General features: G+C 43.6%; 5 protein-coding genes across 9 annotated transcripts in view; 3 read left to right on the forward strand and 2 right to left on the reverse strand.

The window, feature by feature from the left end:
- LOC118779520 (ras association domain-containing protein 1-like) overlaps nucleotides 1-1,486 on the reverse strand; it is a 6,509-nt gene extending 5,023 nt beyond the window's left edge. For both annotated transcript variants that reach the window (XM_036531670.1, XM_036531668.1), the window contains exon 1: nucleotides 954-1,486. The gene's annotated coding sequence lies outside the window, so the exon portion shown is untranslated. The remainder of the gene's footprint in view (nucleotides 1-953) is intronic.
- Nucleotides 1,487-5,480: 3,994 nt separating this feature from the next.
- Nucleotides 5,481-7,772, forward strand: LOC118779807 (cytochrome b561 domain-containing protein 2). The gene is made up of 4 exons (XM_036532083.1): nucleotides 5,481-5,591; nucleotides 5,832-6,107; nucleotides 6,262-6,299; nucleotides 6,669-7,772. The coding sequence occupies exons 2-4, from the start codon at nucleotides 5,981-5,983 to the stop codon at nucleotides 7,170-7,172; spliced, it is 669 nt and encodes a 222-aa protein (XP_036387976.1). The 5' UTR covers nucleotides 5,481-5,591; nucleotides 5,832-5,980; the 3' UTR covers nucleotides 7,173-7,772.
- Nucleotides 7,773-11,077: 3,305 nt separating this feature from the next.
- On the reverse strand, nucleotides 11,078-26,977 carry LOC118779818 (helicase ARIP4-like). 4 transcript variants are annotated; one of them, XM_036532101.1, is made up of 23 exons: nucleotides 26,881-26,977; nucleotides 25,723-25,791; nucleotides 24,070-24,261; nucleotides 23,170-23,386; nucleotides 22,253-22,383; nucleotides 21,945-22,073; nucleotides 21,493-21,722; nucleotides 20,997-21,179; nucleotides 20,316-20,449; nucleotides 19,840-20,036; nucleotides 18,943-19,285; nucleotides 18,266-18,443; nucleotides 17,667-17,891; nucleotides 17,145-17,263; nucleotides 16,784-16,902; nucleotides 15,337-15,436; nucleotides 14,924-15,129; nucleotides 14,327-14,502; nucleotides 13,838-14,034; nucleotides 13,236-13,423; nucleotides 13,013-13,102; nucleotides 12,725-12,820; nucleotides 11,078-12,613 (listed from the first exon to the last, which is right to left on the reverse strand). In XM_036532101.1, exons 3-23 carry the CDS (start codon nucleotides 24,203-24,205, stop codon nucleotides 11,736-11,738), a joined length of 4,272 nt encoding a protein of 1,423 aa, XP_036387994.1. In that variant the 5' UTR covers nucleotides 24,206-24,261; nucleotides 25,723-25,791; nucleotides 26,881-26,977; the 3' UTR covers nucleotides 11,078-11,735. The 4 variants fall into 4 exon arrangements, with proteins under 4 accessions (XP_036387994.1, XP_036387993.1, XP_036387991.1 ...); XM_036532100.1 differs by having other exon boundaries at nucleotides 12,728-12,820; nucleotides 22,211-22,383; XM_036532098.1 differs by having other exon boundaries at nucleotides 22,211-22,383.
- Nucleotides 26,978-32,843: 5,866 nt separating this feature from the next.
- LOC118778791 (protein bassoon-like) lies at nucleotides 32,844-97,938 on the forward strand. The gene is made up of 12 exons (XM_036530510.1): nucleotides 32,844-33,129; nucleotides 41,362-41,767; nucleotides 54,398-55,162; nucleotides 78,949-79,425; nucleotides 80,130-87,224; nucleotides 87,843-90,015; nucleotides 90,472-91,310; nucleotides 91,552-91,648; nucleotides 92,158-92,289; nucleotides 92,710-92,765; nucleotides 92,945-93,087; nucleotides 96,987-97,938. The coding sequence occupies exons 1-10, from the start codon at nucleotides 32,948-32,950 to the stop codon at nucleotides 92,748-92,750; spliced, it is 12,207 nt and encodes a 4,068-aa protein (XP_036386403.1). The 5' UTR covers nucleotides 32,844-32,947; the 3' UTR covers nucleotides 92,751-92,765; nucleotides 92,945-93,087; nucleotides 96,987-97,938.
- A 13,393-nt stretch (nucleotides 97,939-111,331) lies between these two features.
- LOC118779741 (serine/threonine-protein kinase/endoribonuclease IRE1-like) lies at nucleotides 111,332-121,367 on the forward strand. Its single transcript, XM_036531969.1, has 12 exons — nucleotides 111,332-111,674; nucleotides 115,768-116,010; nucleotides 116,305-116,541; nucleotides 116,772-116,850; nucleotides 117,859-118,048; nucleotides 118,328-118,427; nucleotides 118,949-119,145; nucleotides 119,748-119,889; nucleotides 120,094-120,221; nucleotides 120,529-120,643; nucleotides 120,786-120,853; nucleotides 121,103-121,367. Exons 1-12 carry the CDS (start codon nucleotides 111,665-111,667, stop codon nucleotides 121,289-121,291), a joined length of 1,698 nt encoding a protein of 565 aa, XP_036387862.1. The 5' UTR covers nucleotides 111,332-111,664; the 3' UTR covers nucleotides 121,292-121,367.
- The last annotated feature ends 10,605 nt before the right edge of the window (nucleotides 121,368-131,972 follow it).

Consider the following 131,972-nt stretch of genomic DNA (forward strand, 5'->3'; position numbering starts at 1 on the left):
TGGCCCAGCAGGTTTATGATAAAAATTAGGACATGAAGCCGTTCTTAATCCCTCTTGTGCTGAGCGCAGAGCAACGACAGCCACGGATGAGATTTAAACACGAATCATCATGCGAAATTTTGACAAACGTCGGGTAATTTTGTGAAATAAAAGATATCCGTGAGATGACACAAGGTTAATGTACGTGTAAAATAAATTCCCATGAATACAGATCATTCATGTAGCAGTTGGTTGTGTAACTACAGGTAGGCTATTTCTTCTCAAAGCCTTGGCTCTAATCAAGTGGGAATCTCTCCAGGACTAATGAGGGGAATTCTGGGAATCAAGCTTAAAGCTGGGAACCAAATAATGACCTGCATTCAATATTAAATAGTGTCCAGTTTTAACAGCTGTCGAACGACAGGTCCAATGCGTTTATTATATTAAATACCAGGAATATAGAGACCTAGCTCGACTCGCAATATAAGTAGTTATTGTGTATGTTATTGACACAGTTCTAAAACTTGGCTATTACCCATCTAAGCAAGATGAGGTTTAGTGTACAGTAGTACAGAGTACAGAGAATCAACGGCTCACGCCAAATGCCCAATGACGGAATAGGGCTGATGCTGGGCGCACCCAACGTTATACTTTGACTACACCGACTGTCCGCAGTAGAGCGGTTAGAGGTAATAGGCTAGTGCGGTCCTCTACCGCGCAATTGAACATTCCCTGAAACCGGTTGGGTTAAGATAGAGAAGGGGAGAAGATAAATCAAAACAAACGCTTAGATTTGTATCCTAAATGCTATAATATACACATTTACACGGTTAAATCAGTAATACACACAAAAGTTAAAAATATAACATATCAGTTGATAGATTAAAATTGATCAATGACCGAATAGATTTAAATTACTACATGAGAACAGTTATAACATGTTAAGAAGGCTATTACGGGGAAAAGATACAAACCTTTGTAAGCGTCTATTTAGGTCACCAACGGTGAAGAATGACTTCTACACGACGAAACTGTCAACTCTGCAACAGTGCCCTTACAAAAAATGGTTTATGAGCTGTAATCATTCCTGTCCACCGAATTCATAAAAGAATCTTTTTAACCACGCGCGCAAATATCCATCATGAAAATAAAAGTAGAATTCAGTATTGTAATAATCCCCAACGTCATTGCCGTCCAGGCCACAGAATAGTCTCCCAAAATTCCAATCGGGCGCACGGGTCTAAAGGCTGCGTGCGCCCGACATGTTTGCTCTGTAATCGCCTCACTCTTGATGCAGGGCTCGCCTAGAATGTGCGCGCATCAGCCGCGCTGTTGAATTTCCGTCCAAATCCAAAACGGGCCACCCCGGTCCAGGATCGATCCATTTTCATTTGCAGACCAGTCGAATTGTGGCATTTGACCGATTCGTGCACTTTGTCTGCGCATGCACGACACTTCACTGAGCAGGTTAATCTTTCTTGGCTAAAGCTCCATTGCAACGGGTCGGGAATCGGGATATTCCGAAAAGAGTTAACAGAGGTGAGAACTGTTCTGTAATGGCACTTTCAGCAGACGGAGAGGTAAAGTAGTGAGCTGGGACACTCCCCACAGCATCGCTGATCCAATATCAGGTGCACAGCAAGTTAGCGCTTTTTAAGTGACACTGCAGAGCACTGGCCATTGATAGGCGTTTCTGTGGCAAGTGAGTTGGAAAAAAACTTTTTAAATGCGATTTAAGTCTCATTTGTTGAGCACTATTTGAAACATTAAGGAGATCAGCTCCAAAATGTATAGAAAATGTTAAATGAGGAATTTAAATGGAAAGAAAGAGATGAAACTGCCGAATTCATTACAATTATGGCTGCCATTTGGTCACATGGCACCATTGCTGTACAACCAGTTATATAAGTCAGCAATCAAAGGGATAGACAGATTTAGCATAAAATTACAGTGAAAGGTAGGCTGTGTAGGTGTCAGATGAATATCACAGTATGTTAAATTTTAACTTGTCTTCAACAACAGTTGTTGTAAGATGTCTTTTTTTTTTTTTTGCTTGTAAGTTGCTTTGGATAAAAGCATCTGCTAAATGAATAAATGTAAATGTCAATGTAATAGGCATAGCTTGCTGGTAGTTACTAGAAACTGTATGTCTCAGTAAGCTTAAAAAAGACCATACTTATATACCATATAGGCATTGATTCTTTGGTTCCAAATGTATGAATTAGTCATTTTGAATTCACTCCGCAGTTGCAGTAGTAATACTTTTATTCATGATAGTGCTTTTCAAACATGGTGCGTCACTATCCAACACCAAATTAGCATACGAAATAGATAATAAATTAGGCAATATGGAAAGCATTCACATGAGCATATGCAAAGGTGCTATTAAGTAAAATTGAAAAGTATAAAATGAAGCAAATGTAGATTAAACTACATAAAAACTAAGGAAAGATAAACAAGAGATGCAAAAAATAAAGCAGGAGACACTGACAGTAGATTAAATGCATTGCATTTAATTGCATTTAATGAATTGCATGGCGACTTTAAATTAAATGGCATTTTTCTACTTTTTATAGTGAACTGTCATATGTAATAACAATGCCCATCAAAAAATAACTCTCTTCTGTTGCATGTTTTTCTGCCATGAACTTCCCACAGCAAATATGCACATTGTTCTACTAAGAAGATTGTGGAAGACTATCGTATTATCGTATTAGTTGCCCTATAGGCTGTAATTGTACAAATCTGATAGTACTGTGTCCTCAAACAGACCTTGCTCTCAGCTGAGAACTGTCTCATTGTGGAACTGTACACATCCTGTCCCCGTACTGTCGCTATACTTACTGTATGCACTTTTGTAAGACGCTTTGAATAAAAAAACCTCTGCTAAATAAATAAATGTAAATAACTGAAATGTAAATGTAAATAACTACTAATTTTTGGTAGTTGAAGGTATTGTGTTCCACTCCTCATAGCATTAATCAGCTCCACTGAGAGCCATCTTGGCCTTGCCCTAGTTCTGTGCTCCAGTTCATCTCAAATATGTTCTACCAGGCTGAGGTCAGTGCTCTGTGCTGACCACTGCAATATCCCAATATTATTCTCTTCAAACCACAGTAAATACATGACTGAAAATATCTGGGAACAGAAATATGTGCACTCTAACTAGTAGTAGTAGCACTCTAACGGACAGTCACACTCGTAGCCACACCCATTTTCCTGCAATCGGTTGGGGTGTCCCATGACTTTTATGGGTGGGTATGGTGCTACTATGTTTCTGCCTGTTCTCCTGTTAAGTGAATTCATTTCAGCTAATTTGTGGTTGATCCCACAAAGCCTGAGCTTTGTATGCTATATGTGGCAGGTTAGTTTGGGGAGGTGAGGGTGAGGCTTGAATTTGTAATATTTGAAGAGGCAGTAGGTGCATAAGGAAAGCTGACATTTTCAAACTCTGCTTTTGGTTTGGTGCAACCTTTTTTTCCTACATATAGAGAGGAAACATCACTTCCTTATTAGTCATAGAGAGGAATCCCGGGAAATCAGAGGATAACAGTCTCTGTGTAATGGGTGTGCTTTGGCTCAGGGCCCTGGGTCACAAGAAAAGAGACCATTTTCCCTGCTGAAAATATTTTAATTGGTTTTGAATGTCTAATCTGGTATGCTCTGCTGGCGTCTATAACCATTCCACTTACTTTATTTCGAAGCGTTGAACAGAACAAAAATTCCTCACCAGCAATTGCAGATTGAGTCACTGCAGACACTACAAAATTAAGTTACAAGAAAATGTTGACTAAGTATGTTTGCAATGAAGATATACACGTGTCGGAATTATAACCCAATTTCAGTTGTAGCTAGTTCATATTTGCCTTTTTTATTTTTGCATGTAGAAAACATTACTGCCTTGACCAGATCACAACAGATAGACAGAGAGAAACTCAGAAAGCCTGAAATTACTGTTATGCTCAACAGAACAGGTACTGAGCATGCTTTTGCATAGCATCTGATGTATTTGAAGTTGTGTAGTTAAATTAATCCAGCTGTTTCATGCTGACATCGGCATATAAAAGGTGCCATTCTGTGCCAATGTTAAACGCATATGTGATAACTGCAGCAGACATGAGTAAATGACACTTTGCTGTCAGAGGGAAAAATCAGCTACATTGCACATATTTCTGTTTCCATGATATTTTCGGTCATCGGTTTACTTTCAATTAAACCCCCAAATAATCACTTGAGACAAAAATTCAGTTTGTGTGTTAGACTGTCTCTGCTGTAATTATAACAAGGTTATTATTCATCCACAATATCCTGTATATCAGTTCTTCTATCTGAACTGTATTCCCTTTCTTCCAGCTTCAGCAGAGGGCTGTGACCATTCAGTATGGTCTTCTGGACCTTGTGTTCCCCTAGCCTCCAACCATGTGATCAGCCAGGATTGGATACATCTGGTGGCAACTGTGTGCCTAACTGAGATTAAGTGAGATTGCTGTGGATTGCTCAGCCTTAATGCACACATCATCTCAGTTTAGAGCAGGGTTCTCAGCAGGCTTGTTGTCAGGCTGCATACAAGGCTGCTCAGAGAGGATAATCTTCTGCTACTGATCAGATGCTACCCTCTCATCCCATTCACATGCAGTTCCTCAGTAGCCCCTGTCACTCATTCATTGAAATGTCAATGTGTAAAAAGGATTTTCATGACAGAGGAAGAACCCAAATGTGTAGAAATTGAATTTGGATATGTTACTCTGTCACACAATGTACTCTTGGTATGCCACAGTGAAAGCAAGTTTCATCTTTGTTATTAGCAGAAGTGGCACAGTAATATTGTTGATGAAAGAAACTATATATTCTATGATGGGATGCATTCACAAGCAGTTAAATGTCAGAGGGAATGCTCTGAACATGAAAGAGATATTTTTCTCCAAACACCTGTCTCTGTCTTTGTATTCATATCAGGAACAAGGAGGGCCATTTGATGTCTCAGAATAAAGCCACACCTTTTGTTTAAGAAATCAAGGACAAAATAGCTATTTGCTTAAGAGTTATTAAGATAAAGTCCCACTGAGTGCACTGAGGTCCGTCTGGGGGAACCCCTTAGCACCCCCATAGCGCCAGGCCTGATTAGAAGTCCTATATCGCTTGTAAACTAGAAATTAAAAAAGCATACACATTGTATTGTACAATATCAGGCACACGATGACCAATAAAACACCTTCACTCCTGGTAAAAGGAGTAAAAAAAATAACACTTTAATGCAACCTTGATTTAAAAAAATAGTAAATAGTGACTGCGGATATATGGGTTTTTAAGATCCGATTGCCCTTTCTTGCACGCCTTAAAGTTGAAGGCTTAAACCACTATTACAACCTGCCGATTGGGTATAAAAAATATCACATGAGGAAACAGGAAGAAAGTCACTGCCACGTGGGTTCTCTTGCGCGTCAGCGCAAAGCGGTTTCTGATTGGACCGAGATTCACAACGTAGGCGGTAATGGTGGGGAATGGGTAGACGCAGGTAAAATGTTATTCAAGCGGGCAAAAACTTACGAGTTGTGTATAGCGCTAACGGTATCGTTTCCTATGTAATACGTCACAGACGGACTGACTGAGTGGTAAGTGGCGGGTTTCGTTTTATTGTTAAAATTTAGCATGTTAGCAGTTTAAATTCGCCGCGGACATGATGCTGTTATTACATAGTTTGCTAGTGTACGTGGATGGCTCGCTGCTTCGCTGGATGCTGTTAAACGTTTTGCAAGCTTGCCAGCGAGGCAGCTGAAGGAGACCGTGGGTTATGATGGTTGCGGTGTCTCATATGAAAATACTTAATAACGCCTCTGTGGTTTGTTTTGTAGCTTTTGGTTGCAAAAAAATGAACAAGCTTTAGGAGCGTCACCGTGTGGAGGAATCCGTGCCTGGGTTCAAATGGGGACACTTTGAACTTCTGCTCTTGCTGTTAGCTAGTTGGCAAGGCGTGAGAGGGAAGGAGCACTTCGGCAGTGAAATGGCGCGATTTTCCGAGTCAGAACCCCGGATTTATGGCTATTTGCGAGTCGCGTGTGGACTTCTGGTCCACCTCCTGTGTGCGGGGTTTACGGTGTTCATCGCAGTGCTGGCCCGACCTGGGAGCAGTGAGTATTGACGCTGACGTCATTGAGCACAGAACAGTTATTCACGGCTGTACTGTTTTCATCTCCTTCATGCTAATGACAATGAGAGACAATTTCAAGGATGAAAACTTAACGCGAAGAGGTTTGGTTTTTAACAGCATTATCTATTGTTCAGGTTTGTTTTCTTGGCATCCCCTCCTGATGACACTGGCGGTAAGCATCGAAATGTTAACATTAAGCAGTAAGGTAAGAGATGTATGTGCATGCATCAGGAGGCCCAAACTATGAGGTGGAAGCTAAATCAGAGGCATTTGTAGGTTTGATTCTTTGACTGGAATGTTTATTTGGGTGTATGTTCTTCAGCATCTGTGTGATTTTTATACCAGACAGGAAAAAATACAATAATGACAACTTGCAGTAGTTGAGGTCTATGAGTGTGGAAGAGATGCTCCACTGTTCTGCTTTGAACAAAAACCATCTCAGCTGAAAAGATTGGGCAACTCAGATGTAGATTTTCTGTGAGAACATTCCTATTTGTGACTCCACCGTTTCCTGTCCCTATCCTTCCCCTTCTCGCTTCAGTTCTCCTTATTCATGACAGAGGCGCTCCTTCTCTTCTCCCCTGACTGCTCTCCCATCTGGAAGCTTCCGCACAAGACTAAGGGTCGTTTTCACTGGATACTGCAATGCCTCGCCGCCACCTGCGCTGGACTGGGATTGGCTGCCATCTGCTACAACAAGCACCTCAACAACAAATCCCATTTCACCACATGGCATGGCTTGATTGGCCTGCTGACAGTGTCCTATGCGGTGCTCCAGTTAGTAGGTGGCATCCCTCTGCTGTACCACAACCTTGTGAAGGGCTGGTCCTTGGCCAAACTGAAGCGCTACCATGCAGTCTCGGGGCTGGTGGCATACGTGCTAGGCAGCAGTAGCCTACTTCTTGGTATGGGCTCTCTGTGGTTCACAGCATCTGTTCGTGGCGCTGGCTGGTACCTGGCTGCAGTGACCCCTGTCCTCAGCACCCTACTCATCATGAACCAGGTCAACAATGCCTATGTGGCCAAGAAACGATTCCAGTCCTAATGTACTGTTATCCCTGAATGACTACTTAAGGATTTTTGCAAAATTTGAAATGCATTTTAGTTTGGTCCCATTGTTTTCCTTACCACATTATGATACTGCTGACCCTTCAGAGTAACATCTCAAAGCTTAAAGCAGCTGACCTGTATCTGTACTCTAGGTGCTCATGACCTTTACCACATCTGTTATTGAGGATTTCACTGTGTATTACTGACACTCTGAAGAAAAAAAAACATGTACACACACCAAAACAAAATAGAGAGGCGGAAAACAATTGAGAAGCCAGCATAAAATGGAACATTTTCTTCTAATGAATATTCCTGAAAGAACTGCATGTTAGGATCAGAGTGATAAGGAGAGTATACCTTGAAGTACTAAAATTCCTACTCGTCTTTACATTGTGTGCATGTGTGTGTGAGAGAGAGATCAAGTATTATCATACCTACATCCAAGTACAGTCCAAATCCTCAGGTGACTCAAAGTAATGATTGAGAGGTAATGCACAGTATCAGCTGGAGAGGATGGTGGAAGGTAAGCAGTGACACTGAAATTAAACTCTCTAAATAACTGTAAATATTTATTCATCCAGATGGACATGTACTGTATTAGAGTAACATTGCGTTACATCAGTATCGGTATGATTATTAATTTTGAGAAGAATACAGTGTATGGTAAAAAGGGGTCTAATTCAAATGTATATTTTGTTACCAGTTTATTAAAGATATTTTGAATACTTTTGTGCTATGTGTAAATCTGCTATAGTTAATCAAAATCAATCAGAAACTATATAATGGCTTTTTCCAATTAGTCAAATGTAGTAAATATGAAAACAAATTATACAAATGAAGCTGTAACTCCTGATACTTATTTTCATTCCATATTGTGCTTTATTTTAAAATAAAAGATTCTTTTCTAAACATGAATCTACACTAAATGTACAAGTCTAATCTTGGTGTTGCGGGGTGTGAAGTGTGTGCAAACTGGTGGAGATCTCTGCTTCAGTTTGCAGATAGAGGCGCATGCAGTTGTGGTGGGGTGATGTGGTTTCCTGTTCAGAGAGCTTCCTGTGTGAGTGTTCAGCATTCTCACAGTGCAGAGAGACCCTTGACTGAACCTGTGCAAAAGCAGAGAACCAAAGATGACTTGTTTGATTTCTCCTGTGGCCTGAAGCCACCACACAGCAGCAAAGATGGGAGCAGTAGGCTGCTACAAATGGAGGAGTGCTCTTTCCACTATAAATGGAGGATGGTCCATTGGCACCTGGTGGCTGCTTAGTGCTACTGCAGCTTTCTCAGGACAATCCCACAGAAAAAGGATGATGGAGTTTCTCTTTTTGTGATCATGTCCACTACTTGCTAGAGCAGAGGTCTTGTTGTTGTCATCCCCAGGGACATTTCTAGCTATTGAAAAGATCCGGGGCTTTGCCTGGGGCTTGTCTTTTTTTGAAGGGAGATCGGCATCTGTAGGTTGGGGAGGTTATATCTACCTTTATAATAAATAAATATTATTGCACCTTCGGACGCTGCAAGTCAAGTTCCGCTCTGTTACACAGCCTGTGTGTTGTTTTGCTATAAACACCTACTTTTTCAGGGCGAAAATATTCGGCGCTAGGCTTAAATATTCGGGGCTGTAGCCCCAAATGATTGGACCTAACGACGCCACTGGTTGTCCCCGTATGTGTTTTTGTTTATCTGTTTGGCCTTGAGCAGGATTACTGAAAAACATTTCACAAGTGATGCTGCTTGGTGTTCTATGTGCATCAGAGGCCAGCCTCCTCATAATATTACCTCCTTTCCTGTAGTGTTCCTAATAATGCTGGCCAAGAGGAGAATGCCCATTATTATGTTGCAAGCGCAAACAAGCCATGCCCAGAGGAAAGATGGAAATTGAACTCAAAAAGAAAAAGATTAGCTTGTATTGCATAAAGGGTAAAAAGGGAAAAAAACTGATTCATTTTCTTCAGATAAAGCAAACTGATTGCAGCTTGTTTAAAAACCCCAGGGAAAGAAGACAGTGAAATAACACAATGAAAGCTGCTGTGGATTCACATTATTCCTCTTCATGCTGATCATGAGAAATACAAACACCTCAAGCCAACAATCTGCATCAATTGTTGCATAAATACATAAACAGATCAATGACTCAACCCTTTGAATATGGTTTAGGAGTTTATGTACTGTTAAAATAACATTCATGAATACAATTTAATTTCATATACAGTAGTTCATTCTCTCATTGGGTGGGGCCTATGGGGCTATGTCCCTGATCAAGTGAGGCTAATGGTTAGGATTTGCACACACACTTTGGTCAGACACACCCATTCCTCATCTCACAAACACTAGGACTGACATGTACACCTATGGATTAAAAATATCAAACAAATAATATACAAAAATAAAAAAAAATACAAATGAATAAATATACAGCATAATAAATATATTTAAGACATTACAGGTGAACATAATCAGTAAGGTATAAAACAAAAACATTTTTACTAAAAAAAGTATTAACATTATTATTACAACCACCATTTTAAAACATAAATGACAATAGTGACATGCTTCCCAGGCAGGGGGGAAGAGAATTTTCTCCCATGAATCAAGGTACTTCTAGAAACGGGATAAATTTAGGGCATGGGATATAAGGATAGTTTACAGGGACAGAAGATAGGGAACAGGGGTTGAGGGATAAAGGGTGTGCAGTATAGTGGACAGGCATTATGGGAGAGAGGATATGGTACAAGAGTTATGGGATAGGCCATGAGGATAGAGGACAGGGCACACGGGTTGAACTGTAAGTGTATGTGGGGGTCAACAGTGCCATTTCAGGAAAAAGGGCTTAGGTCGACAGGTCGGGAATGCAACACTTGGGTTCACTGTCTGGGAACAGAATGTAAGAGTATTTTGGACTGAAAGAGCATGTTGCTGAGCCGAGGTGTGTGTATGTTGTGGGCATTTGATGGCATGAAGGCCATACTTTCAGTGGGTTTGCCTCATATACGTGGTGAGACATGACAACACAATAATGAACTGTTATGTGCAGCGTGACTGCGTTTAATGCCACAGAGGCAGAACCATGAGAGAGTCAAACCTGCTCCTGCACCACCATTTCACTTCTTTTTTGTAAAATGATTTTCTTTATGTTTAATACCTCTCTCATTTATGTCATCTGAGCAACTCAAAGGCACCTGACAATTCATTGGGTACTAATTTGTGACGTGACAACGGACCCAGATTGATGTAACCTACACCACCCCAGCGGAACAAAGAAAATTATGTCTTTGTCAACAACTACTGACACAGCCCAGAGTAGCCATTTTCACTTCTTAAACATTTCTCTCTTGAAACTAGGTGAAAAGATGGGACACTTTACACTTGTACATTAGTCTGTTCAAAGCCTTGCTCCTCATGCTGACAGAAAAAAATCACAAGGGTTGTTCCACATCAGCAGCCTTCTGGGAAAAGAGAGCCGGTGGTGGACACATTCACAAGGCAGACGATGCCAGGATCAATTAACCCAACAGAACCACTGTTATTGTGTGTGAGAGAACTACTTTAATACAGTAAAATTCACTTCCAACCGTGGTAAATTTGGATAAAAATGCAGCTTGAGAAAAATGGCATTCTCATAAAATTTCAAAATGTTGCACCAAGCACCCAGGTATCGGATGCAAAGAATCTTGGGATACCAGATGAAAATGAAGGGTACATGGGAGGTGAGAAACTGAGGGTTCCGCTTTTGCATTTCCGTTTTGTCTCCATTCTCTGGCCTTAGACAGCAGCTGCTCTAGAGGAACAAATTTCCAAAGCACCTGGACCTCAGCCTGTGTGTAAGTAAAGGCTGAAATAAAAAGCATTCTGAAGGTTTCGATAGTTTTTCTTTCATCGGGGAACTCTTCTTTCCTTGTCAGCTTCTCGTCACTGTTCCCAAAAAGCCACATTTCCCACTTGTGCATTTCCAAGTGTGGAGCAAACATTTCCTCCAAGATTGTTCTCCTCTGACAATGAATTTGTGTTTATGATCTCCTCTATAAAAATTGTAACAATAGTTACAATAATTTTACAAAACATTCTGTCTGCAAATATTGCGCTTCCATTCCAATGTAATGGTACTATTTTCATACAACCAGCTAATTAAGTCAGGTCTAAAACTTAATGTCAACAGGTCAAATAATCCAGAGTGCCCCCAGAGGCAGGGAGAAAACAGCACAGGGCCAAGCCCAGCTGCCAGTAATTGTGTGTTGGGCTACTTTCAGACAGTGTGAAGTAGCCCCATGTCCAGTGAAGCCACTGATAATGTTGCCCTGTCTCACTCTTCTCATGTCCAGCTTCTTAACAGGAGACTTTTCTTTGAAACAAGATGTTCAGCGTCAGGTACAGGCTTCGTCACAGGTCTCTACTGCGTCTCTCTTGCTCATCGGACAGGGTGTGAGAAAGGGCAGGGATCAGGGAGGGCCTTGTGTGTGTGCAAGCCTGGCTTCTTCAGACCAAACAGACTCATGGTATGTAGAGCTTCACCCCTCTATACCCAGCTCAGTCCTCCTGCTGCCAAATGCATTTACACCCATCATTGTCCTGTCACCTCTACTACATCATCATCTGAGCTGCTGCCACCATTATCTGAGGTGACATGCGAGTCTGGCCGAGTTGGCACACCGTGAAGTCCAGAGGAGGGTAAGTGGGAGAGGAAGCTTGATCCGGCTGAGCCCAGGCCAGGGGGTAGGGCCCCCGAGAGCAGAGCATTGGGGTACATCAGTGACTGGCTGTAGGGCAGCGGGAATCCGGAGGGAAGCATCCCAGCCATGCTGGGGTTGAGCAGGAAGGGAGGCAAAGAGGTGAGGGTGGAGTTGGCACTCCCCACAGTAGACGAGGAAGAGGAGGAGGAAGAAGAGGCAGAGGAAATGGGCACAAAAGCGTCAGAGGTCATGGGGAACATCATCCTAGAGTCTCCCAACTGGCCATGAGGCTGGAAGAAGGGCGAGGCAGCGCCCATGAACATGGGGTGGGTCATGGAGCCCAGCAGGGCGGGGCTAAGGGGCAGGCTGAAGCCGCTCCCCAGTGGGAAGCGAGGGAATGCTGAGGGCACAGGTGCGCGTTTGGCAGCTGGCAGCTTACGGATCTGCTCGGCAGAGGACGGGACAGGAGGCTTGCGCTTGGGACCTCGGAGGTCCAAGGCTTCGGCCGCGCCCAAACCGGGCGGGTCAGCTGTGCTGGCCTGCGAGCTGCTCTCGCCGCTGTTCTGACCCCTGGAGGTGTGTGGTTCCTTAGACCTGCTCCATTCAGATTCCTGGGGCGTCTCCATGGCCACAGCGTACCTGCATAGCTCCCGCAGGAGCCTTGGACTGTCTGGGGAGGCGGAGCGCGCTGGGCCATCTGGAGCCGGGTGCTTCCGGTCTGGAGACACACAGCCATTACTGCTGGAGTTCCCAGAGGACTGCTGTGAATCTGGAGGAGAGGGAAGGGGGAAGAATCCCTCACACACAATACAGGCACAACAGCAGACAATTAACTGCACACTATGCACGGTTATGTTCTTATTAATTTCATAAACAGAACTACCTCTGGAAGCGGTCAAGATCTCCTCTCCTCCCCTGTTTTTTCCTGATGTTCGGACGGCAAAAATCCTCCCGTTACTTGTTCTGATGTAAGTTCCTGTGAGGTGTGAAACACAGCAGGTGTCAGTGAGCTAGCCCAGATAACTGTACTGACAGCGAGGGTGAGAAACTACTGAGCAGGTGGTTTAGCCGTTTTGTGATATTTTGAAAGCATAGCTGCATAAGGATACTGTTAAAGCAGGAGGTTTAGCCGTACAGTGATGCCATGACATCGGAGGTTCAAACTTACCCTTGGATCCTTTGATGAAGTGGACGGTCTCTCCAGCACTGATTCGGGTCTGAACATCTGTGCTACTGTTGGAGCCTGGAATCACAATGTCTGAGGATACAAAAACATTACCAAAACAAAATGGCCTTCAGGAGCACGTGTGGCTATGACTTCAGTTACAACAGCAGACCCTGTCTGAATGGGTCCCCTCCTCTCCCCCTGGGACACATGAGGCTAGCCTTACCAGTGGTTGTGACAATGCGCTGCACATACACCCCTGCCTTCTGCAGGTAGCTGCTACCTGCACTGGAAGTGGCAGCAATCGAGTGGGCGTGGCCCAGGGGCACCTGTCGAGGCATCATGGGAATGGGTGTAGACTGGACAGGGCGGACGCTGGCAACCGGCTTCTCGTCTGGCCGCAGAGGAGGGCGCCTGTTGGGGAGGGGGTAGGTTTATCTGTGGTTATATATTACTGTCATATATACAGCATAGTCGTGTAGGGTGGGGGAGCAAGTTTATATTTAAACATACTGCAGCGTGGGGGAGTCTTGGAGCAGGGCAGCTCCTAATGGAGTAGGACTGAGTCTTGGAGCGAGGTAGAGTGTGGCAGAGCATGGTGCAGTGTGGTGGAATATGGGTTATTAGATGGATCATGGTGGAGAGTATAGATCAGTACAGTGGAGTAGGGGGCAGTATGGTGGAGCATTGTGGAGTACAGTGAGGCAAGACTGAGCTTTACAGTGAGTAAAGCTGAGCACAGCAGAGCATTGTGGAGTAAGGTAGAGCCGGGCAGAGCATGTGCATGAGAGAGGAGATGTGTACTGCCCCAGTTCCTCTGAGACGCACCAGCTGCGCTGACTGAAGGTGGGGATGCTGGCAAGGCCATGATCACTGGGTGGGTAGTAGTGGGTGTAGGATGGGCGATTGTAGGGTATGGAGGCACGCTTCTCATCCTCATAGCTCTTCTTAGCAGCCTTCTTTTCAGCTTTGGTCAGCTTCATCTCCTTCCTATCCACAAGGAGCGACTCATGGTGGAAGGGTTGCTGGGGTAGAGCAAAAACATTATTAACGGCCGGACATATAGCACATTAAGGCACACAGCATTTAGACTATGGCACTTACACATACAGCACACTGAGACATACAGCATACTTAGATATACAGTGTGTGTTAGTGTGTGTAGGTGGGTGTTTTAGTATGATTGTACTGCCGTGTGCAAATGTGCATGTATTTGTGTGAGTGTGTGGATGCGTGTAAGTGGGTGAATGTGTGTGTTTTAGCATTTTGCTTTATGTGAGTGCATGAGTGTTAATGCCTGTGTGTTACCGTGCATACCTTGGTGATGAGGTGAGGGTACATCTTCCATGCCTGGCGAATGACTTCCTCCACCTGGTCCTCGGGGTCCAGCACCAAGTGAGTGGGCTCGGGTTCCTCATCCACAAAATTCAGCAGCGACTCTATTTCACGCCGTGTGAAGGTGAGCCCGGGGTTCAGGTCATCCACCACACGGTCTGAGAAGAGGAGGAGTCACACACATACACACACACACACAGCTGTCTGTCAAACTGCAAGCCCTACACTTACAGTGATTTTCACACAGCTCACTGCAGTCAGCACCTTCCTAAATGCGTTCAGTTGATCAGTCCGAACCCCCTCTCTGCTATTTACAACCCTTCTAGGAATATGTTTACACACACTCACCCCACCTACACCTATACACAAATGCACACACCCCCAAATGCATATATACACATGCACACTCACACATACACATACAAATACACCTACGCACACATACATATATAAAGACACATATGCAAACTCATGTTCAAATGTATCCATACATGCATGCATGCATGCATGCCAATGTGCACACACAAACATACAGATACACATACACACATACACACATATATGCACAAACACAATCACCTGACACGCCCTGTTTGGAGACCTGTCGGTCGTAGATCTTCTTTTCCAGGGTATAGTCACACACCAGGCGGTAGATGTGGCAGGCCTTCTTCTGACCGTAGCGGTACACGCGGCAGACAGCCTGGGCATCATGGCACGGGTTCCAGGAGGCATCGAACACCACCACACGATTTGCCCCAATCAGGTTCACGCCAAGACATCCTGCCCTAAGAAACACACAGGACAACAGAAAAACGATATCAAATCCAGGGATGTGTATATATGCATGCGTGTGTGAGTATGTACAATGTGTGTGTGTGTGTGAGTGAGGTGTGTGTCTGTGAGTGAGGTGTGTGCATATGAGTGAGCGTCACAGTGTGTGTGTGTGTGTGTGTGTGTGTGTCAGTGAGTGTGAAAGCCTGTGACACACAGACCTGGTGGAGAGCAGGAAGAGCCAGGTGGTGGTGTTCTCGGGGTCATTGAACTGGTTGATGAGTCTCTCTCTCTCTGAGGCTGACGTGCTTCCGTCTAACCCTAAAGGGACCCAGTGACATTACAATCACATGACCCATCCCACACTTTAGACCAGTGTTTCTCAATCCTACTCCTGGAGCCCCCCTGTCCTGTATATCTTCTATCTATCCTTGCTCCAAACACACTCTTGATTAAATCAGGTGTGCTCAGCTAATTAAAAGTGCTGCTGATGAGTTCAGTCAGGTTGGTAGAGCAGGGAAAGATGGAAAACGTAGCAAGGGGGCCCAAGGAGCAGGATTGAGATTCAGTGCTTTAGACTAAGCTCAGTGATGACATCATCCTCACATGACCCATACCACATTCTTAGGACTAAACCCAGTGACATCCTCGTAACATGACCCATTCCACAGAGATGTGACTAAACCCAATGACAACATCATCAGCATTGTCACCTGTCCCATTTAACACAGCTGAGATTAAGAGAAATTGTGTTATAAATGATAACAATGACTAAGCCAGTGATGGGGTCAAAGTTCAGTATAATTTAACTGTGATTGTCACAGGAACCCTCACAGAGACAGCAGGCGTCAGTCGCCTGAAGCATGAAGCAAATATCCCCATCAACCCTTGCAATGACTATTAAGACTATCAGTGGACTCGAAAGAGTACTTGTCACTGAGACGAGCAGTCAAACCCCAGCTGTATCACAATCAAAAGGACCATCAGTTCAAAGCACATGCACAGATCCACTGATCTTTCTACATAATGAATGTGCTGACAGTAGACTGACGATAAAAAAATGATACATTTCTAGAAGATAAATATCACTGGATTTGCAATGCATGCTATAAACTGATGCCAAGAACAAGCTTCTGTTAATCAACACAAGCCCATCCTTCATGCTGATTACTGGATATTGCTCATGAAAGTTTTGCTTCTAGTATAGGTCCAAGCAAGCAACCTGCTAAGACAGTCAGCAGCAGTGTATCACCAGAGTCACTGTAGTAGTTCCTAAGACACACTCAATACAGTAGTTGCCAAATGACAGACACACACCCACTGTGGCATTTATCAGGTAACAGAGACATTTACTGTAGCAGCAGGTGACAGAGATGCGCTTACTGCAATTGTTGTTTGGTGACAGACACACTCGCTGTGGTTGTTGCTAGGTGACAGACACACTTTCATAGTTACTAGGTGACAAAGACAGTTCCTGTAGTAGCTGCTAGGTGACACAGACACATTTACCAAGGCTGTTGCTTGGTGGCAAAGACACACTCAATGTTCACAGTTAGTTAACACACTGACTATGGTGATTTCTAAGTGACAGAGATACACTGTGATTGTTTCTAGGTGAAAAGAGACACACTCACTGTAATAGTTGCTAGGTGACAGAGACACACTCACTGTAGTAGTTGACATTGCGCACCCAGTTGTGGCTCTGGCTCTCACTGGTGACTCCGCAGGACGGCATGGGCCTCTTACTCAGAAACTCCTCGATGACAGACAGCGTGGACAAGCTCTGACTGTTGAAGACACACACAGGGACACAAACACACTAAAGCCCGATTCTCACTGTGGCCGTCAGGGATGTTAAACTTGCTATCCTGGTCAAATACCCAAAGTGGCTCTCTCAGTTTCCCCATATTAGAATTTCCATGTCTAACTCCTCAATGAAAATAAAGGGTGCCCTGTAACTTGTGTGTGAGTGCCACACAAAATAAACATTGGATGAGCTGCCCTTTCACCCCGCTACAATGCTTCTCACCTGAACACAAGGATCCTGTCTCCTCTGCTCACACTCTCCTCAATTAGGTAGAAGAGCAGCACCATCTTGGCAGAATTCTCCAGAACACCTGTCTGGTAATCAGTCATGATATCCCTTGCCTATAGAGAGAGAGAAAGAGAAAGAGGAAAAAAGAGATTAACCTTCATTACCATATCACTGGGTATTCTTAGGATAATGGCTAGCTAGACAGTTACACTATAACTATACAGAAACATGAAGCGCAGAGTAACACATTTTCACTGAATACTGAGTACTCTAGTCCTGGTAATTGAGTTTATACACAGCCGTCGTTTCTTAGGAGGCGTGAAGATCCACAGATATTCATAAAATCTGGATTGACTACAAACCAACTATTATAATGACACACATAACACAATTATTATTATAGGCTGAAACAAAACTGCTTCCAGGCTAAGCAAATGTGAGCAATTCTGTAAGGCCCCAAGTATTATGTGGGTGTGGTCCCATGTGGGTGTGGTCCAGTATGGCCCTGTCTCATACCCATTCGTAAGTGATCACTTGGTTGGCCTTCTCCTGGAGCAGGCCAAGGCCAAGCCCTGCCATGCCCAGTTTACTGGGGGCGGAGTCTGTAGTTTTCCCCTTCAGGCCGGGGGCGGGGCAGCGGCTGCTCCCCGCAGCAGTGAGGTCATCCAGGTCCAGGTCCTGCTCATTGGCCAGACTCTCCTTCTGCAGTGCCGCATACAGCACATCAGGGTGGTTCCAGATCTGCAGGAAACACACTCTTTATCAGAACACACACACACACAGCTAAACAAAAAATGCACTTTAGTGAACACACATACACACACACTTAATCAAAACATACACACAGACACATTTAGCAAAAATGAGCACATGCACTTAATCAGAACAAACACATCCCTCAGAACACACACATACCACTCAGAACATAGAAACACACAAACGCACAAACGTACATACTTTTCACAAACACACTTCTTTGATCACACACACACACACACACACACACACACACACACACACCTTCTTATAGTCACTGCACAGAATGTACACACACACTGCTCTTACGCCCTGTGCATAATTGAGGGTGTGGTCTGTGTTGGAAGGGCGTGGCTCACCTTGCAGCAAACACAGAAAGCCTTGAGAGGGTTAAGCCCCAGCCAGCCGTTGCTGCCTGTCTCCCGGAAACGGGTCATGAACTGGGTGTAGAGCGCCCTCTGGAGGGGCGACAGGCGTACCAGGATCACATTCTCATCCTTGGAAGGCAGGTGCGTTCTCAGCACGCTATGACCACGCCTGCAAGCACAGAACAGAAGTGCTTCCCGTTGGAACACTGTACGCTCATCCCTGCAGCAGCCAGGGCTGTACAAACACACACTCCGCCACACCTCAGGCATCTAAGGGATTGAGCTGCTGTATCCACAATTCTGCTGTATTACAAACCTCATCTCCATATATGAATCAATTACACAGTTTCCGCTAGCAGTAATCATCACTGATCCATGGTACAGCAAAAAAAATTATCTTTCAAACAAAATCAAATTGTATTTGTGGCTGTTTTATGTGAGATAGCAAGTTAGAATTTCAAAACAACCCACATGATTAGCAAGATATTGACACACATATCACATATTTTCAAACATTATTTTTTACTCTCTGATTAGACTAATAGGTTCAAATAGTGGGTGTTCAAAATATATAAAATAATATGTGCACGAGCTGGGTAAATGCGGGGGGTGGGGGGACTGTCGGTTAGGGTTAGAGTTGGGGTTTAGGGTTAGGGGGACCGGGTTACCTCTGCACGAAGCCCTCCAGCAGGCTGTGCAGCACGTGGCTGCGATACCTCATGAGCCGCACGTCCTGCGGCGTGCTGTCCGTGCACTGCCCGTTCAGGATGGGCCGCTCGAACATGTTGCTGAACTCCTGCCGCGAGCCCAGGAAGTCGGGCCGCACAAAGTCCACCATGCACCAGTACTCCATCAGGTTGTTCTGCAGCGGGTAGCCCGTCAGGACCACCCGCCGCCGGGACTGCATGCTCTTCAGCGCCTGCGACGTGCTGGAGTGGAAGTTCTTGATGCGGTGGCCCTCATCGCAGATCACCACGTCCGGGCCCGGCCGAGCGAGGGCCTTCTCAATGTCTGACCAGAGAGAGTGAGAGAGAGGAAGGGAGAACAAAGGACAGGCCATGTGAGAGAGGGAGGGAGGACACACACGTATAGTGGCTGGCCACAAAAGTAGCTCAATATTAAAGAGAAAAAGTGTGTGAAATATGCTGGTAAAGACTGTAGCCATCATGGAGACCACAGTAAGGAGACCACAGACATACCATGGAGACACACTGAGTTGAAATGAGTTTGAACTGTAAATCTAAAGTCAATATATTTAAAGGGCTCTATGATTCCTATTGAGTAGCTGTAGGCGTGGGTGTTATGAGCAAAGCAGTCAGGACTACAGAGCAGCAGTAAGGAGTCAAAGTATTGATTTTGGAGGATTAAGATGGACATGTTCTGGTCTTTATATCGCAGGCTTAGGGTTAGGATCAGTGATGGGGTAGGGCTGGTTTAAGGAGTCAGGGTTAAGGTCTGGGGGTAACAGTCAGGATTGAAGTCAGGGGTTAGGGGTGGTCAGGGTTAGAGTTAGGGTCAGGTGGCTAAGGTTGGGGTTACGGTTAGCGCTCATCCCTGAGATTGACCTTTCAGCAGCTCCTGCTGTCTCTCCTCCTCATCCAGATCAATGATGACTGGACCCACGGGTTTCTTGGACTTCTTCTTCCTGCCGGTGACGAAGCTCTTCTTCAGGGACAGCAGCCGGTACATCTCATATCCCATAAGCAGCACACCGCCCTCTGCTGACCACTCCCCCACCACCTTGGCTCGGGCCTCAGTGGTCCTATAACACAACATGACTGCATTTGCAATGTACACACTTCACACACAGTCTATTTACACACCTTAACCACACTCGCCTTAAACACATGCAATTTGCATGCATTAAACACAACATTTTCACATATTAAACAAGCCCCATTGACACACCTTAATGTCCACATTTATACACCTTAAACTTGCCTGACTTTACACACCTCACACATATTTGCACTGTGACGGTGTGTAAAGCACAAGGAGTGATGTAATGTCTGCTGTGTGACAGTGCGTGACGGGCGCTCACTTGTGCTCGTCGTTGAGGATGTGCACTTTGAAGGCTCGGGGCGTGACGCTGTGGGGATCATTCTCCTGCTGCAGGGCCTCTGGGGGCGGCAGCCACATGTTAAACTCAGCCAGCCAGTTCTGCAGAGTGTTCACCTGTAGCAGCGAGAGGAAGATCAGCCTGGTAACACGTACACACACACCCACAAATAAACACACACATACAACTGCATGCAAACACACAAACACACACAGACAAACATACATGCACAGCCTACATACAAACACACACATATGAATGTAGACACACACATGCAGACACACATTATTCTGTCCTTGCTAAAGTGGGCCTAGCTAGCTTGAGTGATAGCTGATAGGTCCCTCCAATAGAAGTCAAAGGCAGGGTGTATAATATGGACATCTTTAATGAATTACTGTAAAAAGACATATATTGTCAAAGCATAAAGAACTAAACTAAACTATGGAAGCCCAGCGGGGACAAAATGAAAACTGTGTTTACAAAATACACCATTATGTACAGTACGCTGAAATAGTGGGCAGCACACACATACATAGACACACGTGTGTGTTTCCTTGTCATCAACTGCAAGCTCACATCCACCAGTTGGTGACAATGAGGTAAATACAGAATCTACACCAGGCACTGATCCCGGATCAGAGTGTGGAGCAGAGGCTGACTCACGGGGACAATGGCCAGCACGGTGCGTGCGGCGGTGTGGCGCAGCAGGATGTCGATGAAGGAGATGACTTGCAGGGTCTTCCCCAGGCCCATGCTGTGCGCCAGGATGCACCCAAACCCGCTGCTGCTCCTGTACCGCTCCACAGACTCCACCAGGTTATCATACAAGAACCGGATCCCACCAATCTGAGAGCAGGGGGAGGAGTTTACAGTAGACTGTAGTCAGACAGCCAGGCTAATGCTGAATCACACAGAATCTTCAACAGAGTTACAGCAGGGCCTCTCACAGTCATTCACACAGCTGGGGCTCTAAAACACAGCAGGGCCTCTAACACACAGTCACAGGGCAGGGCCTCTAACACAGAGTCACAGAGCACAGTCTGTAACAGTCACAGAGCAGGGCCTGTAACACAGAGTCGCAGAGCAGAGCCTCTAACAAAAAATCACAGAGCAGGGCCTGGACCTCTAACACAGAGACAACAAGAGCTGGATGCTGCACCTGGTGGGGCTTGACAGCACGGGCGAGCTGAGGTGCAAGGAAGAGGTCTCCCTCGTTGTCAGGGTGATTGATGTTGACAAGGACGCGGCCCTGCGCATCAGGCTGGTTGAGGGCATCATTGATGTGGGCACCACTGCTCTCCACATTGCTGGGGGTGTCCTCCTCCTCATTGGCTGACTCACTGCTGAGGTGCAGGGCATCATCCTCATCGGAGCTGAGCTCTATCACATCTGGATTGGATACACGCACAGAAATGTCTCACTGATGTTATCAAACACACAAGCGGCACATTTTGAGTCAATGTATGAGATAAAGGCTAAACTTGTACAGACTGGAACTGGTTTGATGCACTCCAGATGAACATATGGACTGATGCATTTCTCGATTTTCAGGGTATGGTATACCGGTGTAAAACGGAGTGTAAGGCACCCCACTCCTCTCAGTGAGCTCACCATCACGGGTGTGCTGCGCTGGCGACTGGGCCTCCTCATCACTACTGCTGTCACTGCTGTCCAGGCAGATCACCTCCCCTCTCACTGCATGGGTCTCAGACACCTGCCCTGCCCGCAATACAAACTCACCTGGAGAGAGAGAGAGAGAGAGAGAAAGATCTGACACTGTGCACTCATGTCTAACACAGATTGTATCTAACACTGTTTGTGTCTAACAGGGCTCTAACATGTCAGCACAGTGATTCAGGGTGTTGTGTGTATCTCACCCGGGGCGTACTCCGGTAGGGGAGGGGTTTTGTGCATCTCACCCGGGGCATATTCTGGCAGGGGAGGGGCTGGGAAGTCCTTCCTCTGCTGTTCCAGACGCTTCCGCCTCTCCAGCTCCTCATGCTGGGCAGCCTGAGTCACTGCCTCTAGCTGGTGCTCTTTCAACAGCTTTCTGCACGGAGAAACAGGAGCGCACTCAAAACGCTTCAGCAGGCTTCAGAAGCTTCGGACACCATGTCTAGTGTACCCCTCTTTACAGTGTTCTGAAATTCATGGGATTAATGACTGATCATGTACATATTGATGGTTGATGTATGGATAGCCCTGTATGTGTGCGCATTCATGTGTGTGTGCTTCTAAAGCTTTGTACAATGCTTACCATTTAAAATGACCCATGACTGGATTTTTAATGAATGGCCTGGATTTCAAATCTTTAGACAAGTATCATCTATGTGCCCTTGGCAAAAGGAAAATGTTGAAGTTGTGTTTGTTCTACTAAAAATATAAGTAGATGCATCTTTTATCTAGATAAGTAGATCATAGTAAATGTGCTTTTAAAACATTTTTGTTGGTTGGTGACAGTTAAACCAATGTGCAATACACTACATACTGTAATTTATTTATTTATTTATTTATTGTGTAGACCTTGCTCACTGAGTGCACTGTATTTTACCAGTGAGCGGTAGGAAGTGGTTTTGGTAAGCTAATTTCAATATATTTGATTTCATTATTACTGATAGCCGGTTAGCTCTGGTCAAGTCAGGTTTGGGCTGAGTCAGGTAACAGATAAAGTCACCATCTTTGGGCCGGGTTTGGTTCATGTATTAAAGTACATGGGCTGGGCTTGGGTTTCAGTTTCAGGCCCGTGCAGACATTTAGGCAGGTGAAAATGGTGAAGCAGATGTGGTGGATGGACAGGTGAAGAAGATGGAGTAGATGAGATTGGTGAAGCAGGTACCGGATGTTCCTCCTCAGGTGGGCTGGCTTTGAGACTCTCTTCTTGCTGCTGGTGAGGGATACCGGGCTGTGACTGCTGGGTCTGGAGGGCGGTCTGGAGGGCGGTCTGGAGGGGGGGGCCCCTGACGGTGAGGTAGATGAATGTGTGTGCTGCCCCTCTGGGGTGTCTCCTCCCCCAGCCTCCTTCTCTTCACTAAGAGAGGTGCTCTGGGACTGCTCTACACCACATAGGAAGAGAGTGATCAATTGACAGATCAATCAACCAATCAATAAATCAATCAATCGACCGGTGAACAAATCCATTCAATCGATCAAAAAGAGACAGGACAGAGAGTCCTGTGAGGAAACATCTGCCTTTATCCATTCTTTGATTTTACACAGAAAATAACAGAGAGAACTGAACTTTACCTCCAAACTGAAAAGATAAGAAACCTTCCAGCCAATACAAAGATGACAGCCATCCAATAATTACAGGACTAGTTTCACAGTCCTGCCTACCACTCCTTTTCACCAGCTACACAAACAATTCCACCTGCTTCAGTCTGCACCTGCTAACCTCTCCACCTGCTTCAGTCTGCAACAACTACGCTACTACACTAACTCACTCAGACACTCACACATTCACCTCCATCTCCCCTACACCCATCCACTGACACACACTCACCTCTATGCATTCAGACCTCATCTACAGACATTTCACCCACTGAAACAAAAGGTTCAACACAGCCACAGTCATACCAAATGCACTCACAAACATAGCCGAAACCACCAACAGCAACAGCAGCACATGACTGGCCAAATATACTCTTCTTACTATAGAATTTGCTAGGTGAGCTTTACAAATTCCTGAATAATTTATAAGAGAAACAGTCTTGATTGGTCCACATATCTCTTCACTTACCAGCGGCTTCTTCTTCGTCATCCCCGTCATTGTCCTCCTCTTCCTCCTCCATCTCCTCTTCTTCCTCCTGATCCTCCTCTTTCTCAGCAGTAAAATCAGTTTCCATATCGCTCCCTGAAATTGCCTCTTCTGACATGGTACCCCACAGGTCTCTGGGAGCACTACCTACACATCCTCAAGCCTTGTGCACTCCTGCACACACACACATACACACACACAAAGCATTATACCTACACATCCTCACCTCTCATGCACTCTTGCACATAAATATACATAAAACATTGCCCGATTCCCCATGTATACAAAAACAGGGACTTTTGAACCCTTCATTGGATGTTTTTTTGCATGCCAATGTGCCCCAGGTGGCTGAAATTTCAAAATCACTTGCCCCAGGGCCTACACTCAGAACTGATGGCGAACCCAGCTCAAAAGCAACTGGAGACAACCGATGATGTCATTAACATTACGACATCACAAATATGGGTAATACTTCTGATGATCACTATATAGCAGAGTGATGAGTACATAGTTACTGACGATAGGAACGATGTTCAACAGCGACATCTCACTGTTGACAATTCGGGACACATCTCCTGCTTTTACTGATCAGTCAAATATTAGTTCCTGAACTGTCAGGTTTCACTGATAGCAGCATGTTCAGCTCCCGACGCTCTGTCTGCTCCATTCATACAGCCTACGCCACTGATGTAAACGGTGGGGAGCTGTGCAGGAACTGTCTGCCAATCAAGCCCATTGCAGTAAGAGAGAGAGCGCTCTCTATTGGTTGCAACTGAACTCCGCCCAGGTCATCCCTTGTTCTTTCTACACTTCTGTTTTCCTACATTTGCTCATTTTTGCTGTTTTTGAACCAAAACAACGGAACCCTTTTGTCAGTACTTATGCTGCATGAGTAATAAAAACCTAAATAACCAGTGTAATGATATCAATGAATTGGACATTTGATGATGCCACAAATGTCAAGAAATGTACTCAGTACAGCATGTATTTATCTGAAGGATTGCTGAGCTAGGTTGAATGCCGAATGCAAATGTAATGCATTTAGATTCTACCGAATTACAACAGACATGATATCATGCACTGACTATTTACTGTTGTCTAAACGCAGTAATTGCATATTTGCGAATCAATTTGCCTGACTGAAGTCCCTTAAACCACAAAATCACTCAAACTTGAGAAAATTCAGTTCTTCACAACTGCTAGCAATACAATGGATATCAGTAGAACTAAATGTGTTATTAAACTCAAAGGCTGCCAACCTGTGATAAATGTCTAGAGTGAGATTTTGGGATTTTGATTTTTTTTGATATTCTTTACATTTTTGTACACTGTTTTTGTACAACACAGTGGTGACAAATTCACTTTAAAACAAACAAAAGACTTTTCTTTTATGTTTGTGACATTTCATGTATTTATTACAACCACACACTGTCCAATAAAAAGTATACTTGTTTTAGACTAGGTCTGACCCGAGAAGAGTTTGTGCTAGATTTCATCTACAACAGGCTACACACCACATCACTAAATCTTCTGAAATAATACAACATGGAAAAAATCAAAATACAGCAACAGACACTCCAGTTTGACTACACTAACCAACTTCATTTGTCTCTATGTGAGTGTAGGAAATCCTACCTTATGCTCATCTCATGTCTCTTTCTCCACTGCCTGGGACACCAGCTGCCCTGCGCTCCCTCCAGCCATCTATTTCGGAAAATAATGCAATACTCTTCATATACCTTAACACATTGTTTCAAAGTAATAAAAAATATAACCACAAAAGCCAATTGTGTTTATTCATCAATTACCAAATAAAATGACAACGTTGATATAAAGTGTCAGGTAACTAGTTTATAACTAACTGCCTTGCGAAGTTGCAAGCTAGCCGAAATTCAGACTAAATTTCGTGCTTCAGGATGCTGAGTATGTCCTTAAATGTTGCCGCGGTAACAGACACCAAATCTAACTTTAAACGTTAATGCACAACTACATATTTCTGTTGTAGGTAGTTTAAATGGTCTGTGTACTATCTGAAACTTAGTAGCAAACGCATTATCATTATTGCTCATACTAGTACAAAGCAATTTAAAGGCGTTTCCAGTGCAGCTGTGCGATTGTCAAGTTCATAATAGCCAGCCGTTCCGAAGGATCTATTTGCAGACATAAATACCAATCACAGTATTGATAGCTAAGAGTACCACATTTAAAACCCCTGCAAATCCATCAAGGTTAAGTCGCTGACTGAGTCGTGAACGTTAGCTTTGCTATATGTTTGGACATTATAATGTTAAGGTTAGCTAGCCAGCTAGCTAACTAACTACACTAAATTGTAACGATGCATCGTTTTTACGCAACATAGCAACGCGCATCCGCAATAAATGGTTAGCCTGTGGCTGCTAATGGGCTTGATACCTAGCTAGCTGGCTAAAACCTTTTCGACCAGTCACATCTAGCTGTCTAATTTGCCACTTACTGCCGTATGTGCAAAATAATAAATCACTACAAGAGGCGACAGGCTTACTAATTATCACTGTAACTGCAGAATGCAAACACTAGCACGTTTTATTACCAACATGCTAGCTTGCTAGCTATATCTTCAACCAACTATTGTTTACTGTACAGAGGTTTATCGTAACACAATTAGCTAACGTTACCTCGCTAGCTCTGCAGCTAATATAGCTAATGTTAGCTAGACTAGCGAACGCTAACTAAAATGACTCCCACATCATTATAAAATATACTATACATCAATAACTAAATGACAAAATAATAATGGCTAAACTATGTTCTTACCTCTCGCATTTGCAACTTCAAAACCGATATTATGATTGTTGTTATGATTGATCAAAATTTAATAACAAATGGGTTATTTTATTTTTTGCCTAGTTTCTTCATGAGCAGCAGTAAAAGTGTTCCCCACAGTGAAGAAAACACAACTAGTTCCCGAGTTCCGGGCGCGAATCCATAATAATCTTGGTATCATGGGCAGGGAACGGTAATGGAGAATCACTTGGGATAAAGATGTGCTTTGATAGGTAGCCTACTGAGGAATATGATCATCATCAATAAGATCAACTGACAACAGAAGTTGTCCTGTTAATGTGCAGTAATATAATCGCGTAAAATTCTCCAGTCATGTTTTTTACCACTCAAATAAACAGGATGACACGCATACACCAGCTTGGTCTTTAAAATGCTGCAACTTTTTCGAACATAACACATGAAAAATGGCTTGACATTTCATCTCTACCTGGTAAATCTAATTTAGGGCAAATAATTGTGATTTACTGTGAATAAACAAATACTTGATTGAACCAATGGAGAATTCATGTAAAAAAAAAAAAAAAAAACGGCAGCACCCATCCTGAATCTGCAAACTTCTCGTTGTGAGTTTTATTTAGTTTTATTTTATTTTATTTAGTTGTGATTTATTTAGTAATTCTTTAGCATGATTGTAACAATGGTGCTTCTGTATATCTTATCAAACTCATGAGCATGTTGCGTGTACTGTTCATATCCCATTCAGTGTTTTACATTTACACATAGCAGACATTAAGTGGGTATGAGTACATTATCCCTGTACAGGTCTGTCATGTCTCATCACATCCTTGTATCATCAGATCAGCATTTCATACACCAGTGTGATTTCAGACTTTCTTGTTCAGATTAATGCTTAATTAACGCCTGTTTAGTTACAGTCTTTCTGGATCAGATAAGTATTTTGCACACCAGTGTGATTCCAGTCTTACTTGAACAGATAAGGGTTTAATACAGAAGGGAAATACAGTAGTGTAACTAATGAGGGTTTTTATTCACCATTTGGTTCTGACAATGAAATTCTGAATTGGATTGGAATACTTAATAATTCATATTCAAGAAGACTGTGAGCTGAACGTACTGTATTGCATATGCAGATATTGGCTAATCATAGTCCTGAAATCACAATGATACCTTTCACCTTTACCTTCTATTAGTCAGTGATGGATAATTAGCTCAGAATCATGACCACAGTATCCCCACTACTGCTCTTCATTCAAGTATTAGACATCTGTGGTGTCAGTTGGAAGCCTTAAGCAAACATCCTTGTTCACTTTGTACATTTAATCTACTCTAAAGACATCAGAAGTATGTGGGTGCAGAGGGTTACACAGGGCTTCATGTGATCTCACGTTTGCAGTTCATACTGGAAGCTGAGTTTACAGCTTATATGACTGTAAATGCTGGGAATTCACTAATATAGGGTCTGAATAAATGAACACATGCATTAATAAATTAATTAAGCAAAGCTTTATCATCCAATCTTTGTTTGTAGCACAGTATGAATAACAGAAGTTAGAACAGAACAAATATGATAAAACACACATTAAAAACGGTGTACAGTGCCTGGTCTTTGTGTGTTTGAGTGTTTGTTAGCCATATTTAAATGTCTCTTATGCAGTTGTTTACTGCTTACACCTTGCACTTAATTGCCGTGGTCAAATGTATCGTAATTACTGTCTCTAATTCTGCCTCTATTTAAATCCCAAGTTAGACTGTGAAAGCACTTTTAGAGCCTATGGAACCCAACAGAACAGATTTTTCATCCTCCTTCATTATTTCAACAATAAGTTGTTATTACTTAATTTTAATGTATGAAACTACATGAATGTCTATTATTATGAAAATGTCTGTTATGTTATTTTTTTATTAACTTTGACCCTTGACATGTAATATGTGTATTTAATTTTTTGATACAGTCTGTTAAACTAAATTTAGATCATGAATTGATTCATGCTACAATTCAACATTATTTTGATTTCAGTTGAGTCACATGACAGTCTTGTGCTTTTGCCCTGCCATTACGAAAGCCGCCGGGGCTTTTGCATGCATAGCTTTCCTCCTTGTTTCCATGGAGACCAGAGCCCCGGCACCTGCTGGAGAAACAGAATGAGATCGCCACGGTGTAGACGATGGAGGGGTTCCGGAGGATGCGCTCCAGGCCTTCTCCACAGAGCTAGGCCCCAGCCACCATGATCGATCTGACTCAGCTCACAATCCAGTGCAAATTGAATTTCATCTCATTTAAAAATGATGCAGACAAAAAGCAGACCCATGCTGTAGAACTCGCAAAACATATCAAAGCAGCTTCAATCACACATTTATAAGACTGCGCTGACCCAGCATAGCTGCCATGGTAACATACATTCTGCTCCTGATTTCTGTGGGCAGGTCTGATCCGGTACTCCTATGTCTATGTGGAGAGCCACATTGGTATTCAGCATAAGGCCCTGGTTGCAATTCAGTTTTACTCTACAGAGAAGTGAGGCTCCACGGCCTTATGCCATTAAACCCACAGGGAGATAAGAGCTGTAATTCCTTTACAGGCCTTTTTATATACCGAGACCACTGGAGGCAAAAAAGCCACATGTGCTGTGCTCCCAAGTGCAAGAGGTCTGTGCTGAGGTGGAGGACTGCACAGGTCTTTGGTCGGCACCACTGAAGGGAGTCAAGGCAACACGTTCCTAACATCACCAGCAGAGGGCGTAAATTCAGAGAATAATACTTAGAGGAATAGAGAGAGAAACACTAATGTGCATCACATGCATGGTAGGTCAAGGGACTTTGCAAAAGGAAATTCAAAGTGAAATATAGACATTTAAGCAAGCATATATTATTTATATTAAAACCCATATACAATTTATAGAATTTGAGACCAAAGACAACCAAAAGATCAATCGAGGATAGAAGTACAAAATGAGTAATTATATTACAAAATGGTGCCAGCATCCCTCTGTATGATTGTAATGAACTATTGAGCATTGTTTCATAAAATGAGCTGTATAAAATTTAATTGTTTTGTTTACAGAGTTTATTGATAAGATATCTTTTAAAATTAATTATATAATCCGCAAAGAAACTTTTAAAAAATCACCTCATTCCATATCATACAGGTTCAATTGACCCCATTCATATATATATGAGATCAATCAGTAAACAGAACGCAAACTTTCAACACACCTTCATCCTGTCATACTACAGGAAACTAGCAGCTAGCACATGGATTGAAGATTCTGTCATATTATGAGAACCTAGGGCGGAACCTATAGGGCGGCATTGTGGCATAGTGGTTAAGGAGCCAGACTCGTTGCCGGTTCGATTCCCCGCTGGGGCACTGTTGTGCTGTTGTACCCTTGGGCAAGGTACTTAACCCACAGTTGCCTCAGTAAATATCCAACTGTATAAATGGATAACATTGTAAAAAAGTGTAGCCTATGTAAGTCGCTCTGGATAAGGGTGTCTGCTAAATGGCAATAATAACAATAATAATAACAGTAATAATAATAACCTAGCAGCTAACATATCTATCACAGATCTGCTGGTGCCTGCAAGGCATAGCAAAAGCTACTGACCAAGACTCAGGTCATTGTTCATTAAATATGCACTTCTTAAAATGTCCTCCTAAGAAACACAATAATTAGATTCAAATGTAAATCATTGGTAAAATACAGTGCTATTGGTTAATCTTGCCTTAAGAGTACAAACATATGAGGTCAGGGAGCTGTAGGCTTGTTGTCCTGCCCCTGTTGATGATTGCAACTGAAGTCTCTTGCTGTCTGTTGGCTAGAGAGAACAATCCGGTGTTTACGATATAATGAAGGAAAAGGATGAAGAACAGAGGTTCTGTCTGGACAGAATGGAACTAAATGGCCTTTCCCTCAAAAGAAAAAAGATGCAAAAAGGTTTTTGTCAAAATTCAATCTTTTAATTTAAATCTCTCTGAAATTCTGAGCAAATTAATTCAAACATCATCTGTTTGAATGTGATAAAAATGGAATTCTTTCAGTTTGTCACATTGAGGTCTCCTGCTGATAGAGGATGGCAGAGGAATTAAGAAGGTAAGTAACCACAGGAAGACATGCACACATTAATATATAAAGATAAAAACCCAAACCCAGTGTCTACTTCAAATGAGCGTGCTATAAACTCACCCATGGACAGTTTCTGTCCAATAGATAGCGAAATTCTGTCTTATTTTTTAATATTACAACAGCAAATTCTGTTTAGTTTCTGTGTGTGGGTATATGTAGACACATTTTGGTCACTGCAGCTGATCTGGATTTGCTGATCCTAGTTCAAAAATATTACGCTGAAATGGGTGTGTTTAGGATTGGCAGCAGATGTTGAGATGATCTTAAATCAACGTCTGTCAAACGTCTGTGTTCCACACAGAGAAAACCCCAAAGAATGCTTGATAACACTTTTTCTAAATGTGATGCTTACACTTTGGGCCCAGCTGCAAGACTAAAACAAGAGCAGTACATAATGGTCACTAATTGTGCCATTTTACGTATGTGCAACAAACGCTAGATGTGAGTGGGGTGCTAATACTGACAGGTTGGCTTATCTCTGCCCCCAGTATTCCCCCATAACAACAGTATTGTCCTTCCAGCAGCGCTCAATGTGGTAGCCTGACTGTGGGCTCAGACAGACAGCACTGATTATAGTACTATTTGGTCTCCCATGAAAGGAGTTTTTTTTGTCACTATTCTGGTCTCCCACACCATCCATGGGAGAGCTTCCCCCCAAGTTGAACACATACACACACACACACACACACACACACTCACATACTTTTTATATAGGCTCTAGACAGTAGACATCAGCAAACAACCTACAGGAAAAAACTACTGTTACTGCCACTAATATTTATATTTGTTTCACTGAGGCAATTATTGCAGGTATAGGAGGAAGAATATAACAGGAGTACCCCACCTAAGAAACAAACATGAAACCTTCTGGTGACAGGGCTGGTTGATTTGAATTATGTGAAAATGCTGGTAGTGAATATGGAAGGAGCGTGTCTGGACAGCCCTTGGATTCTGCTAGCACTGCTTTTGCCAAATACAGTAAATTTCAAAAGCATCAAACTTCAGCACAAGCTTGGTGTCTCAGGCATCAGCCCCAGGTCACAGAGTTCATCTTTGTGCCAGGGCTGCTGTCTTTGGGAAAACAGCACAAATTGAACACACAAAAGGCCTTTAGTTTAGTTCACATCCACTTTTGAACTCTGGAGCTAAAACCCTGAGCTCTCAGCCATACTCCACCTACATGCTTACATTAGTTCACTACAACCTGCTCTCCTCTAATGCTGGCATTTCCTGTCCCTCCCTTCTCTCCCCTCTTTACACTATACCTGCAACAGCAGTAACTCAACACGTCCCTTTACCTTCTGATGTTTTACCTCTCTGCACTGTACCTAAGTCACCAGAATGGGAGCTATATATTTGTACCCAGACTGCATCTCTATAAGCATACTTTTGGAACTCAACAGGTTATTTCCAGGAGAAATTTCAGTTCCGTTTTATTTTTTGTTTGAGAATTTTAATATGGCTGAATACGGAGATTTTAATCATGGATACCCATGGCGTGCATGACCCTCCATTGTTAAAATGTCCTGTTAATATCAAGGCTACGATTTCTGCACGGCATATTTGTTTCGATAAAGGATCGTGTTCTTCTTCTTTTTTTTTTTGATTTCTGTAACGATTGACTTTTTGCTGAGAGATGAACACATCCGTGGATAAGGACGTGTCGCGCTCGGTGATGACGGCTCACGCTTGATCCTGCTCCCTGCAGCTCAGGAGGCGGCCGCGAGGCGACAGAGGCAGAGATCCGGGCCACGCGCGCGTACTCGACATGTTTGCGTCAGCGCGCGCGCGCTCTACTGCCACCGTCTGTGCGCGTGCTCCGTGCAGGCTGGTGGATTGTAGGTGATGATGGCGGAAGAGGAGCAGCGTTGAGTTAGCTCTCAGTTTTTATTTCAGTGTAATAAACTGTTGATAAATATAGTTCATCTCCTCCGTCTCTTTTTTCTGAGACAATGGGGAACGAAGCCAGCCTCGAGGGAGGCGGACAGCCGGGGGAACCAGGCTCCGCTGTCCCAATGGCAGGAGCTCCGGGTTCCATTTCAGCACCACCGGGCTCTGGACAGCTCATAAAGCCCAGTAATGGTGCGCCAGCCGGGGGAGGAACAGCGGCTGGGCCGGGGCCGGGGATTAACAGGTTGGAAGCAGGACATTTCGTTACAGTATCGTTTTTATGAAATAATTTATGTTTGAACATAACAATGATTTTGCCATAACAAATTTTGAACGTTGCATACAATCTTGATTCAAGTGAATGGTGTAGTTGTGTGTGAAAAAAAATGATGCTGGCATTTTATTTATTTATTTATCAGTTTATTTATTTATTATGTTGACACCGATGGCTACAGCTTAAAGCTGGGCTGAATATGCGATGTCACTGTAATCTATATCTAGGGTAGTGTATCGCTTGCTTATGCCATTATGATTTAATCATATTTGCAGTAAACGCATGGGAAATTCAATCTGCTTGTGAGGAACGGTGTATGTGCTACGCATAATTGGGCTGCATGTTTGTATTACATGTGAAGTTGTGGATGGTGAGATATGGTAGACTGAAGGGATAAAAATACCCATTCAATCAGCGAATTATTCTGTAGCGTTAAAGACGTCCACTGAACATACAAATTCCACACGCTGAACCGGCAAAAATGGCCACTAAATCGATGACTTCCACACACTGAAGGGGTAAAAACCCATTCAGTTGGTGAATTCCTCTCATTCATGGGGTAAAATGCCCAGACGGCCGGCGAATTCCATGCACCGAAGGGGTAAAAATGCCCATTCAATGGGTGAATTCCACGCACGCTCTGTGCTCGATGTGCAGTTTCCGCGCGAGTGTGAAAGATCAGATTTATGACGGGGTGGCTATCGCCGTGTGTAGCATCGTAACCCGTGCCGTCACCGCCTTTCACTTCGCTTAAGGTATTATGTGGTTTTGCAGACTACTCCCGTAGTGCCGTGAAGTAAATATGCGTGTATGTGGTTTATTGTGAAAACCATACCGCTTATGCAGTGCGCTGTTAAAGTGATGACACATCACACCTTGCGCTGGGAAACCAGTGAAGGTGTTGTTTTGTCGGGTGCAGGGCGTGGAAGTAAAAGAGTCTTACGACTGTTCTTAATTTACATTCATTTTACATTAAACGGAATGTATATATGTTAATCATCATAATTCTCAGTTACAATCTACACACATATTCAGGAACTCATTCCCTGCTGCGCACTAATTCATTAGCAAAGTGTTACATTATATTTCTAAAATGGTCGATTGCAATTCGTTATATAATACTTCAAACTGAAGTGTGAAATCATATTTTTGAAAACGTGAAAATAATGGAAATGTCGCTTGCAGTCGCACCTACTGAAACGTTAGATTTAACGTAAAATGTTTTTAGAAGAAGCCTAATATACGTTCAACATCCGGTCATTTTTTACCCTCTTCGCCCAGCATGTATGTGAAATGAGCCTGGGTTACAGCGCAGAAATGTTTTTATTAACAACAACGCAAAAAACAGCCACAAAAATGACGCAAGACCATGTGAAAAATGTCTCTTGTACAGCTAGAACTGCATGCATTTTCTCTCAAACGCTGTAACGATTTGTTCAAATTATCCTTTTATCTGGAGATGATATTCATATTTTAGTCTAACATACATGCCAGACATACACCCCCCCCCCCCCACCACCACCACCACCACCACTTGCTCACACATACGCACACACACACACATATTCACACATGTGCACAAAGTATTCTTTAAGTATTACATATTATATATGAATACAGCTGCTGCAGCTGCAGAGGTCACGCACTGAGAAACAAACATGGATACTAGAAGTTCTCATATCATTTCCTGAACAAGTAGCTATAACTAGGATCAGGAGATGAAACCAGTTCTTTTAAGAAAAAATGGAACAACACTAATGTATTTGTGTAGCAAATTTAGCTATCTCAATGAGTAGAATATTTGAGTTGAATATTAATGCCGTTAAACAACTGCCAATAAGAATTATACAAAGTAATTCACAGAAACACAATCATATAATCTTATCTTGCCCTACCAGGTATCCTCAGCTCTCCAAAATTATGTAGCAAATTTCCCATTATGATCCAAGGAGATTGTAACAAAAAAAGGAGGCACGGACAGAAAGGAGGGTGGTAGGTTAGTGTCCAAGAAAAAGGAGAGATGGTATGGCTGAGGTACTTTTTTGTACCCCTGTAATGAATTTTGGGTTCTGGATATTTGTATCATAGCTATATATTTGCTAGGGTTGATCCCAGGCTCACCTCTTTTCCATGCTGTTCCCACAGTGGTGGAGGGAGCTAACTGCAACCACCAGAGCTGCAGAATCACTCAGAATCTTCCAGCGGCCACTCAAAACCAACCTGTTCTGAATCCATATTGGTTCCTGAAACAATTTCAGTTTTGCTGCCAGCCCCTGAGCAAAGTTTCATGCAGTGTTTAATTGGTCTTATACAGCAGGTCATTGGTAGTCATTATTTGGGAATAATATGATAAGAGACACGGCCTCAGCTACTTTCTCACTGGAACAGACAGACTGAATGTTTACCACTTTCCACTGATGTAACACGTGCATGAATAAGAAGTATGTACATGCTTATATACAAGGCAGATGCATTCTTAAAATATTCATGGCTATTATTGATCACATTCACAGTCTTTCTATTTGCTTTTCATATGTGTCAACGATGCATCCAGAACAAGCGTATTATACACATATAACAAATGTGAAAGAAACAAATATTTAATGTTCACAGTAATAATGATTAGCTAACAAACCTAAAATGAAATATGGCACATCTTAACAAGACAAAAATGTGATTATGGGTGCTATTGTGTTGGCATTATAGAATAAAATAGAAATGAAATGTCAGTCACAATTTATGTTGCATATGAATTATAATTTTTTTGTTGTTTGTTTCTTGATCAAAAGCTTACCACAAAGTCCATGGTGGGCTGCATTTAGCCCCCAGGTTGTTTGCTGAATAAGCTTTTTCTAAGCTAATGTTTCTCTTATGGATAGTTTTTAGACACTGTGTGTATGGTGTAATATGAGTTATGAGCTTTTATGTGTTGTGGCCCTTACCTCTCATGTAAATCACTTTTTGAGAGGTCCCTTTAAAATAGATGTGAACACATTCTCTACTTCAGAGTGTTTTCTTCTTTTAGGAAGCTATCTTTTTTTTTTTTTTTTTTACAGGTTTTTTATACTACATCCACTGACCATGCATTGTCAGGGTAGCCAGGTCACATGGCCTTACTCTCTCTCTCTCTCTGACATCACTCTTCCATCCCCACAAATTTAATTGCTACACATATTCACATGTCAATTGCTAAACAGAACCATGCCATAGCTATACCTTTTATATTTGAGATGCTGTCTGGCTTTATTTTGAAACTTGGGCTTCTTGAGCTTCTGTTTGAAAGATGACGGTACTCAACATAGTCTTGTGTCTACTCTATGCTCACAGCACCCACAGCTGAATCCAAGTTACCCTGTTTGTAAGATCTGATAAGTGCCCTGCATAACCATATGCAAAAAACTCTTAACTCAAACTTTTGCTGAGAACCTAACTGTAACCTCACTGGTGCTGAAATTCATGATTGGCATAGTGGAGCCCCCTGGCTGTAAAGACAACAAGGAGATTAGGTGTGTATTAAATATTTTTAGTCATACTTGACAATTAGAGAGTGATCACAGGTTTAGATGTGTGTCAGGTTTTCCCTGCTTTTCATCTGCATATCAAAAGTCTCAGTCATTAGTGATCAAACAGAGGAGAATTTTCAAGCAGCCACATAAAAATCTGCACTTAACTCCTGATTTGCGAAAACAAATCCATGGGAAAGGCATGTTTAAGTTGGGATATTTACTTACTTCTGTTGGTAGAGATTTATGGTTTTGTTTGACTGGATTGATTTAGTTTTAACTGGTTTACTCATAATTATAAGACACTAACTATTCTCTAGGCTGTGAATAAAACTACAACAAAAGACAATCTGAGGCGGTTTTGTTCAGCTTTAAATGTCTCATTGTAAAATATTATCTAAAGCAGAGTCCGTTACAGGGAAGATTTCAGAGTGAGATTCTGAATGCGTCCCTCATGGGCCCTGGCGAAGGTGTGCATGTGGCAGATTGTGAGAAATCACCTCCCTCGCAGATCTGAGAGGGAGGGGTGCAGCTTTAGCTACAGAGAGATAGGAACGCAGCAGTTGGAAATAAAGTCAAACCTACGCAACCAAAGCCACCCACTCTGGACAATAGATATAGAATTGTGCCAAAAATGTAGATAAATCTCATAGTTATAGCATTTCTATACCGATTGTGTGGTTAACTTGGCATTCCATGATTTCACTTGCACAGATCATAATTATTAGACCACCATTTCACTAAAGAAAATGACAGCTACAGATTTTGCAGATCAGCCCATTATGGTCTCATAGAAAAATATATGGCAGATTATTCTTCATCAAGGTGACTGTTTCAGCAATACAGGCTGACAGAAGAGCAGGTGAAGAACCATTAAAATGTATTTGATGTTCAGAGTCATGTCCATGCTATTCATTGTCTTAACAGACACCACTCTCTGGCACAACTGGTAAAGCTAACATTTTATTCAACTTTTATCTAGTAATAAGACTGTTTATTGGGGAAATTCAGGTAACGTCTCTCATCCAAGAATACAAAAGCATTACAACAGTAATTTTGCAGGTGTAGTAGGGTCAGAGTTTTGGGGTGTAGCAGGCTCAGGGCTTTGTGGTGTTGCAGGGTTCCTGTTTGGGGGGGTTTAGCAGTGCTTGAGAGTTGCAAGGTCAGGATTTTGGGGTGTTGCAGGGTTCCTGTTTTGGGATTTTAATGGTGCTTTAGGGTGTGGCAGTGTTCTATTTCTATTCTAAGTTCTAAGTTCTATTTGCGAGGGCTACCCACAAGCCTTTAGTAGCAGGGCAACCAGCCTGAACTCTGAGCTTGATATGGGTCTAGTGCTTTAACCATACAGTGTAAATTGTATTGTGTTTTGTACTTTACCAAAAAATGTGTATTGTATGGATATTATAGTATATTATAGTTGCTTTTTTACCTTGCATTGTGGATTTATAGAAGGATTATAGTTTTACCATACAGTGCGAGTTGTATCTGTATTGTAGTTTTGAAATGCAGTAGGGATTGTATGGGTACTGAAGTGTTACCATGCATTGTAGATGTATATGGATTTAGTAGTTTTAACATACAGTGTGTATTTTTGTGGGTGTTGTAGAGTTACCAAGCATTGTGGATTTATATAGGTATTGCAGTTTCATCATGCGGTGGAAATTGTATATCATAAGATGAATCCAAATCTAGAATCTTTGAAAAACATTCGCTGAGGGCTGTTTCTGTTTGGAAACTTGTGAATTTGTTGAGCAGAGCTGGAAGTCTGGGCTCTGACACGCTCAGTAACAGCAGGGAGAAATCTGGGCCGAGAACAAAGCGATCCACAGAGCCACAGACCGTCTGCTGTGACTCACCGTCATAAGCACGCTATTTTCATTTATCCTGAAAACACAGCTTTTGGAGTACGTCTGGGGAGATGTTCGTCTGTGTCGCCCGTTTGAGAAGAGAAGCAAGCAAAAAAAGTGTGAGTTGTTGTGACAGCAGAAAGTGCCGATTTGTTTTAATTGCTTCAGCTAATCGCCTTATTCACTGCTGGAAGAAAATATGAGGTGGAAAGAAGGGGTTATTAGTGTTCTGTTGGCAGCTGATATATAATCCATCGGTAACACAAACAGCCACAGAAATGCTCATAGAAACAGCTCTTTTTCAAAGCGTGCACTCTTCTCTGTGCTAATTATGAAGCATCTTTGATATGCACTAGGCATAAAACAGCAGGGGGGGCAGTTACTAGCAGCAAGGACTGATTCCTGTTTTTACACGTTTAAAAATGGCAGCACTTCCTGTGACAGACAGCAGGAGCAGACACTGAGGCTGTTGTTGGTGGGTGACAGTAAACAGCTGATGCATTGAGCATTCAGAGTAAACCCACATGCAGACAGCTGTGACAGGCACAGAAATCTCACACCTGTGCTAGCAGTTAAATACACAGCACTCTTTCAGGATGTGTAGAAAGACAGTAATCCTCTAACAGCTTAAAGAGTCCACACACCCGGGGCACTGCACATATCAGTCCAGGAGGGCGTGCATTTCAGACTTTAAGCTTTTCAGTCTACATGGTTTATGTCATGGCCTATGGTAATACAGCCATTTCTCTCTAAGAATAAAAGCTCTTTGATGTGTTCTTCCACAGAGGAGTCATTCTTATCACCTGAGTTTCAGAAATGACTGACAGCCCACACATGGATTAGTAATGCAAAAATAGGCTTCTTTAAAACCCTGCCCCTCTTTTCTTTCGCTTCCCTTCTCAAAATGATCTATTTGACTGATGCCTTATTTTTATGCACATTTTAATGGATCAAATCCTTGTAAAATTTTTATAGGAACATTATACCATTATAGGCTGAATGGTATCAGTAAAAATGGTCTGGAGGAACCTTTGACACCTGGTGCTTTTGAATGCTGGGGATAGCAACTTTGACTGCAAAACCTGCATGTGGTTGTTAATGGATTATTATTGGGTTGGTTGAATTTGCATATATTCGTTGGTCAGATGCATTCATGCAGAGCTACTTACAAATTAGCACATGTAACAAGGATGGATGAGCAGCAGTATAGAGATGAGGCACAGCATTCTGGGAAGATAGACAGATCTGGTAGCACATGCAGGGAGACCAGCGAGCAGAGAGCACAAGGGCCTGTGATTGAGTGGGAAGTGAGAAATGGATGGATGCTTCAGACGCTGCTGAGGAAGAATCCGCATCTCTGAGTCTTGGATGGGAGATTGAGCAGCTGAGTTTTGGCATGTTCGTTTCAGATGCTAATGAGTCATCCAGCTTGAGCTGCCACGGAGCCATACTGTGATGTGTGACAAGGCTTGTTATAGAATAGAGAGAAAGAGCCAGCGCCGTCATAAGAACAGGAGGGGACTCGGCACTGAGCCTGGGGGACTCCTGTAGAAAACCTGTGCTAACCTGAGGTCTCTAGGTCATATCTATAGCAATGCACAGCTTTGATGAAAATCACCTGAAGGCAGCAATTGAATTACATATATCTGCCAGAATCAAAAAGGGGGCCTGGTGCTCAGCTGTGTCAGGTGCAGCAAACAGATCCAGAAGGATCAGGACCGAGGATAGCAAGGCCGCTGTTGTGTAATGGAGTGCCTCAGTGGGAGAGGAGAGAGCAGAATTTCATTTGAGCGTCCAGCCTTGAAGCCAGATTGGCTGGGGTTTTGCACAAGCAGGTGCGACAGCTGGTTGAATACTGCATGTTGAAGATTCTTTGAGAAGAAAAGGGGTAGGGAGGCTGGAATGGTATTTCTGGATCCCAGTGGACAGGGAGGCATTACTAGCTGAGGCTTAAAATGTTTACTTTGGTAACAAGAAGTCTTTGCAGATGAGACAGCTGTGAATAGACAGAAAAGAGAGCCTGGGATGTGGCTAAGTCACTGGGCATATTAGTTTTTTTTTGTTTTTCATTTCCTTTCATCTGGTAGTAATTTTGCTTGGTTGGCATGCAGTGCATCAGATAATGGTGGACTGGAGGATGACCATGCAGGCCAGGAGGAAAGAGGACAGAGCGTATCGAGAGTATGGGCAAGAGAGCGGAAATGGCAAAGTGAGACTGTAGCTGTGAGAGAGACTCGAGAGACAATGGGGAAGTGCTCACCATGGAGTAGAGGGTGGAGGTGGAGAGGTTGCCCATGTTATGGTGGAAGGCGTCTGCGGGTGGGGGCGCTGGCTTGAGGGGAATAGTGAAGAGACTAAGGACACAAAGCAGTGAGCAGAGAGGGTCACTGCAAGATTGCCAATAGTGTTGTTTCCTGTGACGATAAGATCAAGGTGATTGGGCATTGTGAGCCTGGATATTGATGTCATTGTCACTGGAGTGCTGTCCTCGGGGAAGGAGCTGAGAAGGAACTAAAACTTCTTTGGAAACTTTCCAAGAGGCCCTGGAGGGTGATACAGGCCAGTGATGTACGTTTTGGTAGGATTTGTAATGTAGTGACAGCATTATGCTGAAATGAAGAGATGGGAAGATGAGACAGTGGTGGAAAACAGAATTGTCATGACGCCGATATTTAATGACAAAGTTTCGTTTTAAAGATGAATGATACCGAAAAGTAATAACCTGGACTGTTCCAGCTGTCTGGCGTTCCAGCCAATGCGAAACATTTTCCTGTTCTGTGATAATCATCACTGTGTGACATCATCACTGTGTGACCTCAGCATTGATCTCTGTCTCTCTCATATCCTTGCAGTGTTGCCGGGAGACCGAGCCAGGCTGAGCACACACAGGGGGCCAAAGCAGGGGCCCCGCCCGGACCTGAGGACAGCAGAGGAGCTGCGCCCTACCGCCTCGCCACCCACGTGAGCCCTGCCCAGCAACCTCCGCAGGGCCCCCCCCAGCACGCCGCCCCACGCAACCTGGACGTCAGTGGAGCTGGGAGGACGGGGCAGTCGGCCGCGCCGTCCCCGGACAGGGGCAGCGCCCCCACCTCTCCGTACTCTGTGCCCCAGATCGCCCCCATGCCCAGCAGCAAGCTGTGTCCTGTGTGCAACACCACGGAGCTGACCCAGGATCAGCCAAACTTCAGCACCTGCACGCAGTGCCGCTCCACCGTGTGCAACCAGTGCGGCTTCAACCCCAACCCCCATCTCACACAGGTAAGCTGTTTTACACCAACCCCCACCACACATTGATGGGCTATTTACACCCAGCCCCCTCTTACATGGGTAAACACCTGACATCACACGGGTGAGCTGGCCTCATTCTGTTTTATACCTTTCCCAATTCATTGTCATTGCTAGTTAACAATCATTACCTGACAAGAAGTGGGCAGCTGTGTAGTCAGAAAGTCATAAAAAGTCTCATAGAGCAGTGCGATCATGTCCATTGCAGACCGGAGACATGTCATATCACTGAGCTGTCACTACCCTCCACTCTCAACCGGTCTGGTATGTTACAGTTGTAATGGAGCGGGTCTGTCACAGCAACTCCCTGTCTCTGTGTGCTGGCCTGCTGCAGCTGCTGTCTGGCTCTGTGAGTTTGTGTGTTACAGCTGCACCCTGCATTTGTGTGCTGGGACAAGCAGGAGGGCATGCAGGTGGATTAGTCGGATGGGAAGGTGGGTAGGTTAGGTGAGGTCAACCGGGTTAGGCAAGCTGTTGTACACGCACCTGTGGATGGTGGGGGGGGGGGGGGGGGGGGGGAGAGAGCGAGGAGAAGGGAGATGTATGAGAGGAAGAGGAAGAAGAAGTGGAGGAAGGTGTAAAGGTGGAACAGGAGTAGAAAGAGAAGAATAGAGGAGTGTTTCATCAGCATTGTGAGCAGGGAGCCACAGGGGCTATACAGCTTGTGTTATAGCGCCTGTATGTCTGTATATCATACTTATTACTGCTATGTATGTTTTCTGTAATTACACCCTGCAGCATTATATTTACTGTATGGAAGACCCTCAGCTCTGAATCTGAATGAGTTAATCCTGTTTACCTACAGAGTGATTAGATGCTAATCATATGGAAGTGCTCTGGAGGTATTATGTAAGAGTACACATGGAATTACATCAAGTGTTCAGGGTTTATCTTCCTCAATAACACTTCACCCTCGCCAGTGTGACATAAGAAAGCTAGCTGTCAATCAAAATTGAACACTACAGGCCTTTGTCTAAGCTTCATGAATCTCTTACAGTCAGACTGGAATTATTTTTCCTTATAATCAGAGACTACAGGATTCAGTTTAGTGTGAAGATATATAGAAAAATAGGTTTCTGTCAGGTTGTGGGCCAATGTGAGAGCATTAATGATTCAGAAACAAACCTCTGATCTGGACTGAATCAGAGAGCAGCTGGCTGTGACACAGGGCTGGAATAGTAGGCCCTGGGGGTCATTCATCATTTCCTATTAAATTAGTTTATTGATAAGACTGTTTATTGGCACACACATGGAAGGAATTCACATTGTGTATCTTTATAGGAAAACAGACACAATGTAACATTTGAGTGTGAAAATCATTACTCCCACGTGTTCTAACAAATGGTGATGCTGTCAATCACCTCAGTGGAATTCTCTTTAAATAAAAAAGAAACATTTTTCATTGTATTTTCATTTATTGTAACTTTTATGATTCAACATGTGGCCACAAGGCCGTAGCTCTGAGACTGTTGTGGTGAGGCTTTTATTCTGAGGCCGTAGCTCTGAGACTGTTGTGGTGAGGCTTTTATTCTGAGGCTGTAGCTCTGAGACTGTTGTGGTGAGGCTTTTATTCTGAGGCCGTAGCTCTGAGACTGTTGTGGTGAGGCTTTTATTCTGAGGCCGTAGCTCTGAGACTGTTGTGGTGAGGCTTTTATTCTGAGGCCGTAGCTTTGAGGCTGAGTGGATGTCTGGTGCATTTCTCCCCAGCAGTGATAATTGAACCATAAACATGAAGCTTTGCTGTAATTTCCCCCTTGTCTTTCTACTAAAGCAACAACACTTACATTTCATTCAGCACATCTTTCTATGAGGCCTTTTTGAGTTACGGTTGGTTTGATGTATAAATAAAGTATGACGTCTAAGGATGATGGATAATGCCTCCATGCAAGCCAGTTTAGTATGTCTAAACGTGAGCAAAACTGCGGCATGTAACTTATGCTGTGTCCCTGGCCTTTTCAGCTGCCTTTAATTGTCACACAGTTTGGAGCAGCAGACTGCAGAAATGCTTATTAAAACTGGATTGGGAATCAAGGATTTGAGGTGGGGAATTAAATCTGGCAAACCGAAAACTGTAGAATGGCATGTCAACCCATTGTGACTGGTTCACACAAAACAATCATTTGTATCTTATGAAAAATGTATTCAGAGGGATGAGCCTATAAAATTGTCACTTTTCATAATTTAAATGATTATTTGTGCTAATACTATACAGGGCTAAAAACAGCTGTTTATGGGTTCAGTTGCAGATAGGTATTGTTCTGTTGGAAATTAAATAAAGAATTTTATAGTTTCCTTTCATGTAGGTATTAAAATGTCTAATTTAGAACTGCATAATTTGGGTTATTGTAGAACTGGGGTCCTGAGGTAAACATATTTAGGAACAGTTCTCTGTTTATATACCACATTTAGATTGTTCATAGGAAAAGTGGTATTAATACAATGTTTACTGGGTTCTTCTTTAACACTGAATAAAATAGGTGAACTGAAGACATCATTGAAGACCCATGTGCCATAAATTTTGTGTACCTGTGTTTGAAGAAGGAATTGTATAGACGGTGTTTCTAAACACTATCTAGTTTGAAAAATCTGAAGCATTTTTTTTTTCAAATTCTGAAAGCACTGCAGAATAAGATTTCCCCCTCAAAAATGTAATTATTTGTCAGGCTACTTGGCATCAGAGGGCACACATTTTAGTGAAGCAGTTACTATCGGACTTGAGTGTGGGAGACAGGGCTTCCTACTGTGGAGATGGATGGCTGTATGACCCTATCAGAATGCCATGAGTGGGTGTGTCTGCTGTTGACCTGCCTAGTCAGTCTGTTACAAGGGGCAGCTGAGCACCCTGTATTGCATGTCAGTCGAGGTTTCTTGAAATACAGGAATGGAAATGATGGAATGATTTTGATATGAAAATTTTATTTATTACAAAATGAGAAATTGTAATCAGAGTGATTTAAGATATGTCTCAGGATAGATGGGTGATTTGGGAATCCCAAATGAAATCAGGAAATCCAAAATTGTACAGCGGGCTGGTGAATTGGAACAAGGGGCCAGCTCTGACCCTAAAGTAAACACATCCCTCTGGTTGTCCTGGTTGAGGTGCCTCTGTCTCTCTGAGTTTAATCTCAGGTTTGGTATGGATGTCTGGCTGCTCCTCACCCCCCTCATTGTCAAAGCGGAGGAGATGAACAGATGAACTCCCCCCCCCCAACCAATTTCCTGTGAGGGTGGATCTGTTCTGCTATTGGCTGATTCTCTATTTATAGATTTCGCTCTTTTCCCTGCAACGATTTCCCTGCGCTGTGCAGGAGGAGTGGGAGAGAGGGGAGGTGTGGGTGGATCCGTTCCAGGAGCTGTGAGTGGGTCTGTGGTTTGATAACATGCCAGAAAACCTGTGCGCATCTCGCGGGAGGAGTGGGCTAAATTAACCTCCACCATCTCTGTTCAACAGCCAGTGCGTTCCTGTACGGTGTCAGCTGGGAGCACACGCCTTTAAGCTCAAAGATGGAGGCTGGAGATTGAAGCGAAAAGCAACAGTCGTTGACAGTGTTTGGCAGTGCGGTTCTGTACTAGTGAGACAGCAGTGCTCTGGTAGGGGAGTTGCGGGTTGTCACTGTGGTGTCTGCGTAGGAGGACATAATGACTGCGTTTCAGTATTTTAACCAGCCTTCTCACTCCTGACACAGAACTTACCCATAGTGCAAGCTATTACACCCTCCAAAATGCAATCTAACACATGCCCTTGTCACATTTTGACAATGTTCCAGTGGGGTTATGTATGGCATGGTTGTGGCAGCACACAGAGAACAGTATGGTGATCTGGTCAGGGTGTGGTCTGTACCTTTGCGTTTATGCTCCGGCAGATTGATGAGTATGTATGAGTATGAATACAGCTGTAGTATGACTGTAGTATGGCTATAGTATTATTGTTGAATGATGTGGCAGGGTTGTATAATGACTGTGGCATGGGTATATGACTGAAGTACAGTTATAGTATAGCTGCGGTGTACGTGTAGTATGCTGTATGATTGCTCTATGGCAACACCAGGTACCTGTAAAACTATCATACTCATGCAATCATATTAAATGTATATAAGGGTGTAGTGTTCGGGCAGTAGAAGAGAGGTGTATGATATTTCATATGCTTGTTGAAAGCCTGACAAGTGTATTCTTACCAGCACAATACTGTGACAACAACTTAACCTTAAAACCCAGTGAACGGGTGAAACTGCCCCCTCAGTTTCAATGCTGGCACACCAATATGGATGCACCCGTAAGAATAAATAGAGAAGAGAAACCTACTTTTTGCAAATGACAGTTTTTAATTTGTGATTGGCTATGCAGAGTTATTGCCAAGATACCCTCAACAGAATATGGCCATTGCCTGCGCTCGGATGTTGGCCTGTATGAACACACCTGCGTGCAGCCATACATGCTGTGGCTGGGTGTGCTGACTACGGGCACATAAGGTCAGCCTTTAAAAATAACACTTCCCTTAACTGTGAGTGACTCATCCCGCCCTGGAAATGGTGTGTGTAGGGCTCAGGCTGTGGTGCTGCTGCCTGAGTCAGCCAGCACTAATCAAACCTCAGTCTGTTTATGATCCAAGAGAAGCAGAGGCGAAAGCGGTGATGACAGGGTGTGTTTATGGGATGGGTTATACCAGAGGGCATTCACTGTCATGCTCTGCACAGCAGAGGCTGTTGACAAAAAATGCAATGCAAGCCAGTTATAAGAATCACATCTCTCCAGAAGAATCTGATTTGTATAAGGAATTGATTCTTAATAGTGGAGTCCCATGTGAATGGATACAGCTGACAGTTATGTTATGAAAACAAAGTTGTCCTCTTGTTTAAGTGAGTAATGTCCTTAGCAAAATTCTTAAAGCATGGAACAAAGTGTATTTGAATAGACCGTGTTTTTCACGCTGTTTGGTCAACAATGCCATAGCACAGTCAGTGTTCTTAACTAAAAAGAAGCGTAAAATAATAACATGACTTAATATTTGTTTCTGATAGGTGGTGTCCTTTACTTTTTACAATGCTGGAAAGATGATGCAAAGACTCATTTTATCTCTTTGCAGGCTCTAGAAACAAACAGTTTGTAGAACATATCGTCCTTTTTCTTTGCTAGCATGATATACAAATTTGAAATATGAACGTATTCAAATTTTAACTTCTCTTAATTTTTTATTCTTTTTTTTTCCCTGTCCTATTACCAACATGTTGTGAGTGAGCCTAACGACGAGGACTATTAACTGTCCTATTCTTTTCCCAGTGTTAAACTGCAAAATATTGGAGCTGTGGTTACATAATCGGTGAATGTGACACATGTCAAGGAACATAGTACAGACTTCCTGATGCACAGGACTGACAACACAGTTATTACCTCCCAAACAGCCCGTGTTCTGCAGTGATGAGCGGATGACCATGTTCAGAATTGTTACTCTGACACTGATGAGGTCCCGGGTTCATGCAGTCCAGAGACACCGGTTCCATTAAGTGTGTCCACGTCCCTGTGTGGGCAGGGACTGCAGCAGCATGGGGTCCTGTGGTGGGTCCAGGTTCTGACATACGGCTGGTGCCGCTCCTGTGGAGGGGATTAGTACAACACACCCGCGCTTTGGCACCGACCCGAGAACCTTGAGTTGGAGCCTGGCGCTGCGAGCTCGCTCAACTGGCACTGGGATGAAACCAGGTCTGCCTCCCCATATTGGCAACGGCCATTTGCTGGATGCTGGTTCTGGCTCCTCGCTTCTGACCAGTGCATTCAGCTCTTATGCTGAAGGCTCTTTTCCTTGACGCACAACCATCATGCCACAGCATTCAGACAGTGCCCAGGTGTGGGAGGCTGCATATCAGCAATTAGACAAGGCGTTATTGGGAGTTGTTTCCAAAACAGAGTCAGACTTTAGCTTTGAAATATATCAATTACAATCAGCTGAGAGAGAGAGAGAGAGAGAGAGAGAGAGGGGGGGGGGGGGGAGGCAGAGAGGGAGGGAGGGAGGGAGAGTATATGCTTGGCCTAATGATTGTGTTTGTGGGATATATCTGATGCTGGCTCACTAGTGGATTGACGCACTGGCTGACCACCACACTGCCTGTCTTACATATTTTGCAAGTTTACACCCTCCTTGATTTAGCTATACCTTAGCCTTTGTTGTGGGTTTTTTGTCATGTTTACATTACCTTCAGCTATGCCTAGTGTGCTCAAGTGCTGATTACATGTGATTTCTCTGCTGCCAAAAACTAGCCTAGAACTAGTATAGATTCGCCTATGTAAAGGGCTGACTGACTGATGCATTGTGGCTGTAACTGATCTCCTGGGGATAGATTAAAGACGAAAAACATTAAATGAGCATCCAGAATGGAGCCAGTGAAGATCAACACTAATCAGAATGTCTGTTACAGGCTTATGTAAAGAGCATAGCCTATCGCAGCACCTTTTACAGACTTGAGTAAAGAGGAGAGCAAATCAGAACATCATCTATGGACCTGGGTAAAGAACAGCGCCAATCAGAAAATCTTTCACAGGCTTCGCTGAAGAAAAGAGCCATTGATAATGCCTTTTACACATGAATGTAAGGAACAGAGGTAATCAGACCTGCGTTCACAGACTTGGGTAAAGAACACAGCCAATCTGCGTGCCTTTTACAGACTTGCATAAGGAAAAAAGCAGATTACAATGTCATTTACAAACTTGAGTAAAATGTCATGCTCTTTGTGGCACTGTGAGCTATTCTAAGGACAGGTGTCCTGAATTATACATGTGCCCAGAATCTCTCAGCGCAGTAGTTTGGCAGAGATACTTCTCATGAACAAGATTTTGGATTCTCAGCACTTCATATTCAGGGTTCTGGCCCTGTGCTTTCAAAAATAGACAGATGCTTATGAATATTTATTAGCAGAGAAAGTTTTACTTTTGATTCAAATGCTCATGAATATTCATGATTACGGTGATAGAGAATAGACAGGAACGATGGCAGATTGTTGGATCTTGTTGGTGATTTACTAACTCCCAAGCTGGCTCTGACAGAGAGACCACTACCTGGAGAGCATTACCCAGAATCCATCACTTCAGGGGAACACATCACTCTGTATCTATTACAAGAGAGAAAGTGTGTGTGTGCGTGCGTGTGTGTGTTTCTATGTTCTCAGTGGTATGTGTGTGTTCTGAGTCATGTGTTTGTTCTGATTAAGTGTGTCTTCAGTTCTGATTAAATGTGTCTGTGTGTAGAAAGAATGAGAGGGAGAGTAGGAGTTGTGTGTTTACCCACAATCTATCACTGTGGAAGAAAGAGGGCATTACCCAGAATCCATTATTACATGAGAGAGAGAGAGAGGGGGGGGGGGGGGGGGGGGGGCATTACCTAGACTCCATCCATCTTAGTCCAGCGAGTGGTGTATTGTGTGTGTAAAGTAATGTGGTTTTGCTCACATGCCACAGCTATGAATTAGTCTGGCAACATTATAATTAGTCTCTTTCTGTCTCTCTACCAAAAGAGCTACACTCATCAAGGAGTCAAGCACTGAATCAGACAGTCCTCCAGGATGCTGTCTGGCCTGGGGCACCCCCCACCCCCACCCCCTATTATTTTGATCCGAAATGATGTACAAGTCATTGACTGGTTTAAGATTTGAAAACAGTTTCACCTTTGATGATGTTGGTGGGTAACAGCTCCACGGGCATAACTGAATGTACATTGCATTATCTTCATTATGTAGAGCATGCATGTGTTTCTGCTCAGATGAGTGAGTGTGTGTTTGTGTATGCTCCATGTACACGTGTGTGACTGCTGTGTGGGACTTGCAGTGTCTCGTGGCGGGAGTGGAAGAAAACCCCGCAGACGCTGCAGCCTCCTTTTAAATTACGGTACTGGCAGTGTGGAGCAGGCAGTTTATCAGATTCATTATCGATTTCAGCTGTCTTGGCCTCGATGCAGGCTTTAATGATCACACAGGGCTGAGATGTATCTGCTGAGCCAGGGTTTAATTAGATAACAAGCCGTTAATAGTTATCAATATGGTTGATTAACGGAGAGGGACCAGGCGTGGCCTCCTCCGCCCTCTTACCTGCAGGCGGGTGTCAATGATCTGTCAGTCTCTGCAGGTGTTCTCCCATATGTCATCAACGGCAGTCAGATGTGATGTAAGAAGCCAGAGTCCCATGGAACCACAGCTGGTCTTAGGGCCTGGTGACACATTGGGAAGAGTAACTAAAAAAATAAAAAACAAAAACATCTGCCATCACCCCAGGGGATGGTTCAACACATCAGTCAGTCAGTTGCTTTCAAACACTCTGTCTGTCATGACCTATACTTCATTTTTTTCAAGTATCACTGATTATTTAGACTTTTTTTTACCATTGGAACATGTATAGAATTGACTTTGAAAGGGGCTTCAGTGATAGCTGTCATTATTGTTAGAGATGTAGAGCACTCATGAATATGACGTTGAGTGATATACATTATTATTTTAGGTGTTATATGTTTATGGTTACAGTTACTGTTGGTGTTTTTCCGTGTGACCAGCACTTTACTCCAGCATCATGTCATGGTTAAAGAGTTGGGCTGGTAACCAGAATGATGCAGATTTAAATCCTCACATTGCACCCTTGAACTTCCTACTGACCACAATGTTTTCTTGGAATGGAAGACCCCTGGAAGACCCCTGGAATCTGTAACTCTGTAACTGCCCATTACATGAGTTTTGTGTGTTGTTTCTGTGCATTTATGGTTTATATTTTAACATTGTGTGGCTAAATGTGCAGATGTACAGACTAAATTAGCAGATTTAACTCTCATCCAGTTCAGCTACACATTTATCCATTGTGCTGAAAATGATTATTAAAAATGGCAGAAATTTAATGCAAAGTGCTGCTTCATTGCCTTTCCTTCCCACCATAGCACTGAAACAGATCTTTTTCTGGAAGAATCTGATTCAAAATGGCTGCCCAAACAAACAATAATACATATGCAACTCTTGCTCTTGTCTGTATGAGCTCAACCTTTAATTCTTCAGCACCATCAGATACTCCATATGACAGGAGGTACGACATATATATATATCTTTATACAGCTATGAAATTCCATGCCAGAGAATCCATGCCTGCTTACCATAGGATTTCAGCTGTTTATTTGAGCATTACTTTCGCATAGCTCCACACGGGCTTTGTGTAATCCAAACACGAATGTGTGATTTGTACTTTTGTGTATGCCAAAAGAGTAACAGGCATTTTGGAGAGCTAACACTCTCACATTTCTCTTCCCTTGCAAGTTATCATGGAGGTGGAGGTCACGTGACTTGGCATGTTATTGCAGAGCTAGGTCACATGACTATGTGCCACACTATTGCAGAGTTGGATGATATGACTTTATGGCACGGTCTGAAGCTCTGCCCACTTCTGATGGAATCATACCATGAGTTTCTTCATAGAAGGTATCAGCGAAAGAAAATGCTACAATACCAAAATATCGTACGGAGACCTGTTTTAGTTTCCATTAATACAGATTAAAACAAATCAAATCATGTAATGTATATATGCGAAACCAAAATATATGTAATAAATGAAAAATATATGATTATACATCATATAATAGACACAGTATTATATCAAATATAATGTCTGTATAATTATACCAAATATAATAGTCTGTCCATATCATTATACTTCATAATAGACTCAGTTGTTGCTTGTCCTTTGCTGCTTGCAAAGGAGCTGAGTGCCATGCAGTTTCAGGAGGCTGATATATCACTGGGTCCTGCCTTCACCCCAGCCTACAGAGGGACGTGTGAGTAGGTAGGAGGGGGGAGGGGCTCAGGAGGTCGGGCCACGGGCTAGTCCCCATGCACAGCCCTGCTGTGTGCTAATGGCGCTGGTCTCCTTGCATGGCCCTGCTGCGTGCTGAATGAGTCAGGGCTCTTATAGAATCATACTGTTGTTGTTACCAACAGGGCTTCGCCGGGTTCTGAATTGCTCACTATGCTCCGTGAACAAGTTCAGCACAAATGCAGCACACAGCTCATAGGCGGTGTGGTTTCGTAAAGACAGGCGAACGCGCTGCACGCTGCACGTGTCATGAACGTCCCGACCGTTCGTCCTCAGCACGCTGTGGCAGTACGCCTCCGCCATAATGAGGAAGAGTGCTGGTAGAGTAGCTGCCTAGCCATGTTTGGTAACACAGGGCAATGCTACCCCGCTTTCAGCTTCCGTGGAAAGGTATCGGCAGCTAAATTTCCAAACGTTCCATTAATATTTCACAGGTAACAGCTGGCACCATGAGTGCACTGTCACAGGCTGCGTAAACCCGCGTGCTCCTCTGCGTGTGGCAGCAAGCACAAACCGCGACCCCCCCCCCCCCCCCTTCAGCGCCACGTGCCGCTGGTGACGTGAGCTCCCCAGAGCTGCGGTGGACTACGTGTGCGCAGCATGTGGTGAATATCCAGTTGATTGCGCTGCAAATTAAACTCTCCATTGTTTCCAAGGTTTGATTTAAGTCACACTGTGTTCCCTTATTGGCTATTTGAGGCAAATAATTTGTTAGTCTGTTATTATTCAGTGTAATGCAGTGCAATCTGTAACTGTAAAAGTGCTGAAGCAGTTTTGTCTCAGTGGTGTTCCAACCACAGGACACTTAACCTGCCCACACCTGACCTGAATTTGGCATGTCAATTCACTACAGATTCCTCTGATTATGTTGGCCAGGTTACTTTTACTACTGTCATTATATGCAGATCCCAAACTGAAAATCATCAAAAGTACTCATATTTCTGTTAGTGCATTGTGGAAGATGTCTCATTAAAGATACAGATGGGGACCAGCATAGCTGTCCACCTGACAGACTAGCTGCAGGGTCTTAGAGCAGAATAATGGCATCACAATGATTGGACAGCAGTCACATCTTCAAGGCAGGTTTGTTGATGATCAAAAGCACTATAAACCATGGGGAATACTTATACTATTATAGACATCACTAACAAACTGGTAAGATTAATATGTTTTTGCATTCAAATTTATGTGATTATGTCTGGTCCATGGGAAGTCATCAGTACTCTATGGTGCACTGTAAGAAGGCACTGGGCTATAATAAGAGGTACATTACAGAGTACAGATTGATGCACAGAGATATGGTCCTAACCCCATCTGTGGTGCACTGCCAATCTACTGGATATCAGACTCTGTTCTATGGTTTAGCAGATATGGCTTTGATAGGCAAGGAATGAGGACAGTTTCCATCCATGAATCTCCAACGGAAATTAAATGAAGGCATGTGTTTTATGGGGAGGGACACTGACTACTATGCTACACTGCTGGGGTGGAAATGTAGCACAGTGTACATTGTACTATGTAGCACAGTGGAAATGTAGCAAGTGGTAAAGAGCAGAGCTTGCAACGTAAAGGCTGCTGGTTCTATTCCTTGCTATGTCACTGCTGCTGTACCCTTGGGCAAGGTACTTAAAGCACAATTGCCTCAGTGAATAAACAGCTGTATAAATGGATATTATGTAAAAACTGTAACCCATGTAAGTTGCTCTGCATAAGAGCATCTGATAAATGACAATAATGTAATGGAATGTAATGTTTAGCAGAAGCCTTAGATTTAGATTAATGTTACACAGATGGGCAGCTCCCAAGTGGCTCAAGCAATAAAAACGCTTGTCTCAATATACCCAGGACACACATGGACACCCATCCAGACAGCACCAGGAGGATACGTCCATTCTCCAACAGTGCTGGCTTCCTGGTGCACTGTGGAACTTGTAGTGTCAAAACATTGTGGTGGTTCAGTGTATCTATCAGAGGATTGGCGTCCGGAAGTTCCTCTGTTTCAGCAGTGACACGTCAACCAGTCAACCATTATTATTGCCCTTCTGTAATTACGCTGTACTTGCAGTCCTTGAATATATTGCTGCTGTAATGACTTTATCCCGTGTTCATTGCTCTGAAACAGGACTAAATAGATTTGTTTCATGGTGATATTGTGCCTTTTTAAAATCGTGGCTTTTCTCATTGAATTGACTCTGTGGCTCAGCCCATTCCTGCTAGTGCCAGGCCCCTCACAGTCCCAATCAGCATCCATTCTTAGCACAGGATGCAGGTCTGAACATGCAGAGGACTTCATAGCAGTACTACTCTGAACAGATTCCGGCAGCTACTGGAATACTTCACGGCAGCAGTGAGGTGATCATGGTACATTCTTAAATGGCTGCTGTTTCTGCAGAGCCTTTCATGTTGGAATGTAACTGTTAATCACTTTTGTTGCTGTACATTCTGACACTGTTATTACATCATATCATAAACGTTTGTTTTCTTTTTCCAGAACATCAGTTGAAATAAGGCCTTATGAAAGACAATAATATATAAAGAATTGTTCTTGTGATTAAAGGCTTTTTTTCTGTATGTATGGGTGAGAAAAATATTTCAGAAGGTGAGAATTTTGCAACTCCATCACAATCTTTTGAAAACCAAAACGAAACATTAGAGGAATAGAAAACAGCTACAACATTAACACAGTAAGATCTGTTGTAAAAACAGTGAGTATGTAGTACATAGTGTGGGGTAGAGGCTGTAGGTGACATACCTCTGTGTCTGTGTGTGTGGCAGGTGCAGGAGTGGCTGTGCCTGAACTGTCAGATGCAGCGAGCCCTGGGGATGGACATGACGACTCCACGCTCCAAGAGCCAGCAGCAGATACACTCTCCCTCTCACCAAGCCAAACCCTTGCCCTCTGCCCAGACCGAGCCCCAGCCCCAGCCCCAGCCCCAGCCCCAGCCCCAGGCTTCTCCAGGCCCGCAGAGACAGACCGGGCCACAGAGCGGGCCTGCGCCCCAGCAGAGGGGACCTGCTGGACAGACTCCGGCCCAGGCAGGCAGGGGCCCTCTGCCAGCAGGGGGCATGGCCAAGGCCCCGTCGCAGCCCGACTTGTCCCGCTCCTCCCCCCTGCCCAGCCGACAGGACCACACCCGCAGCGCCGGCAGCTCCCCCTCCAAGCAGCCTCCGCCACCCCAGGACGCGCCGTTTGGGAAGCTGTTCGGCTTTGGGGCGTCGCTCCTAAACCAGGCCAGCACCCTTATGTCTGTGGACCCCACCCCAGCCGCGCCCTCCGCGGCAGCCGGCAAACCCCAAGGCCCTGCCAGCACTCCCGGGACAGCTCCGGGCAAACCAGGAGGAGCCCCGCCCCCACAAGCACAGGCCCCGACCCCCCAGCAGCAGGCCCGGCCGGAGCCTGGCACCAAAGCCAGCTGTCCTCTGTGCAAGACTGAGCTGAATGTTGGCAGCACACAGCCGTCAAACTATAGCTCCTGCACGCAGTGCCACATGCAGGTGTGCAACATGTGCGGCTTCAACCCCACACCGCACCTGCTGGAGGTAAGAAGGCCGTCTGCTGTCCTAGGAGGAGGGTGGGGTCGAAGGGGGGCGTACAGTGAGCATGAGCTTTACAGTCCCTTACAGGAATTGCTCCAGTGGGGGGGGATGATAGTTATTGTTTGCTACCTCTCTCTGATGTCCCAAATCTGTCCTGGTCAATCCCAAGTCTGCCCTGGGTGAGTCCCAGGGTCCTCTCCCATAGCTTTGAGCTTGTTCTCTTTTTCACTCTCTCTCTCTCTCTCTCTCTCTCTCTCTCGGTTGTGGAGCTCAGCTGGCTCTGGTACTCACTGTTATTGCCATGGAAACCAGTGCCACCTCACTCCATGTTAGGAGCAGTATCTCTCACGTCTTATTTCCTGGTTAATTGAAGAAACAGGTTTCCGTTCTGAGGCTGTGTTTGCAGTGTCCCTGCAGAGCATTGGCAGTGATACGGTCCTGTTGCATTAGACCGGAGCACTGTCAGGACACCCCAGAGCGGCAGTGCTGTGTGAATGCCACAGTCTTAATCCCAGCATAAATAATGTGCTTCTCTCAGGGGCAGGCACAGCACAGACAGCTGTGAGAGGGAGTGAATACCGTTTGCCCTTTGTGCCTTTTCTAGAACATAATGGCACTATCTCTGCACATGCTTAGCATATTGATAACTGAACGCTCAGAACAGGGCAGATAAAGTAAGAGAATAATAAACCTGCTGGAGAGACCCAGCACAAGACCAGCAGAGAGGATTTATCTGCTCCAAGTGTGGTGTGTATACTCTGTGTGTCTATGTGTATATACGTTGTGTGTTTGTGCTGTGTGTGTGTGCATGTGTGTGTGCGTGTGTGCGTGTGTGTGCGTGTGTGTGCGTGTGTGTGTTGTATCTATTAATCAGTGTCTAAATCAGAAGCGTGTGAAGTAACACCCCAAACTAAAGCAGAACCACTGATCACAGATCAGTCTCAGATCTGGAGTGTTCTGTTTTAACCATTTCAGCCCAAATGTCACTGACAAGCTGGTTAGAGGATGAGGCTAAATAAATGTATGTAAGAATATATTGAATGTACTAAATATGGTGCTGTTTAGAGAATCTGCCTGACCCCAGCACTCCAAGGACAGGGCTGCATTCTCTCCCCCAGGTGCTCTCGCCCTCACATACTGTCTCCCCCAGATACTCTCACCCAGATACTCTGCTCCACTCTCTCAGGAACTCTTTTTCTCTCCCCTAGATAGTTTGTCCCGTCTCCGTTGGTCAGAACAGAATGGAAATGGCCTCAAACACCTGACTCAAAGCTGTTACAGTTTCTGCCCTATTTGATTTGTTATTTTTCCAGCTGCTCCATTTGAGCAGCGCAGGCCATCCACAAAGCTGCGCTGAACAAAGCATCCCGAAAGGAAACCTCAGGAAGGAATCCTGAGCCCTTCCTTAGCCGGCAAGGCCTTCACTTTGAGCGTAGGCTGTGCCCTACAGCCTGGGTTTGCAACCAAATGTGCCATTTCCTGCCAATGACTGGGATCCCGCAGCTGCAGAACAAATTGGCTTTGTTCCACTGGGGACAGGGGCGGGTAGGTTGGCCAGGGTTCCCTCATCACACCACTGTCAGGCATCCTGCCATTCATGAGCCGCATGCAAGTTGCTTGGATGAAATCAGTGGAGTAGCGCCTACCCTCCAATGAGCACACACCTCACTGTGGTACACTGTGGGACTTGTAGTGCAAAAACTAGCCTTTGGCTGTGTGTGAGTGTATCAAATGATTGCATTTGTCTTGCTTCACAGCTCCTGTGTAAGTGCAGTGGTTGTCATGGTGAGATGACCCTCATGTCCAATTGGTGATTTCAAAACAGGACTGAATAAAGGAGAGAAAAGCATAAAAACAAAAAACCTAAATGAGGTCTGCTACTTATAACTGGCAAAAACAATGTGAGGGGAAGCTGTAGGCCTGGGGCTGATAGGATGCTAGTGATAGATATAGGTCTGTTATTTGGAACATGGTAGTCATCTTTTTAAAATGTTGTAGTCATTGTTGAAAACGTATCATTGTTATTTGCATACACATAATGATGCAAATATTGCATTCGACGTATGTGTTGAACCACTTACACACTTGTGATCTCAGCACTGTGATTAGCACTGATCCATGTTTGAATATGCCTAATTGTGTCCTGTTTTATACGTTTCATGCTGTTTTGTTAAATGCACTCTGTACTAATACTTTGGAAGTCTCTCTGGATAAGAGTGTCTGCTAAATGGAAAAATGTAAATGAAAGGAAACACAGTGTGGGTGGTACATGTGATAAAGGTAATAGTATAGAGGATGCTGATGTTACAGGTGATATCAGTGATAATACAGAAGATACTGATGGTATTGGTGATATCGGTGATACTATAGAGGATGTGTAGAGATCACAGGGCAAACAGGCGATGTGAAGTCTGTCACATGGTGTTGTGTGGGATCAGTGAGCTGCAGGTTTTCTGCATGTGTCCCTGTGTTTACACCATCAGTCTGTGACAGCCATCATTTACAGTGACAGCTTCTGCCCCCATGGGACTCAGGCACAAGCATAGGCATATGGAACTGCTTTAACATCTATTTTTGGAAATTGCACGTGTTCAGTGTCATGTTGTATTAATGGTGATGAGGCAAATAACATGACAGCAGCCCACACATGTTAGTGAAGGTTCCCATCCACAAGCTCATCACAACTGTCCTTTGTCTTTGGGTCTTTATGGTGTGCATTTGGCTACTGTATGTGAAAACATCTGAAACAGACAGGCTGTGCAATTGCCCACTCTCTCCAAGTGAGAGGCCATTTTAATTAATGCAGATTCACTCTTTTCCAAAGTTTTCCATGTCATATCATCCAGTTTACTTTGGGAAGGCAGGAAACTGGATACAGAGACTGGAACAGAACTGGGTGTTAGATATGCGGTCTGTGTTTCTCCCTGGGAGGCCCAGGTTTGAGGGTTCTCTTGTGCATGATGTGCATTATTTCACACAAAGAGTGTGCAGGGTATGCATTATGTCTTACAGAGAGTGCACATTAGTATTCATTTATGATAAAAATTCCCCCCTTAGTAGTACTACAGCATCTTGTCTCAGTGCAGCCAGAACTGGGGTGATATAAACCTGGGTGTACAGTAGTCTCTCTCACTCTCTTTCTCTCTCACTCTCTCTCCATCTCTCTCTCTCTCTCTCTCTCTCTCTCTCTGACTCTCTCTGAAGCCTCTGCCTCATGTCACCACTTCTCCAGTAATAGAGCTAGTAGAGCATGGCCAAAGAGGAGCAGTGCATTGTGGGTGATGGACGTGATGTGGCGAGATGCCCGGGAGGGCACAGAGTAGAGATGGAGCTCAACGATGTGTGAGTGATAGAGGGCAGCAGCAGAGAGAGGAGAGTGAGTGGGGTAAGGAGGGAGCCCAGGGACAGCACGGATCCCTCTGGGGCATGGAGCAGGTGACACACTGCCCACCACTGTGTTACACACAACGTCTCATTACGCCTTTCACATTCACAATCAATCAACCTCTCCTGTTGTCTTTCATTATGGAAATCCAGAACAAAGGAAAGCTGACAGTAATAACAGCCTTTCAGAAAGCCAAGAATGATGGTTAATAAGGGAATTTCATCCAGCAGTGCACAGAAAATGCAGTAAAATCATTTATCAAGTATGACTTTACAAATGTATGTGACAATTAAGTTCCATAGGACTTTGGAAATGTACATAACTTTCTGAGTAGTAGCTTGGCTGCCATCAAAAGACTTTCATATCAGCCTGGCTTGTTTTTGCCCTCCTGTCTCAGGGATTCCAAACTCACAGCTTTAATGGATGTCACTGTGCTTTGAGCTATGATCTAAAAGCCAGAGCTTTACTGCTTGATTTTTCAAAGTTAATCCAAAACAGTTAATCAGCCGAGTCAAGTGTGTTTGTGTGAGTGCTTGTGTGTACATGCACATATGAGCTGTATGTAGTATTTGACTGTGTGTCTGTATAGAGTATGTTGTGCATGTGTGCGCATCAATGTGTATGTGTGTGTATGTGCTTGTGTGTGTGGAGGGGGGTATGTGGTGTGTGTCTGTTTTATATGTATGTAGATTTTCTCTCTCTCTCATTATCTCTGTTGTTTTATATATACATGCTGTCAGGTAGTATATTTAGAAAATTAATACTGATATGCTTGACACGAGCGTCGGCCTGGGGTGTTGTGGTATTTGGAGTTGTGGGATATAGGGGTATTGGGGTCAACAAAGGGTGTGTGTGTGTGGGGGGGGGGTTGAGGAATGAAAGGTCAGAGTTGTGGTATTGTAAATGTTCCTGTATTAGACGAGGGGCTGACAGGTTGCACGGAGTGTGTTTGACTGGACTAAGGAGCCTTTGATCAGAGGAGGCTTTACTGCTGTAGAGAGAGCCGGAAAGCATTATCAAATGTGTGTGAGCATGTGTGCAGGAGTTCTGCCCATATACTGGCACGGTGTGAACTGTGTGTGTATGTGAGAGTTATTAAGTTAGTGAGGCATGTTGAGGGAGTCCCCCCCTGGTGTGGCCTGGCAATCTCAGACCATGCAGCTCTGATTCTCAAATTTAATAAAGAAAAAAAAACATGAAATGAAAATGTGGGAAATTAAATTAGTGCAGATTTTTCATGGTTGAAAACTGGGTCTGATTTTCTCATAATTCTGAGCACAGCAACAGACATCACTTCTGTGCCAGTGGGCTTTAACCTACAAATCTGCTGGAAAATGTTTTTATGTCCAAGCAAGCCCTGAAAAGTCTTGTTATGTTCAGTTTAGGTTCAAATTGACAGTTTTTTGTTATATTTATTTCAATTGAGTGCTCTATGTTGTATTGCTTTAAATGAATTATTCTGTGCTGTATTAAATTTGGTTCAGTTCCTGTCTAATACGTAAACCAAGACAATATAACTCTGACACTAACAACACAGAATGAGTACTAGACATTGCATTACCAACCGGACTCATGGGAGACAGACAGAGAGAGAGAGAGAGAGAGAGAGAGAGAGAGAGAGAGAGAGAGAGAGAGAGAGAGAGAGAGAGAGAGAGAGAAAGAGAGAGAGAGAGGGAGATGCAATGACTCATTTCATTTACTGTGTGATTCATTTTATCCTCCTTGTCTTGCTCTGTTGGGGCGCTGTTGTCTGTTTCACTTAGTTGTTTTAAACATAGGGGAGTGAATCATGCAGACATCCAGTGATGTCCTATCCCTTTGCTGGTAATCAAACTCATCAGGCCTGGAGTTTGGGGATCAGGATAAGGAGGTGTATGAGATAGGGAACAGACTCGCAAGGGGTGCATGATCCCCAGTGTCCATCTGACATATATACAACATTTAAGAATCAAACATTTCTGCTCTGTGAGTCATCCAAAATCTGGGCATCCTCCACATAATTCAATCAAATATGTATTTTTATAAAATAAAATAATTTTATAAAATAATAATAATTACAACAACATGCATGAGCGTTCCCCCCTCTGCCTCCATGGAAGAGGGCAGTCTCAGTGGGTATGTCTTACAGGGTGTTTCTCAGATGCCTGGATGAATGGATGGAATAAGTAAAGATACAACACTGACCCCTTGTTCAAAGACATAAATAGTGGGTTTTGGTTTGAGGATGAAGGATGCGTTGTGCTCCCTGCAGATCTGGAGGGAATGAAATAGCATGAGAACTGTGGTTAAAGCTGATTGGCTCAATCATTGACACTGACTGGATGCTGCAGTTTATCAAATATGCAGTGTGTCGCCCCCTGGTGTTGATCCTCCTGAGTTCATTAGCCCTTTAGGTTCTTCTTCCCATGGGAAGGCTCTTCTCAGCTTCTTCAGTGTTAAATGCCTTTTAATGTTTAAATGCCTGCTGTACTGTGGAGTAAGACAACAAATGATTTCAGCGAATATTCATGTAGGAGCCTGTATTGCTGGGGACGTGAAGTACCTCCATCCATTTCTCCCTAAATCCATCCGATCTTCCCTCTGAGCATCCAATACCTATCCATCCTCCATTCATGCTGTCCTTCATGCTGAGTGTGCTGGGTCCGTGGTGTTAGCAGGACCAGCTCATGGCCTCTGCAGTGACTGCAGTAGGGGAACTGGGATAAGCTGCTAGCGGCTTTGTCCAGTATAGTTTCTGATTTCTGAATTTTGAAATAAATTGTTATGTTTTGTTTCTCCTGCTGTTGTTTTGTGTATGACGCATGATCCAACACTGTTACTCTGAGAGAAGAAAGAGGGTGAATCTTTCCTTGTTGAGACAGAGAGGAGTGAATGCTTGTTTTGCTTATATGTGTAGTGTAGCAGCAGTGAGAATGAAAAGTAAAAATAGAAAAAGTATGTCCGGGCTCACGAATTGTGGACTTAACAGCAGCACTGAATGGGTGAGATGCTGACAGCCAGTACCATCAAAACCATGCTCATCCCCATGTGAGAATAACTAGCACAACAAAGAAACAGTATGGTTTTTGATCGTTATTGTTTCTGACCCAGGAAGCCAAAGCAGTGTGAGACTGGACTGAACACATCTGAGCACAAAGTCCAAAAGTGCATTAGTTTTTATCTGCCTTTTCCCCCAGTTAGCAACCCCGTTTTTGGGATCAGCATTTGCACATTAGGCTCAACTCATCACCACAACCCCTGCCCTTGTAAAGGAGCGCTGAAGTGAGGCAAATGCAATCCTCCAGTTCACCCGGGCACAGCCATCGGCTTTTTTATGCAACACAAGTCAAACAGTGCACCACAGTGAAGTGGACAGTCATTGGAGGATAGGTGCTACATCGTTGGCATCATCTGAGCAACTTAAAGGTGCCCCATGAATCATGGGGTGCCTGAGAATAGTGAGATAAGGAAACCCCAAGGTCCTATCCCCAGCAGACCAAAGCCCACCACTCTGGGCACCAGATGACGCAGCCAGTTTTGGCCCCTGTATTCAAAGGAAACACCTTGTTGACTGAGTGACCTGGGAGAGAGTCTCTCAGATTCCTCTCGCTGCGCATGAGACTAGCTCTCTGACTCCTCTGTACCATGTCCCCTACTGTGTAAGTGGGCTGCTGTAATATTCAGAGAACTGGCATGTCTGCTGATTGATCTGCTCAGTCCTGTGGACTTCATTAGCAGCACTAAGATTTAGTTTTCAAATGAAACAAGCAAAACACCTTTATGTGTGTGTGTGTATGTCTGTGTATGCATGTATGTATATATGTGTGTGTGTGTGTGCGCATGTGTGTGTGTGTATGTGTGTGTTTGTGTGTGTGTGTGTGTGTGTATGTGTGCATGTGAGTGTGGGGGCAGATGTGCGTGTGTCACTATCCATGAGTGTGGATTTGTATATGCATGTCCATGTGTTCATGTATGTGTGTGTATGTGGATCTACTTGATTCAGGAATCTGATCTTCATTCTCACTGATACTGACATGTCTAAACCTCACTGACAGCTGACACCTGTTTATACGGAAAGCAGTCTGTTCCTGATGGGAGGGATGTGCTTTAAACGAAATCTGGTTTGTAATTCCAGCAGTGCTGCATCTGTTTAAAGAGGTAACCTCAGCCTGCAGTGACCCTACCTCTCAGGTCATTACAGGCTGCTAAACAGCGTAACAGGACTGCTGCAGGTGTCATTTCAATGTGGGGGGGGGGGGGGGGGGGGCATGATCACTATGCACAGGGGCATGGCCGCAGTTGTACAGTGAACAGCACGGTTTGTGAATTTGTTCACTGTGAACTTTAACAGTTGTACCAGATCAAAGGCCATATGGTTGCATTCAAGCCATCACAGCCAGATGGAAAGATATGAAACTGCTCTATGATGGTATATTACTACTGATACAAAGAAACTCTCATTATCCTTGGAGATTTGTCTAATTTTGGGCTGATCACACTGTAACACTCATGGCCTGTGAGTATGCTGAGGCAGTGATGAGTTCCTCACCACTGGCAACACTCAGCTCTTTCCCACATGATGAAATTCATATTCTGCTGCTCTGTGCAAGAGATTGTTGTGTGTGTGTGTGTGTGTGTGTGTGTGTGTGTGTGTGTGTGTGTGTGTGTGTGTGTGTGTGTGTGTGTGTGTGTGTGTGTGTGAAAGAGAGAAAGAGAGTGAGGGCTTGAAAGACACACCCCACACTTGCCCCCTGAACACTGCCCGAGAGACATTTCTCTAAGAATGAAGTATTAGCATGAAGTTAAGAATTAAGATTGAAGGGAAGTTTGTGATGAGTGATGGGTTATACTGATGGTAACAGTTTGAGGGGTGTGTAAGGGGCTCTGTTGTGTTTGTTTGAGGTATTTGTGGGGTTTTATTTTTTATTCTTTTTTCCCATTTAGTAATGCTCTTTGTGACAGCTGTTCAATAAAGAGCTTTTTTAAAAAAAAAAAAACTCTCCATTTCCCATTCTCTCTCTGTCTCTCTCCCCATCTCCTGCTTACGCTCTCTGTCTCTCTAGCAACATAATTATGCATGTGTCACACGCAGGGCAAACATCTCTGATTAATTGAGAGCCAAGATCCTGCCACATGACATAGACACAGGAAGTGGAATTCCCCCACAGCTGCACCGGCTTCCTGTTTGGATTAACACCACTTACAGATGCTGCAGAGAGTGACTTAAAAACATCAAATCCGTCTCAGCTGGTCAGACTGCAAAGATTAAGTACTTTGTGGTTTTATGTGTGTACATCTCTCTGATAGATGCAGGGTAATGAGCTGATCTGTTATCCAAGCAAAGGACAAAGCCGGAGACATATTTCCACAAAGGTCTTACTATAGACCATTTATCTGTCAGGGCACCTGGAGGAAAAATCAATTTGATTATTTAAAAAAAATACCCCCTTCATATTCGTGGAGAACAGCCTAAGAATGTTATGCAATATCACATATTATTCTGATAGGTGGGGGGTGAGTTTGATTGTTTGATTGATATATTTTTGAATGAGATCCTCCTTGTGGTTCTGCGTTTGTACAGTGCAGGTTACACAAATATGCACATGTTAACAGAAACAATGAACAGAAAACATAAAAGCCCAGAAATCTAAATATAAAAAGTTAGTCAAGGTAATATACTGATACTGGTCTAGTGGACTGGCTGATTTGTTCCCTAACGTTGCATGGAAAGTCCAGGTTGTATTTGTGTAGTAAAGTTTAGTTTGTATTTGTGTTAAAAATTCAGTTTGTGCTTCTGTATTGTGTTAAAATTCAGGTAGTGTTTTGCTTTAAAAAAAGCAAGCTGTCACCACAAAGGAGCTGTTTGCTCTGTTGCTCCTACCAGTCCTGGACCAGAGGGGTCCTTTGAAAGCTGGAAGAGAGACAGAGGCGGTGAACGATCAGAGCCCATTTCAGTTAATACCTGCTGCGTCTTCCTTTCCAACTGAGCATCTGTGGTGTCATGACTCATATAGAGAGGACTGGCTCCAGGTTTCCTCTTTTATTGTACAGTAAAATCACATGTGCCATCAGTCATTCTCTCACTCTGCCTCAAAATCAGCACCTTCAGAAACATATCGTCACAGTCCTTTACTTATTTATGATCTTAGCTCTGAAATGCCACTTTTAGGGAGATGAAATATTAAAGAGTGGCTGTGTAATTTGTATAGAGTCAAGCAAGGAGAAGCTGAGGCTGATGTTGGTGCAGGTGTTCATATGTGAAAATGTTTGTGCTGAAACAAGTGAAAAGCAGGCTTGAGAAGTTGACGAAGGTGAAAGAGACACAACCCCTCTGGCTGAAGTATAGCAGAAGTACAGCAGAGTACAGCAGAGGAATCTTGGGGAAGGCTATAGTACATTTGGTCTTCAGAAAAAGGGAGGTGGCACTGTTGAACAGTGGAAACAGCCATGTTGGTTACCGATCACACGACTTGCAGATATTCTATTGTTGTTCCATCTGAGGGACAGTCTGAGAGAAGGTCACACTTCATCACATGGCCACTTTGAGCGGTGCATGTGCTATGAACAGTCTGAACACACAACAACAAGTCATGCGTTTTCTCACTAGTGAATGTCATTGCAGGGACTTGGTTCTGAAAGCACTTTATGTGGCACCTCATGTGGCCTGTTCAGCCAGGTTGTGCATCTGCTCTTCACTCAAAGGGGAAAAATGGATACACATGGCAGTGGTACCATCAGAAAGAAAAATCACTTCCTCTATGCAAAGCTCAAAGTCTGTCTCACTCTGTGGTTCCCCTTCTCTGTAAGCTCATGCTCGTGATCTGCTCCCTTCTTTGTGTATGCAGCAGTGCATTGCCCCTCGCCCATTCCACGTTACACTCACATTATAAGATAAAATAACTTCATTGCTCTGAAGGGGGAAATGTGTACAACAATGTTCTACTGTACACACAATACATTACATGACATAAAAATGCGATGGAACAGGAAAAAACCTCTACCTTATTAAGAGACCTGAAACTGAAAGCAAAGCCTGAACTGACCTGACCCATGCCCTTAAATACCCAAACCAAACCCAGGCTGAAAATCATAAGTTCATCTGTTACCTGACCTGGAGGTGGGGGGAGGTTGGTGCAGGTGCAAGGACTGGGAACTCACACAAAACACTTGTAATTACCACACCAACTACCGGCAATAATGAAATCAAATTAGCAGATTAGCAGATTACATATAAATAAATTTATTAGTATTACAAAACCCTCTCCTTTTCAGCAAAACACAGTGCAGTCAGTGAATAAATCTCCATACAAAAATTTTAAAAAGTCCCACGGTATGTAAAATTCAGCAGTTTAACAAATACAAATTAACAAATCAATAAAATGCAGTGCATGCTTGGTGGGAAAAGAGTGCACTATACCTCGAATGAACAAATAAAAATTTGTAAAATTGTAAAAGGACACAAGCAGTCCTTTTCAAAACAGAGAGCACTTGGGTGAAAATAAGTTCTTCCCGTTTTACTAAGTAAGTAAATAAACTGATCTTCCCTTCAAACTTGATAGCCTTAGTAGCCTTCAAAATGTTAATTCCCTTTGTGCCGTTCATTCAGAATGCAATTTTAGCAGCAGTGCTTTTCAGCCTGCGCTGAGGTAGTCTACACACCTTTAATGAAGGTAAAATCTGGTTTTTCCGAGTTCTGAGTTTGGGAGGGGTCTGAAATAATTTTTGAATATTTGCAGGAGGGAGGATAAACTAACCTCCCTACTTGATCCAAGCCCAACCTCTAGCACTTGGTAAAGAGCAGACCTCTACCCTTTGCTTTACACTGCAAGAGTCTGCTGGCCACAGTAAATGTCACAGACTGACCTCTGCTCCCAGAGAGAGGGACCACCATTATGTTTCCTCTTTGAGCTCTGATGACATTTACACAGATATTTCTTTTTGAGTATTTGAATAGATTTCTCCTTCCCTCTCTCTATCATTCTCAGCTCTGTGTGTGTATATTTTATCATGCCTAGTTACATAATACGTATCTAGAAAGTAGGGTTGATGCATACATTAGAGGAAGAAGTGATTGCTCTTTATTTTCTGTAAGTATGGTTGTTTGGGCAGCAGTACAGTGCTACAGGAAAGGAATTAATTCCCAGAAGGGTGTCGGATCAGGTCCAGACTTGGACTCTGCTCTTCCTCTATAAAAATCACTTAACCTGTACTGCTCCAGTAAATATCAAACTGTCTCAGTGAGCAAACTATCAAGCAAAAGCTGTGCAGCTTTCCCTGAATAGGACTGTGTGTTAAACAGAGTTGTAAGGCTCAATAATTGAGTTGTACAGTTGTACAGAGATAGGTGTGTTTAAGGCAGCAGTTCTGATTTAAAATCAGAGCTCTGCTCCTCATGAGAGAAGAATGGAGAGATTGAGAGAGAGGAAAAAAGCAATAGAGAGAGAGAGAGTGTGTGTATTCAGTGTGGAGCCTATCTGTCAGATAAAGGCTGATATTTCCCATAGTCTCACACACACACACATGCTGCAGCAGGGGGAGCTTACACATTACTTCAGATGCAGAACAAGTCCCTCCCCATTCATTAAATATAACTGATAATTGATATAATATGATAATTGCTGCAGCTACATGAATCTTTCCATAGTTGTAGGCTGTATTCGAAATCGCCTACTGCAGTGTTTCTCAAACCTCTCCTGGAGTACCACTTGTTCTGCATGTTTTAGATCTCTCCCTGCTCCAACACAGCTGATTCAAATGATCAGTTTTTTATTAGGCAGCTTCAGGAGTTCATAACGAGTTGATAATTTGAATCAGCTGTGTTGGAGCAGGGAGAGATCTAAAACATGCAGGACAAGTGGTACTCCAGGAGAGGTTTGAGAAATGCTGGCCTACTGCATACTGTGTACTGTGTACTAAACAAGTATATACTGTATACTGCATGCTACTTTCCAGTGTAGTACCCAGTATGCGTCCATTAATGATTACATTTGTAGTATGTTACATTGTCGCGAGAAATCATTGCGAGTTTAAAAACATCCAGATTTCCTCATGGTATCTTCCAGTTAGATGTCACTTGCATTCTCATGAGTGAAAAGTATTGAGGAGTTCATGAAACGTATTCACGGGTTGAAGTATTTTCAGGTTTTTTCTTTTCAATGTCTTACCTTTCGGTGATACAGGCACATAATGTGGCACGGAGGAGGAGAAGGGCTGCTACAAAAAAATATATTGATATTGTGATATTTGAGTATGAATACAATGTGCGTAGCCTACGCTGCTAGCTTGCAAGCTTAACTTTTTATGCTGTTACACCTGTTATGTTAGGCTATATGTCATCAGATAAGTAATAAGGTAAAAATGTGTATGTATATTCATGAATAATTATAAATAAAAATGTTTTTTATGAATAAAAAGATTTTCTGTGAGAAACAATTGATAGTTTAATTACAGATGTCATACAGTTTTAGATTTCAGTCATTTACATGTAATGGAATTACAAAGGATCATAATCAAGTCAATCAATTATAAGTGAATACATAATTTATTAATATATTATAAATATATACAAATAAATATATGCTTATATAAATATAACATGAGACAGAACAAAAAGTTGTGACTTTATCGTTGTTTGCCATGTTTTTCAGCTTTTTACAGCCGCACTTCCTTAGTGGATATACTGTAGTAGGCAAGGTAGACTGGTCTGATGCATACTGCCGATATTTTTTCAAATCAGTACGTCATCCGGGTATCTTTGGTGTACTGGAAATTTCATTTCATTCGCATACAGTACACTACATACTACATTTGGTCAAAATCAGTATACACTGGTAGTATAGTATGCGGTATCAAATACAGCTGTAGTGTCTTCGTGTACATGCAAATGTCACTTTGCTTGCAGTTAGCTTGACTAGATAAACAGCAGGTGCTGATCATACTGCAGCAGGGTCAGTCTGAACTGGGGCAGTATCTGTTAATGGAAGAGGCCTCTAACCATGTCCAGCTTTAAACTACATCCAATGCTGTGTCCAATCCCATGCCCCCACACCACACCAAATGTCTCTCCTTTATTCTTCATTCTATAGAAATATAACAAAATATGATCATACTTCATAGCCTGCAGGCACAAGACCCCACAGAATATCACCTACAGAGAGTCTCCCCCACTTTTCTTTTTCTGCATGTTGCTCCGGCCCACCCCTCCCCTTCCTCGTCATCATCTTTAACATTCCCTACCTGGTCATAGTCTTTGCCATTGGGCAGTGAATGGCATGGAAAGTGGATGGGAATAGGAAACATGCATGTTTGTAGACATTATGGTGGATAACTGTAATTAGCCCCTGAAATGTATGTTCCAAGAGATCAGTGGTCATCTCTGAATTACAGTTCTGACAGGTTTTTTTAGCCTCCTAATGAGTGTTTGTGGGCTGAGAAAAGGACTTTGCCCAAGCACACACACTCACACACACGTGAACACACTCACATGGGCATGCATGCACACTCATGTTCATGGACATACACACCCATGCACACACATTTATGCACATAGGCGTAAACACATTCATATGTATACACATGCGCACACATGCACACACACAGACACAGACACAGACACAGACTGTAAACCACAATAAACCAGCCTCACTGTAAGAGTGCTTTCCACATCAATGTGTTACAGAGGATTGGTCTGTCAGTGTGTTGGGATGCTGTTTTTCCAGGAGAAAGCCACCACACTGAAACTGTGTCAAGATTCCCCAGCCAGCTGTGATATATATATATCCAGTCCATTACCTCATCGTACACACGTGTTCATGCTTCAGTGTTCTGAGTCACGTACAGTGTGTGTACTCATGTGAGGGAGGTCCACGTGAGAAAACCCTTTTTTTTGGAGAACACCCTGTTTTATTCCTCTCTCCTTCTGTGGATCTTTAGGATGTTCCATTCTGTGCTGGTGGGGGTGTGTCGGGCCTGGTTTCTACTCCAGTCCGCTGTGCCTTCAGGGCGCCTCATCGCTCTGTTTCCCTGGTCTTGTGATGTTCTTCATTCTTCCAGCTGCTATACAGGAGTAAAAATAAACTCAAAAGAGCAGGCTTTTGTGTGCAGAGCCAGAGAGAGAGAGAGACAGTGAGAGAGGGAGAGAGAGAGAGAGAGAGAGAGAGAGAGAGAGAGTTTTTCAGGCAGAGACAATGTGTCTGCACAGCACTGAGGCTGCAATGGAGGCTGGGAAAGCTCTCTGATAAAAGCGCCAGACATGTGCGTGTTGTGGCTTGTTTCTTTCCCTTATCTCTAATCCTACTGTTATAATTTCTGTTAGTGTTAGTGTAAATGATGCAGTGCGGAACAGGCCTTCATGCCATGGCCTGTCCCTCATCCGGCCTCTGCTCAGTGTGAATGCGTAGGCTGACCTCAATACTGAGAGAGAGAGAGAGAGAGAGAGAGAGAGTGAACAGGGTAGAAAAGAGGAGGGTGGGATGACCAGAGGGGGAAAGAGATTGGAGAAAGTTAAAGGAATAAGAGGTTTGTGCTGGTGTGTGTATGTGTGCAATATATTAATTTACTTAATATAATTTCATTTCACACCAAATATAATTTCTTAAGAATATCACTCCTTTATTTAAAAAGTCAATGTTACAGAATTTTGAGATTACAAAATTTCAGCATTGGAAGTTTGCTTTAGAGTCGATGAGTGACTGATAGGTGTTTTATTGGATGTTGATGAATTTTAGAACTGAAGAAACATCCCATATGGTGTATGTGAGCAGGACTATGCAAGATTGCTTTTTAGCACGTAGCAGGTAGAGATTTGTCTCTATGGGATGTGCAGAGGGCAGCAGGCTGGGTAAAGGCATGCTGGTATACACGGAATACTACAACAAACCATGCATTCACCTGCAGCTGTGCATACATTCCACATATCTAGACTTCAGCTGCCATGACCACTACTGTGCAATGTTACACGTTATGTTCAAGCTCTTTTTTGATTGTGCAATGCATTTCTGTGCAGTTGTGTCCCCTGCTTCCTTCTGGTAATTGTATTATCTGCAAGGGTTATTACACTGACCATTTTCTGAGTTACAAATGCACATGTACTATAGCAGTATTACCACTGCATTATGGGAATTGTAGTGTTTTTTTTTCCAATCTCATTACATCCTGAGAAGTGTGCCTCCAGTCCAGATGTTGCCTAGGCTGGAGTGGTGACACTAAGTAAAGTGAGGGATTAGGGGGAGCGTTGTAGCAATGTTATCAGAATGTTATCGGAGGATTAGAAGTGACCCACTGACGACTGTAACTCAGCATGTGTAGCTTTTCACAAGGAAGAGGGGGGAGGAGCAATAGGCCTGAACCACAATCAGCACAGAATGGAGATTACAGAGAGGGAAGGGGGTGGTGACACACTGAGAGAAGGAGAGACAGAGGGTGAGAGAGAAAAGAACAGGCAGAGGGAGGTCATGAGGAAGACGAGAATGTTCAGGAAATATTCAGCCCCACCTGGATTTAAACCTGCAAGCTTCTGGTGATACATCCACTGGAGACCTTTAATGTATTGCTGTAGATTCCCCAGTTTCCCCTGCTAGCCATTGCTGTTGCAATGTGTCGTGGTTGTGATGTGAACAGGAAAAGACAAATGGTGTCTGTGTGGGCCACGTATTTCCCGCTGCCTGCACGTTTGCAAAATTATCACATGGCTCCAACATTAACACGTTGCTGCCACATCATTACATTATGTTTGCTTAACAGATGATCTTATCTAGGGCAACTTATATAGCTTTCACATGCTACAACATTATACAGTAATTCTACAGATGCTCTGTAACACTATAACAATGACACAATGCTGTCACAGCATTATCAGATCTCTAGAAACCTAAATAAAATGATCATATTGTTGCTGATTTTCAATACACGAAACATCATCTTTCTGGTACAAAGTCATATCAAGCTTATGAGAATGATGTATATCAGCACTTTTACCTGTCATATGTGCTACTATACACTGGCATGGGTGATAACTTTGGGGTTGTTTTAATGAGATGAGCCTAATGTAAAATTGGTGATTCAAAGAGTTGAATCAAGGGGAAAAGGCACAAGAAAGGCCATGCTAAAGCTATACTAAACTAAACCTGTGCTAATGCTAATGCTGTGCTAAAGCTGCACTAAAGCAGTGCTAATACTATGCTAAACCCACGCTAACGCTGTGCCTAACCTGCGCTAATACTGTGCTAAAGCTGCACTGTCAGACTCTATTCATCTCCTTGACAGCATAATCACCTCTCTTACCTGCCTGTGCTGACACACAGGTGTCCCTGCCAGGTAGAAGCACTCAGACTAAGCACCTGGATAATTGTATGGTTTGTAGACAGCAAGCAGTCTCACTTTAATGGGCAGCTGGCCGTAATGCTTGTCTTTCCTCTCCAGAGCACAGCAGTAGCAGCCTCTGTAACTTGAGCTGCAATCACTTACTGCATACAGCAGCACCCCCTGTGTTCAACTGTAAGCACAACACTCCTCAGGCAAGGTTTGAGGCAGCAGAGAGTTTTGTACCTTATAGGGCCTGCAAACTCCCAGGATGTACTATAAATCACTTTATGTCACTACAAAAGCAGAGGCAGGAGAAAAACTCAGGAGTAATCTGCAGAAAATTGGCTAGTAGACACAAACACACTCATGCTCATAAACATATACACTCAGATATGTGTGTGTCTGTGTGCGCACACACAGACACACACACACACACTCTGAATGAGTCCCCCCTGAATGAGTCCCAGGAGATTGACCCAGATTACTGCTGACTGTATAAACCACTGCAGGAGACAGCAGGGCGTGGCAGAGCATGACAGCCAGCTCATCACATGCTTGGCTCAGGGTACGCTTGGCTCAGGAAGCCAGCCCACATGGCCAAATTTACACCATGAGAAACAGCGTGGAGCAGTGGTTAGAGCAAAGCACTCTGGACCTGAGGGTCATGGGCAGCTGTGTGGAGCAGTGGTTAGTGCTCTGTATCCTGGACCTGAGAGTTATGGATTAGTGTGGAGTACCGGTTAGAGTGCTGGACTCTGGACCTGATGGTCATGGGCAGCTGTGTAGAGTAGTGGCCAGAGCACTGGACTCTAGAGTGTTGTGGGCAGTAGTAGAAGCAGAGTTGCGCTTGGATCCTAAGCTAATTGATAAAAAATATTTTATGTAATGTACTTAATATTGACTGTTTATCACTAACTGATATTCCATCCCCTCTGTATGTAAGTAAGAAACCTTCCTCTGATTTGATGTGTTCTCTCAACCACAACCACAGAAGGTAAAGTAACCTCTCCTTCTGCTTTAGTGCTTTCGCTGCCATGGTGTAAACCCACAAGCTGGCGTTTGACGCTCAGCCCCTTTCTTTCAGTGTAAATTGTCATTAATTACTCTGTTTGACTCGGTGGATGGATGTGACCTTTGCATTTGGTTATTAATTATGATCATAATTGTTGGTGTTGATTTTGAGGGGATGATTACAGTTGTGCTGCCTCGGTCCTCAGAGGCAGGGAGTGAAGAGCAGGCACTCCACCTTGCATTTCTATTCCGATGTCATGGCAATCATTACCTCCCAGCACTGCAACAGAGAAGCACTAGTGCCCTCTACTGCAGCAGGGACCACATTACCTTTTGGATTTACAGCCTTATCATAATAATCCTGATAATCAGAGTAATAATAGGTCATTTTCTATGACATGCAGAATTATCAGGTAAAGGGTATGAGGCCTCTTCCTTAACATGGCTGAAACTGAGCTAGGACCAGTGCTTGGGGGCTGAGGTATCACATGAAATGTTTGCACTGCTGGCTCAAAATGAAGGTTTAAAAGACCAGGCTGTTCAGTGTCCTCTGACAACTGAGCTAAGAGGGTGACAGACAGATGGAGATAATCTAGTGCTGAAATGAGCACAGATCAACACAGAGCCCTGAAGGCACCTCTTTGTCTTTGGATGTCAGCCATCAGATATGGTCCCAGATTTCTCTTTTATCAGGGTACTGGCACATCACTACACTCATTCTCATGTCCCTGGTCTTTGACACATTCCATTAGTGAGGCGACCAGGGTACATTTTTTCAACTAAAATAATGATATGCTTAATTGGCAAAGGCATGTGTGTGAAGGGGTCATTTCTGACAGGACACTGTGGCCTTCCAGGACCAGGGTTGGGTATCCCTCCATCGTTAGGGTTGGGTAGCTGTTTATGAATCTCTGAATTTCATAACATATACCGCGAGAGACAGAGATAGAAGGGGTGGGAAACAGAGACCCCAGCACCTCGGCTTTATATCAAACAGCCTCACAGCTTTGTGGATCAGCTGAGTGAAGAATCATTAAACACAGAATACTCAGATAAGTGTGGTGCTTAATGATGGTGACCTTTCAAAAGATGACCTTTCAGAAATCCTTCCCCCTGTCATGATGTGCCCAGCAGGGAGAATGAGTCAGATACCAGTCTCACAGATTGAGAGCATGTGCTAGTCTCTCCATAAATTAGTGCTGAGCCCCTGCTGATATCTCCATAAAACAAAACAGTACTGGACTGTGGACTTGAGGTTTGTGGGCAGTAACGTGGACCGATGGTTAGAGCCCTTCAGTCTGGACCAGTAGGTCAGGGGCAGCAGTGTGGAGTAGTGGTTAAAGCGCTGGACTCTGGAGTCACAGGTAGAACACCTCTACTGAATGTGAAGCATCAGTGTATGAATGGGCTACAGAAAGTAACAAATGTAAACCTGTGCATAGTGTCTCTCTTGTCACCCCTGTCACCCATGACATGTGACATGTGCAGTATGTCTGCTGTTGCCCATAACTCTCACATAAAGATCCACCCATGATGCATGGAAGCATTCTCTGTCAGTCCACAATTCCAGCAGCTGTTTCAGTCACCATGCTCCACTCTGGTTCGAATGCAATGCTTTCTCTGCTGTGCAGGGAAAAGGGCAGCAGCCACTTCAGTTCCCAGGTTTTCCCTCTGGACTGTGCTCTGTTCCTTACAGCTCAGTTCAGCTAATTTTAGGCATCTGAGCACGTGTTTCATCTCATGTTCCTAAAAGTGAATGATTCTAAATAATTTCAAATAATTGAATAATTCGCAAGACATAAACTGCCAGTGGACTGGGCTAGGCACATTTCCCATAGAACATGGGCTGTGTCTCTCCCAGGCTATAGGGAATGAGCTCTGTTCTGACCCAGCACAGGAGATGTAGGAACACAGCACACTCCAGGCGATAATGAACAGATTATTTGTTGTGCTGGACACCTGAAGATGGATTCCCTTCCCAAGAATCACAGAAATGTGCGGGAGACTCACACACTTCCAGAGATGACATGTCCGTTTTTGTTTGGACAGAAACAGAAGGAAAAATAAGAGACTTTGTTTGTTTGACAGTGGAGTGTCTCTGGTAGAGTGTGTTGGTGACAGAGGTGAAGTCACGCTGTCAGAGGAGCTCTTATTATTGGAGGAAACATCACAAATTGACTTGACTGTGCTGTTCGAGCGAGACATGTCGGACTGTCATTTACATAAAGTCTAGGGCTGACAAAACTGGAGCTGTGGATGTTGTTTGCTCTATATTGTGAAAATCATCTGAGGTCATCTGAGGTCATTTGTCTTTCTAAGCAGGGGGCTGTTTGTCCTTTTCTTTGTGTTACAGCAGTGACTGATTATAGTACAACAAAGATTCTGCAGCTGCACCCTGACACTTCACACTTTCTGCTCTGTGGTTATTTCAAGGTTGGCTCTTAATTTCTGTTGGTGCTATGAATTATTGAGCAAGGAACAATCAGATTCAGTTATATTTTGATACATTTGGTTCGTATGTGGGTGGACCATAATGGGCTAATTCAAGGCTTTTTATTGATTTTGAGCTAGTCTGTGTATTTCTTCTTGGTGTCGTGGCAGAGATTGCAGATGCTGAATGATACAGTCTCCTCTGAGTTGATATAGTGTACATGTTTTTATGACACTAAAGCTGATGGCCTATTTAAAAAGCTATTAATTTACACTGTGCACATAATTTATCCTCTGTATATGCAACTACATAGCTACTACATCTATCTGGCTGTACATGAAAAACAACTCATTTTGAAGACTTGTTTTCAGTGTCCCAGTGGACATCCATGAGCTAATAACTTCAGAAAAAACAAAGGCCTGTTAGTGCAGGACTGGATGTCGAGGTCAGGGAAGTTGAAACGTAGATGGGAATGGAGTGGTGCTGTTGGATCACGCTTCCCTTCCCCACAGTCTCACAGAAACGTGATAATTATTCTTCACAGATTTGTAGGATGAAGTGATTTTCTCCTGCACAGAGTGGGATGCCATTAAAAGGTGTAGAAATCTAAGCCTCCAGATGGTTGTTAATTGCATAGACTAAATAAATGATGAAATAAAAGAACAGGCAAGAGCAGCTGCAGCAAAAGAGAGAGGTACTTCCATTGTTTCGATATATATATAAATTTGTGTGGCCATTCCTGCATCCTCGTAGAGAGATTTATGGGCATGGATGGTCTCACTCACTCACACACACACACACACACACACACACATACACAAACACACATGTATGTGTCCACATGCACACACTCACACATATATCCACACACAATGAGAGATCACTAGTATTATAACCGTAAGGGGGAAGGGGGGGTCATCTTGATAGAGAGGCCTAAGAGAGAAGCCTTTATTGATTTTATCAGGACTTTTGCTTCGCATCACACAGTGATCTGAGGTAGCTGTAGATATAAGAATATAATATCCAGATGGCTGGAGCATTGATGACTATCAGAGAAATATGCTGAGGGGTGACAGATCCATGTTTTTATTACATTCAGTTTCAGGTAGAGTCTGACTGCTCTGAAAAGAACTGCTGATGCCTGGAAAATGCTTTCTGTTTTCTTTATCTTAACCACAAATTCTCCCTTCTTTCTCTTTTTAATTAATTTGTTTCCGTTAATATATCTGGCATTTTAACAACTTCAATTTCTGTAAAATAAAATACAAAAGGACAAAGAAGTGAAAATATATTTAAAAAACACTTATTGTAATGTTTTAATCTGCCAGACATTAAGCTGTAATATGAGAAAAATGCATACTGTTTTAAAAACAGAACAGATCTGTGTCAAAGAGTCTGAAACTGACACACTGATCCATCCATCTATTATTAATCTTTCAGCTGGAATCCTGATGCCTTCCACTACGCACTTCTCAGAACTCCTCAAGCACCCCGTAGAAGATGAGTGTGTCTGAGGAGTGTGAATTCACTCTAACACTGTGGTGGAATGCATTTTCTCTGTCCCAGACACACTTATTTCCGCACATGCAGAACAAGCCTCACATGCAGAACAAGCTATGATCACATTAACTCTAGTTTACGTGTGACATCGCAATATATACCATACAACATGGTCTGACAGACTGTTTGATAGATGATGATATTCACGATATTCATAAAAATGCATGACTTTGTCAAGCAGTAGTAGAATTATTATATCACCTTAGTGAATGGCTGGCTATTTCTATATAATAATTAGACTTATCAAATATTTGTTTGAATATTCATTGGGGATGGCTAGAAAGCAAATTGTGTTTCATCTTAGATTTGAAAGTTAACTTAAATATTTATAGAACTGTGATGCTCTGACTCAGATGGCTTATTATAGAAATATGAGTAATGTTTTTATGCTGAGCGGTTATGCCAGACATCCAGGTTCTTCTTCCTTAGGTACCTTAAAAAGGTCACAAGTAACCAAGTTTCTCTTCATCTTCCATGCCTTGGATTTCTTTTGCAGTGCTGTTAAAGTGAACCAGCAGCTTTAAAATCCCAAATACGGATGGTTATGAAGCCCTGGACTGCTTTGGATAACACACAGTGTTATGTTTCTATGTGATGAATTTGGGCGGTCCCCTCCATCACACCCTAAATTGCACAATTTTGTTTCAGTCTTGTCTGATAATTATTTATGTGTGACTAGCAAGTGAATTCAAGTGACTCAGTAATACAAGGTATGCGCATACAATATATTTTTGTCCATTCAGTCATAACCAGTCAGTTCCCTCACCTTCACATTGGTCATTTTCTTTCATTTGTGACTGTAACTATGACCATGATGGAGCGAAGTTCACCATTGACGGATATTCAGTTAAAACGTTTTTCTGTGTGTGTTGACTTTGTGTTATTGCCATTGTGTCTGTGTAGGTATTCATAGTCTAGGTAGCTAACAATATTGCAATATAAAGGGAGATAGTCAAACAGCTGCATGTGTTCAAAAGGAATAGTGAGAAAACTAACTCACCATGGTTGCAGGTATGTGCATGCGCATGTTTATTCCGGCAGTGGTGCTTTACTCTGGCCCTGGCTTATGGGAGCAGTAATGAGTTTAATTAGTGTGCTTTTTCAGTGTCATTTGGATATATCCATATTGGATATGGATATGTGTTATTGGTTTACTTGGTTGTTTTTGTTGTGTGTGATTTTTCTTTTTTTATGCACCTCTGCTGTTTTGGGCTTGCATCTTCCTCCCTAAGACCCCTGCAGCACATTACCGTCTTCGCATTCTACAATACATTTGCAACTCTTTTATAACTCATCACAAACAGACCTTTGTCCAACCACATGCAACTCAGTAACTGCAACATCCATTCTGTGCACAGATATGGGTCATGTGAGTCATCTCTGTCTAAATAATATTATGCAGTTCACAGTTTTTTTGGATGTCCACCAAAAACACTGAATGCCTTTTTATCCTTGAGCAGCTGAGATATCTAGTGATCCAGCAGACTTATAGTTAGATATGGCTAGCTGTTTTTATTAATCATGTAGGTTTTATTGCATGTAAATTGTTTAACATGGGAGTAAACAAGTAAATTCCAACTTGTTACACAGTTATATTTAAAAATGTTCTGTGCAGTCATGCCCCATTGTAAAATTCAGTATTGTTCCACAGCCATATTTAGTACTAGGTACAAGGCTTCTGGGACATTTGCTGATGCTCAGTATGAGGACTGGAACAGTTATCTGTGGGATGGAATTGTCTGGGAGCCTCACAGATATTAACTATTTGTATTAGAAGTTTAGCATCTGGGGGCTACGTATGCACCACAGAGATGAGCAATAAGGGCATCAGCATTCTTTTATAAGTTTTATGAACATATTTACAGGAGATATATGATCACTGGGTTTGACAAACCTGCCCCTCCCTTGCAAATGTCTATTACGTGTAGCTGGTGGAAGTTTTAAGCTTTTATTTTCGGGCACATTTTCTTATTATTACAGTGATTATCATTTTTTCTTATTCCTCCCTTACATATTTGAATCGAAATGTTTTCTGAATTTGTTTCATCTGAGGTTTTACTAGTTTGTGCAAATATTTTGATTGCTGGGGTTTTTATTTTTTCTCTTTCTTGTGTTTTTCAGAAGAAAGAGTGGCTTTGCCTAAATTGCCAGACCCAGAGGCTAATGTCTGGGGGCCTGGGTGATGAACCACTTCCTGTTCCTCAACCATCTCCAAAACACCAGCCAACGGGCTCACCTCGGCAGCAAGCACCAGCCAGTCAGCAGCAAGCCCAGCAGCCACCACTACAGAAAGGGCCCAATCAGCAACCAGGACCAAGGCCGCCAGGCCAACAGAAACCCGTTGCTAGCCAAGTAAGTGGGCCTTTCTCCCCAGCCAAACAGCCAGTGCCGACTGTCCAGGATAAGACTCTGTCACAGCCAGCGGTCTCAAAGGAACCCAAGGACCAGCAGCCAGTCCTGGATAAGGATAAAACAACACCCAAACCAGAGAGGGAAACTGAGATCCGTTCCTCTCCAGTGAAGGGGGAGTTGGATCAGATCATTCCAGCAAAAGAAACCAAGAAAAATGGAGGGTCTCAGAAGTCTAGACAAAGTGACGTGAGTGCCTCTTCACCTTCATCATCGTCTTGCATCGGCATGAAAAATAATCACCATCATCATCTTCTTTTTCATCCTCATCATCATGTCCATCATCAGCCTACCTTCACTGTCATCACCAGATTCTCATCAGAATGGTCCACCAGTACTTCCTTATCGTTGCCATCATCATCATTGTCGTCATCGTCATCATCATCATCATCATCATCATCATCATCATCATCGTCATCTTTATTAGTCATCACCAGCAGTGTCACCACCATTGTCAATGTCTTCTTCATCATCGTTATCATCTTCATTAGCATAATAGTCATCACTTTTATCATCCTCTTTGTTGTCATTACCACCACCATCATCAGCATTTTTATTACCAGCATTTTCTTCATCTTTGACTTTGTGTCTGTTCATCTTCATCATCCTTTCTGTTATTCATCATCACCATCATCATCATCAAGTTTAATTTCATCACCTTTGTCATCATTACGATGAAAATGTTAAGCAAAGACTGGGGGGTGACTCTGTAAAGAACAGTGGTGTGAAAATTTAATATTAGCCACTAAGAGGGTTTTGGCTGCAGGATGATCATGAAATTAACCTTGAAATAAATATTAGTGTTAATATTGCTATGAGTCAGTGCTAATAATGGTCATTGATGTGTCTCTTTATCTCTGACAGTTATTGTTGATGTGTCTCTTCCCCTGCAGGATGGCAGTAAGTCCAGTTTGCAGGACGTGTCACGGAGCCCCCAGAGCTTGAGTGATACGGGATACTCCTCGGATGGGATCTCCAGCTCACAGAGTGAGATCACTGGTCTAATCAAGGAGGAGGGGGTGAAGCTAAGCGAGCGGGGGCTCAGTGAACACAGCCCCCCCAGCCCCTCCGAGATCACCAAGCTGGAAACCTCCATGCGCCCCCTGCTGGAGTCCAAGACTATTGCAGACCAGGAGCGGGAGCGGGGCCGGGGGAGACATCAACGTGACTCCAGGGATATCGATGATAAGAAGCAGAGGCCTCGGTCCCTGTCCATCAACCAAGAGGAGCAGGAGGGGGAGGGGGAGGAGAGTCAAGCAGACTGGGACAGGCGCCGGGACCGCAGAAGTAGCAACGCCGAGTCGTCGGACGACCTCAGCTGCAAGCTGCGGCACGACTATGTGGAGGACAGCAGCGAGGACGGATTTTCTCCCCTCGCAACCAAGCAGAGGAAAACTCCAAAAGACATGACGGATGAGGAGTTCATGAGGAGGCAGATCTTGGAAATGAGTGCTGATGAGGATGAGCATGAAGAGGATGAAGGGTATGGCTACACAAAACCAAAAAAGAACCAAAAGCACAGCACCGATTCAGGGAAGGACAAACGCCGCCTCACTCATCACTCCAGCAGCTATGAAGAAGACAGCAAAGGAGCCTCTGATGTCTACAGGGACACAAGGGATGATGAGGATGATGGGATGATGGCTTCGCAAGGAGGTCTCCGCCGCTTTAAGACCATTGAACTGAACAACTCTAATAGTTACAACCGTGACATAGAACTCAGCACAGAGAACGACCTCACTCTGGACAGAGAGCCAGAGCTTGAAATGGAGAGTCTGACCGGCTCTCCTGATGAGCGATCAAGGGGAGAATACTCTTCGACTCTCCCTGCAACCACGCCAAGCTATACATCTGGCACGTCCCCTACATCGGTTTCCTCCATGGAGGAGGACAGTGACAGCAGCCCCAGCCGAAGGCAGAGGCTGGAAGAGGCAAAGCAGCAAAGGAAAGCCAGGCATCGTTCCCATGGCCCGCTATTGCCCACCATTGAGGATTCATCTGAAGAGGATGAACTAAGGGAGGAGGAAGAGCTGCTGCGGGAGCAGGAGAAAATGAGAGAGGTAGAGCAGCAGAGGATTCGAAGCACCGCCAGGAAAACCAAGAGGGACAAGGAGGAGCTGAGGGCACAGAGACGCAGGGAGCGATCCAAGACTCCTCCTAGCAACCTCTCTCCCATTGAAGATGCGTCTCCCACAGAGGAACTGAGACAGGCAGCTGAAATGGAGGAGCTCCATCGGTCCTCCTGCTCAGAATATTCTCCCTCCATTGACTCAGAGGTAGAGGGGTTTGAAATGATTTCTTCAAAGTTGTACAAGTCTGGCAGTGAGTATAACCTGCCAACCTTCATGTCTTTGTACTCCCCCACTGAAAAACCAACTGCCACATCACCTTCTTCCATTGATAAACCACTGAAAAGCGCAGAGGAAGTTTATGAGGAAATGATGAGGAAGGCAGAGATGTTACAGAAGCAGCAAAAGCAGCAGATGCAGCAGGTGCGTCAAGGCCATACAAACCAGCAGGAAGAAGCACGAAACCTGCAGCATCGGCAGCAGGAAGTAGCTGGCCAGCCAGGACACAGAGGCAACATTTACACAGATCCTCGCCAGACATCACAAAACATCACAAAAATGCAGCAGTCTTCCGGTCATGACATGAGGCAGCAGCCAGGTGGTGATACAGAAATGGCTGGGTCATATCAAGACAAACAGCTTTTAGATACTGGATCAGCATTTGCTAAATTACTTGAACAGAACAGTGCTCTGCTCACACCTGGCACAAGCCCCACACAGCTTTCAGCTCCTGTGTCCTTCTCAGAAACCAGTGGGACTGGAGGACGAGGGCCTCCTGATGTCCGAGTCACTCAACATTTCGCAAAAGATGGACAAAAGGACAGGACTGGGGGTCAAACAACTAAATCGGGTGTCACCCCTGGAGCTGCCACCACTACAGCTGCTTATGGGGTGTACACCCGGGATGCAGTGGCGATGAGCCAGATGTCAGCTAGTCAACCTACTGGTGCAACTCAGTCATCAACGTATGTCCGCCAAACAGGAACTGTGGCTGCAGGTCCAAATGTTTCCAGCAGGATAACAGAGATGAATCAAAGGGAACCTCCTGGGAGACGGGGTTCTCAAACAGCACACAGTCCACAGCCCACATCCCCAGAGCCTGCCAGCACCTCTCTCACCTCTAGAGTCTTCTCTTACTTTAAAGGTACAAGTCCTCCTCTTTCACCTTCTTCCTCTCCCACTCAGAGTCCTACTCATTCCCCATCCAGAATGGGCACTACTGAGCTCTCCACACAAACCTATGGCAAAGATAGCAAACCATCACCCCCTGCTGGTTCAGGAGTTGCCTCCCCAGTCACAGGTCATGGTACTCAGACGCCACAGAGAGCTGCTTCACCACGCCTCTCTAGGCAACAATCATCCCAGGATTCACCTTTTATGGTGATAACCCTGGGGTCAGAGCCCACCAGCCCCAGCAAACCAGTGACTGTCAACTCCTCTACTTCTCCTCTCTCCTCACCAACCAGGCTAAGTCGGCAGACAACATTTCAGACTTATACTCCCACTACAAGTTCCCCAACTTCCCCACAATACCACCCCCCCCATCAGTCACCACAGCATGGCTTACAGAAAGCTCAAACTGCAGAAAGAGTTCATGTTGGCACAAGCACCGTCACCACCACAAGCTCCTACACCCGTGCCTCATCGTCCATGGAGAACATATCCCTCTGTAGGATCTCCACTGTTCCAGGAACATCCAGGGTTGTTGAACAAAGCCACATGCTACCCAGTGGCAACATTGTTGATCTAAGGGCACCAATGAAACCAGCCCCCATCATCATGACAGAACAGGGCATGGACTTAACATCCTTGGCAACAGAAACTCGTCGATACTCCATTGGAACTGAAGTGAGCTCTGGCCGGCATTCTACAGCTGTACAGCCACTCATCATGAACTTAAATGCCCAGGAACACACACATGTAGCAGCATCCACAGCAACAACTGTGAGTGTCACAGTTGCAGCTTCTATGTTCATATCCCAGCCAAAACAGCCAGTGGTCTATGGAGATCCCCTGCAGAACCGAATGGACTTAGGTCAAGGAGTGGGCTCAGCAGTATGCCTGACTCAGAACAAGCCACCACTCACAGATCCATTTATTCCAAAGATAGATGCTTGTCTGGAGGATTTAGGCATTCAGCAACAACAGTTACAAAAGCAGCAACAAAAGCTGCAACAGCAGCAGCAACAGCTAGAGGAGCAACTCCAACAACATCAGCAACAAGCAGCTTCATTTGCTAGATATAACTTGGCAAACCAAGTCCAGCCCATGCTTCTAAAGAAAGACTTGCTGGTGAGCCACACTAGCAGTGCTCAGGCTGTGGTGAGTGTCACTGCGATCCCCAGAGCATCTCCTCTCCCATCCCAAGCTGGAGCAGTCACCTCCCCCATGCCTCCTCATGACATCTACGGTGGTGCCCCATTGGAGCTGAAGAACAAACCTACGGTGATGAATCTTTCCACCGGTAAGCCTCATGTCATGGTGGTCCAGCTGGAGGATAGTGCTTCACAGGGAGCCACAGTGACTCAGCTGGTTAAATCAGAAGAGCCTCCTCACCAGGAAGTCCTGGATCTCACTGGACAGATCAAGACAGAGAACCAGGTAGCTTGCTGTGATGTTGTATACAAGTTACCCTTTGGTAGCAGTTGCCCTGGACCCTTTGCTCAGAGACCCAAGGGGCCAGAGAAGGCTGCTGTGTCTGAACCCTCTCAGGGCAGCCGTCCTCCCTCTGCCACTCAATTGAGTGGAAACAGAGCACATGAGTCAGGCCACGATAACTACAGATATCAACAGCAAGGAACAGGTACTCAAGGAGTAAGAGAAGAGCACAAACCTGCACCCCTTCCAGTTTCTGGAAGGTTACAGCCATCTATGTCAGACACTAATCTTGCTGAGGCCGGGCTTCATCACCCTCAGACAAAGACTGAACCTGGCGAACTGGCAGTGGATCTGAGCACCATGAGGCAAGCATACGAGGGAGGCTACCTGGGTATGGGTGTGCAGTACGGATCATACACAGATTTACGTCATCAGGGGGATGCCACGGGCCAACCCTTGCCTTTACGAAGGTACGGCTCCATGTCGAATATTAACACAGACGTTGCCTATTCTCGTGATCTCTCCAATTTCCAGGAATCTAACCTGGCCCAGTACAGTGCTACCACTGCTAGGGAAATCAGTCGAATGTGTGCAGCCCTGAACTCAATGGATCAGTTTGGGGGACGCTATGGTAACACCCCAGAGCTTCTGCAGTATGGTTCTGTGAGAGGAGCCAGTGCAGCAGGTAGGCTCAACTTGCAACAGAGCTTAGCATCAATGAGAGCTAACCTGATGCTTGGCTCTGATGGGAGGCAGGCTGCACAGAGTCAAGCATATGCTAACTTTATAAATGCTAGACAAGCAAGCCTACGGGCATTGTATCCCTCTGCTGTCAGAGCTGCTGATGGCATGATCTACTCCACAATAAACACTCCAATAGCCTCTACCTTGCCAATCACCACCCAGCCCGCTTCTGTCCTGAGACCCATGCTGAGGGGAGCTTACAGACCTTACCCTCCAGGTAGCATGACTGCTGTACCATTGGCTAGCCTCACCAGGTTGCCTATTGTAAGTCCAAGGATGCCTCTGTCCCCACAAGGACCTTATCGCTATCCTACCCCCAACCGTTTCCCCGCAGCCCCTGTCCCTACAAGTGCACCACCAACCACCACAGCCCTGGAGACTCCTGTCTACCTTGGGAAGCCTTCAGCTACCCCTGCTCCGCCAGGTGGCATGCATGCAGCTGCATCCTTACCACAAGCACAGCTCAGTCAGCTGAGTACTCAAACTGTACCAGCTGCTGGTGTCCATACAACTGCACTGCCTATCCAAACATCTGCAGTGGTGCCCACAAATCAACAACTTCCAATGCAAATGGCATCTCCACAGCTGCCACATACTCAGCCTCAAATGCAATCTCAAGCAACCCTGCCACAGCCCCAAATGCAAACTCAAATACAGCCTCAAATGCAACCTCAGACTCAGTTGCAAATGCAATCCCAAATTCAGCCACAAATGCAAACTCAAATGCAACCCCTAATGCAGCCCTTTACCCAGCCACAAACCCTTCCACAAATGCAATCCCAGACCCAGCCACAAACACTTCCACAAATGCAACCTCAAACACAGCCACAAGCTCCTTCCCAGCAGCAGACCACCCCCCAGGCTGTGGCAGCCCCAGCAGCCAGCACCACAGCTACCACCAGCAGTAGCATCCCTGAGAAGGATAAGGAAGAGGAACGATATCGTCAACAGCAGGAGCAGCTGCTCCAGTTAGAACGGGAACGCGTGGAATTGGAGAAACTTCGACAATTGCGCCTACAGGAGGAGCTAGAGAGAGATCGTTTGGAGCTGCAGCGACACAGAGAGAAAGAGCAGATGTTGGTGCAACGGGAAATCCAGGAACTGCAGACCATCAAGCAGCAGGTCCTGCAGCAGCAGCAGGTGGAGAGGGAAACTCAGTTAGTTATGCAAAGGGAACAGTTAGCCCAGCAGAGAGCACAGCTGGATCAGATTCAATCTCTGCAGCAACAGCTCCAGCAACAACTTGAAGAGCAGAAAAGACAAAAAACTGCTGCTGCTGAAGCAGCTGCTGCAGCTGCAGCAGCCGAAGCAGCAGCTGCAGCTGCAGCAGCTGCAGCTACTACTGCACAAGGTGCCATACAAGGTATTGCTGTGGTTGGAGCAGGTGCCCCTCAGGGATTCTCTATTATCTGTGATCAGAGTGGCAGGGTAATTCAGCAAGATGTACCACTGGAACTTCAAAGGACCATAGGTCAGAATGGACAGTTCTGGCAGCCTTGTATTGAAGGGCATGTTGTCCAGGGAGTGGTGACCTCAAGGCCTCTACCTAGCTCTGCTTCGGAAATGTCTCTGAGGAACAAGGATCACATGGAGACCCGGGCCATGAAGAAGCGGAACTCGATGCCTCGTCTGAGAGATGATGGAGAAGGGGAGGAGAACCAGCCCACAGTCAAGAGGATTGCAGACAGTAGTGTTCAGACTGATGATGAGGAAGGAGAGGAGAGGTTCTTATTGTCAAGGAGGAGGAGAACCAGACGCATTGCAGACTGCAGTGTCCAAACTGATGATGAGGACCAAGCAGAATGGGAACAGCCGGTGCGCCGGCGTCGATCTCGCTTCTCTAAACACTCCGAGTCCAGTGCAGAGACTAAAGCTGATGCATCCAAAGTCTCCTCCTCCAGTATTGCCATCCAGACAACCACAGACTCTTCCTGCCAGACAGAGCCAGACCAGCTGGGCAGAGTTTCTCCAGCAATCCACATCACTACCTCTGAACCCAAGGTTGAGTTGTTGCACTACATCTCAGCTCCAGAGAGAACCCAGAAGGGGGAAAGCCTTGCCTGCCAGACCGAACCTGAGGCCCAGTCTCAGGGTGTGGTCGTCCCTCAGCTCAGTGTGCCCACCACCGTCAGCCCATACTCCACCAGCATGCAGCTCGTCGGCTCTGGTGTGGCTGATCCCCTCTCCTCACGACAGCAGGGAGTGGCTAAGTTTGAGAGGAGGAAGCCTGATCCCCTGGAGATTAGCTATCAGACCCAACTGCAGAACGAGTCCCTGTCAAACCTAGGTCGCCAGGCTCCCAAATCTCCCCAGGTTCTGTACTCTCCGGTCTCCCCTCTGTCCCCACATCGCCTGCTGGAAACCTCCTTCTCTTCCAGTGAGCGGCTCAACAAAGCACATGTCACACCGCAAAAGCATTTCACCGCTGAGTCACCCCAGCGTCATCAGACTCTGCCCCGACCAATCAAGAGTGTGCAGCGATCAATGTCAGACCCCAAACCCCTCAGCCCCACCTCAGAAGACCCTTCCAGGGCCAGGTTCTCTTTGTACCAACAACAAGCTCTCCAGAACAGCCAGGTATGTAACAAACATGGACACAACAGTTAACTGCCACAGGGAATTATAATTTTGTGTATACTAATTGTATCAATGTTTTGGATTAATTTGTACACACCAAAGGGATAACTATTATTAATTCTGTTTTCACAGTATTATATACACATCAGCAAACCTCTCAGGTGTCTTAATGCAAATACAGGAATTTGATTAAACAGTGCTCCACAACAGTCATTTTCAATTATTTAGTATAATCATTTGATTTTACTGTACATATTAATATGATTATTGTCTGTACAGTATCCCCATAAAAAAATTCATGTTCATATTATGTGACACACTTTGCTGAAAATGAATGTTACTGCTGAAAGTGCAGGTATTATTGCAATGCAATATAACACTCATGTGGCCTGAGTTGTAACTCATCTATCAGAGGAACTTTGACAAACAGAAAAGTGCTAGATTAAATTTCAGAATCTGTGAAATCTTAATGCTGAATGAGTTCTAACGCACAGTGTAGATTAATGAATGTGTTGAACACAGTGTGGGGTGATGAGTGTGCTGACCATGGTGGGGATTTGAGTGTGTTGAACACAGTGCAAGTCTTCGCGCTAACTTTACCCCATTGTTGTCTTCCAGCTGGCAGCATTGCAGCAGAACTCGCTTATGCGTAAAGTGAAGAGGACCCTTCCTAGCCCACCCCCAGAGGAGACCCCCCTTCCAATTGTCACCCCTGCCCTCCCTCAAATGTATGCCTCCCCTTCCACCCCTCCGAGGGTGCTCCCTAGGCCCGCACAGGGCGTCACCAAGGCTGGGCTCCTGAGTGAACTCAAGGCGGTCGAGCAAGAATCCACAAAGCTTCGAAAGCAGCAGGCGGAGCTGGAGGAGGAGGAGAAGGAGATTGATGCCAAACTGAGGTACCTGGAGCTGGGCATAACCCAGCGTAAGGAGACGCTGCTGAAAGAGAGAGAGAGGAGAGAGCTAGCCTACCTGCGGTGCATGGGAGACAACCGTGACTACATGTCTGACAGCGAGCTCAACAACATGCGCATGGCCTCATCCGGTTTCGACAGCAGTGGTCTTTTGTCCAGGCCAAGCACAGCTCCTCTGAACCAGTTCCCTGCGGAGCAGCTCACCCCATCTCAGTACCCCTCCACATCCTCCTTCCTCAACTATCAGTACCCCCAGAGCCAGCCGGCACCACCCCCATCCCAGCCCACCCCCACCTACCAGCAGATAGGATTCCAGCCCCCACAGTACCCCACTATCTCACAATCTCAACCTCAGCCTGGCACCTTCCAGCCTCACCCATCTCCCCCCACCCTCCCAACTCAAGGGACATTCCCAACGCAGGGCTTCCCTCAGAGCCAGCCCTCCTATCAGACAGACCTAGGTGTGCAACCCAGCCTTGGGTTCCAGCCCCCTCCTGGCCCTGCTCCCTACCCAACTCAAACCCTGCCATACCCAGCCCACACACCCTTCCAGCCTGGTCAGGGCCTGTCGTTCCAGCCACAGGCAGAGGTGCTGACTATTCACCAGAAGCCACGACAGACCTCTTTAGCTGACTTGGAGCAGAAGATTCCCACTAATTACGAAGTCATCAGTAATCCCACAGTGGTGGTGACTACCACAGCTCAAGACACTGCCTTCAGCTCCCCCTATGCCTCCACGGCAATGGCTAATGCTTATGGCCAGTACCGCCCCCCGGAGCAAACTCTGTCTGACCGGATCCGCTCAGCAGACAGCCCAACCTCCACCTATGCCTCAGAGGGCCTGTACACCAACCTGGAGCAGAACATCCCTCGGAATTATGTCATGATAGACGACATCAGTGAGCTGACGAAAGAGAACATGGGGGCATCCTCTGACATGCACAGGCCCGATGCCCATGGGCAGCCTGCTAATGGCCGATACGGGAGTGAGAATGGTCCCTCCAGACCTAGCTCCTACGGCAGGGCTGAAGAAGAGCCAGAATACCCATATGGCAGTGGCAAGAGCACCACCACTTACCAGCAGCAGGGGGCAGACCCCCATGGCAGAGGGGGCAGTGGCAGCAGTGCTACCATGGGTGGGGGTTCCTCATATTACTATGACGACTACAAGCAGTCTGGCCGCAGCAGCTCTGGAACGGGGCCACAGAAGCATTCCTCTAAGAACTTGGCACCAGCAGTCGTGACCTCTAAGCGCAGCAAGCACAGGAAGCAAGGCATGGAGCAGAAGATATCCAAGTTCTCTCCGATTGAAGAGGCAAGAGATGTAGAGTCTGACCTCGCCTCCTACACCATCACAACATCTACCGGCGACAGCTGCACCGTGGTGTCCAGGGCTAAGAAACTCCAGGACGACATCACCTACGGGCTGAAGAAGAATGTCTATGAGCAGCAGAAGTATTATGGGATGTCAAGCCGTGAGGCGCTGGATGAGGACGAACGCATGTACAGCTCTGGCAGGTCCAGGTCGACTGGATATGGAATGGACAAGATCTCCTCCAGAGATTCAGGCTACAGGAGCAAGTCGTATGAGAGGGACACCATGGAACGGTCACAGAGAGCCGGCCACAGCAGGGGCAGGCCCTCCATGCGACCCCAAAACTCAGAAGAGGAGAGTCCGCTTAGCCCTGTGGGGAAGCCTATGGGTGTGGGTCGAGGTTCAATGGGGCCAGACCCGCATGATAGTCGTAATCAGTATGGCTCCAGTCACTCTCTGCCTGATGTACAAGATCACATGAAGGACATGCCAAGGAACCAGGTCTACAAGCCTGATGACCCTTACCTTGTGGATGATATGCACTGTGCTGTATCTGACAGTGAAGGTAACTGGTGCTGAAATGCCAAACTGCTTGATTTCACATGTTCCTGCTCTACTTGCTCAAAGACAGTGCATGCTAATGTTGCTTCTGCAAGGAACAAGCTGCTATGCCTCAGTTGACTTTCTAAAATGTGAATGCTGTGTCCAGGGCTGAAACCGCATGTGCCTGTCTTTTCTTTTTTTATGCTACAGCATGTTTTCAGCTGTGTTTGTATTTAATATTGTGTTGTGGAGTGAGTCAATGTTTTTTTTTTCAATTTTGCATAATTCTTTTTGTTTTGGACCCCTGGTTCTGTTTTATGTTTGTCTGTTTTGTTTTGTTTTAATGTGTCCAATGGCCTTGCATCCTGTCTGTGGTAAATCTTGGCTTGTTTGACATTCTCTGCATGGGTTCAGTTTGCGCACATTTTTCCCTGATCCCTGTGAAGACTGACAGCTAATCTGTGTTTGGTTCCCGAAGCCTATCATTTGGGACAGGAGGAGACGGACTGGTTTGAGAAGCCCCGGGAGCCGCGGGAGCCCCGGGAGCCTCGGGCTGAAAGGTCCAGGCACTATGGCAGCAGTGGACATTCTTCCTCCGGGAGACGGAGCCACGTCAAGCACACCTACCATGACTACGACGAGCCTCCAGAGGAAGACCTCTGGCCCCAGGATGAGTATGGCCCTCCACGCCACTCCTCGTCCTCTTCTCGGGAGCACAGGCACCACAGCGGAAGCTCGGGAAGGCACTCTTCATCTCGCCACTCCTCGGACGATCCGCGCTCCTCTCGCTCTGCCCGGGGCCACGCGAAGGACTCATCTGCGCGGCCGGACTCCAGGGGGACATCTTCCTCCACACAGAAGAGGGGGACTTCACAGGGTTACCACGGCTCGGACTCCCGCGACCCCTCCGGTCACCAGCACGGTTCAGGTGGCCCCAGGACACAGAAGCAGCAGTCGTCCTCCAGGAGGCAGGACGGGTCCCGGCAGCAGCAGCGGTCCTCTGGGGGACCAGCATCAGGGCGGCAGCCAGGGCCACAGCAGCAGGAAGGGCAGCAGGAGCAGACCCAACAAGGCCAGCAAGGGCAGCAAGGGCAGCAGGGACAGGCGCAGCCAGTCGGGCCACCTGGGCCAGCCCAGACTCCACCAACCACAGCAGCAGCACAGCAGCAGCAGCAGCAGCAGCAGCAGCAAGCTAAACCTGGACAACCTCAGGCTCAGCCCCCAGCCCAGACTCAATCCCCGGCACCACCACAATCCCAGCCACAGGCCCGCCAGCCACAAGCAGGCCCACAGGCTGGTATCCAGCCCACCACTGCAGTAAGTGCAAGCAAAAAATGTCCCCACAAATATACAAACAGACTGTAAATGAGGTAAAACACCACAACATACTGTAAGGCTGTTAATGGTTTTGTAGGTCTTGCCTGAAGCAACAGAACTGGATAAACTGCACACATTTCATTTCACCTCCATCTCTCTGCAGCTTGTGGAAAATACAGTAAAAAAGTGATATTTGTTTTAAGTAAGGAGGAATTGAGCTACTCTCTCTTTCTTGGGACAGGCTAAGACAGACACAACCGCTGATGCCTCCAAGCTGGGGATGAAGCCAGGAGTCACACAGGCTGCCAAACCGCCCCAGGTTCCCCTGACGGGTATAGGTGAGCAGGCCACAGTACCATAATGCTGCAGGACTTCTCACAAGTCTACTCTGTCAGGGAAATGTGTGTTTAACCCTTTCAGAATGCACTGCACCACTCAGTAAACTCTGAAAGACATTTTAAAGGAAATGTCCCAGCTGTTTACACACAATTCTCACCAGAGGCTTTAGCACAGGTTTCCAAAAATGCATCTGCATACATGTCATATATGTAGAACATTTATTTTTTTTATAATGAAACAGGCCGTTTTGGACACACTGTATTGCTGAAGGTCAGAGTTTTATTATTCAACAATACAATAGTCTTTGTGAACACGCAGTGTGTGTATGAGGCTGCATATGTTTTTGTGTTTATTTGTGTGTGCGAAGTGTGTGTAAATGTCTGTGTGCATGTCAGTGTGTGTGTGTGTGTTCATTTATCATTAAGGGTTATCATTTTACAGACTCAGTTGTCTGTAAAACAGACCAATACAGAGCCACTAGCTACAGATGATGGTGTCTCTCTCTTAGGGTCAAAAGCAGCACCCAGGCCAGGCAGCATAGGCAGTGCTGCAGCAGGGCAGCCGGGGGCTGACGGGGAGAGCGTCCTCTCCAAAATCCTACCAGGAGGGGCAGCGGAGCAGGCCGGAAAACTAGGAGATGGTAGGTGGGGGTGGCGGAGGAGAGCAGCAGAGATATAGTTGTACTGCACACTTCCGTGTGTCCGGGAAAACCTCTGAATATTAATCTCAGAAAAAGTGTTTGGTTGGACGAACCAAGGTTGGCCCAACATACAATGGCCGACTAATCATGCCTGCTACAACAATAAAACACTTTCCCTGGAATTACTTAATTCCTGTCCACCTTTCACTGCGTTTTCATACAGCAGAATTTGACTGGGACAGGAAGCATGTGTCAGTTGCTAAATCACTAAGTACCTTCATCGCAGAAAAAATTGAAGAAAAACAATTGACTGCTGAATATGCAGAAAAAAATCGGATTTTCTAATTTGTGATGTTTCATTCGGCATGCTGTGCTGCGTAGGTCCTAACTATTCTGTCTCCCTTTCTCATTATTAAACAGCTGTGTCTGCTCTGGGCAAGAAGTTCACCTCCTTCTGGTGAACAGCAGGGCGGAGGGTAAGTTTCACCACCCACCCAACCCACCATTAGTACCTTTTCAACCAATCAGAGATGGTTTCAGTACATAGTAGATTAATCAGAAAAATCTCAGTGTGTGCTAGGCCAATCAGCAAGAGTGTAACACAAGTTTAAGGGAAAGCGTAGACAAAACCAATGTGATCATTCTGTCTTTTCAGGGTTTTGCAGTTTATACGGAGACCGACGTGAGGGTTCGTACTGGAGAAACCTATGAACCACCCCCACGCCTACCCTTGTGTTTCATCAGCGAGAGAGAGAGAAGAGACAGAGAAAGACAGAGAGAGGAGGTGTAAGGACACCTGTGAGTATGGAGTTCTAGCCTTTCTGTTACAAATAACATCCATGTCAGTTCGAATGCTATATTAGTAAAGACAGTTTACTTAATCCACTGTACAAACACCTGCATTTTCCCCAATTATAGTAATGAAAAATCAAGAAATTTACTTTACTTTTGAGCTGAAGCTATGCTTGAAGAAAAGCTCTTGGTGAACAAATAATACTGTTGATAGTTTCAATGCTTAGGTATGTGGGTGAATGATCAGAAACATGCTGTAAGTGCATCTCTGACAGATTAGTCATTAGGTTTCAGAAATACATTGAATAATTTCCTGGATTCTGTGCAGCATGGCCATCGGGGGAGGGAGTGGGTGGGTGGGGTCACTGGGTAAAGTCATCAGTTTTCACATTTCTCAGAGGGGCAAATCTGTGCACAGGACCTTGACTGCAAGATAGGGGGTAAAGGTCACATTAGGTGTCTGCTGATTGGGTCTGTAATTTAGAGGCTCAGGCCTGCTTGTAAGTCTATAAAAACAACAACAGGACATTAAAAAGAAAGGCTGATTTGGAAAATATGAAATTACATCGTAAGATTATTGCTGTTATGCATCTGATAGCAGTCACTGTGACAAATGTTCCCTGCTGTGCAACATTTAATGTTTTGAATCTGTCACAGGCACTGACCTGAATCATGCAAGGCCATTGTAAGCTGATAAAGTCATTGTTCTACAAACCCCTGAATATTTTTTGTAATCTTTTGGTCAGTGTTAAGGACTGTTCATAATAATGATAGACATTATTAACTGTAGATGTATAGTCTTTGGTTTCAGATTGAGGCTTTAAAGCATCCGAGCTGGGAGTGCTGTTCTGTGACTATAAATGTTCCTATTAAAAAAAGGAATAAATGACCAATATGAAACCTTTAAAAGGATGGAGGAACCCAGATGGTGTTCTCTATAAATCACATTGATCAAATCATGAATTCCATCCATCCTACTTTTCCCTTGTATGTGCTGGAAGATGACTCCCCCTCAGCCACGTCAATCTGACTTTAATTTTGTGTGCTTTTTTCATTTTAAATGCCAGTGTATTGTTGTCTTTTGATTGTGATTTATTGATAAATTGCAAGGTGAACAAAATAAAGTCAATCCGTCTGTGTGCAGATAGTGTTACATTGTTACAGTAGGTGTTGAAATCTTAAGGCCATATTCCACTTTCTGTCCTAGGAGAGCAGTATATTAACACTAAAGTGATTCACTGTAGGTTTTTAGAAGGATAACATACAAGTACATACAGTACATACATTCATGCCTGTACAGTGATGTGCATATATACATAAACATTTATATTTGGAAATCTGCACATGAAGAGGTGTTCTGTGTCTACTACATGGCTGTTAGGCATGCTCCCACACTCCTCTCCTTCTGGAAAAGATGAAAGGTTAAATCTCAGGTCACAAGAGCTTGGTACTTGTCATTAGAGCAGCAGGCTGAGGTACGCTTTCACTCAGAAAGTAACTGGGTCAGCTGCTGCGTTTATTCTCAGCAAGTGGATCAGCAGGCAGCTCTAGCATTAATGCCTTCACCTGCACAATGCCTTCACCTCAGTAAAGTTAGTGTGAGTCAAAATTAAAAAAAAAAAAAAAAGAAATCTCTGTGCTTTTCACTGCTTGGGTGTTATCAGTGTTAATTCACATTGTTATGGGGAAAAATCTCTGTGGGTTTGGAAGTTAAATTAGGCTCCTAGAGAGAATGTGTCTAACTTTGGCTGACAAAGACATCTGTTGCAGTATTGTATGGTTTATCTGTTATGCCTTCTGTGAAGCAGAACGATGAGGCTGACAGTGATGGCAGTAAGTGTGACGGAGCTGAATGACAGAGGTAAATGTGAGGCTTAGACAGTATCACTCCTACAGTGAAAGCCACAGGACACTCTACTGGCCAGATCTCTTTTTTTTTGTACAGAAACTTGATTTCCTATGAGTCTTGGATTCTTATTTGGTGTGCAAAAACAGAAAATGATGCCTCTTAGTGCATGATTCTCAAAAAGGAATTGGTGTGTACAAATAAGAAAGAATGTTCTCTCTGCTGTGTCTGTCCTCCCACACATACCTGCCTTTACTGTGCGTGAGAGCTGGTCCACATCCTCCTTAGTGATATAAATATCCCCATTCAGGGCTGCTCAGGGCAGCTGCAGGGATTAAACTAAGTCCCAGGAGCGTGCCCCTGGAGGGGGTGTGGCCTTCTGTAGGTTAGAGAGGTAATGCTATGATGAATGGGGGTGTGGCCTTCTGTAGGTGAAAGAGGTAATGCCATGATGAATGGGGGCATGGCTTTCTGTAGGATGGAGAGGTAAAGTTGTGATGAATGGGGGTGTGGCCTTCTGTAGGTTAGAGAGTTAAAGTTGTGATGAATGGGGATGGTAAAGGTAAATAAAGGTGAAGTCACTGTGGCAATCATTTGAGAGGGGGTGAAAGGTGTTCTTCCTGCTTCTGAGACAAAATTTAATTCAGATATTTGGAAATTTAGCCAACATGGCAGCAAGCCTGTCTTCAGTGTGGCCAATCCAAGTGCTGCATGCCTATTCTCACTCTCCACGACACAATCATTTCACGCACTTCAAGTGGATCTTTATGTCCTATTTGACATGAATCTCCATGTGAAAGCGTTATTTCTGTGATGTTATGTTGGTACTGTCTAAAAGAGTGGCAAGTTTATATTATAAACTCTTCAATTTATTCTCTTCTGCAGGGATGACATTTTAATGCACAAGTTCTGCCTACCAGTGCTCAATGCACAAATATAACAAAAAGACACCAAATGTCAGGCTTTGAATGTTGCTAGCCTTAAAATCTCTGAAGCATTTAGTGCAGAAAGTGCAGTATGAGTAAAAAGACAAGGGGTGATTAACAAGCATATTATAATAATTAGCAGGTAATGCTGTGCGTGATCTTCAGAAAATAAAACTTTCTAATGATTGCTCATGTGAAAGAAATCAATACAGTGCAGAAAGGACATTTAGCAGACATGTCATAAGGTGTGGTGTGTGACCTCCTATTCAGCACAAAGGCATCACTGGAGAGGAAGCAAGAAACAGGGGATGTAAAAATAATAACAGCGCATACTAATCCTAACAGTCACACCCTGCACAGTCATTTGCGCCCACACACACACACACACACACCTATACATTTCCTATGGATGGCAGAGTAAAGGATCACTGTAAAGAGGAGAAATTATTTCACTAAACCCAGTATACTTTGACAGTGCTTGAGTTATACTTAAATAGCAATGACTACATTTAAAAATGAAATTTAAAAAAAACCTTGAAAAGGAAATATATTATGATTATATAAAATATGAATGTCTTTTGTTTGTCTACACCTCATTTATTTGGGTTTGCCTTCTCAACTCTTAACATGGTTATATAACAGGAATAAGTTAACTCCCATTGTGATTCATTCTACTCTGCTGTCCTCTAGTGTCCACAGGCTAGAATGCATTTTAACTGCATTTAGGCTTTACTAGGAGTGCATTCATAAAAGCTCCTATTTTGTCATTTAACAAGTAGCAGTTGGCTCTTCAGTGAAGGCTGAGCTCTACACCCCATGTTTTATCCTAGCTGTATTGTCAGCCAACAAATGACCATGAGCCTACATTGAACTGGTGATTCCAAAAAGGGCTGCATAAAACTTAAATCATTAAAAAAAGTGTTGGATGAGGTCTAGGTTTGACTTTTGTGTTATGCTGTACACACACTGTACTGCTGTGTTGCTTCAGTGTGTGTGTCTCAGTGTGTTAAACACAGGGCTTCAGTTTTTAGACTCAGTGTGTGAGTCTCAGTTTATTAAATTCAGTGATTATCAGTCTTCTTGCTCCATTGAACACTGTCAGTGCTGACCAGGAACAATTCCTTATCTTATAGGTACCCCAGATCATCCAGGAGGGAGCGTGTGCATGTGCTGTTACCCTGCCAGTGTGCCCTTGCTGGAACACTGACCCTAGACCTTCTCTGGCACCCACGCAAAGCTGATCAGCCCAACTGAAGCATTATGGGAAAGGAGAGGCTGGCTGGAAGACTGCTTGGAAGCATGTGGTTGTAGAGTGCGCTGGGAGAACATGTGTGTGCATGTTTTCAGGTGACGTGTGGACATGGTGCACTTATCTGAGCTCCGCCATTGTGCGGAATCCCTAATCCCAAGGGCATGCTCAGAGTGACAATCACAATCTCCTCTCTCTGGATTAAAATCCAAAAACAACCACAATCTCTTCTCTCTCAGGACTGAGTCCCATAACTTCTAACAGTTCATAGGTTTTCTAGTACTGAAAGACCTCTTGTTACGAGTCGAAAGCACTTCAGGAAGCAACAACAAAAAAAGGAGAACTACCACGGCAACAAAAATGTCTTTACTATTTTGCTCGATTATTGTTTTCTGTCTACATTCCAGGACAGTAAGGATGCTTTTGTGGAAGCATGTGATGTGCGGCGAAGTGTGGCAGGGACGAAGAGGCAGCACCCACATGAAGACCCAACACTGTTCATCTCTACAGGCTAGGGAGCCACACCAGACACCGCACAAACATTGCGCCCAAAAACCAGGAAATGGCGTCTTATCTGGACAGAGGACGGAAGGCAGGAAAGACGCACAGGCTGGATTCCTCCTTTAGCTATCAAAGCCATGCTGAATTCTTGGGCACGTGGGAGTTCTGATTTCCTTTTTGTTTGTTTTGTATTGTTTGCCTGATATTCTTCCACTGAGGAAAGAAGCAGCCTTAATCACTCCATTTTTTACTTGGATACCTCACATATTTTTTTAAATCCATATTACCCTAGCCTGATTTCTTTGCACAACTGTATGTATATAATATCAGTTAGAATACAGGCTGTAATGTTTGTTTATGTATGTATGTATGTATGTATGTATATATTTATTTATTGATTTAATTATTTGGGTGGGGAGGTTATGTATGGTTTTGTTCGGTATTATTTATATTTTTATGTTTTACCATTATAATTATTTCATTTGTTCTCCATTTCATGTTCTTTTTTTATTTAAAAGTGATATTTCTCAGAGGGCCGAGTGTTGTTTGTGATACGAGGTCTGGCGTCATAATGTAATATTCTGGACTGTTCCACTCCTCCAGTGCAGGCACACTCTATGGGGTCCCACTGCAATAAGGCAGAGTGGTTCTGAAGGGAAAGGGAGCCCTGCTCATTTCCATAGCAAGTGAGCAGCGGTCTGAGCATCACTGAAGAAGCACATTACTAGTGCAGTGCAGTTCTGCCCCTTTCTCCATAGGCTGTAGGCTCTACCTGCAGCCTGTGCACACTGCAACACATGAGCTCTCACCCAACCAGTGCAGAACGTTCTCCCAATCTTTCTGTAAATATGTCAGCGACGTTGCCATATTGCCACAGCGTCACAGTAACGCTGCAAGAACGTTGTGCCTCAGCTGGGTGTCGTTGTGACTCCAGCACTCTGAGTGAGCACACCATGATTTTGATCATTGTCATGGAAACGTTTGGGTCAGTCTCCACTTGCTGTTTTGTTGCAGTGTTGTACAAAACCAAATCTACCACTGTTCACACTTAATCACACAGAGAAATACACGGACAAAATCACACACACATACGCATGCATGTAAGCACACATACATACTCACATACATGCACACACATACTCATACATACACACACACTCACGCATGCACACACACACTCAGCATGCCCTGTGGTTTAATTTCCTGTGTGTGTGCGCGCTTCTTCTCGTCCTAAAACTAAAGCAAAGGTATAAATCAATCAACTGGGCGGTGGAACATGGTTTCATTTCAAACGTTCTATGCAATGATTCATTTTGAAACTGTTAATATTTAATACCATTATCAATGATATGTTTAAGAATACAAATAAATTGTGTTACTAAGAATAAAAAATGGGTATAAAGTTGTTTGTATTTAGCTACTTGTATGTATGGAATTTAATAACTGAGGTAGATTTTTTATTGTAGTGGCATGTTGAAGCCCTCTGTGTCTCTGCCATGGGACCTGTTGCCAAAGGGGACGTAATGCCCCTCTGTAGTGTCACTGATGTCCTTCACCCTGTAGCTTCAGCATGGGTAACTCGGTAGTGCACCATTCCTGCACGTCCCCAATTCTCTTTTCCTGTCTGCGCTCTCTCCAGTTCGGCTGCCAGTTGTTTATGCACTTGCTATTCGATTGAAAAAAACCCCCACATCAGCTGCTTAAGTCTCTACAGGGAAATAAAAGCCATCCATTCCAGTTCTCCATTGGGAGGGAATAAAGCTGATAATCCTTCATACCAAAGTGAAGGGACATTTCTGGTGTCAGGAGGGTGTGTCTGCAGGTTGATTTTGATGAATAGGGAGAAGGCTTTGATGGGACAAAAATATTTGGTTTATACTGTGCAGCAGGAGCTCTTGAAGCTATGGACAGATGCAAAAATCTGTTTGTCTATTCCTCTTCGGGTGCTGAATGATGAAGGGGCCGGGGGGGTCATGTAGACTGTAAACGAGCCATTAGTCATTATAGACGGAAGTCTGACACTGACAAAAAAAAGCATAGAAATCATAAAAACAAGGGCAATCCCACCCTGTGAGATGTCAGCAGGGGGAGGTCAGCCACCCCCCGCCCCCCCACCACCGCCTTCAAGCCATTTCCGTCAGAGCATGCAGTCTGCTGTTTTGCTCTTGGAGTCAGGCACAGGGTTCATCAGCCACTGCTGCTAATGCAGCTTCAGCGCACGGTGAGGCTCGGCAGAGTCTCATACGGGATCCCTGCTTCCAGGCATGCTAACTGTATGCACGTGCTGGGACTGTGCTGGGAAGGAAGTAATATTAAAAAGGCCATCGGTCCCGCTGCATCTGAGGTACACTGCCAAAACCCCGCGCTCTTTATGAGTGGATGTTTGAGGGAAGAGGATGTTAGCTTCAGTATGTTAAGCCAGGCAGAGAACTGCGCGCTGACGGTGTGTGGTGCAGCTTGGGCTGTTTACAGAGCTCCTGCTGTAGCTCATTAAGAAGCCCATCACTCTCCCCCTCACGACAGCCTCCCGCGCCTCTCCCACCAATCTAAGCGAAGGGACTACGTAGTGCAGCATCGTGTCGCCCCGGTGAGGGCGCAGGCTGATACAGAGAGAGAAGCAGAGACGGGGGACGAGGTTTTGAGGTCTGAATGGTTGCAGAAATTGACCCTCACCAGGGACTCCACCAGGGAGACTCCCGCTCTTCGTTCAGAATGAAGTGCATGACCAAAAGTAGCCAGTGCCGCCTCAGAGGTAGCCGTCCTCACTGTAAATAGCAATACTGACTATGATCCGTCCGTGCAGGGGCAGATCTGAGGGGGGAAGTGACGGCCGAAACGCGTGGGAAAAACCTACCCCCCTCCCTACCCGTGCCCCCCCACCCCACGCTGGCTTGCCTGCCAACTCTGTGCTTTTGTGTATAGAAAAAAAAAACAAACAAGCATTGTGTATGTGGCTGGCTCGTTTCGACTGTTGACAAAAAAAAAAACTTGTATTCAGAAACATATTGCTCTGTGTAGAATTTCTATACATGTGGTGTTTGTTTATAAAATTAATCCTGACTTCCAGGTGATTATTAAAGGAGTGGATGCAGATCTGTAAAATAAATAAAAGCAAAATGAGAAAAAAAGCAATTAAAAAAAAGAAAAGTTGAAACTGAAAAGTCCGTTCACAGTTGTAAGGACAATGGGCTAACTCCATGTGTCCGTTGTGCAAGCTCGTGTATGTTTCAGTGTATTCCTATAAACAGCTGTAGTAAACTCAGTGCATCATGTCAAGTAATGTGATTAATTGAAAATATTGACCCTACATTTCCATCTGGAAAGAATAAAGGAAAATGAAAACTGCAGTGTATCTTTGGAGTGCATGCTTGTTCTTTGTGACAAGAGAGAGTAAAATCTAAATTAGTTATGTACTAAAAACAGCTCATGTAAATGAATGAATGAATGAATGAACAAATGAATGAATGAATGTTGTTTCACTTGGTTCAGGGTTTGTCCAGGTGCATACCATTATTGCAGTGCAAAAGTGGTTTCCTCATTGAGACTACGCCCTTTACGATCACTGAATGAAAGGTGTGCTATACCAGGATTAAACCGCCATTCCATACCCCAGCACACGGGACTCGATCACCACATCTGCATCAGTTCTACACAGGTGTAGACAGATAAAGTCAAGACAGGTTTATTTTTTATAGCACATTTTTTACAATTCAGATTGTCAAGAAGTGTTTTACAAGTAGTGTAGCATAGCATAGTAAAGGCCCTAAATATTGTCCCTGAAGCAGATTTTGGGTTTCTGTACAAAGCGGTTGGAGCCAGCAGAATCGCTGATATATAACCAATACCTAATTAATCAGGGAGTCATGTGATTTCCTAATAGCACTTATTTAATACTTCCCCCCCGAACAGTGGCGAAACTAGAGTTTTATACATGGGGTGGCCAAGGCTACTTCAGGGGGTCCATAGACCATGACGGAAAATTAGTGTGTAACCCTAACCTGGCATCTAAGGAGCATGAATGAATCCTGATTGCTGATTAGAAGTGATAATTCACTTAACCCGGAGTTCTTCAGTGTGGCAGATAGTGTGGTCAACTAGGGTTACTTCGCTAGAATTCTTTAACATGCTATGAATAGCCAGTGTCTCAACCTCAGAACTGCAGCTCAATTTCTTTCTCTCTCTCTCTCTCTCTCTCTCTCTCTCTCACACACACACAGACACACACACACACACCGTACTGTACTCACATACCGGAGAGACTTGGGTCACGAATATATAATCTGGGTCTATAAGTGTTGAACATCCAAAATATTTTCAGAAAATAAAGCTCAAGCACCAAGGAGATAAGACAGCATTTGTGTGTGACATAATTTGCATAGTTTATTTATGGAAGTAAATTTACAAAAAAAACAAACAAAACAAAACAAAAAAAAACACTGAAATTTGACATACCATGTATGACCAACTTGTACAGACCTCTCTGATCCACCCAGGTCAAACAATATGCATCTACACAGCGACTCAACTTTCGTAAAAATTTGTCCAGGAAACCTAAACCTGATGCTAAACCTTAAAACTTACTTCAAAATGGTGCTTTCGCCGTAGGTGTGCCATAGTTGCGTCAGTTGCTCGCGTGACTCACGAGCTGTGGAAAATACTCACTTCATGGTCCTCGATTTGAAGAAGGCGCCACCAGATGTCAAAATAAACGCCTCTTTCAACAAGAGGTGAAATGGGATGTCAATCAGCATCAAACTGCCACTGATAGCGAATGAAATTTTAGGGTGGCACCTGGGGCGGCCAATCAGATATCAGGGGTGTCCAGTGCCACCCAGCTAAGCCAGGCTTCATTTAAACTTTGATGCTTGATCCACACTTAATTGAGACACAGTGTAGCCTAATATACTGATGCTCCGTATACATGCCATGCTTAGTGAGAACTCATGTGCAGATGTTTTAGTTTTCTGCCAGAGCAAGGGCATGCACTATTCACATGCTGCCACTGCTTTGGTGGCACTGTTTGTTGGTCTGTTGTCCCAGTACTGTACACAACAGAAGGGCCCCTGTGAGCATGTCTGTTTTGACCTAGTGTGGTTCCCATAGTGAGCCCGTTGGTATGCGCTCAGTGGAGCAGCTGGCAACTCACACTCAGTGCTGGCAGCCCACACCAGAACCACACCAACCCCACACCTGCCTCAGATTGCCCACAGCAAACCTACACTCAGTTCATTTCAAGCCAACAGTTATCCAGGCCAGGGGTGTAAACCCATGTAATGACTATGGGGGTATCTGGATTCTTTGCACAGTATTGTTACATGATCCAAGGGAGCCCTCTTGAGGCTGATGAAACTCCGACTCGCCTTTTCTGATAAATAAATAAATAAATAAATAAATAAATACAGAGTAGCAGTACGTATATTTTGACTCAACTAAACTGGGTTTCAAATAAATAGCTATGTCTGGAAATACATCTACCAGGGTGAAACAGCCTTTCGCTTTCTTATTTGGTGATGTCGGTTTGTAATAACCGTTGTACTTTTGCGGTGGGGTAAAATAAAAGAAATTAAAACATGAGTATGTTTTCGGGTATATTCTTAAACTACAATTTAAGCCATTGAACGTCACATACTTATTGCACAGAACTACTTCATTTAACATGAATATGTAGCCCTATGCTGCGCCTTACGATGTGAGCGGCTTTATCTGATCAGAGAGTGAAAATGAAGAGCTATCACATTAGGGTACAGCGAAATGAAGTTTCGTCTGTGTCTTAGCTTTTTTTAAAGTAAACGTAAAGTAGACGACCTTTGATACCTGCCGCTCCTTCTTGCAACATCTCGTAATTTATCACACTTGTGGTCTGTAAATTATCTAGTGTTGGTTAATATGGTTACTGCAAATACGTTCTGTCGCTGACTGAGGTCTTGGAAGCGACTTACCCGGATACTGGTGTGCTTTAATCGCCAAATTGAAATCGATTAGAAAAAAATGCTTTGCAAAGCATTACGAAGTCTTCGGTTTGGGGTTGAAAAGAAAACATCACAAAGAACAATACACGATACAACGATGATCTTTTTGTGATTTTGCGCCATTTGCAGGCGCATACCGCCATTGCCGAAGAGTGCATTGGGTGCCCAGTTCTGCTTCACCCGCTGCTATTTACGGTCTCAGAGAAAAGAACTGGTCAGACTCGTCGCTAATAACCTGTATAACACACAAGCACGCAGGCACACATGTCTATGACGGTCATGGCTCCGTGGATGCGGAAGAGAAACTAGAAACTTAACCCTTGGTTTAAGGGACTTCCCTGCCAGTCTCTGACTAAAAATTACTTGCTGAGTAGCATTCTGCAGCCAGCCACACACTTGCGTCTTACCTATGTAATCGCACTCTCCCGTAGCCCTCACACTGAGATGATGTGATCGGGACAATAGCGCCAGCCGCGGATGGTGAGTGAGCCTGGGTGTATGGTGCTCCTGTGTTAATGGATATTATCAAACTTTAATGCATATTCTATGTTGAAACATTATGAACTGTTCCCCCATGTAAAAGCCTGTAGAAGCTGCAGTGTAAAACCTTAACCCAAATTTTAAACCTGTTAGTCCAAATCAGAATGCACAGGTAAAGAAGTAATGTGTGCATTTTTTACAGGACGCATGGAAAGCCGCAATGCTTGACATTTATTTCCACTGTGAGTATATTCCAGTCAGGTGTGTAATGTAGTTAAGCTTTTAAATATGAAACTAAAAGTATAATAAAACTTATGCTTGGTGTTATGTTGGTTTTCCTCTCACTCAGCTTGATTTCTCTGTTTTCAAGATAAATTCTATCATTTCTTCTCCTTATGCTTTGCCCTGGGATGTGGACTGGCTAGTTACAGGCCCTATTACTGTAAGTAACTCTTATGTACATCTACATACCAGTCATACATAACTACCTTTAAACTAAAGTACAACAGACGCTAGTGTCATTGTTGAAACATCAGTGCAGCACGTTCATACTTTGTCTCTTATGTAAAATACACACTGTATCTGTGCACAATAACACACTCTCCCCTATACGCTCAGAGTGCATGAGAAAGATTGTAGTTAATGTTCTTGGCAGCTGAGGTGTGGTAGGGCAATACCTGCAAACAAAGGTGGATGTTGTTATGGTGATGATCTCTTTCTGTTTCAGCCCTTACAATGCCATCTGTTCTCAGCGTATTCTCAGGACTGGCATTTGAATTTGTCGGTATTTCTTTCGGTAAGCTGCTTTGTATTGTGATCCTGTACCCAGTGATAATCTGTTCTGGAAATCCATTTGATATCAATCATATGTTCTAAATAGCCATGGTTTGAGCAACTTGATTGACAACATATATCCCACAGATAGAGCAGGTAAGCAGCTAATTTTTACACATAATTATATATAATTTCCTCCTTGCATTGCAAACACTCACCATTCCACCTGGATATCCTACCGTTGTCCAATATGTACGGCCTGGGATGTGGCTTTCCTGCAGATAACAGTGGGCCTATATAGAGAACATGACTTACATCTTCACCCGCACAGCTGTGATGCAGTACTGTCTGCAGAAGAAGCATGTTGGATAAGTGTATTCGTACAGCTGTAATGAAGTATTAACTGGCCTGGACGTACATAAATTCACCTGGACAGGTGTGCTAATGTGCTCATCTGACCCTGTGCTCTCCTGCAGGTCTTCCGGCTCACACCAAGCAGTGCAAAGGACAGCCCTATCACAGGAGAGGTGCAGCACCTCAGGGCATATGCCATTCTCTCTCTCTTCTGCTGGTCTTGATGAAGCCTATTTCATCTGTTCTCCTGCTCTAGTTTGAGAATGTTTTCTCTCTCACCTTTCTCATCTGCTGACCTGGTTTAAGGGCATCATGCTGTGTAAATTCTGCATGCAGGTCGGCAGGCTTCACTGATCTGTCTGCTGTGTTTACAGGCTGGTATGCCTGACAGTGAATGGAATGAGCCTTTGGTGATTGGTAAATCTGCAATAATTCTATGTGGCGTGGCAGTCTTCACCACAATGTTGGTACCGTCATACATTCCTTGTCCAGTAATTGCTACTTTTCTCTATCTGGCTGTGCAGATGCCTACTGGGGTTTTGGTGTTGCATTTTTTGTTGCTTTGTTAAACCTACACAGTCATTACGGTGAGTTCCCTCCTCAATTTTTAACCCTGGAGTTCAAGTAAAGTGATAAATAGCTTTAAAATCACTGAGTGAACAGAACTCCCTTGGTTTTCCAGTTTACACCATGTCCTATGGTTTTGGCATCATGGCATTTGCAGTGAGAGGAGCAGTAAGAAAATACAAGGCTTTATGGTAAGAAACTGAGGATGTCTGTCTGACTGAAAACTTAGGACAAATATTTTGATCACAAAAATCTAAACCTAGTTCTGTTTTTTTTTTTTTTTCGGCAGGAAAATAAGACGCTCTTTTTACTATCAAAGGTACAGTGATATTGATTATGTTGAAATTTCGAATCAAGGATTGTGTCTTCAGCCTTGCCACTTTATGGCTTTATAGCTTGTTACACATAATAATAACAGTTTATAGATGCATTCAGAAAATACATCTACCAGGTAGACATTCAGAGGTTGTGATTTTGCTGCTGTATTTCTGCTATAGATCCAAGGCATCACAGCGCTGATCTGAAGATGATTCCTGCTCAATTTCTGAGGTTCATGAGCAAAAGTCCATTCATTGAAGAACTGACGTTATACTCAGTATTTTGTTTCCACTGTATACATTTGTCATTCATACCATGTCCTAAACTATGTTTTGTTTGTGTTGGTTTGAAATATCTTAGTAACATTACAGAACAAAAGTGAAAGTGTGAACGTAGGCAACCTCTTCCTGTAATTATGCTCATTGGACTTCCTGTTTATTTATGACATCTCTTTATTTTATGACTCATACATTGTTGGAAAATCTGAGAGTTGCAATGTACTACACTGCTAATAGCTGAAGTGAGAGCTACAGTATACTGCACTGGTAATGGTTAATGTGAGGGTTACAGTATACTCCAATGCTAACAGCTAATGTGACACTAAAGTGTACTATACCACTAATGGCTAATGTGAGAGCCACAGTGTACTAATGGAACAACACAAATATATCGATGTGAGGAAGAGAATTAAGAACAAGAATGGAGTTACATGTAAATAAATCCCTTTTCTCATCTAAATGGGCATAATGTTGTTTTGTTCAAAACCCATGACGTTCCTGTGCGTTTTAGTTCGAGTGCCTTGAAGATTTGAAGACGATGCTGGTTTGCAGAACTCCGTCTTGTCCCTACAGCTCAGGCAGACTGCATGTCTGGATGAATTTAGGAAGTGTCTGAGTGTCAGTTCTTGTTTGTACAGGTTCCTTGTTAACTCTCTGCAGCATGGACAGTCACTTTGGTGATGCGGTATGAAATGGGCTCACCCACCACAGCCCTTCTCACTGTAAATTACAGGCCATACAGGAAGACTGCATCAGAGGCTGCTTTGCCTTTAGCCATTAGAAGCCTCTCCTGTTTAACATCACCAGCATCAGCATGAGCAAGAGCAGAGGGCCACAACTCCAACCGCTTTTATACTGTAGCTCCTCAACACCAAAGACCAGAGTTTCGTTAATCCTGTCAAATCAATAAATGAATGACAGACACACTCAGGCCCAGTGTCCTGTTCAAAAACTATAAATTTGGCCCTCTCCCTCCCTCCCACAGTTGCTCACCTAATATCATATTGGCTGCATGTTACTTGTTATATATGAGAATTTTGAGTTTGTTTAAATTGTCCTGTTGAGTTTGGCTCAGTATCTCTAATAAACATTAATAAAGAGAGGAAGACCATGACAGTGCTGCTGCTTCTCCTATCTGGGTCACAGAAATGCCAGAGGGGAGATTCTAAACTAAACAGAACTGACAGCAGATTGGCTCTACTCTCTCTGGCTCTCACTCTCCTTTACACTTCCCTCTTTTTTAAGCTCTATCTCTTTTTGCTCTCTTTTTTTCCCTCCTATTTCAGAGAAGTCGGGTAAGGTGAATGCAATGGTGTACAATCTCTGGCAGGTGGAGGTGTTGAACCATCACTGCAGCAGGTGAGGTGTGATGTACAGCAGTGTTTGTATGTAGTGTCTCATAGCATAGCAGTGCGTGTAGCATTGTGTTCTCTCTCTGCAGTGTGTGTTCTCTCTCACTGCAGTGTGTGTGTTCTCTCTCTGCAGTGTGTGTTCTCTCTCACTGCAGTGTGTGTGTTCTCTCTCACTGCAGTGTGTGTGTTCTCTCTCTGCAGTGTGTGTTCTCTCTCACTGCAGTGTGTGTGTTCTCTCTCACTGCAGTGTGTGTGTTCTCTCTCTGCAGTGTGTGTTCTCTCTCACTGCAGTGTGTGTGTTCTCTCTCACTGCAGTGTGTGTGTTCTCTCTCTGCAGTGTGTGTGTTCTCTCTCACTGCAGTGTGTGTGTTCTCTCTCTCTGCAGTGTGTGTGTTCTCTCACTGCAGTGTGTGTGTTCTCTCTCTCTGCAGTGTGTGTGTTCTCTCTCTCTGCAGTGTGTGTGTTCTCTCTCACTGCAGTGTGTGTGTTCTCTCTCTGCAGTGTGTGTGTTCTCTCTCACTGCAGTGTGTGTGTTCTCTCTCACTGCAGTGTGTGTTCTCTCTCACTGCAGTGTGTGTGTTCTCTCACTGCAGTGTGTGTGTTCTCTCTCTCTGCAGTGTGTGTGTTCTCTCTCACTGCAGTGCAAATTTTTCACAAAGCAATCAGACATTTATCATAGCTTTCAAACAAGATGTTAATGTTAACCTAATTTTTGCAAAACAAAACACAACACTCAACACAAGATGCAAAATTTAATTGGGTCACTTTTGTAAAACAAAATTTTAACGAGAAGTAGGTTGCTCCTAGTGGATCATTTCTCCCACAAGGGTGGTTCCCTACTGTCCATGTGCAAACCTCTATGGCTCAAATGTTCAATTAGTACTCAGTCCATAGTCATGTGAAAGATGGTGAGGTTGGTATTGATGAGAAATGGGAAAAAAACAATGGAGAAAAGGCCACCACAAACCCAGGTAAGAAAAGAAGAAACTCAAGCAGAAGCCCAAAGAGAAAGAGGGGTAATGCATGGGTTAGAGCTGCTCAAAGAGGAAGAAAGAGAAGTTATTGCCTCTCACTGCTCGATTCAATAAAAGCAGATTGTCAGACAATCTGTGCATTAGATTTCCAGGGGAGTCTCTGGCATGCCAGTTTTTTTTCCTTCACTTTATTGTAAGGAAAAATTATTGTCAGAGATGTCTATATAAATATGGACTGAACTTTTTCCAGAAATGTATTTTTGTTGTTTTGTAACTAGCTTCTTGGTCCTGTGTATTTTGATGGGCTTGATTTAGGTTTCTTATTCTCTGTATCAGCAACACTGCTGCAACAATACCGTAAAATCCAAAAAAATCTAGTGTCTGAGCATTTCTGACAATGCAGAAGAAATCTTTCTTTTTTTGTCTCATTGTAGAGGACACAAATACAGCTTGCTTTACAGTGGCAAAATGTATGATTACCATTTATTTATGACTACAGTATCCACAATTGGGCCATAAAGAGAGGGCACAGTCAAAGTTGACCATGTCATTTTGATGCTGATAATTTGTTTTATTGTACCAATGTTAAATGCTGCACAGAGATTTGATACTGTTGTAATTAACTTTGGATTGAATTTGCATTTTCAGAGTATTACTGTATTTTGCAACACAATTTTATCATTTTGGGCAACTTTTTTCAGTTTTTGGCACGATGATGTTTTGATGAGATGAATCATGCTTCACAATATATAAATAACCTTAACTGGAGTTTACAAGCCTCAAGCTGAAGCGCTTCCCATTGCTTCCACTGGATTAATGCTGTGTGTCTTCATGTGCTTCTCCTTACGCTGTAACTCTTATTACGTCATAATGAGAGATGATTTGTTTGATTCAGTATCTTTGAGGAAGTGAGTCACTTTTTAATTCTTTGACATTAGAGCCTGTTCCTAGGAAATCCTTGGAGGGATCCCAGAGGAATGTTCAGAAAAAAATACATGAACCACAACCAGAGCCGCATTAAACCTCCCCAGGGCCCAGGGCTAACATACCTCCGGGGCCCTATGTCCACAATTTTCAACCGGAAAACTAAAACCCAAGAAGCAAAACACGTTATTTGAACCAAAACCAACATCTGATTTGGGTTGTATTTTGGTGTTCAACAAAACCGACGTCCACCAAACGTGTTTATTGACACCAATGGAAGGAACCCAATAAGAAATGTGGCCCACAACAATCATCTTGAAAATATAATAACCAATTTATCTACTGAAAAAAGGTAGAGATACTCAAAACATCAGCATTGTGTGCATTATCACTTCTTAACTTTCCAGGACAGTCCCCTACTATGGGTGATAGTTTTTATATAGATTTTTTCTGCAGATGTCAAACAATAAAAGTGTGAGAGAACTATAGCAGTGCATGCAAAAAAGCTTTTTTTAGCCATGCCTTCTTCAAGGTCCTTGTCACACCTTTGTGTGCCAGACCTGGTCCCCACAGCTCCTCCATACCTACTGGTAGGTCTCCTTTTACTCCTCCTGTGCATTTTAAACTCACTTAGTTCCTTATTTCATGGAAATATTGTTTTGGGGGAATTTAAGCAAAAATTAACTGGACTGGGAAATGAAGGACAATGTAAAACATGGATTTATTGAAACCATGCAAGAGAAGTGCATGCAGATAGTTAAGTAGTTCCATTTCTTTCATTTTGTTCTGTAGCCTATATGTCTTAAATGTCTTTCAGTTTGTTCAGGGTCTTTTCTTCTCTGATCACAGGATGACTCTATCACTGTTGAATCTGCTGATTGGCACATTCAAAAATGCCATATTACAGAAAAATGTGACACTTACACAGCATGTAAAACAACATTCCAACATTAAAAAATGAATGCCATATGTGAAGTGAAATTACAGTACAGCAGTCATTTTTACTTCATAATAGCCAGCATTATTAAAAAAAAAAGATTACAGGACTATATCACAATGATAATTCTATTTATTTCAGTGAGCTGGTGTATCAGATCTTCAGTCACTCACTGACTGAATACAGCAGTGTTCAGTCTGTAAAGTGTGTGCGGAATTGCAGGGGGATCATGGTGTTCAATTCATATTGATAAGTATTATAACATTATGGTAGAATACACTAAGAAAATAGCATCATAGCAAATAAACAAATAAGTCTAAGCCTGCGTGTTGTTTGCACGTGCACATTTTAACTCCTTACTTTTTTCTTTTCTAATAGTGTGTAGGCACATCGGTATTGACACCATAATCTGATGGTTGTCTGTTGCATCTCAGCAACAACTAAAATCAGCAGCATTTTGAGATCAGGTGGACATTCAGCAAATATAGGAAATAGGAGGTCTGTGGTGGGGTGGGGTGGGGAGGGGTGGTGGTGTCACAGACTGATAGAAAGGATTTAAATTGTCAATGTGAAGCAGTTGGTGTAGCAGTGAGGTATAAAGATAAAAGCATAGCCTTAAGAGCAAGAATCTTTAGTGAGACATATTATATACAATGGAATCACTTAAAACTACCCTCTCAGTGGTCTTCCTCCTACCCTGCCTTTTCTGCCAAAACCCCACAGAGGGTGTATTTCCTGTCTATGCAGGATCTACGCAGGTTCAGCAACTGCATGCATGTTAATGTCAGCATACTTCCTGGTTCAAAGTCAAGTATTCAAAACATGCATGGCCTCTCTGAACTGGAGTTTAGATGAAAGTATATGGAGAGTTTAGATTTAAATGGAAAAGACCACACAGCTGCCTTTGGGGACAAGCGGCTGTTGTAGTGCAGAACAGCACACTTAAGATTACAAGGCTGTGAACAAAAACTTTGTCAGGCTGTAACTCAGACTGACCCTCTAGGTGTACTGTAGGCTTATTTGCCTGTAAATACTTGTTTGCATCTCTGCTGCCTTCAAGCCATTTTAATTATCCTGGAAAAAAAAAACCTGGACGATCTCTTCGAGGATTGCCACCGTTTCAACTAAGAGGAAATGGATTACGGTAAGACAAACAGCAGTGGTATTTGGACGGACTTCATAAACACAAGTTTTCTAATAGCACTCCTTGTTGTTACTTACAGTTATGGGATACTTGGGTACATTTTTTCAATACGTGTGGTACATGTGTCTATTTTTATTTGAGTTTTTGCGTTCACATTTATGGAGCATCCTGTATCGAGCTACCGTGAAGAAGACATTTTCAGAGCCAAGTGTCACGAGTCCGGTAATACACAATGATACACCTCTGCTCATGAATTAAGTATGCAATGTTGGACAAAAATGGAATTTAGGTCTCTGTCCTACTGCAACCGCAGTGTGCATTGTCCTGAAGTTCTTGTTTTAGTTTTTATATTTAATTACGTTTAGTCTTGTTTATTAGTATTTAGTGCTGAAATGAACTAAAAACGTGAACAAAATGGGGAAAACTTTCATGCTTCCACATGGTCCTGGCGTTTCATGGAAAGTGAACACTATGTGACTGAAGCAAGGAAAGACTTTCGGTTAGATTAATGGTCACATTCGGCCCGCGTTGCAGAATGTATTAACGTCTGTGAATGGATAAATTCTTTAGCAACGCACCGCTCTGAGAATGTATGAACTTGCATTCGTTTTCACTCTTGCAAATATTTAAAATAAGTGTGAAGGCTCAATCACACTTAAAATAACGGTAACTAACGATGTTTAAAAATATATAGAGAAACCGTAGTTCAAATTAATGCAGCTAGCCTTAAAGCAACGGCAGACATTATATGATCTCAACCACCATGGCTCCCCACCATCCGAGATACTCTCAGACTATGATGATTCGTTCATTTCCCCCCGTTTCCTTCAATTATTTCAGTACCTCTCGTTCCCTGAATCTGGTTCAGTTCGTTTAGCGCGTGTCCTTCTCTGCCCATCTGGTGGTGACTTGACGATACTCTGTTTTTAGATTTAAGATAGCCTACCTCGAACCTAGATGACAAACTGTGTCATTAAGCAGCAGGGCAGATGACATGCCGTTTAAATGCAAATGGATACGCAGACGCATACATGTCAATCTATACGGAATGTCCGTAAATTATACGGATTTTCCCCCCATTTAAATTGCTTACGGATACATAAAATCATACGGATTATATTAAAAAAAAAAAAAACTTGGTTCAAAATTTATGGCGTGCTACTCGTTGCGAGAACGATAAAATAAAGAACAACAACCGCATGCTTGTTTCCTGAAGTCTCGCAATACTTCCTTCGTCACATAGGGCGCCTGTGGCAGGAAGTAGCTTTGGCTCCCGTAGACCTACATGCAAAATTCACGACTTTTTCAATGTGATTAAATAACTTTACCCTGTCTCTATAATGTCGGTATATTTTTTTTTGCATTGTAGCGGTCACACACTACAAAATATATTCCCACCAACATGATCACATGAGTAACTTTAGAGATTTATTTTAACACGGGTTTCCCCCCTTACAGACAGCTGACCTCATGAATGTGTCAGCCAGCACACAGTCACTGACCGTTTTGACTAGTTTCGACTTAAATTAACATATTGACTGCCTCTAGCCATAGATAAAACATAAAACTTAAACATTGGGATTTCGTTTCTTATTAATATTACAAGCATTACTCTCCGCTATATTACTGGGGATCCGTTGATATGTGGCTAAACTACTACTTAGCTGCTAACGCAAGGTAACATTACTAGCCTACTCCATAGAATCATATGGTTTTCCCCGAATCGGACACGTTACCTTTACATTTTTTAAAAATTGTAGGCGCACAGAATCGTTACTGTAGACAGATATTATTTAATATACAGAGATGACCCATGGTGTGACATGATCCGAATGTAGTAAACAACTTCAAACAATAGCTGAGTGAAGCCAGTTATTTAGTATTGTAGTGCTACTTATAACTTTACTTGGAAACATTGTTGATTTGTTAATAAAGTGTTAATATCTAATTCATTTTGTTGCGATTTATACATCCTAAGGATTTCTATGGATTTTATGGATGTTTCCAGAGGGTGATACAGGTTGGCATCCGAAGGGGTTGACATGTACACAGACGTATACTATTACTAATACTACTACAAATAATAATAATAATAATAATAATAACAATAAATAAATAAAATGAAGCCATTTAAAGCAATATACTGTTATTTAAAACTCTTTCTTTCCTTCCTTTAATTCTACCAAATATTTAGCTACATCAGTGAAGACCCTGAATGATGATAGTCTTCAATGAAAGAGAGTTGTCTCCATGAATAATAGCATATTGATACACTGCAATCGCTTAAAAGCACAGGTCATACAGTAGACACCCCCCTCCCCCCTTCAAAGTTGCATAAAGTGGTCAAGAGACATCAATAAAAAATAAATAGATACTGATAGGCTTATCATGTAAAAAAAAAATATGATTCACGCATTCACTAAAAATAGCAAAACATCCACACTTAATTTTAGAAACATCTATTGTCATTATTAGGTATGGTAATCTATGTCTAGACAGTAATGAATAAAGATACCTTTCATCGCTTCGTTATTAGCTATTTGAATCAATCACAAGAAAGATACGTTATTACAATGCAAGTCACATTTCACTGTATTAACTTTGTTCTGATCAGTCTGCATGCTCACTACACTAACGAGAAGATAAAACAAGATTACAGCCCTAATCAAATAAACAGCTTCACCGTTGCAAATTGGTTCTGTAAGCTCGTTTTTAATGGGCTAATATGATGTCATGAAACAACCGTCAACCTATATATTCCTTGCTGAAACTTCTAGGTATAGGCCTGGTTATAGCATAATAACACTATAGTTTACCACCAAAAACTCAAATAGGCATGCTGCAATCTCAGGTATAATCTCAGGGTTTTTTTTCCCCATAACAGAGCAATTTTTTAGCTATGCATTAAATCGTATAGTATGATCTGAAGTCGGAGAGGGAAACATACTGAACAAACTGAATGAGATTCACTGAATAAGATATACTGAAAGAACCGAACAAGATTCATTGAATGAGATGTACGGAAAGACTGAAGTAAGTGGACGAACTGAACGCATCAGTAGTAACTCGGTCATCTGAAAAAACTGGATGAACAAATAAAAAGTAGGCACTGAACTGTGTCCTAATTTTCTCAGTGATAGGGAACATTTTTACGTTCAATCACTCTACTAGTTATGATACACTGCCTGGACAGTAGCCTGCCCCAATGTAATGTTTGTCCACTCATGGTCAGTTTTTTTAGATTTCTATTGCGTGATATAGTTGTCACTCAAAACATATTGGTGCAATTGCCTGACTGGTGAGTCAAATGAACAAATCTTTTAGAATAGTCAACCAGAACATACAGTACCCTGGAATGATTCATTCAAAAAGATTTGTTCCTTCATTAATTGCACAACACTAGTTGAAAGTGAAGTGCTCTGGTCTTCGGACAAGCTGTTATTGTAGAGCAAGATAAAGCACAATAGAAATGGAGGAAAAACACTCTGTTTTCCAGCCACAGGCATTCACCAAATAAAATTATTATTCAAAACAACAAGTGCAAAATATCAAACTAAAGCAAATTAAGAAAGAAAACAAACTCCCTTTTCAGGCTTTCTGTGAACACAGATTCGAATTGGCTCGTTCCCAGGGCTTTCAATGTCCTCCTTAGTTTTGGTTCTTGGTCTCGCTCTGTCTTTTGTTTTTCTTTCACTGAGAACAAAAGAGATTTTATAGCCAGCACACCTTGAAGGAACTACTACCTTTGTCCCTTGGAAGTGTCCACCAGAACACAGAAAGGAGGGAACAAATGACACTTACCCTTCCCCACAGTTAGTAGAGTGTAGTTGTCATTCTCATTCATCGTTGAATCAGGAGACTCTTTGTGTTACATTATCTTTGATCAAATATATCACCATTACGTAAAAAAAAAACACTTCATTTACAGAGACCTCTTTAAAGAGTTCTGCTTTTTGTGAATTATGTTTATTTCTGACATTCAGTCATGAGCTATTAGAAAACAAACATCAGAATTCAGTGTTTCCATAGACAAAGTTTGGTGACACAGTACACAATGTTGTCCTTACCCTCTCTCGGTGCTCTGCCCCTCCAGCTGTGCAGTTCGTGGAACGCCATCAGCCTGAACTTATTCAACGTGTCACTCTGGTGGATCCCATAGTAGACAAACTGCTCTCGACGAGAGTGATCTCCAATGAGATGTATGCTAATATCCGTGCAGCTTTCACCAGCCAGGACAAAATGAGGATGCTGTACAGTGTTCTGCAAAGCAGACAATCTAAAGCTGCCTTTTATGAGGCACTGAACAGAGACAATCCTTACCTTGTTCAGGACCTGGGTAAGTGCATCTCTTGTAACATAGCAGCATTCCTCAGACTTGTCCCCATCTCTCTGGGGGCCTCCTTAGAGCTTAGCTAGGTCGCAGAGGCTTGATCTTTTGCATCAAAAGGCCAGGGCAAGCAGTTCAATGATGCCCATTCACACATATCTGAATTATATTATAATAATGCACATTATGAACATTGTATTAATGTGTTAAGATGATACCTGCTGTACTTGATGATACTTTTCTGTAATATCTCTGCAAGATAAATGTTTGTTCCCTCCTACCTCTGTTCCTCTCTCTTCCTAGCTGTTCCATTTGTGGACAAACACAGGGATGAACTCAGTGTGCACATGGATTTAAAATCTACAGCTGATGAACTGAATTCCCAGGGCCACACTGAACTGAGCTTTAAATTCGAGAAGGCTCTGACCAGATCGAACAACACCACTCTGTCAGATGTCCTTAAAACTTTAGACGAACCAGAAAAGGAATTGTTTTACACATCTTTGAAGGTTCAGAATCCTCATCTTGTGCAGAAGTTGGGTAAGTTGGGTTTATAGAGCCCTGAAGATTGTTCTGACATCAGTAAAGTAGGGCAATAATCACAATCAAGTAATCAGCAATAATAATCAGCAACTCTGTAATCATATTTAAGCAGGTAACTTGGTTTATCAAAACCAATGACTAGAAATAGATGGTTCAACATTGACTACAGATTTTCAATTATGGCTGTCATATCATACCCTCTACATTTTTGTCCACCTCTCTCTTAGATATGCCAAAAGGCTTTAAACCTCCATTATTTGATGGTAACATTTTAGGAAAAGGATCTGAGGACACAATAGTGTACAAGTAAGTCAAATATCTGTATACTGATACTATGAGCTACTGTACTATTCTATTTGTAAATAAATCTTTAAAATGTCTACAGCCCCCATGACAGCTTGGGTTCACATGCATCAGATTGAACAAAACAAATCAATTCTTAATGCTAATAATAATAACCACAACAATAATAATCATTATCATCTTAATACTATTAAGTTAAGAATATTATTTAACAGCATTCAGTTAACTGTTGATTAAAATAGATTTAAATTGAAAGATTGAAACATCACTGAATACCGAAAGCATAAAAAGCCATACTGTTTAATTAGCCACTGGTTGATATAGCACCATCAAGCAGGATGATTATGGACCCCCCAGTGGCTTAGTTGGTAAAAAGCACTCGTTCTGAGAGTAGACTGAGGGCCCTGGTTCGAACCCAAACGTGTCACTAGCTGACAGTGACCGGGAGCTCACAGGCGGAACACGTTGGCTTCGTTCCGCCGGGGATAGGGGTGGGTACGTCGGCAGGGGCTTCGGTCCCATTAGCAACAGCGACAGCGACCCATTAGCAACAGCGACCCCTGCTGGTCGATCGGGTGCCTGTGGTCCATGTGCCAAAGCTGTATACGAAATGTGTTCCTCCGACTGATCTCTGTGCTAGCTTAGCTTGTGGATCGCAGTGCGAAAAGAAGCAGCGGCTGACATCACATGTTTCGGAGAAGGGCACTTGCTTGTCCACGCTCTCCCGGATTGACAGTGGGTGTTGTGCAGTGGGACCGAACATCGATGCTGACAAAATTGGTCATTCCAGAATTTAGGGGAATTGGCCATTCCAAACTGGGGAGAAAAATGGAAAAAAAGCAAGGTGATTATGTAGCAAGCAAATTTAATTGTGAAAATTTTTATTATAACCTCATGCTTATTCAAAGTCATTCAGCCAAGAAATCATACTGATGAATGAATGCTGGCATGTAAGTGATTTTACCCCATGAGTTGCCCTTTTACAGTGCCATTTCTCCCTCTGTGATACAGAGCAAAGTTTGATGAACGTACAGTGGCAGTAAAGAGGGTGAAAAAAAAGTTGGTCAAAATTGCCTTAATCGAGTTGGAGTTGCTGCGGAAGTTAGATGGTCACCCAAATGTTGTTCGCTATTTTTACAATTGGGTGGATGATAAATACCAATACATCATCCTTGAGCTGGCCTCTTCCACTCTGAAAGAGGTACTGTATCCGTTTACTTTTATCTTAAACCTCAATGGTATCAATGGTTAGATGATTTATCATTCTTGTTGCACAGAATTCTTTGTGCAGAATCAAAGAATTTGCTTAGAAATCCATCATTATTGTCATACTAAGACAAGTATTTATACATACACTGTATGTGTACTGTAGCATACGTAGCAATGAGCATTTTGAGGTTTAAGTGCTATTAATGACCTGTACTATGAACTGTTGCATTGACATGCTGTCATTTGATATCAAATATATGCTTTTCCTCAGTACATAGAAGAGAAAGACAAGCGGATCTCTGAGCTGGATCCTGTCTCTTTGCTTCAGCAGATCATGTCAGGACTGGCTTACCTACACTGTCATAAAATTGGTGAGTTAATGCGATATGACAAATTCATGACAAGAGTTATAATATTCACAGAATATTAGCCAGCACTCTCAAAATATGGAATCAGTTTGACCCCAGACACAAAGAATTCATCAATAAGCTATTCTTTTTCATCCACAGCCATGTGCTGTTTTATACACTACAAATTCCACAGGTCACCACAGGAGAACCATCAATCAGGACATGTGGTTCTTCACTCTGTAATGCCAGTTTAGGAACCCTTAGGCTGTTATAATTGTTTCACTAGTCATCATTGTAATATATTTTTACAGTTAAGGAAAATTCAGTGTAAATAGTTTTAGTTGGCATATAGCAGTTCTTAAAGGCCTTATCCAGCAGTCCAATTGTTTTGCTTTGTTGACAGTTTTAACAGTTAAGCTTTCAGCAGTTTTGGGTAAATAGGAACAATACTTGTTTCCAGAATGTGTCTGGATCTTGGCACTACATGGTCAAAAAGTGTGACGCTTTCAGCACTGTGACTGACATGCTCTCTCTGTTCCCAGTGCACAGAGACATAAAGCCAACAAACATCCTGCTGTCCCAGCCTGACATTAACGGGAACATTAAGGCTATGATCTCTGACTTTGGGCTTGGGAAGCAGCTGGATCAGGACAAGAGCACATACAGTAAGGGATCTGGGTCAGTGGGAACCTTACACTGGATGGCCCCTGAGGCACATGAGAGTGAAAGTGTAAAGCCGGTGAGTGTTTGCATGTTGTCTCTTCACATTTTACATTAATGTATGTGCATGTGCATGTCTGCATATTCTGTATGAACCGCACAGGAAGTCCCTGACGTGTGACGACTCACTGTGTTTGTTGTGCCTGGACATCTAGCCCAGCTCATGTCATTGTTTTTTTTGAGTGATTTTCCACTCTATGAAAGTGACTTATGATATGATGAATTAGAGATCATATATGGAACAAAATATGAACAGACCCTTTAAAGAAATGGTGACCAGCACCTCCCAGGCATCTCAGCCAGTTATGGAGTATGCTCTACAGCCATACAGCTGCTTTGAATCTCATCTGTGTCATCCATAGCATAGAATCCATAGCAGCAGTTTCATTCCACTGGGCTAGGGTGGGTTTTGTTGGCCACATTCTGCTATTCCCTAGCGGCTCATGAGATACCTGCGAGTCACTTGGATGACATCAGTGGAGATGTGGCTATCATTCAATCAGTTTTTGCTTCACTGTGGTGCACTGTGGGGCTTTTAGGATGAAAAATAGCTGGTGGTTATATGGCTGCTTTGTGGGCATTTCACATTAATTTAGTCACTCTGTCTCTGTTTTCTTTTAGGGGTATAGTGTTGACATCTTCTCTGCCGGCTGTGTGTTTTACTATGTGTTGTCTGAAGGAAGCCATGCCTTTGGCAAGAACATTCTTAAAAATATCTTCACGAGCAAGCATGAACTAGACAAGCTGAAAGCAGATGTCCACCGTGAGTATCCCATACTCAAATACTTAAAAAAGGCATTTTGGATTGGATGTATTCCCTGCGTTCAATGCTCTTGGGTTATAATTGACACGGGAAACAGAGCTAGAGATGACAGAAATCTGCCGAATATTACATACATCCTTCTGAGTTCAACAGAGTGAGGTGTCTGATGCCCTGAACTGACAGAACTTTGTCCACCTTGACCAGAACACGTTCTAGCCAAACATCTGATAGTCCGCATGCTGAGCTTTGAGCCCAAGAGCAGACCCACAGCAGAGACCGTTCTACATCATCCTCTTTTCTGGGACTCCTGGCAGCAGCTGGATTTCATGCAGGTAGGTACTGCATCCAGGTGCATTTCCTCCAAATTCATCTACAATCTAGCAATTTCTGAAAGACTAACCCTTTTATCTTTCTGTGCCATGCCATGCATCCAAACAATGCGGTAATCTGTTGAAAAATATCAACATATCATTAGGAAAAAACTCTACCTGCCTCTGTGGAAGACTGGTTTATATGTTTCTCTGCACGGATTAGTGTAGTTTCAAGCAAGAAGAAAGTGTCCGAGCATCGCGGTTATGAGGGAAGTGTGTATGTGTCTTTCCAATGTATCCCCATACTGTGCTGTGGTTTCCATTGCAGGAAATCAGTGACCTGTTAGAATATGGAAAAGATACAGTGACACACCTGGAGGAAAACAGTGCAGATGTGGTTAAAGGAGACTGGACCAAACACATCACTGATGGTCTGATGGAAGGTAATGGCACATCTCCCAGCACAACTCATAACTATAACCTTAAACCACTGATCGCAAAATCATCTATTTTCTCCTTTTTACATGCATACTGTATATGTGTGTACGGATGAAAACCTTGACTCCTCTATCCTGTCTTAAACAGATCTTCAAAGGAGGCGTCGCTATGATGGATGTAAAGTACAGCATCTCCTCCGTGCCATCAGAAATTGTGTAAGACCAGCAACCTTGCAAGCTAAACCACACAAACAGCACACATACACACAACACACATATACAGTGTGTGTTACCGTGACTAATTGAGAAACATTGTAACACAGTGGCATGCATTTCCTGAGGTTATGCAAAGATCAGGGCTATTTTATATGGCAACAGCAATTGGGCAGTGTCTGTACAATGGTAATACAGTATGGTGGAGTCAGAATAGTGAATGAATTCTTATGCCATTTCTCATTGTGACAGAAACACCACTACAGTGACAAACGAAAGGAGGAGATGGGCTCGATTCCTGAGGGCCTTGTGTCGTATTTCACCACGCGATTCCCGACCCTGCTGCTGCACACTTATGAAGCGATGATCCACTGCGGAGTCGTCCCAAAGCTTCTTCCACAAAACCAGAGCTCGGGTAGACTCGTCATCACTGAGCCCTGACTCCCCGACCAGGGCTTTTCAAAGAGCTTGAACTGGGAGGGAAATACAATGAACTGAATTAATACAATAAACTGAATTATTTGGGGATAAGGAAAAAGAAGAAGAGAAGAAATCAGATGTGTTCATGTGTGTGCTCTGCTTTAGCCAGAGGTAAAAACAACTACATTTTTCTACTCTGAATGGTTTTATATATACATTGTTTCCTATTTTTGTATTACCGTATAGATGATATTCACTTCAAGTGTTCTTACACTGTCTGTTTTGATATTTTTGATATTGAACGTTTTTTATTCTGTTGTTGTCGGTTCCCCTTCGTATTCTTGTGGGCCCAGACAATGGCAGGATATGACATATGACTGTTCAACAAAACAGGAGGGAATCTAAGAAAGGTATATAACAGAATATTAAGTAAACATGGGGCTCTTGGAAGGCTCTAGAGAGGGCATTACAGTACATTCTTTTCATTGAATGGAATTTCCAGGTGAAAAAAGAGCATTAAAAATGTACTCAACACAAAGGAACTGCATACCTCATTGTTTTGTGTGAATGTGTGTTTGTGTATGTATATCATATATACACATACACTGCTGAAGACGGAGTATATATTATGGAGAGTATATATTATGTGTTTGTTGTAACTTTACTGGAGTTTAATTTTAGTAGAGCTACAGGTGAAGCTGTTGAGAGTAACCACTGCTACATCTTCAGGTTAGTGTAAGATGAGGCAGCAAGCACAAAGCTGAGAGGAAGTCAGGTAAGGCACATTTAAAAAAAAAAGAGAAAAGCCTCTGTGAAGGTAAGTCTGCACCTATGTTTGGTGAATACAGTATTAGAAGAGTGAGTGTGATAATGTATATGTGAATGTGCACTTTGAAGATGCTTGATTTCCATGTATAGCCTTACCCATAACAGATCTGTATTCTATCCTTTTAATGACATTCTGAGTAACTCTGTGTGTGTGAATGTGTGTGGGTGGGGGTAATTCTGTGTTTGGGTGGGTGGGTGTTGCATGTGTGTGTGTCGGGAGCCGCACACATGACTAACAGACTACATCGGTGTAATGAGCAGTGTCTAAACACAGGCCTGTAGCTGCTGAAGAGAGCAGCTGATCAGTTAGTAATTTTATTACTAAACTCTGTTTACTGATTTGTACCTCACTTTTTACGATGCATTCACTAGATATGGCATAAGAGGGTCTAACAGAACTGTAGGAATGCTGATAGCCACTAGCCAATTCCCTTTGTTAGTCTCAGAAAGGTCAACCCTGGAGCTGACCTCAGTGTTTCCATGGCCATAGCAACACTTGCAGCATTCAACATGGTTTCTTACCACTACTGTAAATTTAGTTGCTTCTTAAAACAAACGTCTGCTCCCGAGTATTAAATGAACATACCAGCATTGTTAATGGTGGATGAGAACGTTGCCCTAAATGAAACAGCCCCAGGTGGAACAGAAATGCACACTCTGGCTGAAACTTGCACTGCTCAAGCACAGTCAGTGTGGATGAAGGTAGGGAAATCTTCTCCATTACACGCATGCTTTCCTGACGCTGTGGCCAGTGTGGCAGCCAATGACCTGTGTGACTTAAGGCGCCATCTGCTGGAGCTTGGTGGGAGAACATGCAGGACAACCCTTATTTACAGCTGTCAAGAGGGCATGAATTGGTCTGAAAGAGAAGGGTCCAGCAGGTCGGTAAAAGAAAGGAGATGAAGATAGAGAGGGGTTGGCAGTAGAGAAGGGTCAGAGGAAAAAAGAGGGTCAGAGTTAGAGAGAGGGGTCAGAGATAGAGAGGGGTTGGTGGTAAAGGAGATGACAGCAGAAGGGGGTGAACTCCTTTCTCAGCTGTGGCTGCTGCTGCTGGCAGTACTGGGGGATTTATCCTGGATTAAATCACTCTCAACTTCTCCAAATCCCCACTGAGTGTGAGCGTGCGTGTGTGTATGTGTATGTGTGTGTGTGTTTGTCTATGTGTGCATATGTGTGTGTGCATGAGAATAAATAAGTGTGTTTGAGTATGTGTGTGTGTGTGTGTCTGTCTGTGTGTGTGCGTGCGTGCGTGTGCATGTATGGCAGACAGTGGAGCGCTCAAGATTTAAGCATCCTCCATCTGGAGTCAGCCTGATGGTACAGCCCAGAATGTTCCACTGGGGACAGGGACAGGGGGTGCAAAACCTCAGAATACCCAATTGGCTTTTTTTAGAGGGATAATTTTAGAGGAGAGAACTGAGGGGGTGGAGAGATGATAAATACAAACACAGGATTAATTTGGCAAGCGGCAAAATGACAGCATGGTTGCGAGGTCACCACAACTGCACAGGTACTCACACTCACACATACACACACACTCACACACGCATGCATGCACGCACACACATGCATGCATGCTCACACACATTCAGACATCCACATTCAAAATGCATGTACACATGCACACACATGTATACATACACAAAAACACATACATGCATGCATGTACTTGTGCACACACACACATAGCAGAAATAGAGCATGACATGAGTATAGGAGGATTGTGAAGCCTGTGTGAAAATGGCAGGGTGAATCATCAGACACTTCCTTCATCCCGCATTCCCCTCTGTGGTGAACAGTGGAAATCAGCTCTAGATCCGCTCTTAGAAGCAGCCTTATCTGGGACACCAATAGCACATGCTGGCCTCCAGAGGGTGCTGTGGAGCTGCCTGTGAATTGACAGAGCAGCAGTCTACATGGATGGTGATGCTGATGATACAGCCCCAGAGAAAAGATGCATGTATTTGTTCAGATGCTGCTGTGGAAACAGAAAGAAACAGGGTACAACTGCGCTGTCTCTCCTGGGAGTAGATCCCACAGTCCTCTGGTCCAGAGATCTGTGCTGCGACCCTACACCACACTGCTGCTCCCACACCATTCTGTCTTCTGTGGGAATGAAACAGAACATGGGGCTAGCGACCAAACCTAGAACAATGATACAACTTCTCAATGTCACCTGTAATCACACTGCCAGGTGTAGTCATTAGAGGGGCCAAAGGATACGATAAGGCCCAGGGTCAGATTGCTGCAGAAAGTGAGGCACTGGTAGGTTGTGGCCTCCACTCTGCAGAGCCCCTCACAGATCTGGGGCTCTGTGGCAACAGGCCACATATTTTATTCATCTAGTGGCCAAAGGAGTGGAGCAGGACTACAAGGTCTCATTGGGTACCTTAGAGCTTGTATGTCAGCCTGTGTCAGCCTTTACCATACAAGATTATTTCAAATCAGACGGTAACACTAGGAAGGGTATAATATGGTCATGCTTGTAATGTAGTTTGTATGTTTTCTGCAGTATTTTTGAAAAGTGCTTGAGGAGCAGGTCTAGCTGTCTGTTAATAACATCTGTTATAAAGGTGAATCAGTCTCTTTTTCTGCTTGAGAGTCAGGAAGGTTTTGATTTGGTAACAAGATTATTTTGAAAAGGGAATGAAAAGTATTGCATTGTGTGTAAGTTAATTATTTCTTGAACTTAAGATCATGATTTTTCTTTTTTTTTTGCCAGAGCTGGCCAACAATATTTGAGGTCAGATGGCTACGTCTAATGGATGGATGCTGTTACCTTGGTGACGGTGAACGACATTATCTTACTTCACTGATTCATAAAGCCGCATGTCATCATAGCAGGGAGATACACATTGTTTACATATGTGTAAATAATGTCTCACAGCAGCACCATAAAAAGTAAGCAAATAATGAGCCCAAGACTGTGATCCCAAGTCCAACACAATTTCAAACAACTGAGATCTGCCTGAGAAATATGAGCTAAAAGAAATGAATACACTGCTGCTAGGGTGAATAAGTGTTCTCTCTTTTTATAAGAACAGCTGTGCATCCATGTTCCAGTCAGATTTGGCAACCTCACTTCTCTGAAAGTGTGCTTCAGCATTTGACAGTGGCAGATACGAAATACATGATACCTTTAAATAGATTTTATAATCTTCTGACTTCTTTGCATGCAGTAATACCCAATCACACACAAATACAGAATCAAATTAGCAAATTCATGCATGGAATCTCAGAGGAGTGCTGTTGGCTCTAAATCTTGTTGATTTATGAAACTGTCCATTATGTTATGGCCTTGGCAAAGGACTAATTAAATACTGATAATTATACTGAAAAAGCCTGTTCATCTAAATTCTAATTAGAAACCAGAAACTCTGAAATGTCTCTGACTAAAGACAGTTTTCTGTCAGCATGTTTGACAGAATATGCACCCCAGCTACATTACTGTCCTGTAACACTAGACACATGTAGCTGCTGTAACACTACTGATAAAATGTAATGCTCTGACTGTGATGTCATATCTCTGTCTCCCTGTTTTACTGTACACCCCTGCTGTGACATCATCTCTCCCTGTTTTCAGCAACTCCTCTGGCTCCCAGATCCTGTCAGAAAGGCTTTTCTTCACCATGCCTCCTTGTGTACAAGCCAATAGCAAGCTGAGAAAAGAGCATCACCTGACATCTCAGAGCCAATCAGAGTGACACACAGGCCCCTCCTGCAGGGGAAATACACTGGCAACAGAAGACAGTCCATGAAGCACAATTCACAGGTTTGCAAAGCAAAATCATGTTTTACAGAATAAAATACCAAAAACATACCTTTCAACTTTACCTGAGCGCAGAGGAAGAGCATTTTAACTCCCTGAATCCCTGTACTTCTAAATGAAACACTCACTTTAAACTCGATATCAAGTCAGAACCATACTGTGTTTGTTTAAATAGACTAGGTGAGGGAACACACACTGGTATGGCTGTCTGTCCACGGTTGTGTCAGCTGCTCCAGTGTGATTCTGTTTTTAAGAGCCTCAGAGAGAGCTGCTTCCCTCTGTAGTGACGGCCTGTCTCTGCTCACATGTGGCACTGTTAATGCCAGCTGTGACTTGGAGCAGAGATTCCACACCTCATGCTCAGCATCCTTCCAGCTCTCTGGCTCTGAATGGAACACAGTGACACGCTGTTTACCCTGTAATGAGCCCACTCAACCCCATTCCAAATGCTCCTCAAGGGAAATGATGAAGGAATTACAGAGAAATACAGCCTGAGCCATCCTCCTCCCCTGACTGTTATATGAGGGACTGGGATTCAAAGATAGACCTGACCATGTGTCTTTATAACTGCTGATGTGCCTTGGCTTGAGACACTCAGACACGGATCAGAGGATAGGCTCAGGCTGTTCACCTCCTCTACTGGAAAACATACCAAGAATCGTCTCTCAGGATGTACCCCCCCAGTGTAGATTCAGGAGTATAAAGGGACATTTTCACCCATACGCCATTTATTTGCTTGTTTCCTTCATCTGATACCATTCCGGTCTGTCTCTTAAACACACCTGTGCTTGCGGCTGCACAGTTGCCATGGTGATGCCAGGCAAAGCAGCAGACTCTAGTGCCAGGTAAGGTAAACCAGGCCCTGTGGGGCCACCATCCCCCCTCTCACACTGTCAACAAAAATCTCCCATGACAGGTCTCCACATCACCGTGGTGACACAGTGATTGACCCTTGGTGAGGCCTGGGGGGCTAGGAAAGCAGGCTGGAGGGACACAGAGGCTGAAATATTAAATTACTGTGTGGACCACTGACATCAAAGACACCTCGCTGAAAGAAAGCACAGCTCCACCAAGAAGAGAGCACAGAAAGGATCCAGGAATCCTGGTATACAGCCTGATATAGTCATTCTGAGAAAGAACTGTGTCTGTTGAGCTGCTTTCTTAGAGAGAACAGCATCTATCCAACCACCTTTTGACAGAGAGTGTTTATCTGATTGCATTCTGATGGAGAACAGCATCACCTGGTCCCCATCCCAGCTTTTTTTCCTGCAGTGACATGCTGTAGGGCCTCTGCATATAGTGGGAGAGTCTCTCACTCTCTCCTGCCTGAGGCTGTGTGCTGTCTATGAAGAGAGCGGGGCCAGGGGAGAGTGGGGATTAAAGAGTTAAAGCTGCCCTGGAGCACAGGGACGTAGTGCATCATGGGTGGTATGATGATGCATAGGGAGAGCCACAGAACCCCATCACTTCTGCTCTCCATCAACACCCAGCAGCAGCAGAATGTGTCTCAGTGCACTGAATCAGGGAACTATACTAATCTCAGCTCAGATACAAATACAAATGCACTCTTGTCTCCCAGCAAATACGCAGGGAACTGAATAACTAAATGCATGAACCCATCTCCTTCTTGTATTTGTTTTATTCAAAAGCTAATGATTTCAGTACAAAGTACTTTCAGGATGGAAGGTTTTACTGTTTCTGAGCTGACAGGCTGAGGACAAACTACAGGGCAATGTCTTCCCCAAGCAATACATCTGTATGAGTAATCAGCTCCCTGTGATGCCACTGATCAATCACTGCACAGTGATGCCACAGAAAAATCACTGCATTATGACATTAGTTAGAGAGCAATCAACATGTAATGATGTCACAGAAGAATCAGAGGGTCAAGGACAAGGCAGACTGGACGGAGCTAGGACCTCATCAAAGAAGAATGAGTCATATTGCAATATTCAGTATGAAAATAGTTCAACCCATGAATCCACTTTATGTGCATAGTTCTGAGCTCAACAAGCCGGCAAGTGAAATGAATTGGAGAGAAAATTTAACACATTTTAACATATGGTTAAGCATTTTGAAGCCATAATCTTACATAATCTTAATGTTAGACATGCACACACACACATGCACGCACACACACACACACACACACACACACACACATTAAACCAAGGTATTGCTTGGTTATCCTCTCTTTTATTTTTTTCCTCTGTCTCCATCACTTCTGCCCTCTGCCTCTTGGTGCCCTTTCACCTTTCCGGTTCCTGTTAATATGGTTTCACAGAGCAGCCAGAGTAGCCATCCATAAATGTGCAACGTTAGGGGGGCATGTGATATTAATATTAAGATTTCACTTTATTGTCAGATTGTTCTGAAATTTGTCTTGCATCCCATGGCATCAAAAGTTCACATAGATAACAGGCATATATAACAAAAACATAACATTTAAACACAACAACAACAAATATTGCCACATTAAACATCCTAAAGTGGCTGTAGTGCATCACTTGGTCAATTTCATGAAATTTCACCTTCAATACCCCGTGCTCAGTCCATCCATGAACCTTACGGCTTACTTATAGCCCAGATGCTGATTTAATAATTTAACAGACTGAGGAACAAAAGAGTTGCTCAGTCTGTTGAGTCGAGCCTGTGGCAGTCTGAATCTTCTATTTGATGGCAGAAGCTGATATTCTTCAAACAAAATATGGGAGGGGTTAGATGTAATATTACTTGCCACAGACAGCATTCGTTTGATATATGCTGCATGAAAATCTGGCTCAAGTGTTTGACCCACAGTCTTTGAATAAATACGTTGCTGTACCTTGCCACAAACATAGTCAATATGTGCACTCCAGGAGAAAGAAGTATCTACATAAATGCCCAAATATTTATACTCCGTGACTTGTTCAATCTCTGTGTTCTGTACAATTACCGCTGGAGGATAAGAGTTCACTGGTAAACCAAAAACATTTCTTTTGTTTTCTTTGGATTAATAATAAGTGAATTATTTTTGCACCACTCCACTAATCTGTCAGTAGAGCACTGATGAATAGTGGGATCGTCTTCAGGGTTTAACAAAGTCAACAGTGTAGTGTCATCTGAAAATTTAAAAATAAATGTGTTCGGAGTGTTTGTTCTACACTCATTTGTATAAAGCGTGAAAAGTAAGGGTGAGCTCACACGCAATCCCAAATTTAGAAGCACATTTTGCATCTTTATTGTCCTTTCTGCAAAATGGGCACTGCTCATTATTGATAATTGCTTTACCTATGTGTAAACCAGTTGGCACTAAATTGATAATCATTTCAGCCCTGTTTTAAAGGCTCAAAGCACAAAACAGGATCACTGTTTATAAGGTGTCAATCAACACAAAATAATTTTTGAAACTGAAGCTTCATCTGAAGCCTGACCAGATTGAGAAGATAAGGTTCAGATGACCCTAACTGGGTCAGAACACAATTGGGCAGAAGGCTACAGTTGTCATTTCTGGTCAAAGTGGAGGAAACTTCAGAATGTGTGCAGTAATTTATTTATTCATTATTATTTTATTTCTGACCCATAGGAGCGACAGGGTTGAAATGTTAACCTCTTGTATGTCTGTACATGGCTGGGTGTGTTCCCAATACCTGTTCTTGGGTTAGGATGTTGGAGAAGGGGGACCTGACCCCAGTCAGAGGTGATACCTCAGGTGAGGCAAGTGGTAGGGTTAGGAACCGTCATGTAGTCTATGGTTGTGAAGCTAAGCTAGCAGTGTGCTACCTTTGCCTGTAGGCGGTGCACAGTGTAAGTTGTGTGCAGCGCACTTAAAAAGTGTGTTTACCTGCAGGGAGTAATTCTAGGCCAAGGGGGATCCAGGACGCGTAAGGCTACTGGGGGAATAAAAATCCAGAGCATAAGCTTTCCTGTGTATGGTGTGAACTTCTGAATTTTTGATGCAGTTATTCTATTATATGTACTTACCTTGCTCTTGGCTGTGTGGTGGTCTCGTGTGTGTGCATGTCTGTCTGTCTGTTGTTTTTTTGTGTCTGTTCTTCTTGTTCTTCTGTACCTATACAACACTAAATCCGCCTGCCAGACCATATTCCCCAGGAATCGCAGGGAGGTCGTACAGAAAGCTCTGATGGAGGCAGCCATGGTTTGCATAGGAAAAGGAAGAGCAAGAGTTACATGGTGGAGTGACACTCTCCAATCCCAGTATATTGGAGCCATTTATCTGCTTGGGCAGCACAATGTTGGGGGTGGGGATGAGGGTGGAGTGATCCAACATAGAGTCTATGTGCTCTGTGGCATTAAAACACCAACTTGCCTCTAACCACATGTAATTTGAATTGATTCTTATTCTTATGAGAAACCCATGCTGATGAATGTATTTTGTCAATTTTGTTTTGCTTACTCAAATATGTCACCTTATTTTAACTGTATCAATGTCATAGCGTTACAGTTGATGAAAGGTTAAGAAAGATGAAAGTGTACAGTACTTGTTATTGGCAGTGCAGTAATACTTATGGCAAGGGTGGGAAATAATATGGATTTAACAGCACTTTTTAGGCCAACAATACAAATACTGTTAATTATTATTAGAACAGCACATGGGTTTGACAGAGTGGTAGAAATTAATTATTTAATCCACACAGAGGTCAGTAGTGTGACAGTAGTGTATCATGGAGGCCAAAAACACCAAATGTGGACACCAAATGGCCTTTTGCCCTCTCTATGACGATTGGCTGAAGTTTTCAGCATTCTCTCTGCTGATTGGCTAAAATGGGCACCTGCAGCATCTCTGCTTCCCACTGGAACATTATAAGGATTAATAATTCAGGGACTATCTCAGTGAAACAATTATCTGGTGCAGACAGGAAATCTGATATCTGTGTAAACCTACCTTTCAGCGTCGAGTGCTAGTTTACAGGCCAGTATGTGAGCCGCAGTTATCCACCAGACTGGGAGGAGACTGTACAGGTGTACTCTGTGAGAAGGGGAGTTGAGACCTGCACAGGTGCATTTTGAGCTCTATGTGGGAGAAAGAAAAGACACTGTAAAAGTGTATTTTGTACCGGATGTGCAGACAGAGCCATGTTTCAAAGGGAGAAGGGGGCTTCATTTAGTAAAGTGCATCAGTGCAAAGAGGCTAATACTCCCATCATGTAATGAGACAACATATTCATTGTGCCATCAAGTGCAGCTGGTTCTTACAGTCAACATTTTAAGCCATACTTATTGCCTTTTTTCTTTTCATGCTAGCTAAATAAGACTAGCAAACTAGCTGGCATAATATTTCAGTCTTCTTCCTGTATTTTGTCCAAGCTCATGGAGTTTCCATAGTAACATAAATAGAACAGTAGAGACATTGCATGGTTCTTAGTAGTGTGGACACTGGCCCAGTGATAGGCAAAATAAGAAAGCAGAAATTTTTCCAGATTTTTTCCAGTTCCCCAGGTCAGTCCTAAAGTGTAATTGCTACACCTTATAAGGCAGTGGCCTCAGGGAGAGAGCATGCTTTCACAGACACAGGAGGGAGTTGACGTGGTTGGTTTTATTTTAAATTCATTACTATTAACAAGCCATGTCATGTCTGTAATCATATCTTTATTTCCTACTACATCTCTTGAAAGTTCACACTCCAGAGAAAATTTACACCAGACCTGTCAGTGGGATTTATGGATCTGTACATGAGGTATATTTAAGGCAGGCAGAAATATGAGACAGCTGTTATTTGTAAATAATATTGTAAAACAGAGAGGAGATGTTTATGGTTTATAATACAAAAACTCAAGTTAGGTTTAGTAGGTTTTGCCATTTAATCAGACAGATATTCTTACCTGAGGAATATTGCAGCAAACAAAACAGCTGAAATGTGAGATATGCCATCTGTGTAATAGAAGATACTGATGGTTTTGAGTTACACTGTAAGTACCCTCACTGCACACACACGCACACGCACGCACGCACACACACACACACACACACACACACACACACACACACACACACACACACACGCACACACACACACCATTTTGACTTGAAGCTCAATGAATATCAGCTACAGAAAGGTCCCATACTACAACACAATGTTGCACTTTGTAAACCAAACGTGAGGCA

The sequence above is a fragment of the Megalops cyprinoides genome, chromosome 6, assembly GCF_013368585.1.
Source record: "Megalops cyprinoides isolate fMegCyp1 chromosome 6, fMegCyp1.pri, whole genome shotgun sequence".
Classification (NCBI taxonomy): Eukaryota; Metazoa; Chordata; class Actinopteri; order Elopiformes; family Megalopidae; genus Megalops; species Megalops cyprinoides.

Bases quoted from the DNA above. Each gene is read 5' to 3' on its own strand.
- LOC118779807 (XM_036532083.1), top strand. From the start codon at position 5,981: ATGGCGCGATTTTCCGAGTCAGAACCCCGGATTTATGGCTATTTGCGA. The intron at 6,108-6,261 runs GTGAGTATTGAC...TCTATTGTTCAG, and splicing joins GCTGGCCCGACCTGGGAGCA to GTTTGTTTTCTTGGCATCCC. The intron at 6,300-6,668 runs GTAAGCATCGAA...TTCTCGCTTCAG, and splicing joins CCCTCCTGATGACACTGGCG to TTCTCCTTATTCATGACAGA.
- LOC118779818 (XM_036532098.1), bottom strand. From the start codon at position 24,205: ATGTCAGAAGAGGCAATTTCAGGGAGCGATATGGAAACTGATTTTACT. The intron at 15,130-15,336 runs GTCTGTGTGTCA...TGTGTTTCTTAG, and splicing joins CTCTTCCTGCTCTCCACCAG to GGCAGGATGTCTTGGCGTGA. The intron at 13,103-13,235 runs GTAAGGCTAGCC...TTGTATCCTCAG, and splicing joins GCGCATTGTCACAACCACTG to ACATTGTGATTCCAGGCTCC.
- LOC118778791 (XM_036530510.1), top strand. From the start codon at position 32,948: ATGGGGAACGAAGCCAGCCTCGAGGGAGGCGGACAGCCGGGGGAACCA. The intron at 33,130-41,361 runs GTTGGAAGCAGG...ATATCCTTGCAG, and splicing joins CCGGGGCCGGGGATTAACAG to TGTTGCCGGGAGACCGAGCC. The intron at 41,768-54,397 runs GTAAGCTGTTTT...TGTGTGTGGCAG, and splicing joins CCAACCCCCATCTCACACAG to GTGCAGGAGTGGCTGTGCCT.
- LOC118779741 (XM_036531969.1), top strand. The intron at 116,011-116,304 runs GTAAGTGCATCT...CTCTCTTCCTAG, and splicing joins TTACCTTGTTCAGGACCTGG to CTGTTCCATTTGTGGACAAA. The intron at 116,851-117,858 runs GTAAGTCAAATA...TCTGTGATACAG, and splicing joins GAGGACACAATAGTGTACAA to AGCAAAGTTTGATGAACGTA.